General features: G+C 39.7%; 2 protein-coding genes across 6 annotated transcripts in view; one reads left to right on the forward strand and one right to left on the reverse strand.

The window, feature by feature from the left end:
* Window positions 1–2,747: 2,747 nt before the first annotated feature.
* NEK7 (NIMA related kinase 7) lies at window positions 2,748–80,857 on the forward strand. 5 transcript variants are annotated; one of them, XM_070746383.1, is made up of 10 exons: window positions 2,748–2,843; window positions 9,544–9,629; window positions 18,433–18,573; window positions 33,657–33,719; window positions 34,795–34,905; window positions 53,295–53,403; window positions 56,834–56,941; window positions 62,541–62,635; window positions 67,219–67,332; window positions 75,372–77,078. In XM_070746383.1, exons 2-10 carry the CDS (start codon window positions 9,573–9,575, stop codon window positions 75,480–75,482), a joined length of 909 nt encoding a protein of 302 aa, XP_070602484.1. In that variant the 5' UTR covers window positions 2,748–2,843; window positions 9,544–9,572; the 3' UTR covers window positions 75,483–77,078. The 5 variants fall into 5 exon arrangements, with proteins under 5 accessions (XP_070602484.1, XP_070602488.1, XP_070602485.1 ...); XM_070746387.1 differs by lacking the exon at window positions 75,372–77,078 and adding an exon at window positions 69,513–69,583 and having other exon boundaries at window positions 2,763–2,843; XM_070746384.1 differs by having other exon boundaries at window positions 2,834–2,920.
* Window positions 80,858–138,147: 57,290 nt separating this feature from the next.
* The window catches only part of LOC139165776 (arylacetamide deacetylase-like 4), a 12,627-nt gene continuing 6,595 nt past the window's right edge, over window positions 138,148–144,179 (reverse strand). The window contains exons 3-4 of the mRNA XM_070749021.1: window positions 141,937–142,000; window positions 138,148–138,968 (exon numbers count right to left, since the gene is read on the reverse strand). Coding sequence (XP_070605122.1) covers window positions 138,194–138,968; window positions 141,937–142,000 — 839 coding nt within the window. The 3' untranslated portion in view covers window positions 138,148–138,193. The remainder of the gene's footprint in view (window positions 138,969–141,936; window positions 142,001–144,179) is intronic.

The raw sequence follows: 144,179 nt of genomic DNA on the forward strand, positions 1-144,179 counted from the left end.
CCTTCCATAGGTGTTTAATATTCGTATTCCTATTTAGCAGGAAAAATGCAGCATTAGCCCATCTCTTAAAATTATGGCTACATTGCCATTACTGAGTTTTCTGAATTGAAGTAATAATATAAAGGGCACATTATATTCGTAGATATACAGCGTTTTCAAAAGGATTTAAAGTCCTCCAATAGACACAGAAACAGAGGTGCTTTCCTAGGTCATTTTGTATCCTTGAACTCATCACAAAAGGTGTTTCACAAAAGTTTGAAGAGAAAAGAGATTTTATGTATTTATATAAATGTAAACCAAATGCTCTAACAGTTGAGGGCAAATAGATATAATGTTGCACAATTAAATGTCAGATCCATAGTGTTCTGTCTGGGTCACTCCGGAGGCTATGACCAACCCCAAAAGATAAGCCAGACACACCGGTTGAATCCAAACACAGTTTTATAATGATAAAGAGAAAAGAAGCCAACAGAAAATGTCCTTACTGATCAGGAAAACACTGGAACTCCAAATAGATACACGAAGGCAATTGTTCATACAGAAACACAGGATTCTTAATGCTAGACGAGGCTGTTGAGCTAACAAACACACACACCTCCCACCAGTCTTCAAGGCTGCTGGGCCAAGAGAGAGGAACAAAAACGCTGAGAGAAAAGGCAGATAACTCCAACTCCCCTTTGATAACACTCCACGCTGCCGAAAGGGTTCGCATGCCTTATAAACCCTTCCCTGCTAATGAGGACCACACCCAACCCCCAGGTGCTCCTCATTCAGCGCTGATAATATCTACGTAGTTGATTTCTCCTTTGATCTCTGTGTCTCTGTCGCATACTAATGATAGCTTGTGCTTCGTCATCCAGGGACTCCAAGGAATCCAGAGAATCCAAGCTACTTGCTTGGGAGAGCCCTTCCCCAGAGCTCTCAGGCCTTGCATCACCTTCACTTTCGTGACTGCTGTCTGACTGCCAAGAACTCTCCTTTCCGCTCTCAGCCTCCCCCGGGCATGGAGCCAGCAGAGACGCAGCTGGTCTTTGATCTGGCTCAGGCTGAACCACAACACATAGGGATGTAGCAGTTTGTTCTTCCCCTTTCCCACACCCCAAAGGTTGCTGGAGTTAGTAAACCATATGGGTATAGTGTTGGAAGGAACAGGGTAGAATCCAACTACCCAATCCTGTACTTCAGAGTTCAGAGTATATCCCTTTAACTATTTAGAAGCTGGAGAAATAAAAGTGCAGATGTATGCAAAGAGTTCCCAATACTTTCCCCATATTATAAAGTGCTGGGACAAGGCTTCCAATCAATGTGGGCAAGCAATCTTCAGGCTGTTGCAAAAGGATGTTTGCAAGCCATTTATCTACTTCAAGGGTCCCAAGTATTCTGTTTGATATTTAGCACTCCTCACATTCCCACTGTCACACAGTATTTGAGTAAAACTTCCAATAATGCACATTTGCATAAGCAGGAGTCAGCACTGCTTATGCTAGATGTTACACATACTTTTGTGTACCCATGCTACACAAATCATAGAATTAATTTTACTTTTGTGCTAGTGGGAAGGTTATGGGAGCCAATGGCTTCAGAAATGACAACATCCTTTGGTTAAATCCCACTGTAGGATTGTTGAAAAATAATTATTCAAGAAAATATTCAAGAAAGTAAGATAGAAAGGACAATCCTGAGATTGATCTTCAGTTAAGAGAGGCTTTCTTAGTAATTCATTTACATTTTAAGCAGATACTGAAGCATACAAGCAGCTGAATAAAAGAGTTAGGGACTGCTGTGATATCTTTCTGTCCCTTACACATTATATTAACAAAGCCGGTAAGAGCACACCACAGGCTATAACTTCAAGCACACCACTGTGACTACCATCCCTGTCCTAGTGTCCTCTTTTATTGTCACTTTTTACTTATGTTATGTTTATACAAACTACTGCTATCCTATACACGTTTGACAAATAAATAATAAGTGAGTGAGTGAATAAATAAATAAATAAACAAACAAACAAAAACATTTCTGAAGTAAGGTAATCAAGATATAAAATTTACAGAAAACTAGTCACCCTGCTTAGAAATCCTTTTAAACCATTTCATCAGGCTAGACATCAAGATTTTAGTTAGAATGTAACTTATGTAAGGGATACTTTATCCCTAACAAAAGTTTCAATGAGCAAAATTGTATGAAAACATATATATGGTATGTTTGCAAAGGGCTGGGTGCTTAGGCTATCTGTCCCATGCAATCAATCGCTTCTAAATGCAAACATAATTGTTGAAGGTCCAAGTTTAACTGAAGACATTTCCAGTTTTCGTTTGTATACAGTCTAAAACTGAGAGGGGTCATATTAGGTCATCCAAATTCGGGGAAAGCTTCCAAATTCAATCAGCCATTCACGAGAAATTCCGAATTACGTAACGACTCCTACACATTTTAGGCTCCGAAAAGGAAATCAACACCACGGCTATCCCTTAAAGGGAAATAACAATAATAAATAAATAAAAATATTATTATTGTTATTAACAACAACAATAATAAAGCGCAAGGCAGGGCGGCTACAATCTCTGAGCGGGTCTTTTTCAGAGAAAAAAAAAACCAAAGTTCGGTTCTCCACACGAAGAACTTTCTGGCCTCGAAACCGTAGCCGCCAATTCGGGGCCGGGGAATTTTTAGCCCGCCCTCCCCTCGGCCACCTCCATTGCCCCTCCCCAAACACCACTCCGGGCCGACCCAGCGCGCGAGTTCCCGGGCATCCCGTGACGCGTGCGCTCTCGCTGAGCCTCCCCGACTCCTCCCTCCGCGACTCGTTTCCCCCGCCGGCGTCCTTCGCCGCTCTTCGGGCGGTAGGTAGTAGCCGTTCTACTCGCTTGCTGTTTTGTGAGACGGTGGCCCGGCTTTCCTGGGCTCACGTGAGGGGCCGGTGGGTAGGTCTGGGGGGACCGGTTCTCTTTCTGGCTGGGAAAGCGGCTCGCCTTCGCCTTTCGCTCGCCTCTCTTCCTTCTTTTCAAGCCCCTAGTGTCGCCAATGAGCAGCACTTCTTCAGAAAGGACTTCCTGCGAGAACGCAGCCGGCTGGGACGGTAGCTTGAAAAAGAGAGAGAAAGAGTGCCGGGCTGGGGTTGCTTTTGGGTTTTGCAAGCAAAACGAGAACGGGCAGCCGGTTGACAATTATTATTAAGTATTACGTAGCTAGTAAATAAAAGTGGGTAGGAAAGCACGCGAAAGGGGTATCCTTCCCCAGATTTGCTGGAGGCGGCGTCCGCGATTGACTTTGCGTGGAAGCGGAGTTTCTGGTAGGCATCCCCAGTCCGAATTGGGTGCTTGTTCCCCATCCTGGTTTGAAGGCAAAGCGCAGGCCTTAGGGCCGCAGGTCGGTTTCGGTATTGAACCCAGCCTTATTGGGATGAGGCTAGTAGAGAGATGGGTTTGTTTTGTTTTTTTCCTCGAATATGGTGCCAGATTTTGCAAGCCTAGATTTGTTTATCCAGGAACGAATCCCACTGAAGTCCATGGGAATTTGACTTCTAGAGTGCTAGGGAAGCGCTGCACTAAAAAAACCCCCCAAACACACACACACAAAGTATGTTGTGTAGAATTGCCAACGAATCCAAAATACTCTGCACAAAAAAATAAAGGGAACACTTAAAAAACAGAATATAACTTCAAGTAAATCAAACTTCTGTGAAATCAAACTGTCCACTTAGGAAGCAAGACTGATTGACAATCAGTGATTGACAATGCAGTTGTGCAAATGGAATAGTTGTGCAAATGAAATATTCCATGAGAATATTTCATTCAGATCTAGGATGTGTTATTTGAGTGTTCTCTTTATTTTTTTTTGAACAGTTTAGTTTGTGTTTTGTCAAAAATAGGATGTGGGGGAGAGAGGAAGAGAAGGAGAAAACTTCCTTTGTTAGTTAAACCTCTTAATAAAATTCTCAGGCCCTTTACTACAGGAATTAAAAGGTGACATTCATGATTAAATTCCCTGGGGTATTAAATTGGTCAGTGGGTGTTGATCAGCTGAACTACATTTGAAGAATATATATTGCTTCTAAAGGTATTTTCAAGGGAGAGTTTTAAGTTTTAAGGGCTCCGTAGCAGAAATTACTACTCATCTCCCCCTCCCCTTACAAATATATATATTATTCAGTTTGGATTGAGGTAGAATGACTTAGTAAATGGCTGGAGAAGTGCCTAGCATTGCTTGAAATTGCTTCTGTTTAGAGTAAGTAAGAAAGGAGGCCAGTATTTTGCTGACTTCTGGCTCATTAACACTAGAATTTACCCAGTCCTGCCTTTCTTTTGTCTGAGCTAATTGAACTATTAGCTAAAACAAATTTTGGAGAGATTAATTATTACCCCAACAAGTGCTGACAGATACCAGTCTTGTTGGAAGAAACAAATAATAGATGACATGGTTCACTGTAGTAGATTTGCCTCCCACACCCCCAGTAATGCTATTTAATTTAAACCTGGAAAGAAGTCAAGCAGAAAATTTTAGGTTTTGTTTTACCAAAACAAACTCAAAACCATTTTTCATTTCTGCTACAATATTAACAGAACTCAGTTTTACAATCCTCCAGTATTTGTATCTTTTATTGGTTTTGTCTCACAGAAGGACCTTTATATGAACACATTTGGGTGCTCTTAACTGAATGGTCCTGATAGAAAGATACAATGGTATTCCTTATGAAAAGCTTTGGTGTCTCTGCTCAGACTTTGAAATTGAGACAGTAGCACACCTGCTTCTGAAATACCATATCTATCATTTTTGGAGGGCAGAGTTAATCTCCCTCTAATTACAACTATCCAGGCTGCTCTCATATGACAGTTACATGCTATATGCAACTACAGAATTGGGAGATGTATAAAATGATTGCTGATGTTTTTACCATCATATCCATTAGAAGTTTCTGGACTTGATTTGTATACCGGAGGCATGAATAATGTTTTCTTTTTGAAATTGGATGGAATATAATTTATTTTTCACTTCTGTTTGGTGTATAACCATATATTTTAATAAAGTTTCTCTGTCTCTAAAAGTCCGTATTAATAATCAAATTCTTTTAGATTGTAGAACATTCTGAAATGTGTTCTGAGAGTTGTTTTTCAGCACATCAAGTTCAAACAAAACCTCCTTCTCTCTCTCTCTCTCTCTCACACACACACACACTCCCTCTCTCTCTCCTCCTCTCCCCCTCTCCCTCTCCCTGTACAGAAGAGAGTTTGGTTTAATTCAGTGAAAATGAATGGGTTTTTAAAAAAATAAACTTATTGAACATACTACAGGGAAAATGGATAGTGTCTTCAAGGGAAATGTTATCATAATATCTAACCTTTCTAAGAAAACCCAGGATTCTTTAATATTGATTTCATATATCTCCCCCCCCCCCTCACACACACTGGTCTTAAGTGTAGAGGTTGTTATTAAGACATGTGCTGCTTGCATCAGTTACAATTATTTTAAAATTAAAAACAAAAGGAAATAACTACCGTGGAACAGTTTTCTGGTAACGTTTCAAGCACAATGCAAAGGCTTAGGGACCATTGTATGGAGAACCACCTAGTTTAAGAATTAAAAGGTGCAAATAGAGATGTTGGTGAAAAAATGTCTAGAAAAAATTATTTGTACTTTAATTTACATTTTTATAACACCTTAAAAAGAAGCTTTCAGTCTTAAAAGTGCAAATATTATGTCAGTAATTCTGCTATGTGACATTATTCTGTTGGATAGACTTTTTCAGTGTTTCTGCATCCAGTATATTTGAATTTCTGGCTTGACTTTAACAAGGAGCTGTAGAAATGTATTTCTGTTGTTACCATTCTTTGCAACATGTTTTTTATATCTTATATCCTCCACGGTGTTTTCACATTTAAAGTTACTTCAGATCTCAATAATACTATTGAGAAAAAAGTTATAGCTAATAAAATATACTCACATTTTCATTTTACTCAATGCTGACATTCAGTCTTAGCTTCTTCTTGAATAAATGGATAATAAGGAATTATCTTTATGGGTTTTAAAATGTGCTTTTAAAAAATTGTCATTTCATGCCGCTGCTGGCAGAATGTTCTTATTGTTTGAACAGAACTCTCAAAACCTTCTCCAAAAGATTCAGATGCCCATTTGGTAACAAGACTGGCAGGATAAAAACATTGTCACTGCCTTTTTTTCTTATTTGGGAAAAATATTTCCTCTTACTGCTTCCAATGGGAAGGAATATATTTGGACCAACTGTCAAGCTAATCTAAATGTTTAATGCCTTTGGGGGTTCTGGAAGTAGGAGAAATTGAAGAAATCCTGCTCCTCTGGGAACCTATCCACATGATTTAAATCTGGGCAAATCTGTAGTATATACTTAACCTTTTATTATTTTATAGTCACGTGCCTCAGGAAAAATTGCATGCAAATCTACAATCCTACATACACTTAGAATTATATCATTGGCAGTACTAACTCACCCTTCTGGGATTTGCACAAGGAGGTTTACAGATTATCCTGGATTTACCTCAGAAAGTTTGTTAAGCAGAATTACATGTCTGCTTATTTTTGAGAGGATGTCATGTATTTATGAATAAGAATGAATAGACCAATTCTTATTTCTAGTATGTTTACAAGGCTTCTCTAGCAATATAAATGTTCTCCGGAACCTTTTCTCTCATTAATCTACACTCAGTACTCTATAATAATGACAAAGTAAAAACAATTTTAGAAACGTCTGTAAATTTATTAAGAAGAAAAAAAAATGGAAATACAGTGATACCTCATCTTACGAACTTAATTGGTTCCGGGACAAGGTTTGTAAGGTGAAAAGTTTGTAAGACAAAACAATGTTTCCCATAGGAATCAATGGAAAAGCGATTAATGCATGCAAGCCCCAAACTCACCCCTTTTGCCAGCCGAAGTGCCCATTGGGAAACCCCACCTCCGGACTTCCATGTTTTTGTGATGCTGCAGGGGAATCCTAGCAGGGCAAAAACGGGTGCTTCACTGGCAACGGAAGTCCAGAAGTGGGGTTTCCCATGGAGGGGAGCCTCAGGGGAATCCCAGCAGTGCAAAAATGGGCACTTCGCTGGCAACAGAAGTCTAGAGGCGGTGGCAGTGGCAGTGGCTTGGGTTTGTAAGGTGAAAATAGTTTGGAAGAAGAGGCAAAAAAATCTTAAACCTCAGGTTTGTATCTCGAAAAGTTTGTATGATGAGGGGTTTGTAAGATGAGTTATCACTGTACCACATTGGCATAAATATTCAGGCCCTTTGCAACAACACTTGAAATTTAGCTCAGGTGAATCCCATTTTTCTCTTGATAGTTGCTGACATGTTTCTACACCTTGATTGGAGTCAACCTACGGTAAATTAACTTGAACATGATTTAGAAAGAGACAACCTCTCTATAGAAGACCTCACAACTGACAATGCATTGCATATTGTAGCGAAGCAAAAGCTATGAGGTTAAAAGGAAATGCCTGCAGAGCTTAAGACAGGATTAGTCCAAGACACAGATATGGGGAAGGCTACAATTAAATTTATGCTGCATTGAGAACAGAGTGGCCTCCATAATTCTCAAATGGAAGAAATTTGGCACAATCAGGACTCTTCTACAAGCTGGTCATCCAGTCAAACTGAGCAATCAGGGAAGACGGTCTTTATTAGTAAGAGAGGTGACCAAGAACTCGATAGTCACTCTGACTGAGTTCCAGAATGCCTGTGTGGAGATGGGACAGAATTCTAGAAGGACAACCATCACTGCAGCCTGCCATTGACCTGGGCTTCATGGCAGTGTGGCTAGGCAGAAGCCTCTCCTCAGTGCAAAACACATGAAAGCCTGCTTAGAGTTTGCAAAAAAGCACCTGAAGGTCCTCTCAGACTGTGAGGAACAAGACTCTGTGGTCTAATGAAAACAAAATTGAACTTTTTGGTGTCAACTTTAAACATTATGTCTGGAGGAAACCAGGCACCGCCCATCTCCTGCCCAATATCATCCTAACAATGAAGTGTTGTGGCAGCATCATGCTTTGGGTTGTTTTTCAGCAGCAGGGACTGGGAGACTGGTCAGGGTTGAGGGGAAGCTGAATGGAGCAAATTACATATCCTCAGTGAAAACCTATTCTATAACTCAGAACCTCAGACAGGGCCAAAGTTTCACTTTCCAATATGACAAGGATCCTAAGTACACAACAAAATTGACAAAATTAAGGGAGGGAGGAATACTTTCTGAATGCATTTTATTTATTTTACAAATAAATATAAAACTCTGGGCCGTTCACAGCAAATGGACATAAAATACAAATAAAACATAGTAAAAAACAGTACAAAACAATTTAAAATCCACGATGAACACCCAAACAGCTAAAAAAAACCCATGCATATCATTCCTGGTCAGATCTTGATGGTGTGCCATTAACTCAACCACAGGCCTGTTGGAAAAGCCAGAACATTATGGTTTTTCAGAAGGCCAGTAGAGTGAGGTCAGTCCGGATCTTGGAAGGTAGATGATTCCAAAGAACCGGAGCAGCCACAAAGTGGGCCCTCCCCCATGGGCCGGCCAGCCGACACTGTTTACCTGACGGGACCCAGAGAAGGCCAACCCTGTGGCCTCTTATCGGTTGCTGGGAGCTATGTGGTAGGAGGCGGTCTTGAAGATAGTTTGTCCCTAAGCCATGTAGGGCTTTAAATGTAATAACCAACACCTTGAATTGGGTCCCGAGACCAATTGGAAGCTAGTTCAGACCATGGAGAATTGGTACAGAATTGGTACCACAGTGCACCCACAACAGCTCACGTGGCTGCTTTCTGGATCAGCTGCAGTCTCAGAATGCTCTTCAAGGGTAGCCCCATGTAGAATGCATTGCAATAATCCAAGCGTGAGGTGATAAGTGCATGAATGACCATGAGAAGAGCCTCTTGATCCAGGTATGGTTGTAATTGGTGCACTAGATGAACCTGTGCAAAGGTCCTCCTGGCCACAGCTCTCAGGTGATGATCTAATCCTAGCTGTGGATCTAGGAGGACACCCAAACTGAGAACCTGTTCTGAGTGCGGTAATTCCACACGCCTCCTGAACCAAAGATGGACAATTGCTGTAATTTTTCAGTGCCCATAGCCATTCGGTCTTGTCAGGGTTAAGTCTGAGCCTGTTAACTGTATGTATGTTGTAATATTGTATGTATAGCACAATGTTGGTTTCATCATTGTGATAAATGTCTTGGATCCTTCAGATGTCTCTGTAGTTCCAAAAAGATTATGTAGATGAAATTGTGAGCCACCAGCTTTCATCTGTAGAAAATAAAATGAAATGAAAAGGGCACAGATATTTAAATGCAAACTTGGGCTAAAGGTTACATGCAAAATAAGATCAATTGATGTTTCTTTGGCTGACTGAACGTGCTCTTCCTGTATGTAAATACATTAACTTCACTATTTTTTCTGTGGTTTCTTCTTTTATCAGTACTACGATTATAATCTTTTGCTCATTAACCCTGTAAAGTGTTTCAGAAAAATGCAAATAAAAATCTGTTTTCATTGTATTCTGTTTTAATGCAGGTTATTCAAAAGGATTGTGATTTGAAATAATGGATGAACAATCACAGGGTCTGCCAGGTCCTCCTGTGTCTCAGTTTCAACCACAGGTAAAGTAATCTAGATAACCTAGTACAAGCAGGTAGTCAGAAATACATTAATATTAAAAGAACTGTTATCATATAGACTAAAAGGTAGTTTGAATGCCAATGATATCATCTATTCCAGAATCTGTTTCTGATTCCCTTTTCTGGAATTAGTGGAAACATGAATGGGAAACATGGACAGGAATGAAATGGGGTAATGAAGAACACTAAAAAAAATAATAATAAGAAGAAAGGAAAGAAAGGAAAGAAAAACTGAAGCCTTAAAAATTGTAATTCATCTAATACAGATATCCCTGAAAAGATTATATAACTAAAACTGATCATAAAAAAAGTATAACTTTTGATATATTTCTATTTTTTGAAACCAAATTTAAATAATTCTCCTGAAACTAGCAATCATCTGTTCTGTTCGGGTCGTATGTGACCCGAAGCCAAGTTTGAGTCCCTGTAAAAAATTTTCCCTGCATATCTGAAACTTGAAATTTCATGTAGGTTCATCATTTCAGGGGTTCTCTCTATGAGAATTTTTTTTGGGGGGTGGGGGGCTTAGTTTTTGCTGGGCAAAAAAAGTTACAAATCTTATGTTCCTGGGTCACCCTGACCCGGACCGAAAACTCTTCATTTGCAGTGCTTATGTTTGGTCTTTTTGAAAGCTTTTTTCACTTGGAAAGTAGTCTGAACATTTCTGCACACAATGATATGAAAATTGAAATGAAAAAAGTAAATCTTATTGGTTTATTTTGCGGATATAATGCACGCCCCCCCCGTTTTTGTGAAAATTTTTTCAATTTATGGATAGTTTTGCTTGCAAAATGCATTCTATTTTACTAAAGTTGGTGTGGGATTGGTAGCTTGAACATTTCTGAATATAAGAAAAATATAAAGGAACTGAAAAAAATGATTCTTATTGGTTTTTTAACATCAGAAATAAGGCCTCCCCCCCCCCCTTGGCTGCTTGCAACCATTTTCACTTTTTATTTTTTTATGCTCCAAATCCGAAATATTCTTTAAAATCTTAGGCATTCATTTACTCAATTTAACAATGCTGATCATCAAAAAATATTTTTGGGGTGGTGGCTAATTGTTTTCTGGGCAAAAAAAAATCATAACTTTGAATCTGTTTCTGTTCGTATGTGACCGGACCAAAAATATTTTTTTTAGGTACTTGAATTTGATCTTTTTGAAAACTTTTTCAACTGGAAAACTAGTTTGAACATTCATGAACATAATGATATGAAAATTGAACTGGAAAAATTGAGACTTATATTTTTATTTTGATCAAAAAGCCCCTCCCCCCATCCTTTTTTAATTTCGTGTCAATTTCTATTTTTTAAGGCTACAAATCCCTAAGGAATTTTCCCCCAAAAGGTTTGATATACTAAATTGAACATTTCTGAATATAAGAAAAATATAAATGAACTGAAAAAAATGGTTCTTATTGGTTTATTTTTGCCACAAAAGGGCCACCCCCCTCGGCCTTGCTGTGTGCCATTATTGTCACTGTTTATACATATTTGTCTAGAAATATTTGGAATATCCTTTTGAAAATCAACCACATTGTAGCCAGAGAACTAATTTTATGAAACAAATCCATTTTACTAAAAAAAAGTATGTAAGTTTGAAATTAACAGCATAATGTTTATATAAATTGAAATAATTGAGGCATACTTTATGTGCAAAATAAACCAATATGCATCAATTTTTCCAGTTCAATTTTCATATCATTATGTTCAGAAATGTTCAAGCTACCAATCCCACACCAACTTTAGTAAAATAGAATGTATTTTGCTAGCAAAACTATCCATAAAGTGAAGACTATTTAAAAAAAACGGGGGGGCGTGCATTTCATCAACAAAATAAACCAATATGCATCAATTTTTCCAGTTCAATTTTCATATCATTATGTTCAGAAATGTTCAAGCTACCAATCCCATACCAACTTTAGTAAAATAGAATGCATTTTGCAAGCAAAACTATCCATAAATTGAAAAAAATTTCACAAAAACAGGGGGGGCGTGCATTATATCCGCAAAATAAACCAATAAGATTTACTTTTTTCATTTCAATTTTCATATCATTGTGTGCAGAAATGTTCAGACTACTTTCCAAGTGAAAAAAGCTTTCAAAAAGACCAAACATAAGCACTGCAAATGAAGAGTTTTCGGTCCGGGTCAGGGTGACCCGGGAACATAAGATTTGTTACTTTTCTTAAACAGAACAGCAGGGTTAAAAGAAGTGACACAGATTTTACATTTTCAAGATGTATATACTTACCTTAAAATCAAATCTGATGCTATATTCTTTTATTTTTTATTTTGGATGAAAATGTAAGTTGCAATTGCAATTAATTTCTTTGGCTGTAGTGGCTTTATCTATACTCGAGTTCCAGCAAGATGGTTCTCAGCAAGAGAGGAACATTCTGTAAATATATCACAGTTGTCCAAGGCCATTAAGGCCATTAAGGGAGGTGAGGTTGTTGAGAGCTGCCCAGATTTGGGTTTAAATTAGTGTTAAGTTTATTTGGAAGGACAGTAGGAAAAACAGTCAGTTGGGAAAATACACAAGTCCCTGATAACTTTACATTATAATAGACTTTCTATCTGTTGGTGACAATTCATTCTTGCCTGCAGTAAAGATTCTCAGCTAGCTGAGCATTGATGAGTATTCTACCAAATTAAGCTGAGAAATTGTAGTGAAATTACACACCCGGAGATTGATGATTTTCAGATCAATCTGCTGCCCTGTTTAGGGTGACCCGCTCTCTTCTAAATCAGGGGAGAGTTGGGCAGCCCTTGCAGGGCAGTGCCAAGGACTTTAATGCATTTTTCGCTGATAAAATCACTAAGATGGACCTTGACTCCAATTGGACTGCAGTGTTGGCTGACCACCTGTCTGGGAGGAGTTTGACCTGGTGACACCTGATGAAGTGGACAAGGCCATTGGAGCTGTGAGTTCCGCCACCTGTTTACTGGATTCGTGTCCTTCTGGTTGGTTTCGGCCAGCAGGGAGGTGACACGCAGCTAGGTCCAGGAGATTGTCAATGCTTCTTTGAGGATGGGGGTCCTTCCCGGCTCCCTACAAGGAAGCACTTGTGCACCCCCTCCTCAAGAAGCTTTCCCTGGACCCAGACATACTTAATAATACCATCCAGTCTCCCGACTTCCCTTTATGGGGAAGGTTGTCGAGAAGGTGATGGTGCTCCAGCTCCAGCGGTCCTTGGAAGAAGCCGATTATCTAGGCCCTCGGGAGTCAGGATTCAGGCCCGGCTACAGCATGGAAACTGCTTTGGTCACGCTGATGGATGATCTCTGGCGGGCCTGGGACAGGAGTTTATCCTCTGTTCTGGTGCTTCTTGACCTCAGCGGCTTTCAATACCATCGACCATGGTATCCTTGTGTGTTGGCTGGATGGGTTGGGAGTGGGGGTCACTGTTCTTCAGTGGTTCTCCTACCTCTCTGGCCGATTGCAGTCAGTGTTAGTGGGGGGTCAGAGGTTGACCTCAAGGTTTCTCCCTTGTGGGGTGCCTCAGAGGTCAGTCCTCTCCCCCCTACTATTTAATATCTACATGAAATCACTGGGTAAGGACATTCAAGGGCATGGGGTGATGTGTCATCAGTACGCTGATGACACCCAGCTGTACATTTCCACCCCATGTCCAGTTGGCAAAGCAGTGGAAGTGATGTGCCGGTGCCTGGAGGCTGTTAGGGCCTGACAAGATGGAGTGGCTGTGGGTTTTGCCTCCAAGGACAATTCCATTAGTCCGTCCATTACCCTGTAGTGGGGATTATTGACCCCTTCGGAGAGGGTTCGCAACTTGGGTATTCTCCTCGATCCACAGCTAACATTGGAACACCATCTCTCGGCTGTGGCAAGGAGGGCATTTGCCCAGGTTCGCCTGGTGCACCAGTTGCAGCCCTATTTGGACAGGGAGTCTCTGCTCATGGTCACTCATGCCCTCATCACCTTGAGGTTCGCCTTTTCCGGGTCCCGTCTACTAAACAATGTCATCTGGTGGGACCTAGGGGAAGAGCCTTCTCTGTGGTGGCCCTGGCCCTCTGGAATCAACTCCCCCTGGAGATTCGAACTGCCCCCACCCTCCTCCCCTTCCGCAAGATGTTGAAGACCCATTTATGTCACCAGGCATGGGGGGATTGATGCCCCCCTTCTGACTAGTAGGACTTGAGTGTGGTGCGATTGTGTAGCTTGCCTGTTTTTTAATTATAGTGGGTTTCTTAACTTTGTCTTTTAACATTAGATTTGTATTGCATTGCTATTGTTGTTGTGAGCTGCTCCAAGTCTTCGGAGAGGGGGGGCATACTAATCTAAATAATAATAACAATAACAATAACAGTAATAATAATAATAATAATAATAATAATAATAATAATAATAATAATAATAATAAATATCTGTAAAGCTAACAGTTTATCCCTGGAAGAACCAGGTTATGGAGAAAGGGGATTTTTGCTATAATGGTGTTTTGCTATAAAACATTAAAACATTAAATCACAATTTATACAACCCAATCTTATTCTTTGTGTATCCTCTCTATTTCAGTTTTAATTTTTTTAAGGAAAAATCCTTCAACATATTCCTATAGCTATACCTAGTGTCTATTGCTTATCTATTAAAGTGGATAGGAATACATTTTGTTACTTGCAATAAAATGTGTATTTTTTAATCAAAAGTATTTTTATTTCTAGTGATAAGTTCCCATGTTAGTATTCATCCAAGCCCCAGAATAGCTTCTAACCTTCATGATTATTGTGTTTTGAGAAGAATAGAAATGCGCAAATGGGTTAAAGTTGTTCAACGTAATGTCAAAAAAAATATTTTTTTTTTACCTTCAGGTTGTGCTTCCAAGTGAGAGTATTTCTGCCAGCACCCTACCCTCATGAAAATATTATTTATTTTTTTAACAATCTTAGCTTCAAGAGTATATCTTCTGTTTTGAACAGGACAATTCTTTAAAGTGCTTCAGGACTGGGGAAGATAAATGCAATGATAGAAAAAGTAGCTTAATATACAGTTGCAATCAGTCTCTGGAAGGGGAGAGTGTGATTAAACTTCTGCATGTGATGATATGGCCTTGTGGCTTTTGCTGCAGAGCAAAATGCTAAATCATAAATTTGAAGCTTGTCCTTGCTTTCTGATTTGTGACAGGCTTTGCGTCAGACAGATGTTGGCACCTTAGCTGACTGAAAAAAGACCTGTATCGTGCTTGAATAATACCAGAGATAAAAATAAAGAATATAAAGAATGAGAGCAGCAAAAATAGTGTAATGAGGAGAAAGGCAGTGTGCAAGGTGATTTTTAGATAATGTGCTAATATAACTGGTATCCCTTCAGTGTTTTTTTTCATAGTCCCAAGGGAAACTCTTTTCCATTGTCCTAGAGGAGAAAATGTACTATGTTAGGTCCCCAGAACATTAAGCCAGTACAAAATAGTGCAGCTATAAATAATTGAAAGTAATAGTTAACAAAGCAAAGTTGTTCTTGGATTTTGGAAATCATTAGCAAGAATGTGCTTCTTTTTCTCTCTTTGCAAGCATCATTTTCAAAGATTCATAAAAGTGTTTGGCCATGCTATTGTTGAGGAATGGTCCGCCATTGTGGTGGAATGCAACCATTTAATTAAAATGTTGAAATCTGGTCTATAGCTGCAGTTCTTTAGTAAGGAGTCGAAAGGCTGTTGACAGGCACCAAATTCAACAAAGTAGTCGAATTTGGACTGAAAATGCATTTTATATAGTGGTTATGTTCCTCTCTATAAGTAGAGTGTGAAAATGTGTGCTGCTTGTTATGCGGTGGATGCTTGTTTGATTACACTTTGGATGGCATTTTGCAAAGTTTTTGTCTCTTTTGTGGCCATTGTGTACAGTGCCAAGCAAATCATACTGTATTCTGACAAAGGAAAGGAGGAAAGAATTGATGTCAAAAAAGGCACGGAGAATGAGAGTCTGTTCTTGTATTTGTCATCTCACAAACTATGGATTTATTTTGAACACAGGAATGAGTTAAAATAGGTCATTTTAGTTCAGTACATGAATTTCTGCTTTATTTGGGGGGGAAAAATCAAAATCCTCTTGTTAGATACTATAGAACATCCTGCCATTTTTTTAAAAAAAAAGCCTGATTGCAATGCAGTCTAATCGTTGCTGTATAATATGTTCTCTGACCAACTGATGGCCCTATTATTATCCATGAGTTTATTCCTTTTCCAAATTCCTTTATGTGTGGGAGGGAGTCCCCCTATATAGTTGGAGATGTGCAGCTATGTTGCTTCTCATGTCAGGTCTCTGTGTCTGAATTGTATGACAGAACAAGGGAGCAGATGAGACAAGCTGTCAGTCAGCCACACTGCCCTTTGAAGGAAGACCACTGGGGTTGGGTGGGCAGAGAAGATGCTGCAAATGGGCTGTGAAGTTTACATACAGTGCCCACTGTTAAACAGATTACCTCTAATGAAGTGTCTAATGCTCAGGCTATCTCAGTCTAATTCTCAGTGGCAGTTCATCTCAACTGCCAAAAAAACCCCACCACCCTCTGGCCCTCTCTCGCCACTCTGGCCGCCAAACACAGAGAGGTGCCCGGTCTTAATAAAGCCAGACAGTGTGTGATCTGACATGCAAATGTAGGTCATTGCATATGTAAATGTGTGATTACAAACCTGCATGCCAAAACACATTAGGGAGACTTTGCTCTCAGCATGCGGCTGTCACACTGCCTTAGTAGTTCATGCTAATGTTTGTCAAGTTGCTGCGCAGACAGAGGATGCAATTCGCTATTCCAATTTTGAAATATATGCTGGTTAAACAACCACAGAAATGCTCCAAACTTAATGAAGCTACATCCCGTTTCTCTGTAGCATTTGAATAATAAGAGATAGCTCCACAACTTTGAATGTTTTTTTTCTCTCTAACTGCTAAGGCTGAACTCACTAAACCTGCAGAGACACTTGGAATATATTTTTTTCCTGAATTGGTACATTGCTATTCCTATCAAAGCAGCTCCATGTTTGGACTGTGCTTCATCTGGTGAATACTTTTGATTGTGGCGCTAAGCAACTGATGAATCAAAGGTCTAAGTTGATTTTTAGTAGCCGTTGAAATTTTATTAAAGGGAGTATTTTTGTTCCCAAATCATTTTGAATTGGCACACTTTTTAAAAAAAAGCAATATAAACTCTAGAAATGAGAAAATTGTTGTTCTCCTCCAGATCTTTGTTGTTATTTCAGTTTGGCCTATTTTATTTAGTGGAGAAATCTGTAAAACTTCAATGTACAAACATTATACAGTATAACAGAACAGAGTACACTACCTTACTGATTCTCCTACCTTGTATATATAAAATGTCATCTATGTATTAATCAAGTGTGTGTCTGTTTAAATAGTAGATTAAAAGGACATCAATAATGGAAATGGAGGGAAACTAGATTCTAATGTTGTGCTTATCTTCTTGATCTTGTTTAAAGCAGTACAGTGAGAATGACTACATTGATCTGTTTTGTAATGTTTTCACAGATTTTAGTTCAGTACATATTCTTCCATATATTTATATAAGTAATGAGTTAAAGTTTTAGTTTTTCTCTTGAGTAATGAAACACTATGCTGAGTTTTATGTCTCCTTCATATTTTCTTCTTCTGCTGTAGTAGTCCAAAGGAATCTTGTCTTCTGAATATAAGACTTATATGAACATAGATGAACATAGAATATATGTATGTTTTCCTCTCAATTTACATGTTTGTGTGTATGTATGTGTATAATACACATACTGTACATCTAAGCCAGACCCATGTCTGGCATCCTCAGATATTTAGAAGCTCAGTTTCCACTAAGCCCATCCAACATGGCAGCATGAAGACCCAGATTATGGGGACAATATGCTGGCTCTGTTAAAAAGTGCTATTGCTAACATGTTGTAAGCCGCCCTGAGTCTAAGGAGAAGGGCGGCATTAAAATAAAATAAATAAGCAAAGAATGCTAACTGAAAAGATCAAGAGGCATCTTCACCTTCCATGTTGTTCTTACGTGTGATGATACATTTTCATCAAATCAAAAAGTTAGATATGTCTTTAGAGGCATTTAATCAAACCCCTTGCTTAGTGCAGGAACCACTAGAATAATTTTTAAAATATGATGGCATAGCTTTGGTTTAAAGACCTCCAATTAATGAGAATATACTACTTCATATGGCACCTTTTTGTATTGGCTAACATTTTTTTTGCCAAATAATTGAGTAGCCTTATAACATAAATATGCTGAAAGCGACTGACTTGAGGTTACCTAGTGAACTCCACAATTGATTTGGAACTTGTACACCCTTTCCCTGCTTCCCTGTTCAAAACCGTAATCCTGGGCTCTCAGGACTTTGAAGACCAAAGCTAATTTCTTAAATTGTAACGGGAAGTCTGTTTTAAGTATCAAACCTTCCATTGTTGACACAGACGTGTTTATCAGTTTTAAAAAGATAGCTGAAATTGTAGCTCTTTAAGTAGGAAATTACTGACACTTAGAATTCATTTTTAAAATTAGATATATTACCTCAAGTTTGCATAATATTCCCATTTCTCAAGGGAGCATTTCAAACTCAGAACAAGCAATGCTTAGTGTTTTTCAAGTACCCACTTCAGGATAGCTGCCAATAAAGAGTATTTCCTTGTTCCTGCCACTACATTCAAGTTTATCTTTTCATGAATATCTCCTCCCACATTTATTTTTCTGGAGTTAATATTCAGAATACCTGGCTGAATTGAAGGTGAAAGAAAGTTTATTTAATTGTTTGTTTTTGTTTCTTGGACTGCAGAAAGCCTTACGACCTGACATGGGCTACAATACTTTAGCCAATTTTCGGATAGAGAAGAAGATTGGCCGTGGACAGTTTAGTGAAGTCTACAGAGCAACATGCTTGTTGGATGGTGTGCCAGTAGCTTTAAAAAAAGTGCAGGTAAGCATCTTTAGGAAATGACAAACATCTCTGTCAATTCTGATTTGGTTGCTTAAATATTATTTCATGTACAAATTTAATTATTTTTTTCCAAACCTTATCACTTAGACTCAGTTCTGATTGAAGAACTACAAATGCTTCATAAACAGTAAAGAAATAAATTCATTTTAGGTTGCTGAAACAGTGTTGTGATAAATCATAAAACGATTATTAGCAAAGACTTTTCATTTTTAAGAAGCACTTAGGTTCTCAGCCTTAAATATGTTCCCATCTAACATTCATCAAATTTTTATAATGGAATTAACTAAAATTGCAGCGTACTATGGAACTTTTCCAACTTTTATATGGCTTTTTTTTGCAGCTGCCACACAAAAAAAGATACAGCTGCTTTAAAAGCTATGTCTGTGCTCCTGCTTGTTCAAAGCAAGAATCTGAAGCATTAGAGATGCCTAGAAATTATATCTCAACTCAACATCATGTACACCTGTTGTGAGAAATTCTACCTGCAATGAAAACATTTTATTACTCCTGTGTTCATTGTGGGGCAGGAGATGTCTAGTAAACTTGCTTTAATTTGCAGGTGCAGACTAAAGCAAATGAGGCAAGATTTGTTGAGAATCAATCTTAAGGTTGCTATAGCAGGTTCTTGCACTACCAAATATGTAGATAAATATGTCAGGAATTAAGCCTTTTCCCTAGATAAGAAGATTGAGTGGATATATAGATTAAGAGGGAAAACAAAAGTACAATCTCCCTTTCCACCTCCCCTTTCCAACTTTTAGGTTGCCTTTTTCACCCTTTCTACATAGTATTTACAAAGTATTGTCAGTATTTCTTTGGTTTTTTTTATATTAATTTTTTTCTAAGCCCTATGTGCTGTCATGTAACATATCATAATAGAATTTTGATAGGATTGTTATATAGCTTAATATCACTGTTTTTATAGGTCAGTTTATTTAACAAAGACTATTCACTTCTTAAATGGAATTGTTATCCCAATGCTCCTCAGGAAGTCTGTAGATCAATAGAGCGTTCTTAAGGCTGAATTCTTAATCATTTTGGGGTAGGTCATGTTTCAAAGTCTCTTTCTCCACTCCCTTCTTTTTAAAAAGTTGTCTAACCAAGTTAAATAAACCCTATTATTGAGATGTAACAGAAAATGGTGAAGAGGAGAAAGCAGGGTACAATAGTGTAACCATCCCATAAATGAGTCAAAAAGAGAACTGCCAAAGTAAACTCAGTGTTGTATGTTTGCTAAACTATTTTTAAGTTTAGGAGCTTAGCAGGATTGCCCAGTAACAGCAACAACAGAATTGCCCAGTAACAGCAACAACAACAATAAAAAGTTTTAAGATGTGTTACTCTCTGTACACTGTTTCAGTTTTTAGTATGCTTGGGAACTTCCCAGGAACTTCGCCAGAAACTGCCTTGTATATACCCTAGGAAATTTAGTGTTTTCTTCCATTTACTTCGACGTTTTTCTTAGAAGGTGAAAACTAAGAGTTGCTTTTATCCTGGAGCAAGAATAATTATTATTTTTACATTGTCAGAGAATTGCCTCTTGAGTATTGCAATGATCTTAAGAAAGATAATCATAATTTCATAAAGTTATGGCAACTATATTACGGTTTTGTATTTCTAGAAATTCCAAGGTGTTTGCTACATCATTTTACATTCCTATTAGATTGTGCCACCTTCCTTAAAAAAACCCTAATTAACATTGTTTAATTTTAATACTTACATTGTTAAAGATTGGATTGTAACTTATACATTCTAATAAAAAGGCCATTGCTCTTTGAAATTAAGTACCTGTGACTAATTGCTTCCATCTAAGATGTTTCCAAAAGATCTATCTATAGATTAATTGATGTATATTCTATGTCTTCAAATGTTGAGATTTAAATTAGCTCATTGGATTAAAAGAAATAAATTCTGTATTTGAAAACCAACTTGATGATGTATTTTAGCCTCTTTAGCCTCTTAGCTACAGCACAATGTGTTGCTTCTTTGTCTAACTAATTTGCTAAATACCTAATGTATAAATATCAAGGATTCATCTTTTCATTCCCTGAAATAATGCCATGTTACTTTGCAATGTGAAGCTCCTAGATATCTTGTGTGGCTATTGTCCTCATATGTTCACCCTCATTTTTTTTAAAATAGAGACATTGCCAATTAACTTCTGTTATGCTCTTCCCTCCGTGCATTAGATTGTTTGGATGCTAATGCTGTCTGTATTTTATGCAGATACTAAAATTTGGAAATATCTACCTAATGTTATTATGAATATGCACTGGTGAAATGGATATCTGATTTGCCTCTAATTGGTCAATATATTTGTTTTCATTTTAAAAAATATGAAGGTCATTCAGTAGCTCTAGCAGCATTTTCTTTGGAGTTTGCTGTTAAGAGCCTTGCATGGTAAAATATACACAAAAACTATCTCGAACAGGAAAATATCTGTATATAGTTTTATTATTTATTACATAGAATGCAGTATTGCAGGCTAATTCTGTTAAATTCTCACCAACTCAATTGGACTCAGCTTCCCATGCTTCTGAGGTCAGTAAAATGAGAACTGAGGCTGTTGGGGAAAATATTCTGATTCTGTAAACTCCTTAGAATGGGCTGTAAAGCATTAAGAAGCAGTATATAAATCTAAGTGCTATTGCTACTTTATTTATTTTGAATTGCTTGAATTATATATTCTGGTTATTTCTTATTAAGACCTTTTAAGATGTCAAAGTAAGCACATTTAAATAGTGGGTAGCCTCTACTAGAGCTGAGACTGTAGTTGTTAACATTCACAACATAACTAGGATTTCTGTAGCAGCCTTAAATTGTGGAAGTTCATGTTAAATAAATTAATAGTAACCGCTAATTAAAAGTTTGAAACTTTTCAGAATAACGAAAAACATTGTTTCAAATCCTGAGAGACCTCATTTGCAATTCATGTTAAAGTAGAACTACCATATGTAGGTTATAAAAATCCAAATTGACTACTAAATGACAATAAACGTATACAGAAAATTATTTTTGTAGCAGTCTAGAGTACGGTAGTTGTCAGGATTTTTGGATCTCAAATAGTGTAACCCTTAGGCCTTTTAAAATTATGAATTGATTAAATGATCAAACACAATTTTTAGATTTTTTTAGTTTTTTCATTTAAAAAAAAATCAACTAATCAGTATTAAACTGAAAAAGGGAGAAATAAAGCTTACAATTTAAAAAAGAGATAGATGCTTATCTGATTAAAAATTTATCTATCTTTATATTGGACCATTATTGAAAGAATCTAGGTGTTGATAATTGTCCTTCTCAGCCCAATAATTGCACCTGTCTAGTAATATTTCTTTGTACTGTAATTGCTACTTTTTCTACTGTATTTGTAATACGGTAATAGGTAAATAAAAGCTATATTGAAACTATATATGTAACTGGGCTAGGTTTAGATCCAATTAAAATTTATATCCTGCAAAACACTAGACTCCAAATTAAACATATAATCTAATAACTCAAAATTCCCACTTTTAAACTATATATTTGTTTAATTATGCATTGTACAGAGGGAGATATCTGCTGTTCATCCAATAAGACAAGATTATCACAGAACCCAAAATAAATCCCCTCTCAGCTCTCTTTACTTTTCACTGCAAAAGTATTTCACTCTGACTAAGCCATTCCTCAAAATATTTTTTTCCTTTTTCTGAGTCTTTATTTGCTCCGGAAGCAGAACAGCAACGCAGAAACAAGAGCTGGAATTTAAGTTGGGTCACTTTATTTAAATTAATGTAACTTTAAATGTTGTAAACAAGTGAAACAAAAGGTCCTGCAGAGGCCAATCAAACGAATGGGGCGGAAATAGCGTAAAAAACATTCCTTGGCAACTATGGGGCATAACTCCTTGCTGAACCAGGTGAAGGTAGCCACCTTAACCTGGATCCAAGCTACACCCTTAAAGCGTGTGGGAGGAGCTCACTCTCCAATCCCCTTCCGGAAATTGGATTAGATGAGTCCATGGGCATCCCCTGTCCAATCCCCGAGATTGTGCAAACCTATAGTTCCTAGTGAGAGGCAGCCCATCATCTTTGGAAAGATGCCCAAAAGGAGAACATGTAGTTGCTACCACTGCCCATTTCTGCCTCTAACCTGCCAACCCTAGTGACCAGGGGGAAAGCCAAATTGACCAAATATATGGCGAAAATAGCGCCTCACCCCCTAACCAGTCCATCCTTAATACTAGTGTGGAATAGGTGAAAAAACGGCTGCTACCCATGGGTGAGACTGCAAAAATTTTATATTTGGCCCTGAGGTGACCCCGTTAGGCACACTATAAGATAGAGGAGGGCAGGCGGGTGTTCGCTTCAGGATGGCCGGGCCAAAAAGGAGGAAGTCCCGGGACGCTGCCCCTTTTATAGGGTGCACCCAGGACTTCCCTCGATGCCCAGAAAAAGCTGACGATCTTGCCCGTCGGTGTGATCAGGGGCCGGCTACGCATGCACAAAAGTTGCATTTCCCAGCTCCAGGCGCAATCTTCGTCCAACGGTAAGAACCGCTGGCCATGCATTTCCTCTAGCTCATTAACTATTTTTTCCAAACAAACCTATATTAAATTAGTTTTTCACTCTGAATCGCTTCAGGAATCTAATAAGAATTAACTTTCTATATTTCACAAATTCCTGTGATCACATTATCTAGTGCCCAAGGATGTTATTATTAAAGTTTTATGGGCGTAGGTATTGTTATTTGACACTGGAGAGATAATGAAACAAATATTCAAGCATTAGATTTTCATCCTTTGCCTCCTTCATAGTTTTCAGAAAGTTTTAAGTCTGGCTTTTAAGTTTTAAATCTGGCTCCTCAGAGAGGGGCGGCATACAAATCCAATTAAATAAATAAACTGATGCAGAAAATTGTAACAAAGGATACTTATTTTAAAGTTGTCAAGATTAACTTCAAAGTATTTGAAACTCCTTTATAGCTGATGAAGAGGCAAGAAAAATGAATGCATTGGGCTGGTCAGTAGGTTGGGATAGTTAGAATCTCTGGTGAAACTAAGAATATAATCTTATTAAAAATGTTTAATGGGATCTTCTACAGTTAATCAACTTCTCTCAAAATAGTAATCTGACCTTTGGAATTATTCCAATTTAATTTAATCGGTCCAAGTTGTTATGTGTTGCTTGGACAAACCTGAAACAAATTTTTTTGCTCAAAATTCTTTTCATTTCCACATGTCCAATGTGATCATTTTAGCTTTATTATTCAGTTTACTATTGCTAACATGCACCCATTTCTTACTTCTATCACATAGTACCCTCCTTTAAAGCTGATCAGTCAAAAATATTGAAAATAGCATAAGGGAAACAACAATTTGAATATGGTTTCAGTTTTTGAAAAATAATATTTTAAAAAATGTTTATGCTGGGTTTTTGAAAAATAATATTCTTCTGCTTTTCAGTTTTTATGAGTATTTCTTAATGCATAAGACACAGTATATTGGTATTAGTCATCACTTGGTTACATTCTTCAAACAGTCTGTTTACTTTGTTCAAAATCCTAATATCCTAGCAACTTAACACATCGTAAGTTCTTCAACAGAAATTGGAGTGTTCTCTATGTGTGTGCTTTGGAGGCTAAACAAATTGCATTTAAGCACATGAAAGTAATTCATCTATTTTTCATCGTCAAAAATAAAGCCATGGTGGCTTGGAGATTAATTATAATTAAAAATGATTTGTGGTTTTACCAAAAATAATACTTCTCCCTCCCCAGTTGCTTGTAGTATAACAGTATAAGCATTCATTTGTGCTTTTAATCACTTCTAAATAGCTTTTACCCATGTTTGCTTTGGAACTGATTTGTATTAGGTATCCTAAAGGATGAGGAAGTTTCTCCAACTTTATGTAAAGAAACTCAGCCACAGAAATAAGAGCTCTCAGGTTCACAAAGCTGGAATCCAGTAAGACATTGAAGCTGCTGGAAAAAGTCAAAAGTGACCTGAAAGCAATGAAGAGGGCAAGTCCAGAGGCCAGAGCGATAGCCTAAAGTCATAATTGAAGTGACAGGCTGAATATAGTCATTCTGCAACCTCTAGAGAAGACACTGGGAAATAGATCCTCAGGAGAAGTTTCAAACCTTTCTTGCACCCCAGGCTGCTCAGCTGAGGCATAAAACTCCCATGCATGCAGCAAAGACAAGGTAACCCCATTATTTTCTGACAGTTCTGCTGTTATGAGGCAGATGAAAGTGATGAGTAGACAAGATTTAAACCCCCACAAAGTGGTTCTTGCTCTGCTGCTGAAGTTTCGCTAGGCCAGTGATTCCGAGCTTTTCATATAAGCCCTTCCAAGGGTCCCATTAAGATACAAATAAAACATTTTAATGAGAAGAATATATATATTTATAAAGGAATATTGCATTTTAATTTATTAAATACAGGAAGGTTTTAGAAGAGATGCAATACAGGTAACCCTTGACCACAATTGAGCCCAAAATTTATGTTGCTACGTGGGAAATTGGTTAAGTGAGTTTTTCCCCATTGTACCACTTTTCTTCCCATAATTGTTAGGTGAATTGCTGTAGTTGTTAAATTAGTAACACTGTTAAATGAATCTGGCTTTCCCCTTGACTTTGCTTCTCATGAGCCGGGACACTGCAATTGTCATAAATATGAACCAGCTGTCAAGTAGCCAATGTAAATTACATGACCATGAGGATCCTGCAATGGTCATAAGTGTGAAAAACGTTTTTTACAGTTTACAGAATCAGCATATTGCCTTCAATAATCTGGGTCCTCATCTTACCCAACCTTGGAAAGCTGGAAGGTTGAGTAATCCTTGAATTGGCCAGGATCAAACTGCTGGCAGTCAGCATAAATAGCCTGCAATACTGCATTCTAATCATTGTACCGCCAAGTTTCCTATCCTCCCAAATGATTCAAATAATCAGAGAGGTTAAACTTGTTTAAACTGCCTGAGGACTAGAAAAAGAGTGAGAAGAAGGGGACAAGTGCTCTCTTTTTGTGCTTGTTTTCTAATGACATTTTTATTTAATTTTTATTCTGCCTTGGTTTGATCAATGAGACCTTATTCAATACTTTTCCTATTTTCCTCACAACAACCCTGTGCTGTAGTTTGTTTGTTTGTTTATTCATTCATTCATTCATTCATTCATTCATTCATTCATTCATTCAATTTTTATGCCGCCCTTCTCCTTAGACTCAGGGCGGCTCACAACATGTTAGCAATAGCACTTTCTAACAGAGCCAGCATATCGCCCCCACAATCCGGGTCCTCATTTTACCCACCTCGGAAGGATGGAAGGCTGAGTCAACAAGTTTGTGTTCAGAGAGAACAATTGGCTCAAAATCAATCAGCTATGCCTAGAAAAAGGATTAGAACAGTCTCAAAGCATCTAAAGAGATTCTAGTATCATTCATTGGCCTCAAATATATATATAGGGAGCCGAAGTAGTGCAGTGGTTAGAGTGCAGCACTATCGGCTACTTCACATGTTTGCTATCTGCAGTTGGGCAGTTCAAATCTCACCGGCCTAAAGTAGACTCAGCCTTCTATCCTTTCAGATTGCTGGGGGCAATATGCTGACTCTGTAAACTGCTTAGACTGGGCTGTAAAAGCACTATGAAGCAGTATATAAGTCTAAGTGCTATTTCTATTGCTATACAATCAATATATTGGTAACACCTCATCTTGACTTTGTGATTTTATAGAGTGGGGGGAGAACCAAATACAGAATGATTCCCATAATACCTCCAATGGTTAGACTTGTCCATTCAGAAAGGAGAAGAACCATAAAATAGTGCTCCCAACTCCCAATATTGTCATGTGATCTAGAATGTCATGGTCAAAACATTTGAAGAACACTGAGACAGTAAGACAAAGATGGGGAAACTCTTTCCACCTAGATTCCTTCATCCAAATCTCAAGTTGTCCATGAAAACAACCAGTGCCATTTCTATCACCCTAAACTTTTGCCTGAATCCTGACGTATCCTTGCAATTGTATAACTTTTATCCTCAAAAACCTTCCCACTAAAGTGAAGGTTGAAGATAGGATGGTAGTTCAGAAGTCAAAATGGATTTGCTCAGGTCTCTTGAACAGCAGGTGGACTAGCAAATGCCTTCTTCAAAGCTGCCAAAACTGTTTCCTCCCTTAAAGCCATGTTGCCTATCACCTGGATTCAGCTACTTAGGCCTATAATTATCATCCTAAGTAGGTGGGCAGAAGTTTAGTCTATCTGTGACAGAGCCCACTCACAAAGAGGCCTGTCCATCTAATCAAATTCAAAGTCTCTCTCCCCCCCCCCAAAACACTGGCTTTTACCTGGCTTTTTACTATTTTTTCCCTATGAAGTAGTCAGGCAAACAGTTGCAAGTTACACAAATCAGGTCTTTTCACCCAGCATTTCCTCAAGGGTTTAACAAGAATGGATTAATGAATAATTTCAGAAAGAAGAAATTAAACTCATCCAGGATGGATAGATAGCTTATGTGATTCCATAATCACCCTTTTAATGAGATCAAGCAGTTGGAAAGAAAATGTGTTGTACACATGGGATTGGGTGCAACAATAGCAGCAACCCCAACTTGTTCAGTCCCCAATTCAACCTCTGAACCAACTTGCAGAATAGTAGTCCTCCCAACTCTTGGTCTCACAGCTTGCAATTTCTACTCCTGTCTTAGGGTTACGATTTTTAAGCACCAACCCCAAGGTCATGTACCACTTAAAACCTAGCCAAACAGAGCTAAGTGAATGCTGCTTTCTCATTAGCTTCTCAGGTTTTGGTGCATACACCAAGGCTGCCCTCTTGTGTTCAGCTTCATTGCAGATGAGGTTAGATTTACTGTACTACAAAGAGACTGGGCGATCAAAAGCATTGATGTGAGCCTAGAGCACTCAGTATTTTGGATATCTGATTCAAAAAATAAAATAGAGTAGGTGACCTGAAATATAGAATGATGTCAATTTCTAATCTCTCTTACCTTGGATTTGCTCACTCCCATCTACTACTACTACTTTTCCTTTGTTTCCATTATTCTCACTTCCTGTCTCCCTAGCCTCCATAATCCAACAGCTAAAAAAACAAGCCTGACTATCCTACCTACTACCAATACAATAATCTTCCCAAATCCACCATTCACCTCTACCCCACCAAGCTGATTCTCACTTACTTGGGTGGGTAACTTAGTGTCAAGAGCCACCCTGTCTATTACCCTCCAATTTGCTGACTCTCATTCCAAGAGCAAGCAAGTCTGTCTCTGCTCTCTTTGGCTTCTCTGTTCATTTAGTGTCGCTTCCTCTGTCGCCTACCCCAATAGATTATAGGCACTAAAGGCTAAGGGTGTTTATGCAGGGATTATTCCAATTGATAGGGACCTTAGTACATCTAGTACATAAATAACAAATTTGTATGCAGCAGGGCACATGTCTTGCTGAGAAAAGAGAATTGCATGCATGGAAGCAATTCACAGACTCTTCCAGATAGACTAGAGCATGTCTCTTTTCCACCACTATGGAAAACTCATTAGAACGAAAGAATTATAATGTACATCAGTCTGGATGGAAACATCATTTAGTAATGATAATTCAGATACCAATAGGATCTACTATTCATTAGATGGTATCTAAATGGGGGGGGGGGGAGATAACTTTTTAAATTATACCCAAATTTAATTGATTCAAGCTCAAAAGATCCATCAAAAGTACTAAACCCCGGACAACTCGGTTTTTTTATCTCCCTATAAGGAATGGGATGATGTCTTCTTTTGGAAATATATCCAAGGTACAGAATCGAAACAACACAAACATATTTTGCAAAATCTTTCTATGTCTGTTGTCTTCTATACTGTATTTGAACTATACATTGTTCTCTATATTTTATTATTACACTCTATAACTTGTGATTCTATGCTGTATATATAATTTCTATTATACTATTATCCAGTATACAACAGTGTTTTAACTGTTACAAACCTTGGTTAATCTTTAAATCCCCCGGTCCCATGTCTTCTGTTTTTCTTCTTTACTAATGGGCAGCAGCAGTAGTGGATTCCTACTGGTACGGCTAATTGCATGCAGTTCTGTGTCTCTGGTGTACGCATAGGTGCATCCAACCGAGATGTTGCTTCTGCACATGTGCAGGAAGCAAAATCTCATGAGGGGATGCATGTGCATGTGAGATTTTGGCAAGTCAATTGCTTCCGCGCATGTGCAGAAGCAACGTTTCGATCGGATGCATGTACACATGCCGGAGACGCGGATCTGCGCGCAATTAGCCGTATCAGTAGGAATCCACTACTGGGCAGTAGGGAAAGCACTAGCACATTCCCAATGTTGTGTTTCACTTAGCTGCACCTCTTTATTTTCCTCTAGACCTTTCAGTCATCTGTATGTGAGTTGGGTGGCCATATAAATTTAAGATATAAAATAAAATAAACTCCTCCTGCTTTCTCTGAGTGCCAATGCAGAACTTGCAAACCTACCAGCCTGTAGGTTCGTGTTTCACCCTCCCCAAAGACTTCCCTGGAGCGAGGGGAGGGTAAAAATGTCCTCCCCCATCTCCCAGAGACTCTCTGGAAGCCAAAACGCCCTCCCAGAGCCTCTGTGTGAGCCAAAAATCAGCTGGCTGGCACACACATTGGAGCTGAGCTAGAGCAACAGCTCATGTGCCAGCAGATATGGCTCCACATGCCAGCTGTGGCACCGGTGCCATAGGTTTGCCATCACTGCTCTGTCATTTTTCTGCCAGAAGCTACTGATAGTTCTCATGAACTTCAGACCTTTTATTACTTAGTTTATCATTGGGACTGTTCAGAAGTTGCCTAAAAGAGAAAATAAAAATTTGACTTTAAAAAGCTGTTAGAAGCTTCTCTTAGATGCTTTCTTCCAATGGTGGGTTGCTGCCAGTTCTTTAGAACAGGTAGCTCTGACTCTTTATCCCTAAAAGTGGGCCCATCTGCCCGCTCCTGGGTTATACTGAGCTTTATCTCTGCTTCTGAAGCTCAGGTGTTCAGGGACGGCAGATTGAATTACCAATCTACAGCTATTTTCTGTGCTCCTTGTCTCATTTGTAACGTGGAAGGTTTTTTTTTTAAGTATTGAGCATGTGCATAGGAGTAATTTCTGAGTAGGGGCATACATGCAAAATGTGTACTTTTTTGCAATGTTAATCGTTGAGGAAGGTAAGTAGAACCCATCCCTGTTTCCTCCCATTCAGTCTTCATTGACTTTATTTGAACAAATCTGACTCCCCATGTTTTTTAAAGTGAGGGATCAAGAAGCTAGAAAGAAAATTGTGTACAAATAAATTTGAAAAAGCAAGGATCGGATGTGAAATGCTCAACAGAGACTTCCTCTTGGCAAATAATAGTGATGTGTGCCCATTAGGTCTTCTCAGAGGCAGTCAGATCTTTGAAAGCTGGCTCCATGGGTCAAATCTTGGAATTTTGGTGCCAAAGGGTTCTAAGACAAAATATTTCACATTCTTGTCTAAAGCCCTACAGTAGCTACAGGTACTGTATGTGCTCACTTGTAAACCTGAAGTTTACATCTATACTATGTTTTTCATCTACATTAGCCTCATTTACAGCAGGCATTAAAAAAACACCCTGAATATACACCCCCTTTCCATTTGTCAAGCTTTAATTTTCACATTCCATTTGGCTGACATATCCTACTATTGTATTGCAATATTACTCAGACTCCTTCTTGAGTCATAACTTCCAAATTAGAGGTTTCTACCATCATAGAGTTTATAATGCATGAAGTATAAATAAAATTCAAAACTTGTTATTTTTTTAACAATGAGAATGGCTTAAATATATTTATAATACTTTCTGTTAGATGCATCAGGCTATTCGAGATAAAAAATAAATAAGACAGTTGAATATTGAAAGTTGATTGTGAGTCCTAATGACTTTTCAGTAATCAGAAATTTTGTATTTCTGAAATACAATTTATTTAAGATTTCTGGAAATTAAAAAGAACATTCTTACTGACACATCTTGATGTATTGTTAACATGTGAAAGGTGTTCTAAAAAACACCAGTAAAAGACAGTATGCGTGTATCCTATGCTGAAGCATCTCAAAATGGTTTACAATATAAAGAATATGATGTATTTTTTCCATCCTTGTTTAACTTATCCTGTTTAAATTTAAACATTTAAACAAATCCCCAACCCATTCCCTTTTTCCTTTTATGTTAGTTTGTATTTTAATATTTTTTTTGAAATCTAATAAAAATATTTAAGAAAAAAATGCAAGAAGCAGTACATTAAAAAGCTTAAAATATGTGGATAGATTTATTACCCCTGACAGTTAATGATTGCTCAGTACTGAATACTCATGTATTTTGAATTTGTATTATTTCTGTTTTACTCCTTTAGTTTTAAGGATTGAATGGTATTCTTGATCTTGTAACAGCTAGAAAATGAAATAAAATGTGCACTTGTTAATGGTAGAAGAAATTGAAATGGAGTCAGAAGGAGAGAACAGTTGGAATAATACTGTCCTTGATTTCTTACGGTTAGGGCGGAGTCTGTGATGGAATGTAGTCTGGATTCCCAGGAGGGAGGGTTGCATTCCAGAGTAAGAAGATTTCTTACTATTTTTTTTTTAGTCAGTTTTGTGTGACAGAAAGAGGGTGAAGATAACCCTCCCTAATAGTTCCAAGAATATGCTTCCTGTAGATAATAGTCTGCTTTAGTTTGGCAAGATTCTAATTATAGATGTGGAACAATAAACAAATCTGCTTGGAAGTATTACTCTGTGTATTGATTGTTGGAACCTGACGAGAGACGTAAGGGAAACACTAAATTTGTCATTGCTATTTTTTAAAAGAATTTAAGGAACTTTATATCAGTAAATGTTCTGTGCATTATTGTAATTTATGCATACACTAAAATAGTAAAATGAATTAGATAGTCTTGTGCAGAAACTAATTATGAAGATGTTTGGCTTTCTATATTCTTGATTAAAGCAATGGGAGGGGGGAGGAAACATTTGGATTTTTTAAAAAATGGGTCAAAAAAGATAGGGTCTTTTTATTTCTTCTGTCAGATTAAAAAATATTATGAATACAGTATTTCCTAATTTTTAAAAATACTACATGAGGTAATTAAGATGAGAAGAAAGTTGGTCTATATTTGGAATTTTCACACTAAATCAAATTAACAAGTGAAAGGTTAGAAAGGTTCTTTATATTATAGAGATATATTTTACGAAAGAAGTAGAAAATGGCAAAATCAGAAATTAAAATTGATTATGCAGTGTTTCATGCAGTAAAATGAGTATTTTAAGCTTTGGTTTAACCCACCTCTGTCAATTAGGGCTCCCTATATTTTTAAAAATATGTCTCTTTGTTTTAAGGTGATGTTGTTTACTGATGTTTTTAACATTACATTTTTGTCTGCTTGCTTTTCCTAAAATAGGAAAAATGAAACTATTATTTTCTGAATAAGTTGTTCATTTATAACAAATATTAAAAATACTCAAAGTAAATTGAACTAGTAGGTTTACAATGATTATCTGAACAAAGAGTGCATTTTAATATTTAAAGTGAATATACTTTTATGAACAAACTAATGTAGTTCATAATTAATGATGTTACAGTAATGCTGAAAACGAGTTACATATTTTGCATTTCCCCCCACATTTCTAGATTTTATCCCTGGTTGTTTCACATTTATATGTATCAAAATACATTTCTGATTATTACCATGAAAGTTAGTTTTAAACCAGGAATGGATAAATTGCTATCATAACCCTGCAGCAGTTGGCAACATAATTTCTGTGATTTTGGATAAAAATACATAAAAAAGCAGTATAAACATTAAGTAGTCCTAATGAAGATTAAAAACCAACTCAAGAAATAGAAAAATTATGACTCCGTACCAGGGGTGGGTTACTTCTGGTTCGGACCAGATTGCCTGTACGACCCATTGGTTACATCACTGAACTGGATTGGCTGGTGCCTGTCTCTGGGTGCTACCATTATTTTTTTGGATTTTTTTTTTGGTGAATTTTTTTTAACGTTTTGAAGGTTTTTCTTGTTTTGCTGCTTGTAAAAGCACCCTTCCACTCTACCCCGGGTATAAACTAATCTTTATTATTTCGCCTGAAGCACAGCTGATCAGCTCCTCACCTGTGGTTCACACTGATTACAGCTACTGAGCATGCATGGAAGTCAAATTGCACGAGGAAACACATGCATGCAAAACATTGCAATGTGAACCAGTGGCTAACTCAAGTGGTACCCACCCCTGCTCCATAAAGATATATAAGAATTGAACTTTTCCACTTGGTGCATTATCATGTATATAGGGTCTTGTTTTGCTCAAAGACTGTAGATGCCACTGTTGCATTTGGGGCCAGCAAGTGAGGCCTTAAAGTCACAAAAATTCCTTTCATGAAACAGGATAATTGAAAACCAGCTGCAGAATTATGTCCCTATTGTTATAATCCCAAATGCTTTTAGAACACAAATCTCACATTTCATAATTTGTACCTGCCAGTGTTTTTGAAATGTCAGGCAACTGAGATACAGTATTCTCATTTTGTGAATTAAAATTCAAGGCACTTCTCTTAATGATTTTGGAAAGTTTACACTGAAGGGTATATAGAACTTCTTGTGATAGAATGTAATGTGAGTTTTTGAACATCTCACATGAATGGGAGGAGATCATAGAGCACTGTTTCCAGGTTTTTCTTTTTAAGAACACGTGTTTTTGCTACATCACTTTGGTTGAATGATCCATTCATTCAGAAATGCTGGGCAAAATTATTCACCCCTCCTGCTGTGAAGGAGGCAGTGCTAAAATAGCAATTCATGCTGAGGTGCTGCAAAGATTTGTGCTATCTCACGAATTTATATCTTGGGCTTCCATGAGGCTTTAATTTAATTTGTGGTAATGCATATCTCATGGCTCCCTACTTGAGAATTTGTTCTGAATGCGATGGGTTGCTCTTTTCTTGCACATTTTAGTTAAAGAGAAAGCATTGAACTCATTATTTCTTGTAAATGTATTATCACTTAGTAATTTTTCCTTTCATTTTCTTTAAAAGATATTTGATTTAATGGATGCAAAGGCACGCGCTGACTGTATTAAGGAAATTGATCTTCTTAAGGTAATTTTCTTTTCTGGAATGAATATATTTTGGCATGACAATTTTGATAATAAAAGAAGCAATGAGTTATCAGATATAGGTAATTTTGTGCATGTTATTACATATGAGTAGCAAGCTATCTTATCTTAGGGCTTCACTGAATAATCAATAGGTCAGTTTGAATTAAAATTTTATGTCGGATTCACATTCATCTGTGGAGTTCGAAGCAGACTAAATCTGGCCTAGTGACTTTTTTCCTGGGGGAAGGAGAATGAATCATGAAAACGCCTTCCAGCTACTTAAAGCAGACTGAACAGGCCTTGCTGACTGATCTTACTATAAACCAGATATACTTAATGAAGTGAGCCATAGTTTAAGGAATTGACCCAATAAAGGTTGTGATCCAACCTTTAATCCAAAGATCCTATATGGATTTTTGTGATTTTTCTCTATAGACTAATTTGGCTCTTCAGCTAAAAATTATTTTAAACACACACATTTTATAAATTCACGGGGTCTCTGCTCCATATGGGAATAGATTATATGTTATATTTTAAGTTAAAATATAACTTACATTTTGTTTTAAGTTAGCTATAATTTTAAATGGGATCAGTTGTTCACCCATGGGTTATAGAGTTATAGAGTTCTTTTTTTTAAACATGCTACCTTTCTTACTTCCCTTACTTTTAAATGTATTTGTTATATGGGTGGTGATAAATGCAATGAGTCCCATTGGGATTGGGCGGCATAGAAGTCAAATAAAAATAAAATAAAATAAATAAAATAAAATTAAAGGCATAAAGTCATTGGCCAAGGAACATAAACATATTCACAAAAAGGAAAGTTTGGTTTACTTTGGCTCCCATAACAAGGATTGCACTGACTTGTAAGTTGGTGTTCTTCAAGTATTTTCTTCTTTTTAAACCTGGCGAGTATGGAAAGAATGAATATGAGAATGTTTTAATTATAAAATAGGAAAAGTTCCTTTCCCACTTGGAAGATTTAAATGGCAGAGAATATATGTCATCATTTTTACTATTGGCTTTTTGTATTTGTGAATAGTAGTTTGTAGACTGAAATATATTTGTTTTTCTAGCAACTGAACCACCCCAATGTAATCAAATATTATGCATCATTTATTGAAGACAATGAACTAAACATTGTGCTGGAATTAGCAGATGCTGGAGACCTTTCTAGGATGATCAAGGTATGAGTTTTTCTTGTTAGGAGGAGTTACAGATAATGATAAGGAATGAATTTCATTCAGTCGAAAAAATAAAAATAATAGCTAATGTTGTACAGTGATCCCCCGGTTATTGCGTTCCCGACCATTGCGAACAGGCTAATTTGCGATTTTTCAACCCGGAAGTCAAAACACCATCTGCGCATGCGTGCCCTTTTTTCTATGGACACGCATGCGTAGATGGCGCCCGGCAGATCAGCTGCTGGGCGGCTTCCCTGGGTCTTCCCCCTCTTGCTGGCGAGAGGGCGAAGCCCCCCCCCCCCAGCACCTGCTCGCCCGCCGTTCGCCCGGCCACCCGCCGTTCGCCGCTCGCCCGCCCTTCGCCCGGCCACCCGCCGTTCGCCCAGAAGCCCCCGAGCCCCCCAGGCCGGCTGCGACGTTTTAAAACACGCGTGCCGCTTCGCAGCTGTCTCCTGAAGCCGAATGCGGAAGTTAGCGTTCGGCTTCAGGAGACAGCTGCGAAGCGGCGCGCGTGTTTTAAAACGTCGCAGCCAGCCTGGGGGGCTCGGGGGGAAGCAGCTTCGCAGCTGTCTCCTGAAGCCCCCGAGCCCCCCAGGCCGGCTGCGACGTTTTAAAACACCCGCGCCGCTTCGCAGCTGTCTCCTGAAGCCGAACGCGGAAGTTAGCATTCGGCTTCAGGAGACAGCTGCGAAGCGGCGCGCCTGTTTTAAAACGATTGGAGCCGGCCTGGTGGATCGGAGCCGGCCTGGGGGGATCGGAGCCGGCCTGCGGGGGCTTTCCCTTTCAGGGCGGGCGAGCGGCGGGCGCGGCAGCAGCGAGGAGTTTGCGTGGGCGGCGGGGAAACCCCAATCTTCGGCTCCTCGCTGCTGGGAAGTAAAAACACCATCTGCGCATGCGCAGATGGTGTTTTTACTTCCGCAGCACTACTTCGCGAAAACCCGCTCGTTGCGGGGGGTCCTGGAACGGAACCCCCGCAATGATCGGGGGATCACTGTATTCCCTATAATAGACTTTTAAAATATAAGCTGCCAAACTTTATATCTTATTGTCAAATAAATTATAAATTTATAAATAGATCATATAAAAATATATATCTAAAAGAAAAACATAAATTATTCCCCAAATTTGACACATGAACCATAATGGTATAATTGGATTACTGTTCCCTTCAAGTTTTACCCAGAATTATAAAAAACTAGAACTTGAACATGTTATCAATAAGAATGGGTCCACTAGACATATTTACATTTGGAAACAGTTGTGTCCTCGGAATAACACATGTTGCCTCCAAAAGACATGTAGACACTTTCCAGCAGCCATTCTCCGGTTTATCATTTGGAAGGAGTTGTTTACAAAAATTATATAACTGTGATGGCGAACTTATGGCATGCATGCCCAAAGAAAAACCAGAAAGTCTAGTTGCCTCTTGCTTTTTAAGAAATTAAGTCCAAAAATGAAATATTCATTTTTCCAATTTGTATATTTAAGTAAAAAACTATAAAATGAGTGTATGTAATATATGTTTCATAGCTATACAATTTCTTTATTCCATTTCATTCTAATTTTTCTTTTACCACAATAGCATTGTTTTTCAGAGTATATTAGTTAACAATTAAATACAGAGTCTCATGTTTGCTAAAGTACAATTTTATTTTGCTACTATACTTTGAAAATAGAAATTTATTTTGTATGTTTTTGAAAGAGAATACAATAAATTTATTTATTTTTACTTTGAATAACGTTTCTTGCCAAAAAGATAGTTTTAAGCTAATTAATAATAGGATACATAGAAGGTTTGTATGCATTTGTTTAAGTTATACTGTTATACATTTTATTGTTATTGTGTTATACTGTTAAAAGTTATACTTTTCTCTTTTAAATGTGTAATGCATATTAATATAATCTGTCTACCTGTTTTTAATTTTGGCCTTTTTATTTGGCAGAAACAAGGTATTAACCTTAGTATTCTCCTCGGGTCTAAAAGGACCCGAAATGAAGTTTGAGACCCTGTAAAAAAATTTCCCTGCATATCTGAAACTTGAAATTCCATGACTTTTTCTCATTCTTTCTAAGGGTGGTGGGTTTTTTTTTGTGGTGGTGGTGGTGGTGGGGGAGGTGTATAGCTTTTGCTGGGCAAAAAAAGTTACCAATGTTACCCTCCATGTCCTTTTAGACTCGGAGTATAAAAGGGTTGGTTCTAGCTACTGGAATGGTCTTCTTGAATACTTTTTTCACTAGTATACTAATTTGAACATTTCTGAACACAATGATATGAAAATTGAAATGAAAAAAATAATGCTTATTAGTTTATTTTGCTCAGAAAAGGGCCTCCCCCCCACATCTGTGTGCACTTTTTTCAATTTATAGATTGAATAGCCTGCCAAATCAGAATTTTTTGACCATCTTTGGCATTGGCATACTAATTTGAACATTTCTGGACATAATAAAATGAAAAAAAATGTTTTGAACACTTGGAGTCCTCCAGGTCATATGTTACCCGGAGTAAAAAAAGTTGTTTCTAGCTACTGGAATGGATTTTTTGAATACCTTTTTTGCTAGTAATTTGAACATTTCTGAACACAATGAAATGAAAATTGAAATGAAAAAATTAATGCTTATTTGTTTGTTTATCCAGTAGCTGGAACCAACCTTTTTATACTCCGGGTCTAAAAGTGTATAGTAAATGTTACGTAGCAGGGTTAAATAGTTTCCTTTAATTACCTTGCTTTTAATATATATTATTTTATTTGGATTCCAGTGATATGGCTCGGAGTTTCTTTTGTAAAATTCTAAACTAAAAATAATTTTATATAGTTTTCTAGATTTATAGAATTACATATTACAGGAATTTTCCATAATATTCCACAATAGAGATGTTAAACTTTCATTCCAAGTTTTGGAGAGTATCAGAATGGGAATTCTGGTTTACTTAGTACAGTTACCTCTTAGGTTAGTGATAGTGAACCTTTTTCTCTTCAAGTGTCGAAAGCATGTGTGAGCACCCATAATTCACTGTCTGGGAGGGCGAAAATGACTCCCCCCCCCAGGCCCTCTGGAGGCCAGAAATGGCCCATTTCCTGACTTCTGGTGGGCCCTGGCTCTAGAGGCTTCCCTAAAGCCTGGGGAGGGTGAAAATGCCCTTCCCCACCTCCCGGAGGCCCTCCGGAAGCTGAAAACACCCTCGCAGAGCCTCCTTGTGAGCCAAAAATCAGCTGGCTGGCATACACATACATGCTGGAGTTCAGCTAGGGCAATGGCTTGTGTACTGGCAGATATGGCTCTGCATGCCATCTGTGGCACACATGCCATAGGTTCACCATTACTGTCTTAGGTAGTTCTTCAGTGAGGACAATTCTGAATATAATCATGACCTTCTGTAGATCACAATTTGAATCTATGGTTAGTAAATTTACCAGTTAATGTTACTGTACTCTACATTATTAATTTTTATCCCTGCTGTTTTAATTCAGATTTTGTTCATGATCAGATTTGATTTCATTTTCCTACTCATTCTGTACCATGGTATTTTTAGTTGCCTCTTAACATACACATCATGTTTTATGTAGTGAATTCAGATTACCATTTGAAGTTAATGACAGCTTATCTGGCTATGTTTAAATATGCATAAGGTGTCATGGCATAGTAACATTTTCCTAGTTTTTGTACTATGGATTTATGTTAGAAATATAGGAGGGAGGGAAGTGCAGTAAATGCATTTCCAGCTACCTTTTAGGTGACAATTTGAGGAGGAAGGATATATAACACAATAGAAAAATGATAATGCCTCTAAATGCATGCTGCTTATTATGTGGATAGAGAGAATAGTTAAGCTCAAGAAGCAGTAATTAAACTCAAGGTATTAATGGGCTTCTTTCCCTATTTTCATTAGAGTCTTTTGGTGTATATTTAGCATGGAATTGTTGCTATCTAGTAGCACTGTGTATTCTTTGAAAACAGTTGGAGGCCCTGCTGACTGCAGGCATCACTCCTCTTGGCTATTCATTAAAGCAGGGGTCCCCAAACTTTTTACACAGGGGGCCAGTTCATTGCCCCTCAGACTGTTGGAGGGCTGGACTATAAAAAAAACATATGAACAAATCCCTATGCACACTGCACATACCTTATTTAAAGTAAAAAACAAAATGGGAACAAATACAATATTTAAAATAAAGAAGTAATTAAGTAATTTATACTTCTTTATTAACAAGTAAATTTAAACTTAAATCAACAAATTCGCTCCATTTCTCCTTCCTTCCCTCCCTCCTTCCTCTCCACTTCTTTCACCCCTCTCCCTTTTTTTCCTTCTCTCATTTGTTTCATTTTCCTCGCCCTCGTTCTTTCCTTCCATCATTTTCTCATTTTTTTCTTTCTCTTTTTCTCTCTCTCTCCCTCTCTCTCCCTCTCTCTCTCTCTATCTCTCCCTCTTTCTCTCTCTTTCTTTCTCTCTGTCCTTTTTTCTTTCTCTCTTACTCTTTCTTTTTTTCTCTCCCTCTTTCTCTCCCTGTCTCCTTATTTCCCACTCTTTCTTTCTCTCTTTCTCTCTCTCCCTTTCTATCTCTCCTCTTCCTTTCTCTCTCCCTCTCTATCTCTTCCTCTCTCTTTCTCTCTGTCCCACTCTCTTTCTCTCTCTTGCTTTCTTTCTCTCTCTTCTCTCTCTTTCTCTCACTCACTCTCTTTCTATCTCTCCCTCTTTGTATCTCTCACTTTTTCTCTCTATCTATCTCCCTCTTTCTTTCTCTCTCTCCCTCTTTCTTTCTCTCTCTCCCTTTCTCTCTCCCTCTCTCTCTCTCTTTTCTCCCCCTTTCTCTCTCTTCCTTCCTTCCCTCCCTCATAAATAAATAAATATATTTTAAATTCATGATTTTCTTTTCTTTCTCTCTTTCTTACTCCCATTCTTTTTCTTTCTTTCCTTTCTTTCTCTCTTTTCTTTCCTCTCTCTTTTTTCTGTTTCTCTTCTTCCCTCCCTCTTTCCCCCTCCCTTCTTTCTCTCTCCCTCCCTCCTTTCCTCTCACTCTTTCCCTCTCTCTTCCTCCTTTTCTTTCTATTTCTCTCTCTCTCTTTCTTTTTCTCTTCCTTCTTCTATTTTTTTTCTCTCTCTTTCTCTCTTTTTTTTTTCCTGGCTTGCAACACCACTCACGTGCACAAATATGTTTTGTGCACCGCGGGATGGTCAGCTGCAAGCAGGAGCACAAGGACAGAGGCACCAACGTCTGTGGCGGGTCACCGTACATTGCTGCACTGCTGGGCAAGGGCATGGGACTGGCACTGGCGTGCTGGCTGCGTCGGGATGGAGGTGCCAACCCCATGTCCAGCGCAGCGCCAGCATGTATGGCATCCTGCAACACATCCAGCCGCCGCCGTCAGTGCCTCGCAGCCAACCGCCCTGCCACGGCCCCGCGGCTACTGCTCAGTGCCGCTGCTGCCAGTGCCCTCTCGCTCAACCCACACTTGGCGGCTCCACCTTCGCTGCTTGCCCTGCTGCCCTGCGCCCACCAGACTTGCCCAGGGCGGCCGAAGCGTGGGGCGGAGCAGGTGGTGGCGGCTGATGCTGCTCCAGGCCCACCCCCAAGCTGAGCTTCCTTCGGCTTCCTTGGTGGCAGCTTTGCCTCCAAGGAAGCTGAAGGAAGCTCAGCTCTAGGACGGGTCTGGAGCAGCAGCAGCCACTGCTGCTGCCTACTCCGCCCCGCGCTTCAGCCGCACCGGGGCCAAGTAAGCCGAGGCTAGGTCCATCGTCCCCAGCTCTAAAGGGCAGCCTCCAGCGTGGGGCCTGGGCAACGGGCGAGCATCGGAAAGGCCTTGCCGTCTCCTGGTTGAGGGAGAGCTCCCCTCCCCTCAGGCGATCCAGGACAGTGTGGCTTTGCGCGCCTTCAACATGTTAGTGCGGGGGGGTGTCCTAATGGCTGCGCGGGCATGTGCCCGCGCAGCTTACAGGTAACATTGTTTCAGACCAGGGGCCACTGGCGGGTGCCGCTTTCCACACAACTCCAGCCTTCTCCTGCCTTGGCACTTGGCTACCTAAGGGAGAATAAGCAAACAAAATATTTGGAGAAAAAAGGCATTAAGCAAACAAAACTAAGAAACAGTCTATATTAGAGGAAAAAGGGGGAAAGGTGTAAAATTCAGGCTTTTCAGGTATGTCTTCCTATTGATTTTTAAATATTCACAGTCCTCATATACCAAGCATCTTACCTTAATGAGCAAAACAGGATATGCTTGTGACTGTATGCTATTATTATACTATTGAATAGGGCTATGAAAAATGTACAAAAGAGATGTCTTGCAGGGTGCATTATATGAATGAAACATTTCTCTTTGAAGAATTAAAACAAAGCACATGGCTGCTTTGAATGTTGTACCCTGGTTTTCTTTGTCTCTGTGTGTGCATGCATAATACCAGGAAAAATGTTGGTGATACACACCCGCACAGGTATACAAATACAGCATTCAGACAATAGCTTTTGTGAAAGATAGAGTGGTTGGAAAGATAGTGCAGAAGGATAGAGTAATAACCTTTTCTGGTGCATCTCTGGATTTTTATGTTTGTCACTTAATTAACTAGTATAATATATATCAGTACAATATAGTAACATAGGACATCAATGGTGCAAAGGATTTTGTATTCAGTCTCATGTTCTAGTTATAAAATATTAATGAAAGGAGGACTTACTATAGCATTGCTCCTTAAGAGCACAGTGGCCTAAAAAGATGGATCCCTTATGGATCCTGGGTATGAGAACACTTTGAAAGTTCCCTGTCCACATATTTGACTCTCCCAAGAGAGTGCTCGTTTCATTATGGAATTTAGAAATGACTCAGAGTAATATATGTGATCAGTTTGATGCAATTATGGTCACTAATTAGAATTTATTTGGCTTTTCTATATAGCAAGAGGTTGGGGTGCATGGTGATGTAATATAAGATACTCCTCAAAGTACCACCATTTGTTCAGCAACATTTGCATTTACAGTGGCACTGAAAAAAAGTGACTTAAGACTGGTCGTATGCCTTACGACCATTGCAACATTATTCCCAGTCACATGATCAAACTTTGGCTGCTTGGCAACTGTTGCAGTATCCTGGGGTCATGTGATCACCATTTGTGGCCTTCCATCTGGTTTTTGATTAGCTGGGCCTACCTAAAAAGTGACTCGCTCCTGGCTAACATTTGAGGAAGCAGCAACCACCAGCATGACAACTCCCAGCTGCCTTAGCCAATCTCAGGCCGGCAATCTCCCTCTTTTGCAGGAGCCAGCGTACAGCCAATCAGTAGGTGTCTCGATAGTCACATGGTCACACCAGATGCGACAATTTGCTTAACCAGCATGTCAAAAAGGTGATAACATCAGGCTTGACCTACTTAACAGCAGAAATTCTGTCCCTAGTTGTGGTCACAAGCCGAGGAATACCGTTAGTGAGATAATACTCAGAATGCAGATGGGGGAAAAGTCCAGTCAAGTGTGAGGAAGTATAGCTTAAGAGCTTAGCTTATTTCTGTGTCAATACAAAGAAGATTTTTTTCCCAGTGCTATTGCATTGGCACAGCACACTCCAGTAAAACTGTCTTGAGTGCTTAAGTCCTTTAATTTAATCCCATGGATTATTTTAGAGAACCTCAAATGCCTTTTGAGAATATTTGCAAAGCACTTTCAGGGTAAAGTTATTCACACCCATCACAATAATAGGATAAAAAAGTAATTCTTTGCTTTCTTTACGGTGAAGTCTAGGTAAACTTTAATCCTTGAAAAGCCTGAGTTTTGGTTAGAGGCTGTAAGAGAAAATAGAAAGTGTAGGCATGTGTTTGAATTACCTTTTTGTGCAAATCCATCTTGATAGCAGAACGATTCCATACTGATATGAAAGTTGAATATCAGTTTGAAAAGTATTGCTCTTATAAGCTATATTGTGGTTCCACTGTCAAACTAAAACCAGCTTCCTTTGCCTCCCTCTTCTAACATATATTGCTTTTTGGCAGCAAACCTCTTCTAATATATATACAGTATTGCTCATTAGCAGCGAAAAAAAGAAAGAAAAAAGAAAAGAAAATCTTATTAGAATCTGTTACCTTACTGCACAAATAAAATAATTCATTAAACAATTCAACTTGGAGAGCAGCTTTATCTGGCACCAAATTAAAGCAAAGCACACTTTACTTCGAAGTGGTTGCCATAAACTTGGCGCCACCACTTAAAGGCTATCATGCCTTAGAGATTGGAAATACCTGGAGGAGAATTTCTAAAGAGAGCCTTGGGACCATTGGAGATGCTTCCAGTACATGGTAAATTTATAAAAGGAGTTCCTGTACAGATGTAAGTTGTACTTGTTGTGTTTTTTAGTGGCATGCTAATTTCTGGTACCCTAGGAAGAAATTGCAGCAACATCTAGTTTTAATGGCTTAATGGCAAATGTAGAAAAAAATGTTTCAGTTTGGTGGTAAGTTATGACAGATATCACAATAGTTCAAAATACACCACTGAGAATCTGGCAAAATAGCGGGAAGACAGAGGGGCTGAAAGTGGGACTTTGTGTCAAGTAACTAACCCCTTCCCTATTTGTGGCACCCTATGCCACTATATTTTCCTCTGCCTACCCTGATCCTGATTGCTCTTTAACACACCTATTCCAACTCTCAATCCTTGCCTCATTGTTGTCCCCTAGGGATTACAGAAGGCAAGTACATATCCTTCAATTCCTATACAGGTAATCCTCGACTTACAACAGTGCATGTATTCACTATTCAAAGTTAACAACAGCATTGAACAAAGTGATTTATGACCATTTTTACACTTATGATCTTTGCGACATCCCCAAGGTCAAGTGAATGAAATTCGAATGCTTGGCAACCGACTCATATTTATGATGGTTGCAGTGTCCCTGGGGCCGTGTGATGACCTTTTGTGACCTTCTGACAATCAGAGTCAATGCGGAAACCAGATTCACTTAACCACCTCACTGACTTAACTGCAGTTTTTCACTTAACAACCATTGTAAAATGGAACAAAATTCATTTGCTTAGCAATGTAAATTTTGGGCTCAGTTTTGGGTGCAAGCTGAAGGTTACTGTAAACTCATACATCTTAAACTTTTCATTCTCCTCTGCATCTGGAAACAGTCCCACAATCCTCCTCAAATCACAATCCACACAAGCCCCACATCCTCCCAATTTCACACCCTGATCTTCTTTTTACAATAATATTACTTGTACTGCACGAAGCAGCTATAAAACTAGATCACAAGACCTCAAGATGGTGATGATTTTCTGAAGGAAGATAAAAATAGCTAATTGAATTGTTTACTTGTGTATTTGTTGCTAGGAGTTCTGAAGCTATCTCTAATTATTGTTTGATGTTGGTTTTTATGTCTTTATTAGGCCAACTTTTTGAGTTTTGTTTTGTTTTTAAATAACCATGCTTTCAAAGAGATTTGTGGGCACAGCAGATACTACACCATTTCTGTTTACTCGAATGCCAGTTCTTAACTTACGTGCTAAATGGAATATTTGCCAACCTGTTTGTCTGCTCTTAATATAATGATCTTCCTGTTTTGTTCAGAATGACGACAGTGGTGCTATGATTGCCAGTTCCACGCTTTTGGCAGCGCTTGTGCAGTGTTACAAAGAAGACACACAAAAAAGGAGGGGCTCATGCATCAATATTGCTCCCATTATGACCCCCTTGTCTTCCCTACACATGTTGCTGAGTTTCAGCTCAAGAAAATCCAGTTAATTTATATCAAAAATGCCACATTTTTCCTTTTCTTAATTATTCTCTTTAAGTTGTTCAGAACTCTCAGCATATTCTCCCTTAACTTGGCTTCTCTAAGTTATCAGTTTTCCTTTGTCTTGCTAAATCACTATTATGTTACCTGGTATTCTCCAGATAGGAAACCTCAACACATCTGCAAGGTGTCAGGTTAGAGAAGTCCCCTTAAATATCTCAACAGTGTTATTGGGTTTCCAGTTTGTGTCTCGAAGCCGGTGACAGATGGAGAAAACTCACTGCGAAGCTCTTGCTTTTTGTCGAAGTGGTTTATAGTATTTGATGGTCACGTGTCATTAAGCTGCTTTCTTATTCCCAAAAAATTATCTTAAATCAGAGGTGCTGTTTTTTAAATTTATTTTTTGGATTTGTTCCAGCCACCCAATTTCAAAATGACTCTGGCAAGCATATTGTATGAATTACAAATGCACACATGATTATGCGAGGAAACCATATTCTATCAAAAAGTCTATTTTCAACTAAACAGAAAAGCACTGAATAAGCAAATCCTTTCCCATGCAATTTATCCTATTTTTCTATTTTGCAACACCAAATGATTCAGATAGATCATATAGGTAGGGTAGTCCTCAATTTACGACCATAATTGGAACAAGAAGTGATTCAATCACGGTGAGTTGTGTCTGATTTTATTGTCTTGGGAAGGTCATGACAACCTTATGAACGGCCCTCCCCTTGGGAAGGTTATAAAGTTTAAGTTTAAATTTATTGGATTTATATACTGTCCCTCTCCAAGGACTTGGGGTGGCTTACAACATATAAATGGTAATCATATGACCCCAGGATGCTCTAACCATCATAAATAAATGCCATTTGTCAAGCATCTGAATTCTGATCACATGACCACAAGGATACTCTAATGGTCATAAGTGTGAGGACTTCTTGTAATTTCACTTTTTTCAGTACTGTTTCAACTTTGAATTATTAATTAAATGAATGGTCGTAAGCCAAGGACTATCGATATCTGAAAATATATGCCCCTCATGCAAAGGTCAGCATTACGGAGTCTACGGAGAGGGGCGGAATACAAATGTAATAAATAAATAAACAAACAAACAAACAAACAAACAAACAAATAAATAAATAAATAAAAAATTATGAAAATAGTGTTATCTAATTATAGATAATGCTAGGTCAGGCAATTTACCACCATCCTAAATCTCTGGCCACCTAGTTTCCAGCTTTACTGTGTTTCCCTGAAAATTAGCCCTCCCTCCCAAAATAAGCCCTAAATATTTAAATACATTTGCAGCCAGTCCCCTCTATTTTCTCTGGTTAGGGTTAGGGAGACAGAACTGGAAATTGGGTAAGGCAGCAAGAGGAGTCCCGTATTGCTACACCCCCCCCCCCCAAAAATAATAAGATCATCACCAAAATAAGGACAAATGTTTTTTTGGGGGGTTAAAAAAAACAGGGTCTTGTTTCTGGGGAAACACAGTAATATTACAATGGAGCTATTTTACCAAATCATATTATGTTATTTTTTCCTAATAACAGAGATACAGTAATTCGCCAGTCATTACCGCTGTTCTTTGTGCTTGATTGGGTTTTTAAATCTTTCTAAAAATGGAAAAATTGGAGGATTTTAAGAGCAGTCTTGTAGAATCAAAAATGCATGTTCCTTCCATGTTGTTTGAATATAAAACCATACAAAGTATGTCCTCATTGTTAAAACTTCTACTAAACTCTATATCATAGGTGTCAAACTTGATCATATCTTGTGACTTATCATGATATTATTGTATCATGACCTTTTTGCCTTTGGAGAGCGGGGTGGGTGTGGACTGCATGTGATGTATCCGGCCCCTGGGCCGCCAGTTTGACAGCCTGTTCTACATAGTACATTATGAGATTAGGCTTTGGATTTTTCTATTATGGTATTCTATGTTTATTTATTTTTATTAGATGTGCAGTAGTTGATTTTATCTTTAAAAGAAACAAAGATGGGTAGTTTGTTGCAAATGGCATAGTCATTTAAATTTTGTATTGCCGCAGTCAGTGAAGCCTATTTTTTTATTGTTGTTGTCTCTGCTTAGTCAGTTTTGAATTCCTATTAGCTGTATCATTAGTAACCACTCAAATACAAAGATGGAAGTACTGATAGTTCTCCATTAGCAATAGTAATTGGGACTGCAAACTCTGTTGCTAAGCAACACGGGCATAAAGCAAGAAAGTACACTGTGCCAATTTATGATGTCACTTCCGGCAGTAGTCATGTGACTATGATTTGCAATTTCCTGTCCATTTTTCCAGTTCTCTGGTCACAATTTGGGAGTTTGGCAATCAGTGTATACTTAAGAAGTCACCACATCCCTTGGTCATGCGATTATCATTTACAACATTCACTGTCAGGCAAAATTGATGGGTGCTACAACAGGCACAACTTCTAGGACTGGCTGTAAATCTCCTAATTCAGCACCATAATCACTTCAAACATTTACTGAACAAATGATTGCTAAGTGAGAACAATATATAAATGTTTGTGTGCACTAATATCCAAGTTAGCTTGTGTAACTAAGCTGTCCAAATTGTAGCCCCTGATTCAGATTAGGTAATGAACCTTTCCTCATCATGCTTTCAAGGAAGATGCAATTGGGAAAGGGGGCAGAGTCTCATGATTGCAGCACCGGGATATTTCCCTCTTTCCTGGGAAATGTCTCCAAGTCCCATTGCCCGGGGGTTCTGGTCCTTTTGGACCAGATCAGATCTCTCCTGTAGGGAGAGTGACGCATGGGACGCTGCCAGGGGCCTGCCAGGGGCCGGCATGCCCCGCTGGGCGAACTGGCTTGTCTCGCACCGGCTGTGGTGAAGCCGGACAGGCAGCCATGCCTGTTCCAACACAGCTGTGGAGACTACGCAACGCTGGAAGGATAGCCGAATGATTCCATCTGGAAAGAGAATAGGAAAGAGTTACCTTGCAGAGGGGAAGCAGTTTTTCTGTCTATGATGGTAAGCAGAGAATGCCTGAATGGGATTTTAAACCTTTGTTTCTTACTTGGTTGCTGGATGGAGCTAAAATGGCCTGAGATTGAAGAAGGCAGCTAACTGTCCAACGTGGTATTTCAGTGAAAGCTTCTAAAATAGCAAAATTGCCCATCATTTGGATTATTTTCAACTACGTAATTATTATTATTATTTATTAGATTTGTATGCCGCCCCTCTCTGAAGACTCTGAGCGGCTCACAACAACAAAACAGTACAAATCCAATGATTAAAAGCAATTTAAAACCCTTAATATAAAATACAGTCATACATCTCAGACAAACCATACATAAAACAGCCCAGGGGAATCAATTTCCCCATGCATGACAGCAGAGGTGGTTCTCTTTGAAATTCGCCTTTTGGAATTGGAAATTTTTAACATTTGTTTTGGAATCCTTATCTTTCTCTCCTCTTTAAACAAAGTACATTGTAAGAGGAAGTACGAACCAGGAAGTTACAGTAAAAGAGTAATTTAAAGCTATTCAGAGAAGAGCCACATACAGAAAGCTTGGAGAATTGATCACCTAGCAACTTTGTGAGGCCAGAGGAAATATAGCAGTTTGCTACTGGTTTTAAATACAGTATGCTACGGAAGAATGCATTAAGGAAGTCAACGTTCAAGATGAAATTATTTGAACTGAATTAACTCATTTGAATTGATTTGATTTAATTGGACTGATTGATTCGACTGAAATTACATTTGTCATAGGTTTAAATACAGCATTCTTGTCGTGGGAAGACTGATCAGCTAAACCCATGGAAGGAAGATAATGTTCAAGATGAAATTACTTGAACTGAATTAAATTGATTTGAATAGATTTGATCCAATTGGACTGATTGATTTGACTGAAATTACATTTGGACTGTCTGATCTGACTGAAATTACATTGAATAATATAAATTGAAATTAAATACTTTTAAGATCTAAATGTGCCTTTAAGAAAATTAAAATTAAAATACGTGTAAGAATATTTAAAAGTTACTAAAAGATATTAGCACCTTCTTTTCTCTTTTCTCTGTTCTTACAATGTAATAATTACAAAAAGAATTGAGTATACTTAATGAATTGGATTTTTAAAAATCTATATATACAAATATACAAGCAAGTGATATAAAGTGTAAAATGGAAGAATTATATAAGAAGAGAAAATGTAATGGCTTATAAATGGAAAAATTGAAAATAGCTTTGATTATTGCGCATAATATAGATGAGATATTTGGTAATGAATATGTTTATCTTTGGATTACCTTTTTTTCTATTTTCTTTGTTTGCTTTCTCTCTCTTTTATTTTATTATGATGATTGATTGAATTATAAATTGCTTATTTGATTTATGGTGATAAATAAAGTGAGAGGAAGGGGAAAAGATAAGGGAGCAGAGTTACAATAACAGAAGTAGGATTAATATGGGATAATAATTAACACTAATTATGTTAGGTATCATATAGGAAAGACTGATGAAACAACAAGAGTTAAAATCAATAGATTAGGGAAGATTATCACTGAGTTCGATAGTGGAAGGCATTTAGAATTAGGGATAATATATAGATTAGGGAAATACATAGATTAGGGAAGATTATGACACTGCATTTAGCAGTGAAAATAATTAGAATAGGGAAGATTATTGTACTGACATGACAGTGACACGTAGATTAGGGAACATGCTGGGATTGGCAGCGAGGTTTATAGATTAGGGAAGATTATCACACTAAGAATAGCAGTGGAAAATATCTAGATTAAGGAAGAATATTAATACTTTGGTGTTCGTTTGTTTTTTTAATGGAGGATACTTTTTGCATAAAATAATGGAGTAATAATGATTTATATTTATTTTGATGTATTAAAGTAGAAATGACATATTGATATAATGAAATAAATGAAATAAATGAATTGAGTAGGAAATGTATTTTAAAATTTCTAATAACCCTTCCTCCTATGTATAGATTAAGATACGATATGAATAGTGTTTTTTCTTTTCTTATTCTTTTCTGCTTTTTTCCCCTTTCTTTTTCTCTTTTATTCTTTCTTTATTTTTGTTTCCTTTCCTTTCCGAACTTTTAAAGAGACGTAAATTTGGATATTTTCTATTGTTAAGGGCAGTTATGATAAATGAGGAATGTGTTTTCTAAGAACTCTAGGAAGGGACTGAAGCATGGTGGCATAGTTAGGAAAAACAGCAAATAACCAAGAGAAATTTAGATAGCTATAGCACTTTAAATATAAATGAAAACGAAGAACATTGTCTAAAATCCAGATGATAGCATTTGGAAAGGAGGTAGCACAGGATGAATGATATATACCAGAAAAAATAGGATAAATAATTAGAAAAATTGATTAATTTGACTAAGAAATTGGCATTTGATATTGTATTGTATTATATTTTAATTTGAGGTATATAAATTGGAATCTCTGTAAGGTGTGAAAAACAATAAAAAATTTAATACCCCCCCTCCCCAAAATGAAGATGCAACTGCGTCCTTCTGCTCAAATTAAGTTTATCTCTTTGCAGCTTAAAGAGGTAGCCATGATATTCTTTTTAAAATATTTTCCATTCAGATCATGCAAATAAATATTTAGAAATGTGGTTAACAATTTGATATTTGATGATGTGTTTCTATATGACTAGATTTATCACCATGGAAATTTACCATAACCAATTTGGAGTGGTGGTAATACTGGTTGTGTTCCATGCAGTATCCCAACATAAATAAACACAAAGCAGGGTACAAATACAAATGCAGAAGTGCCTATTATATTGTTAAAGATGTAAGCAAGGGATGGGATATCCAGATAGGTAAGCATTTTGTAAGGGGTTGTTATTTTTAGGGACGTTTGTTTAGCTGTACATGCTAAAATCTTCAGGGATAATTTTAAAAACAAAGAAGTACATTTTATATTCATATTCTTGAAGCTGTGTATTCACTTGTATATAAAAAGATTTCTGGTCTCTGTCTTCTTGTCAACATCAAACAATTCTCTGATATGCAAATTTCAGCTATAGGGACAACAGTTCACAGAACTGTTTGGATTCAATCCAGGTCTCAGCAATGTTACCATTCAGGGAACTGGCATTTAATTGCCTCATTTGAGCTTTTAAAATTGTAAAATGAAATGATATTAAAATAAATATAAAATATTTTTAAATATTTTATGCTGCTGCCTGTCTTAAAGAAAGTGCAGCCATAACCTCTCTCTCTTGCTCTCTCAAATGGCAATTGAGGGGGGGGAAACAATTTATAGGATTGAGCTTTCCATCTTCCTGTTTTCTATTGCATGAAATTTTTTCCCTACTATTATTTCTTTTACCACTAATAAATGTTTCATTTGCCATAAGCCAGGCTAATGATATTTCCTTTAAAAGCTAATTTTAATCAAACCGTCAGTAATACCTATATTCAGATCTGGACTATGATCAAAGTTTGGTGTATTTAATTGGTTAAGAAATAAATTGATGGGCCTGAATGGAAGTTCCTTGGAGGTGAATTTTAAATACTTTTTTTTGCTTTCTTATTTTTATAAATAAAGTGGCAAACATACATAATACTCCTTTTTCCTATTTTTCTCACAACAACAGCCTTATGAGATAAATTGGGCTGAGAAAGAATGACTGATTCAGACACCCAGCTGGGTTTCATACCTAAGGCGGGATGTGAACTCAGTCCCCTGGTTTCTAATCTGTTGCCTCGACTACTAAACCAAACTGACTAGTGAAGCAAGAGGGGGCAAAATGGAATCCTTATCTATGATATCTATCATGGTTTGGTCTATACCAGGTGCAGAGAAAAGGAAACTACAGTGTATCAAAACAATTCAAGGTTCTTTTTTGCTCCTTTTAGTAAATATCGAAGTCATAGAAAGTCTAGTGGAATGGCTTAAATCATGGGTGTCATACTCGCGGGCTGGATGTGTCACATGCTGGCTCCGTCCCTGCCCAGTTTAGCAAAGGGTTGGGGGGAAAGTCCCGATACGTCACATGACACTGTTGTGAAGATGTGAGTTTGACACCCTGGCTTAAATGATGAATGGAGAGCAGTGAAAGGCCATGAACACCCAGAAGTTCCAAGCAGTCACGTATCATAATTCTTACAAAAGTTTTTGAAATAAATCACTGAATACTGGAATAATCTTTGCTAAATGCTGTTACTGAAGTTATGATCAGACAGTCTCAACTCCCATCCTTCCACTTTCAGATTTTTCTCTGTTGGCACTTTTCTAATGGAAAATTTGAGGAAAATATTTTTCAGATATTCTTTTCTGTCCTTCTGAATTCTGAGTCGTAAAACCTCTTTAGTTTTCATTTCAGAAGAGCTTCCCAAATAGTTTAGTTTACCTTTTTTGAGTTAAATTGATTTTTCACCATTTAGTGTCATTCATTTTCTTCATATATGTATACATATCTATATACCTATCCTATACAAATGTAAATAAACATACATATGCCCAAAGTAGGTGGACTTTAAATATTATCTAATGAGAATCATTTTGGTATTTGTATATGGACAAACTCAATTGCATTTTTCTTTCTTTCAGCCTAAGCTTTTCCTCCAGGGATGTTGAGAGGAAAATATTGGAGCAAACCCATGTACACTGCTCAAAAAAAATAAGGGGAACACTTAAACAACACAATATAACTCTAAGTAAATCAAACTTCTGTGAAATCAAACTGTCCATTTAGGAAGCGACACTGACAATCAATTTCACATGCTGTTGTGCACATTCAACTTTGTACAGAACAAAGTATTCAATGAGAATATTTCATTCATTCAGATCTAGGATGTGTTATTTGAGTGTTCCCTTTATTTTTTTGAGCAGTATATATTTCTTGCAGAAAGGGCAATATATATATATTAAATATAGATAAAACAAAAAAGATTTGGGACAACAATGTGTAGACATAAATTGCAGTGTAGATTAAATCATGGTTTATGACTGTATGTAATCTCAACCAATGATTGTTAAGATTAACTACAATTTAAGTTTCAGAGACAATGTTAAATTATGACTAATTAAATAATTGAAACAGCAACTTATTTCTTACATGCCTTGTTCTGAAGAATGTAGGAGACTGGGTAAGCCTATGTAATTCATATCAACTAAGCCATGAACTAATATCTAATTATCTTCATTAGAATTGGGGAGAGGGTAGATATAATCCAATGAGGGTTTATCACCTGTGAAAGTAAGGGTTTGTGATAAGTTACATATAAGTTCCCAGTCTCACCTTGACCTATCAGACTTTTCCTTTGCTCAAGTTGTTTTCTTGAATACTTGTTCTTTTCATCCAGAGCACATCCCAGAGGAACCATCTTTTTTTAAAAGACTTTGTAATGTAAAACTGTGTTATTTTAGATTTTAATTATTAGATTTGTTACCATGTATTGTTTTTATCCCTGTTGTGAGCCGCCCCGAGTCTATGGAGAGGGGCAGCATACAAATCTAAATAATAATAATAATAATAATAATAATAATAATAATAATAATAATAATAATAATAATCTCTCTCTTTGTTAAACATGGTCCTCCCTCAGTTGTGTTAATTATTTCTTGATTGAAAAGCTGAAGGCTTGTTCATTTTAATCTTCTGCATCATTTCTGAATATCAAATTCATATTGCAGTATTATTTTATTATTTCAAAGCATTTTAAGAAGCAGAAGAGGCTGATCCCGGAAAGGACAGTTTGGAAATACTTCGTTCAGCTGTGCAGTGCCTTGGAACATATGCATTCCCGGCGTGTCATGCATCGAGGTAATAAATTGCATTTCATCCCAACTATATTGTACAAATGTAGGGATTGTAGTATATATTACATGAACTACATAGACAAGTGATGGCCTCTTCCAGTTGTTCTTATTTGTTAAAATAGGCAACTAAAAGACACTTTTATGTATGTAACTTTTTAAAAAACATTAACATATTTTCTATTTATATTTTGTTTATTTTTTTATGAGATTTATCAGCTTCCTCAATAAGTTGCAAACATGTATGTAATGTTATATAATATCATTTGACTTAAAATAAGTAATCTACGTTTATATGCATGCCGTTTTATTATATGGTTTCCATGGATCTTGAAGATTTGTACCCTGACTTTTGATTACATGTGGTGGCCTTTATAGAACAGGTAACACTTCCAAAATGGAAACATTTTGGTCTGTGCAAATGTATGTATGCATACAAAATCTAAAAGCCCTTTTGATGGTATCTGTGTCTAATGGATGGAGGCCAGATTATATCTTTTAAACCAACAGTCTGCATTTAAATTTAAGTTCTCTTTTTGCAGAAAGAAGGGAAGCTTACTTCCTGTAATTGCTCCATCACTGGCCACAGATGCAGCAGAGATTGTCTTCTCCTTGTCATTGATGCCCTGGATGGAGACAGAAAATTCATTATTATTATTTACCTTATTATTTCTTATGGATTGCTCTTGTATAGAAATTCCATTTAAATCAGCATGGTCGTGAGCAGTTTTATCCATTGGTAGTTAAGATAACTGTCATCAAGGACAGAAATTTGATGAGACTAAAGTCATAATAACTTATTAATGTATCTGGAAAGTGTGATATAGGAAGTAAGATTTCCTCTCCATCCTAGATTAGGGCTTCAAATGGACTGTAGTTTATTTTGTAAAATTTGCTTGAAATTCTTCACCATTTAAAATTTCAGTTCTTTCTGTTTCTTGGATAACTAGGATATAAAGTCCAGCCAATGAAATAAGAGTAACTTGTTATGAATATGTATTAAATATGCATATTTCACCCTTTGCCATTATGTTTGTTTATTTATAAAATTATATACACATAAGAGCAAATAATTCTGACAGCAAGACATATAAAAGTCACTGTGAGGTGGATCCAGAGTAGATTAGTTAAATTCATTTGCCTCTGACATTAATAAGATGACCACATTATGATATAAAATTGTATAGAACAGTGATGGCAAATCTTTTTTGGTTCACATGCCAAAAAAGCATGGGGACGGTGTCGATTCCATGTGGCTTATGCGTGTGTGACCCCTCTGCTCCTGGCACGTGATGACATATCTGTTTTTCACTCTCCACAGGCTTCAGAGCTTTTCTAGGAGCTGGACGGGGTCAAAAACAGTCTTCCCCACCCAACCCAGAGCCCTCCAGAGGCCAGAAGTGGCCCATTTCAAGTTGGGGAACGGGCCATTTCTGGCTTCTGAAGGGCCTCCAGGAGGTGGGGAAAGTCATTTTTGCCCTCCACAGGCTCCTAGAAAGGCTCTGAAGCCTGGGGAAAGCAAAACCGGAAGTCAGCAAATGGAACGTTTCAGGATCTCGGCGGAGTGGGGGGAGGGAGGTTGTTTTTGCCCTCTCCAAGCTCCTGGAAAGGCTCTGGGTATTTGGGAGAGAAAAATACAGGCCTTCCCCACCCCCATTTCAGCCTAGAAACAGCCTGCTTCCCAACTCCAGCAGGCCCAGAAGGCCTGAAAATCAGCTGGCCGGTGAGTACAAGGGCGCCGGATCTGAGCTCACGTGCCCACTGATATGGCTTTGCATGCCACTTGTGGAATGCATGCCATAGGTTCGCCATCATGGGTATAGAACCTAAATTAAACCAACTTAGTCTAAATACTGTTTTATAACTAAGGAAACTTTCAGAAGGGTGTCTCAAGAGAAGAATTCCATATTTGGATCTAAACAACTGTTTAGAACATGACAGAAAGATCAAAGGTACTGTAGTTTGAGTGTACAGTTAAATAATAGAGAAGTCATACAATTGCATAATCTGGTCTCAAAATGAGTTAAGCTGTTATATCAACCCTTGCATAGCATAGCATAGCTTTCATTAATAATTAAATATTTGTCCAAATAAATTTGGAAATGTCCCAAAACATTCAGAGAATGAATTATGTTACTAGGTGTATTATGACTATTCTTATAATCATCATGAAACGGATACATGATTAGTAAAGTCATTGTTACCACCCATAGAGCATCATGTTTTCCACTATCTGTAAAACTGAACCGAACTATGGAATTCGATTAATTTCTTTACAGAAGCAAGTCATCTTGAATTCATTCCCTAAAAATTGGATAAACGTTTTCAGCCTAAAATTAGTGCAGGGATAAACACATTTATTTAATTTGTAACTTGCATGTTAAATTCAACTGAACTTTTTTAAACTGTACTTAAGTACTTAAAGTACTTAAACTGTACTTAAAGCCTTCCAAGAAATGCCCACATTTCACCATCACTCTGTAGACTGCATTGGCTACCAATCTGTTTCCGGACACAATTCAAAGTGTTGGTTATGATCTATAAAGCCCTACATGGCATAGGACCAGACTATCTCCGAGACTGCCTTCTGCCACACGAATCCCAGTGACCGGTGAGGTCCCACAGAGTTGGTCTCCTTAGGGTTCTGTCGATGACACAATGTCAGCTGGCAGGACCTAGGGGAAGAGCCTTCTCTGTGGGGGTTCCGGCCCACTGGAATCAGCTCCCCCTGGAGATTTGTACTGCCCCCACCCTCCTCGTCTTCTGAAAGAGTTTAAAACTCATCTTTGCCGCCAGGCCTGGGGTTCCTTAGAACTTCCCCCCTGACCAATGAATGCCTTAGTTTGACTGTTGAATGAATGATATTGATAGTTTTTTTAAATTAGAATTTTAAGATTGTTTTTTAATGTAGATTATCTAGATTGTTTCCTATTTTTCTGTACATTCTGTGAGCCGCCCCAAGTCCTTGGAGAGGGGTGGCATACAAATCCAATTAAATCTAAATCTAAAGTTTGACTGTTACTTATATCTGATACAATTTAGATAAATGATCATAACTTTTAGATACTTTCATTTATTAATTAGATTTCTATGCTGCCCTTCATCCCATCTTTATGGTTTTTATAAATAACCCAAGGCAATGAACATATCATCTAATACTCCTCCCTCCTCCTATTTTCCCCACAACAATCCTATGTAATGGTCTGAGCTGAGAAAGAGTGACTGGCTGAAATTTACCCACCTTTTTATGCCAAGAATTCACACTTCTGGTTGGTGTCTTAACCACCAGATGAAACAAATAATTTAAAATATTTTAGTTGTATTTTTAAAAAGGGAACAAACATGAATCAAACAATAATACTTAATATAATATTTAACGGTGGGCTTCTTTTCTAGTAAAGGCATAGTGTTATACAGTACTTTGTTTTTTCTTATAGACATCAAGCCAGCAAACGTCTTCATTACTGCTACCGGGGTAGTAAAACTTGGAGATCTTGGACTGGGAAGATTTTTCAGCTCTAAAACCACAGCTGCACATTCTCTAGGTGAGAAAGATTTCTTTGTATAATTAAAATTGGAAGTTAATGTTATACATATAGAATACTGTATATATAGTAAACTTTTTATTTGATGTATTTTTAATTAAAAGAGTTTCAGCTGTCTGTTGATATAGATTAAAATACATTTAATTGTTAAATAAATTTCATTTCCATGAATTGAAAAATGCTTATTCAAAATTAAGCTGTTTTGGTTATGATCGATTTTGATAGCACTTGTTGAATGAGATGTTAATATATTACAAAACAGTATAGTATTTCAAATATGTCAGTCTTGGCTTTTGGTTTGAATGCTTGATTAATGCAGCCTATAGTAGAAACTTATTTATACAACAAATGTGTTTATTGGTGCAATGTGAAAGCAAGAGGAGATCTTTTGTCAGGTTTTCCTGCTATTAACAGGTAATCCCTGAATTACGAGTTCTCTTAGTGACTGTTCAAAGTTGCGACATAATCTCCCCAAGTACTTACAGCACACTCCCAAGGTTGCAAATGTTGTAGCGCCACGGCAGTTGTTTATCCTTACAAGCAACCATTGGCATGGCAAAATTCGCCCTGCCTATTTCCCTCCATTGGGTCTTAACTTCGCCCCCCTTAACTTGCAAAGTCAGTGGTTCCCAACCTTTCTAATGCCATGACCCTTTAATACAGTTCCTCAGGTTGTGGTGACCCCCAACCATAGGTCTAGCACCAATTCTCCCAACAGAGCTTTAAACTGATTGGCAGGAAGGTCAGAGGGACACGTCCACTGTAAATGCCTGATTGGTCGGATTGTAAAAATATGTTCCAAGGTGCCAGAATAGAAGATTAGTTCCTAACACCATGGGAAATTTGTCTTTTCCCATGGTTTTGGGTGACCCCTGTGAAACGGTTGTTCAACCTCCAATGGGGTCATGACCCCCAGGTTGAGAACCATTGATCTAGTGAGCTGTCTTCTATCTAGTCTCTCTTCCGTGGTTTCTTTGCCTGTTCCTGGTGCTCCAAAAGTGGAGCATTGAGAGCAGAGGGAGAGCAGAATTAGCTTCTCTGACTGACTGCCACTTCTGGAGCAGTAGGCAGCGTCGGTGAGTCGCCTCCAAAGACTTCCAGTCTTGGAGCAAAAAAATTTGGATGCCAGTGGAAGGCTTTGGGGCAGCGAAATCATGTTGCGTCAAGCTTCCTTTTGGCATGAAAACACTATTCATGCAGAGACTGGAGGCTTCTTTATGTCCCGATCTCACGGGACTTCAGGTACCCATTCTCTGCAAAAGTGGATGGGTGGCTGAGGTCACGCAAAATTATGGCCCCCAGAAACTTCCAAACTCCAAGCGAAAAGTGTTTGAGTGCTGATAGAGTGCTTTGAAGCAGCTCTATTTCGCTATCTCAAAGTGTCCCATTGGCATGCAAACGAAGCTTCCAGTCTTCGGGCAAAAAGTGTTTGAGCACCAATAGGGCACTTTGAGTTAAATTGTGCAAAACCTTCTTTGTGTATTATCAATATCTTCACTCCTTTAATAATGTAATAATAGGTTTTTGCTATTGGTTAAAAGGTATTTTTGTTTTTGATAAAATATGACTGTAAACCTAATTGTAAGGCTGAGTTTCCCCAAGTTTTTTTCTCAGCAATTCTCTTATATTGAAATAGAATTACTTATATTTTCTTCTTCTGAAGCAATATGTGTTATTAAAGTTTAATCAGAACACAACAGACATTTCATCAGTAGAAATATATTGGATCAGGAGGCCTTTTCAAAATGCTAAAAGATTGTTTAAAGATTGTTTAAATTTCTTTATTGGAAAACTTTTGACACGGCATCAAAAATATCAAAGGATTTGAAATAGCTAGGAAGCTATCTCTTTGATCTGCTGAATGTGACAGTTTCTTGTCATTTAGTGAATCAGTTTAAGTCAGAACCCTGATTTTAGTATTGATTAGCATAGGCATGTTAACCCCATGTTTGTCTATCTTCATACATTAGACCTTGTTCATAAGAACAATCTGGTGTGTGCTTAGTTGTAGCCCACTGAGAAGATTTTTGCACTATGTTGGTGAACCACAAAAGACATGCAGATTTACACAAAAGTGTTGTTGACAATTATATAGGTGAAACTCGAAAAATTAGAATATCGTGCAAAAGTTCATTTATTTCAGTAATGCAACTTAAAAGGTGAAGCTTAATATATGTATGTATGTATGTATGTATTTATGTATGTATGTATGTATGTATGTATGTATGTATGTATGTATGTATGTATATATTTGAGGCCAAAATAAGGCCGAAATAGATCTATCCTAGTCTTCCTTAATTTTCAAATTCAGCAAAAAAACACACAAACATGTGATATATATATATTGATCTAGTGTATACACACACACACACACACACCAGCAGATGTCATAGCTCCCTAAATTAACACAGGCCTTGGAAACCTCACCCTGTACTTCAAACATCTTGCAAAGTGTGCCTCTTCATTCTTCCTCCATACTCTGGGTCCTTAGTTTCCAAATGAGATGCAAACCTTTCCACAGTCTGTGTTGATTTGGGGAGCCATGTCATCTGCTGGTTCTGATCCACTGTGCTTCATTAAATCCAGGGCTATCTACTAGGAGATTTTGGAGTACTTCATGATCGGGACATGATCGAAACATTTAAATATGTTAAAGGGTTAAATAAGGTTCAGGAGGGAAGTGTTTTTAATAGGAAAGTGAACACAAGAATAAGGGGACACAATCTGAAGTTAGTTGGGGGAATGATCAAAGGCAACATGAGAAAATATTATTTTACTGAAAGAGTAGTAGATCCTTGGAACAAACTTCCAGCAGACGTGGTTGGTAAATCCACAGTAACTGAATTTAAACATGCCTGGGATAAACATATAAGATAAAATACAGGAAATAGTATAAGGGCAGACTAGATGGACCATGAGGTTTTTTTCTGCCGTCAGTCTTCTGTGTTTCTATGTTTCCTTCCACAGACGAGCTTTATGGTGTTGCTGACTTTATTTTCCAGCAGGACTTGGCAGTTGCCTACACTGCCAAAAGCACCAAAACCTGGTTCAATGATCATGGGATTACTGTGCTTGATTTGCCAACAAACTCACCTGATCTGAACTTCATAGAGAAAGATGAGAGACATGAGACCGAACAATGCAGATGAGCTGAAGGCTGCTATTAGAGCATCCTGAAGCAATATGTGTTATTAGAGTTTAATCAGAACACAACAGACATTTCATCAGTAGAAATATATTGGATCAGGAGGCCTTTTCAAAATGATAAATATTGTTTAAAGATTGTTTAAATTTATGCGTTTCTTTGTTGGAAAACTTTTGACACAGCATCAAAAATATCAAAGGATTTGAAATAGCTAGGAAGCTACGGTATCTCTTTGATCTGCTGATGGCAGTTTCTTGTCATTTAGTGAATCAGTTTAAGTCAGAACCCTGATTTTAGTATTGATGAGCATAAACATGTTGACCCCTGTTTGTCTATCTTCATATATGAGACCTTGCTCATAAGAAAAATCTGGTGTGTGCTTAGTTGTAGCCAGCAAAGCCACAGGCTGATAGCTTCCTTTCACACTGTATTGAGGCAGTAATTGCTGCACAAGTAGCCCAAATCAAGTACTGAGTACATATGCATGTTTATACTTTTCAGAGGTCCAATATTGTTCTATGTGCAGTCCTTGTTTTATTGATCGCATATAATATTCTAATTTTCTGAGATTGTGGATTTGGGATTTTCACGAGTTATATGCCATAATCATCACAATTATGACAAATCACAGCTTGAACTACTGTCTCTTGCCTTGCATGTGATGAGTCTCTCCTATTATGTTTCACCTTTTAAGTTACATTACTGAAATAAATGAACTTTTGCAGGATATTCTATTTTTTTTTTGAGTTTCACATATACTTGTATCTCGCCCACCAATCAATGTTCCTGTGAAGAGAGGGTTCTTTTTTTTTGAACACCTGATATGTTGTCACTCTGCCCATAGCTCGTTGTTGACTTGATGGTTAATTCATCTACCCACAATGAATCTGTTCTGCCTTCACTATCTGAGTCTGACCATTGAAAACAGCTTGAGGGCTACTCTTCTGCCTTTTCCTCCAAATCTTTGGCAGCCATCTCCCCTCTGCTTAGAGTTGGATCAGTGGTGTCCTGCAAATGCAAGCAAACATAGATAAATTGTAAACAATATATCCCTTTCCTGAGTGATTCAAGCATAATTTCTACTTCACAACATTTGAGTGATATCAACAGGGACATTAGAAGTCTCAGTCCAAGAATCACTTGGGTTACGTTTTCAGTCACAAAACCATCCAGGAGCTGATTTCCATATGCCTTATCCATCCATCTGTGGTCCCTTCTTCCAAAAATGCATGTCCCTTCATTAACTGCCAGCAGTCATTGATTTACCTGGATCAAGCATAGTGTATGGACCTGAGACTGCTCTGAGACTAGTCTTACTACACAGGTAATATTAACTTGGAAATTTTTCTGGACAGCAGTTTCTTGACATAAAGAAATTTAATTGCTTACTGAAAAGAAAAAGTATGGTACTCATGCTATATTGAAATCTGTGTAAATAACCATTAGGCAAATGCAAAAGTTTATATCTAGACTACAGTATCATGCTTCACAGAAGTGCTGCTAATGTGGAAAGTTTAGATATAAATTCTTAATGCAAATAATAGACTAGTGGATTTGGCGTGTTTGCAATTTATATTCAGAGTATATTTTTGTATCTTGTTTCTAAAATGCCTTTATATTGAAGGTTCTACTATGTTGGTGTGAAAGGCTTATTGATCCTTCACCTGCTTGTAATGAGGTCATGTATAATTAAGAGTGTATTTAAGAATGAAGGCAAAAATGTTAACTAAAAATGGAAGTTAATGTAGATACATATAGAGGATTGTATTTGCAGCAAACTTTAGGAAGTACCGGAAGGAACTCACTGATGATGCAATTTTTGGCGAATTTTTTCCGGCATCTCTTGAGAAGGGACTTCTCATCTGTGCTTCAGATGATGAATAAAGGTTAGCATTACAACAAGGGTGGGCGGGAAGGCTTCTTCCAACCTGGAGATGCCAGAAAAGAAATCACTGAAATCACTGTGTCATCAATGAGTTCTTACTGGTGTGGCGCTCTAGACCGCATCAGTAGGAACCCACCACTGATGTAGTCATAACAAAATCACGTCTAGCAAGTTTCATTCAGTGAAGTTAATAAAAATAAGTGGGAAACCTTTTAGCTGTAAAACCAGTATATGTATTTCTTTCATAAAAGCTGCATAAATAAACAAATTCATATAGAATTCTATCAATTTATGATTGACATTAGTAATGTTAATATAATATAAAATTACTAAATGGCTAAATGTTTGATTTATTGATAATTATGGAAAACTTTACTATTTTTTACATAGGTTATCATGAAATTAATTTCATAAAACAAAGCTTAAATTATTTGGAATAATTTTTCAGTTACTGGAGTTTACTCTTGTATTTAAACGTTGAATAGTAAATTTTCAAGACAAATATTAGAATATACCTTGCTTGAAATTGATTTATTTTTTGTTTATTATAGTATTTATATTTTTTGTAGTGGGAACACCTTATTATATGTCTCCAGAAAGAATCCATGAAAATGGATATAACTTCAAATCAGATATCTGGTCTCTAGGATGTCTGTTATATGAGGTAATACTGACAATTTTTAATGAGCATAGTTTGTTGATATGTTTTGTTGATCAAAGTGTTTTTCTACTTGTGTTATGATTCTATTGAATATTAATTTCATGAATTAGTACTAGCCGAAAGCAAAGAATTCTGATATTTTACAGATAACATGTGGTGAAGTTTGCACATTTGCCTTAGCTCAAAATATAAGGAGAATGTAATGCGAATATTTGTGTGAAATATACTTCTCAAAATAATCTCTTTCAAGATATTCGTCTTTCAGTATCAAGGTTAACAGCAAGGTGGCAATTTGAAACTGAAAACATTATCTTCACATGGAATGGACCTATCAAGGGCATACTCCAGTCAGCACTTGTAGTATCATCTAATATTTCCTTAATTATTAAACTTTTGCTTTCTGAATCTTAAACTTTATTTTTAAACTTTGCTAAAAGAGATTATCACTTAGGAAACTAGTATTCTGTCCTTTTTATATTGGTATATCAGGGCTGTTTGTATATAACTGACTAAATACAAGTTTAATTATAATGAGATCAGCAAGATAACTAAATTCTACCAAAACCTTCTGGACAGTTTCTGTCACACAGATGCAAGGTGAAGTTTATTTTATTTTATTTTATTTATTTATTAGATTTGTATGCCGCCCCTCTCCGTAGACTCAGGGCGGCAAACCACTTTCACTGAAGTTCAGTAGAATTCACCAAAGGTCTCTATCAAGGAAAAAAACAACAACCCTATAATATTAGGATTTTCTGAGTACTATAACAAGGTTTTCTTTAAACAAAACAATTCAGTGCTAAAATTATTATTTTCTCTCAGACTCATGTATACAGGCAGCACTATTTGGTCTAGATTAGTGCTATATATAATAGCTTACTCCAGCTACCACTTGATGGCTAAATTATAAAAGAAATAAAAATTTAATGAGAACATTCTTTTGGAGATTTATTAGTAATTATATCTTAAACTAGGATTTTTTAAAAAAAAAAATTCAGTGATGCTGCTATTTGTATAATTGTGCTATTTGTGAAATTAATAACTAGGATTTGTATTTACATTATTTTTTTCTTTCTCACAGTTGCCATGTTGCCTAATTTTTTGACAGATAATTATCGTTATATAGTAAGATAATGTTTTAAAGAATTTAATTGTTTACCTTCTTAAAATTTAGGAAATTAAGGATTGGGGCACATTAATGGCATAACGTGCAACAAAATAATAAATATTATGTTACACTATGCGGGGTCATAATTTTATTTCACTACCTCAGTTTTCACTCACTCAAAATCCTTTCAGCCATTGTTTCTGTAAAAAACAGGAATTTGTGGATCCTTAGTTTTGTAATAAAAATTAAATAATTATAGGGCAGTTTACAGAACAGTTAAGATTTTATTTAATATAGTTCCAATAATAGGAGGATTAAAAAGCATGAATGTTTAAACTTAATTATGGTACAAATTTAATATTTAAATTTATTCTTGCTTTGCTTAATATATTCAGCAAAAATGCATTTAAGAATTTCTGATATTAGTTCCTTTGGTTTATATTATTTTTCAAATCGCCAATAAGAAAAATGTTTGCATGTACCTGGGATTTTCTAGATTACATAACTTCCCAGTAAATAATTCTTCAGCTAATATTTTACTTGAATGCTAATATTAATAGCTGACAGTGTGGTTGGGCTTTAGCTGAATCTAAAATTAAGTGTGCTATTCTATTCACTGCTGTTCTGTGGGATATCGTTTCCTCAACCTGCTGCCTTCCAGATGTGTTCAGAATGCAATGCCCAGAATTGCTGCTTGGGAATTCTAGAAGTTGAAGTTATAACACATCTGGAAGATACCAGATTGGAGAAATCTGGTTTTACAGTTTGTTAAAAATTGCTCTCTTTCCTTAACTATTTACCTTTTATTGTTGTTGTTGAAGGTTAATTTTACAGTCAGAAAATTAGACTTTTAAATATTCTGGAAATGCTTAAATAAAAACAATTCAAAAGGCTCTAATCACCTTGTGTTAATTGATATGCAACAAGGTAGACTTTACTAATTAAAATCAACATGCCATGCTTCCACTACATGGACCTTTACATGAAAAAGTAGATATTACAGATTTCCTTTATTGTTCAGCACAGTAATTGCATCCTTACAGGGTCGTAGGTTGGTGGCTTACAGTCCCCCTCCCCCCCCCCAAAAAAGAGAATGAGCTAGCGAGGTGGTGGGGGATAGCATTGCCACCAGCCCTGAAGACAGACAGTGGGCTTTCGTCCCTCAGACACCCCTAGAATACTAATCAGGAAAGTCAGACCCTGGAGGTCAGGGAGCAAGTCAATCATTCTAGTGATCGTCTCAGTGTGGAGGATCAAATTAGCCTGAAAAATTCAGCTGCTGGGAGGAGAGGGCGAGCAGCTGTCAGGGGCAGCAGCAAGATGCACTAATGAACCAGATGAATAGTGCAAAAGCTTGAAAATAAAAACAGGACAGTTGACATTTTTCATCTGTCAAAGCAGGAGATGCATGAAAATATAGTAGTCCTGTTTTAACTCCTTAGGGGACATTCAGCTTTTTCTCTCCTCCCCTCCTCTCATTTCTCCCCCTTCTCTTTTTTAAAGCATTGAATCAGAACTACTTTTTAATGAACCAGCTTTGTACCATGCTGAGTATCTCTGCGATTATTTTGCAATTGTGCATGCATGCTGATTGGGTGGTGAAACTTTCTAAATTTGTATTTAGATTGCACTAAAATGAAAATGCACTGCATGAATTAGGTGGTTTCAAGATTTAATATTATGGCAGTGATACAATTGGAAATCGTTGTTTTCCTTGATAGCCTCAAACCTTTAGGTTTTCAGTAATTATAATATCCAATTAATATATGCAATTTTGATCTTCTTGCTAATAAATTAATTGGTTCTTTTTACTTTGCTCCCCCCATTTATTCCTGTATTCACACTATCAAAATGAGAATACTTTTTTTTGGTCGTGAAGGAGTTAATGCTCTGTTCTCAAAGACCACAAGACAGATGAGAGCCATTTTCAGCTTGTCCTGTCCCTGCTGAAGCTCACTGAGTAGCTCAGCATGGACTAGCGTGTTTCACACACACTTTGCCTGTCTGGGGAATGTACACATTGTCCTTCCAAAATCAAACTTATTAGCACATATAGAAAAGGGTGACTGACTTTGGGGCAGCACTGCACTCTGAGCAATGCTCATGCTGCTGTGGTTCAGAGATTTAAAAGCTTTCAGAGGCAATGTGAACATTTCTGTACAAATCTCTTCAAGCTTAGCAGTATGTTGCACTTTTTATTTGCTTTTGAAAAGGCAAGCAATAACATTAAAATAAGCAGTGGAGACACTAATGAGAATAGTTCCAGCATTTTAAAAATAATTATACCAAATGTATGGAGTTTGGGGATAAAACTCAGATCATGTTTGCAGAATGGGCTGCTCCAATAGATTAAATACTTTTGTTACAAAAATACTAGAAATATCATTTAAATAAACCTTACAGTGCATATGTTTAATTTCAGAGGAATGTAAAGCATACAGTTCTTTGCAGGGAATTGCATTCCTTGTCTTCTGTGAACAGCAAAGTGCTTTCTAAATAGCAAATTACCTTCTGCCTTAAATTTAGATGTTTTATTTTTCCAATAACATTAAAAAAACTTAGTAAGGTGTCCAAACAGAGTATTTAATGTATAATTTATTTATTAGATTCAGGGTACTGTCAATTTCTTCTTGCTAGTTGCAGAAAATTAAGTCTTAAATTAATGAATGACTACATACATTTTTAATACATCTGAGTACATATCAGTTGACGGCTTTTACAGCCTTACTAGTTGAAAGGTGACCAAGACCATAGGCAAAAAATAGTCAAATAGAAGCAGGTTGAGCATGTAGAAATATTTATATTTATCCCCAATTTCATTTTAAATAATATCATTTTCATTCATTTTATGCTTGTTATTGGTTATATTTTAGGTTGGGTTTACTCATAGTTGCCATAACTTTTAATAAAGTATATTTAAATAAAATTTAGAACAAATACATCCACAATGCAGAAAACATATTTTGGTTTTGAATATGATTCTATCTCCCAATTGAAAATTTGTAATGTAGAATAATCATAGTTTTCTTGCTACAAGGGGTTGATAGGGAGCATAAAATTTATCAGAGAAAAGCAAAATCAGAGCTTTTGTGAGCTATGTGAATTCTACCGAGGCTCTTCTGATTCCTGATTAAAACTTCATGGTATACATGTTTGTAAATGCTGTTTGGTTTTTATAAGAGAAAATATTAATCAAAATGTGTGAATAATGTTTTGGGTACATAGTGAATGTTATTTATGCAACAGGAATGTTATATAGAAATTAGCATTATGTTATAATGCTATAGAAATGATCTAATCCAATATGCTGAAGGTCAGATGTGAGAAGTAAAGGGCTCAAACCTATAGCATACTGAGAAAATAAGTATTTGCTTCTAATTTTAATTGAGATTAAAAAAAATAAAGCCAAGCTTCTGTATTTGGGTCTTCCCTGCCACACCAGTTAAATATATCCTTTTTTTTCTATTATTCCACACAGATGGCTGCATTGCAAAGCCCCTTTTACGGTGACAAAATGAACTTGTATTCTTTATGTAAAAAGATAGAACAATGTGATTATCCACCCCTTCCATCAGACCACTACTCAGAAGAAGTAAGTAACTTCCTTTTTGGTGGGCTGTTTGAACTTGCTTTACTTTTTAAAAGCATCCTATTTCTCCTGGGATCTGATATGCAATTTTTACACAGCTGAGTTGTTCTTGCACAGCTCTCATTAATTTCAGTGTGAGAGGAGTTGGTTTCTTCCTGGAAGCAGAACTTTCTTTTAAAAAGAAAAAAAACCCCATTGTCTGCTACTTAAATATGGCTGCAAATGTGAACCTTAAATGGGCCATGGCTTTGAAAGACCTGCTGTAATGTTCTACATAGTACATTTTATATCTTCTACTTGTGCTTTTTTTATAGTTGCAACTCTTTGCAAGGCATTAAAATTCAAACTGTAAGGGGGAAATTGCTTAAACTGAGTGCAGTTAACCCTGAAATCCTCTTTGCTTAGATTGGTTACACCACAGCGAACAACATGAATTTCTGATTTTCAGCGATATAGAATATCTTCTAAATGATATATCCTGTGGTGTTCTTATTTACCTTTTTGAAAACATTGTGAGAGAATGAAACTCTTCCCTCAGTTTACTGTGATCTTAATGCCTACATGGATGTGATGAAAAAGTAGTTATGCTCTATTCAGGAGTAATAACTATAACTGTGCATGGTATTTGAGAGGGGTGCTTTATGAACACCAATAAGTGCATTGTTGCAAGCAAAAAATTCTTGAAGCATTAAAGCAACTGTGTCATCTGAAAAGCTCAGTATGGCTATTTCAAAGACTTACCTTGGTTGTCTCTGTGGGACAATGAACAAAGCAGTATGGCTGTGCAAAACTGACTGTTTTGAAATACATTGGCTGTTTTAAGGTTCTGCAAACCAACCTTTTGAAATGTCGTGTGTATTGCAAAATACCAATTTTACAATATGTGTATACTGTACTCTATGTGTGCTTTTGATAACCCACAAAATGCACACATACGAAAAAACTTTAGAAACATTTTTATATAACAAATGCAAGGTGTATTTCCAACATGATATACTTCTTCATGGACTTATATAGAGAGAGGAACCACCATAAACCTGTATTCTGGGGTGGGTGGGTGAGTTGTTTTTTGTTTTTGGTGTGTGTTCAAACATGTACATAGAAGTACCACAACATGCTGCAACAAAATGGGTACCAATGTATACTTTCCATTCTTTCTCAAGCAATTTTGGTTAATTAAATAATAATAATAATAATAATAATAATAATAATAATAATAATAATAATAATTTATTAGATTTGTACGCTGCCCCTCTCTGAAGATACAATGTAGACAAAGGTGGCAGAGAATGGAAATGCTTTCACTTTCTGTGACAACTAATGCAGAACATTTGTACATCCATATGTAACTGCAGAGGAGAGGAGAAATGCTTATCTTAACCATCAGCATGCAGTGACCTAGAGAGGAACAGTTATGTCTCCAAAGGCTTAGGATAAACACTTTAGATAGTTTACGCCCAGCAAAGAAAGAATATTTCTGCTAAGGATGGATACATTAATGTCTCTTATAACTAATACAAAGATGACTTGTGTTTGTGTTATTCCTTTACCATGTATGGACATTTTTTAAAAAATCAGGACACAGCAAAGTAGCAGAAAAAGTAAATTACACTGCATATAAAATGCATATAAAATCCTCATATCTTGTAAACAGTAAAAAATCACTGTCTTTATGGAATTGGAGAATAATAAAATTCCAAACTCCCAAATCTCATTACTTTTAAAGATTTTATTTATTAATTAAAAACTGTGGTACATGCACCATAGGTCCCATTAAAAATTGTTGTATAATATTTGCACTTTTATTACATGGAGAATTTGACTATGAAATTCTCTGTGTATGCTTTTAAAGATGACTAGGAAGACGATGAAGTGGATGTGATGGTCTTCACTGGTATGTGCAGCGTTGACTTAGTGTAGCTATTCCAATTAACATTTTTTTCCAATGGCCATTTTTAATTATGACAATTGTGCAGAATATAAATATGGCATTTCATATAGGCAATTTTAGAACCGGGGGCCTAGAAATACAGTAGGGTGTGAACAATAATGCAAAATGATAGCAAGAATGTCAGGGGCCGTTCTTTGTTGTGTCATTCATGCTGTCTTCCTTTTTCCATGAAGCGTATGAATATTTCACGTACCTGCATCCTCATCCTCTATTCTTCTTGACTAATTTTCAGACTGTCTGAATTTGCATTTCACATGGTAGCTGATTAGGAGATGCCGCGTGCAGCAGTGAAGCCTCAGCAGGCGGTTGCCATGGTGACCTTCAGCAGGATTTTAATGATGATACCACTAGTGGTTCGTTGAAGTCGGCCTGCCTGGAGGGCTACTTCACTGCAGCTAAGTGTGAAGTTGGATATATAGATTCTCAGCCAAGGGGCAGATATCAAAGTCCAGGCCTGATGGAAGCCTTAGTATTCAGAAAGGGAAATAATAATAATAACGATAACAATTATGTAGATTAGGGGAGATTAAAAAAAAATCCATGCTGCATTCCCCCCTCACTCAGAAACAAGGACTTTATTTTCACAGCTATTGTTTTAAAATCCTTTTTCTATACAATAACATTTGTAAGAAGGAAAGCACTAATCTATTACAGATATGGAAACAATTTTCTGACAAAGTGATAGATTCAGTAATAGAAGGATCTACTATTACTGTGCACAGTTTATTGTTCTACGATTGTACTTAAAACAAAATCTTTTTTTAAAAAATAGTTATGATCTCTGTTAACTGTATATTTTAATGTTCTATATTTTGTACAGGCTCTATATTACAGAAGAGGCAAAAACTGTATTGTATCTACCACAACATCCAAAAGACTTCTAAAAATGTAGGGTGAACCTTTCTGTAGATTGAAAGGTTCACTATTAGTTGAACAGAAGAATTAAAGGATCACAGAACAAAGGAATATATACAAATATATGTTTTTACATCAACCTCTGCCTATTTTTGACAACGCTTTTAGATAAGGAAAATGATTTTTCAAATTAAAATCTGTTTTAATGTACTTCCATTTTTGATAGGTAGTTACAATGCAGATTTATTCCATTTGATGGTTTTCAGCATTTGAACCACTCTATAAGTTAGTTCCCAGCGCTTAAACCAATTTAAACTTCCTAAGTGAGGATCTAGTTGGATAAAACTTTGGGTATCCATTTTTATTGCTTATTCTCATGTAAGATTCCTCATTTCACATGCCAATACAATATGATGTGATAATGTTACTTCTTTCCTTATCTAAAGGAAAGAAGTAACCCTTTCTGTGAATAGTTCCCTCGCTTCCTTAAACCCTTCTGTTCTGGTCAGTAATTTTATACATACAATTTGTCTCTCTATAATTCTAATAAACTCACAGACTGCATCTAAGGCTGGCTTCAACTGCAAATGAATAGATATCATCCCAAAACTAGTATAGGGGTATGTGCTAGATCTCAAGGTTAGCTCGTTAATGAGAATTTGACTAGCAGAAAAATCTGTCAGTCTTGTCTTTGGAGCCTTTTTTATTTTTACATTTTTGCATTTTTCCTTTATCCTTCTTAGGCTGTTACCATGAAGGCTCCTTATTCTGGTCTTTTTGTAGCAAGTGTTTGCAAAGTAGATTATCTTCATCCTTTTTCTGGGCATGCAGAAGTTACAGCATGAATTCTAACTGCCCATCATTTTTATTTTCTATCCATGTTTATAGGGCATAGAATTAATTAAATAAATATACAACAAGTTGGGGACTGATCAAGTTGTAGAGGTGTGTGTGTATAAGAGAGAGTGAAAGAGAGGGAGGGAGTGGGAGGGAACATAAGTGGTCTTGATATAGGGGATCCTTTTGGGAAATGGCCCACAACATATATCTTTAGGGAAAGGAAGGGAAGTGCATAGAATGGAAACATTCTGTTTCTTCCAACTATATTTACATTTAGTTAATCTTCTTGCAAATGCTCAGTACCCCATAAGCTAAAAATCTTGGTCTGTGCTTTCATTAAAATTAATTTAAATATTAATGCTTTAATTGCACAGTATTACAAGATAAGATTCATAATCTAAATATTTTAGTTAATAAAAAGATGTAAAGAAAATATATAGATAATGAATCTTGTAATATTAAGGATTTAAGTTGGTGGGTAGGTGCCTTTGAGTTCAACACTGGTGACATCCTAGACTATAATATTCTGCAGTTTTCTTGGCTCTCATAAATGAGTCCCTACAATATTTTTAAACAGACTGGAATAGAAATTGTGGAGGCAAAATACTTGTTCAAATAAAGTAAGAAATGAGACAAAGGGAGATTTTCTAAAATAAGCCTCCAAAACAGCACATTAAATTTCTTAAAATCTAATATAAAGTATGATATAAAGTATCTGTTGCAAAACATTCACTTTAAAAATATGTTTTCCCTTCAATTTCTCCATTTCAATAAGGTTCCTTATATGTAAATTTGTCCAAAACTATTGATAGTATTTTTTATTTTAAATTCCATTTATATAATCAGAGATGTGTTTTAAGTACTTTCATACTGTCTCTGTATGCCATTGAAACCATAGCAAAAAAAATATCTGATTTTGACAAAGTAGTAACAAATGAAAGCGTCAGTTCAGAATTATGCTAATTTCTCTATTGTATCTAGAAAAGATTCCCAAAGCATCACTGTGAGATTCAGACTGTTGGTATCACCAACAAATTATGCTTCTTTTCTGCATGTGTCAAACTAGAAATCTTACTTCCTAACAGCACTCGCTAAAAGTTTCAAACAAATTCCACAGCAAAGGGCAATGAAGCCATAGGGGAATTAGAAAACTTCAGTAGGTATTTTTTGGAAAAGTAAAAAATGTATATTTTTATTAAAAAATTAACATTCAGGAAAAGAAAGTGACAGAACAGGGATATATTTACAGCTGCTTTGCATAGGGCTGACATTGCAAACTGTTCATCCTTTCTGAGAAGCTCCTGTCAACTCTCCCAGTATTTGTGAGTTTTCCCATATCTCTCCCTTGACAGTGCTTCTACTAGACCCTTTCATTACACTTTAATCACTATTTTATACACTCCTGCATCCTCCCAAGAATGAGCATGCATATTTGTTTGGGGTTTTTTGGAACTTTTAACTGGAGACTCTCCATATCTTGTTGGTTGGTGTCATGGCCGGGATACTTTAGTCCTCCTCTCTGATCTTGGGGATGTTTTCTCTTTCTGTCTCTCCTTCTCTCTATTTTGAAGACTGACAAACCTGTTAATGTCAAAAAGAAAGTTGTTCCACCAACAGATTAAGCTTCAGGCAAAATACTGTCACTGAGCAAAGTTCACAGAACAGGTTAAGGAAAACAAGTAGCTACCCTGACTTCTCTAACTCAGCCCAATTCAAATTACTATTTTTGAAGTCAGCCAGATACAAATGATGCCATTAGCTCCATGTTAGTAGAATAGCTTCATGTCAGTTCTTAGAACAGTGTAGGTTTCTTCATTGTGCTACTGGACTATTGGGCAAGAAGTCATTGTCTTTCAATATGTCTTCTTATCAAGGCAAATGCTCATATTCTGACAAGGTTTTCAGAGGTATTACTTATAAAAATTTAAACCAAAATTACAGGCCCTTCTTCCCAATCACAGCTGTTAAAATTCATATCTGCCTCATTTTACTCCAATATGCTGATTCTGTAAACCTCTTAGAGTGGGTTGTAAAGCACTGTGAAGTGGTATTTAAGTCTAAGAACTATAGCTAAATCCAATCTGTTCCAAGTATGGATTGGCTGGGCTGGTATGCTGTTGTTTACTCCCTAGAAGATACATGGTGGGTACCAGAAGCGAATGGCTCCTTCACTCTGAAATCATTCTAAAATTAGGATCATTGTCTTCTATTAATATTCAAGAATATTATTAAATGCTCCTGGGTTATTTGGTCATTTATTGATATTGCTGAAGGGAATTGTTTTATTATTAGATTAATAATAAGTACCGTATGTTTTACTTACTGTAAAACATATTGTAACCTTCCTCTGGTTTAGGATTGCCGTAGCCTGGAAATCCTAGCACAGTGTTGGCAAACCTTTTCGGCACCAAGTATCAAAATGGGTGTGAGCACCAGAAACCAGAAGAGCAGCTCCCTGGCACGTACGTGTGGGAGCACCAGAAACCAGAAGACCAGTTCCCCGGTGTGCATGCGCATGTCAGGAAGCTGAACTTCCAGTTTACGGTGTGCGCATGTGGGTCAATCAACTGGTCTTCCAATTTCTGGTGCACATGCATGTATAAAATCGTAGTTGGCCAATGTGCACATGTGCGCCAGGGAGTTGTTTCCTGCAATACCACGCACATGAAGACCAGCTGGCTGGTGCAAAGACCAGCTGGCCAGTGCGCATGCCATCACGGTCCTAGCAGATAAAAAATTAGAAGAATGAATGCTCCTAGTTCTATATTATTATTATTATTATTATTATTATTATTATTATTATTATTATTAATTAGATTTGTAAGCCGCCCCTCTCCGAAGACTCGGGGCGGCATACAATAGAAACAATATAACAGTGAAACAAATTAATATTAAAATAAAACTTATCTAAAACCCCAGCAATTTAAAACCATACAACACATACATACCAAACATAAAATATAAAAGCCTGGGGGAGGATGTCTCAGTTCCCCCATGCCTGGCGATAAATATAATTTGTTTCTTTTAAAGTTTTTTTTTAAAAAAATACTGAATATGTTTTCTAATCACGAATTGCATATTTCCTTGCTGCTTTATAATACTGAAAACAGAAAAGGTGGAGAAAGAGTCTATTTTGTGGAAATGTTTTGAACTAATTTCGCATATCTAAAATAAAACCCAAGATTAGATACTATCATCACATTAGACCAAAAAGCTAATAGTGTTTGTGTTGATTTCGGTGGTTTGGGGTAAATAGATTTGAAGCCTAAAGTACTCATTTTATGATGTTCATCTTAGGTGTCTTTCCTTTCTGCTTAGCAAATTTCAGAAATCATGACAATATTTCCATTCCATGTACGCATTCCTCAGCTTTCTGCAGAATCACTGAAAAGAGAACTCAGTTTATTTTTCCATGATAGTTTTGAGCAAGTTTAGGATTAGTGAAAGATTTATTAGTGAAAAACCCATCAGGGAAACATCATTAAGCATCCTGCTATCCAGTGTGGCCCTAGTACCGATGTTGTACTTAAGATCTTGTATAATGGGAGATTTGTACTGTTAAATAGAGCTTGGAATCCTGCAAAACTATTTCTCATACTATTGTGACCATGTAAAGAATTATATAAAAGAAAATGCAGTAATTTAAACAATATTGTTTTTATAAGAAAGCACATATTTAAAAGTTACCATCTTGCCTTTTTTCTCTTTGCTTTTCCAGTACTAATAACTTTCATTGTTTAGTTTAGTTTAGTTTATTTACATTTGTATGCCACCCCTCTCCGAAGACTCGGTGCGGCTAACAACAATAAAAAACAATGTAACAAATCTAATATTAAAAAGTAATCTAAAAAACCCCAATTTAAGAGACCAATCATACCAACAAACATACCGTGTATAAAATCTATAAGCCATGGGGGAAGGGAGAAAAAAATTTCAATTCCCCCATGCCTGACAACAGAGGTGGGTTTTAAGGAGCTTGCGAAAGGCAAGGAGGGTGGGGGCAACTCTGATATATGGGGGGAGCTGGTTCCAGAGGGTCGGGGCCGCCACAGAGAAGGCTCTTCTCCTGGGTCCCACCAAATGACATTGTTTAGTCTACGGGACCCAGAGAAGGCCAACTCTGTGGGACCTAACCGGTCGCTGGGATTCGTGCGGCAGGAGGCGGTCCCGGAGATATTCTGGTCCGGTGCCATGGAGGGCTTTATAGGTCATAACCAACACTTTGAATTGTGACCGGAAACTGATCGGCAACCAATGCAGACTGTGGAGTGTTGGAGTAACATGGGCATGCCTTGGGAAGTAGTAGAAAAGGATTCTCATAATTTTGCCTGAAGGAGTATTTTTCTTTTCTTTTTTAATTCTTTGTTCTTTATATGCTTTTTTTTCTTTTTTCTAGCTTCGACAATTAGTTAACATCTGCATCAACCCAGATCCAGAGAAACGACCAGATATAACCTATGTTTATGATGTAGCAAAACGCATGCACGCCTGCACAGCTACCAGCTAAAAGATTTGCCTCATAGGAGAAACAAAAACAAGTTGTGAACATTTCAGAATTGATATGCTCTCTCAATTTTTTTATTTTCTATTGCTTTAAATTTACTTATGTGTCAAGGTTATACTAACATCTTTGTTACCTAATTTATAAGTAAAGGCTCCTTATATTTTTAAAATCTAAAGTATGAAACATAGGTAAATTGTTGTTACAACTTAGAGTAATTGCACTTCAGTTATATACTATACACATTGAATAAAGGGGAAAGCCTTTTATATAGTTTTAATTTTTGTCTAACATGTCTGAGTTGCAAGTTTTCTTAGGAAGATAACCCTTTAATTCCTACAAGGAAAATTGATATGACTATGATGAAAGCATAATTACTGAATTTATTATTCATTAGCAAATTTATTATTGGTTTTCTTTCTACCCCTCTGTCAGGAATTTTTAAAAAATATTTTTTTTAAAAATAATGTATAGTTTTGCTTGTCAAAAAATGTGTATTTATTTGACATTGAGCTTTAAAGGCAGTTTTTAATGTGAATGCTTTTCCAACTTTTTTTTTTTTTTTGGCATATTGTCCCACACTGGGGAAACAAAGGAGAAGAAATCTGGTCAAATTGTTTGTTATCTAGTCTTGTACTGTACTATAACCCAATCTCTAATTTTGATTTCAAGAACTCAGAGAATTTTCACAATGTCTAGGAGTTAGAATCAATCATCAGGTTAGAAGAGATGTTGAGGATCATCTGGGCAGTTCCCTGCTTCATTTATACCGCAGCTTGTCTCTGCTATCTCTTTAGCAGAGACATCTCTTCAGGGGTGTCGAACTCGTAGCCTGCAGGCTGGATGTGTCATACATAGGCCACTCCCACCCTAGCTCTGCAAGGCAAAAAAAGTCATTGGATGTCACATGACGCTATTGAGTTTGACACCTGTGGCTTAAATAGAAAGAAACCTTTGATAACTCCCAAGTCAGCTTGTTCCACTGTCTTAAGGTTCAAGCTTGTAGCTGTAGTGTGATCATTCTCCAAATATGTGGCTACTAAGGGTAAGTTCCAGCTATAAATTAATTTTCATGTCAGTATTATATTGCTAAACACATAAAAATTAGGGTACTTAACTTTGGGCTGGATAGTTATGCATGTTAATTGAATTGGCATAGATTACTCCAAGAACCTAAGCGATTGGGATTTAAAAGAAATTTGTTTTGAAGAACAGTATTTTCTACAATATGTACACATTGGATGAACCAAGGGCATTTCCTGAGCTGTGCAATGTAGTTTTTTCATAACAACTTCCACCCACTGCTGAAATAATACAAATCTGTCCTCATTACTATTACTTTGCCAATCTGATACTTGGATGACTATAGAAAATGTTACATACATTGCAGAGGTAATTTATGTGTGGGAAAACAATCCCAAGATATTTAAAATATGAGGGACATTTAAAATAAATGACTGTCATTTGGAAGATCCTTCAGATTGTTTACATAGAATAATATCTCCATATGTTGTGATTCATAATGCTAAATAGAGGTCATTGTGTATGTTTGTTTATGTAATTAGAGCCTAATGAAAAGATTAAATTATGACTGTGGTTGATGATGTTCGTTCATCGTATTTGAAGAGGACCTTGACATCTAATATATTGTGGGCTGTACACAATGTGTCTGTAGGTGACTGCTAAGGTCTATAGGGGCACGAAATGTTCTGCCACATGTTGGGCAGACATGTGTGGGCACTATTGTTGCAGCATTTGCAACTCTGGCTTTGTGGAGTGCTCACTTCTCTTCGGCTATGATTGTTTTTCTGCCCTCAGATGTCTGGCAGCCTTTATGGATCAACATGTGCCATGTTGATCGATCTTGTGCCAGGGTTTCTCAGTGTTGATATTGAGGGACTTGAAGGAGGCTTTCAACATGTCTTTATATCGCTTCCTTTGTCCCCCTTGTGATCGCTTTCCTTTAGACAGCTCACCATAGAAGAGCTGTTTAAGGATGCGATGGTCTGGCATCCTAGCAAGATGGCCTGCCCAGCATGTCTGGGCTTTCATCAGCAGGGTGGGAATTTATGGCAGGCCTTCTCTGGAGAGGACTTCAGTGTCTGACATCTTATCCTACCACCAGATCCTCAGAATTCTATGGAGGCAGGTCATGTGGAAGTGGTTCAATTGCCTAGCATGTCTTCTGTATACTGTCCAAGTCTCACTGGCATACAACAGGATAGTTAGCACTACTGCTTGGTAGACTTTGTGCTTTGTAGCAAGGCTTATTCCATGATGGTCATTAGTCTGCCAAATGCAGAGCTTCCCTTGGCGATTCTGCAGTTGACTTCAATGTCAATTGTCACTGCACAAGAGAGGGTGCTGACAAGGTATGTAAATTGATCCACTGCTTGTAGCTTTGGTCCCTTTACTGTCTTAGTGGGGTTTTGGTATTTGGCTTTCGGAGCTGGCTGATGCATCATTCCGGTCTTCTTTATGTTGATAAGGAGACCAAAGTTGTCACATGCTGCTTCAAAATTATCCACACTGGTTTGCATTTCCTGCTCTGATCCAGTATTCAGGGCACAGTCGTCAGCAAAGAGGAAGTCGCGTAACACAGTCTCCTTTATCTTGGTGACAGCCTCGAGTATTCACAGGTTGAACAGATTCCCATCAGTCCTTTATCTCAGGCTAACTCCCAAAGAACAGTTTCTGTTCTGAAAACTTTATGCTGAACAAAGTCGGTGCCAACGCGCACCCTTGCTTGATGCCGTTTGTGACGGAAAAGGCCTCTGAAGCTTCTCCATTGTCCAGCACAAGGACCATCACACTGTCGTGAAATTGACATACCATCAGGATGAATTTATCAGGGCGCCCAAATTTTGACATGATGCTCCACAGGCCTTCACGACTGACTGTCAAAAGCCTTAGTGAGATTCACGAAGGTGGTGTAAAAAGTCATGATTCTGCTCTTGACACTTCGCTCGGAGCTGTCGGGCTGCAAACTCATGGCAATAGGTAATTCACTCTGGGCAGTATAAATGAATTATCTATTACAGTGAAGATATCTGCTTTGGAAATTCTTTATTAATTTAAAAGACAATAATAATTGGCTGGAACTAAAAAATGTTTTAAATTGGTGAATTTTTTGTCAGCCTTTAGAATGACATGAAATGAAATAGAAATATAGAATATTAATTCATAACTTCTAGAAATTATGTAAATAAAGGTCTGATTGTTTAACATGTTGAAGTTCATAAACAAGGCTTCCCTAAGATGGTGTCCACCAGATATTACACTGCAGTTCTCAAAATCTGTATCTAACACATTGCAGACATTTTGACATTAAGAGAACATATAAAGTTGAAATCCACAATATCATGAAAAAGGAAACTTTTCAATCTTTCTTTGTGAATATTAAACTTAACAGATTTATACCAATTCATCATTTATTTCAGTCAAATATATGACTATAAAACTATGTGATTACAGACAGCCCTGGTCTGTCCCTCATTGCAGTGATCTAAGTAAAATATAAGATACAAGCCCAGCTGTCTCTTCAAGGTATAGCAGCACTGTCCATTTCTCTACTCTTGTTGTTCTATTCTAGTTAGGTAACTGATTTTTTGAAACAGAATTTTTAAAATACAAAATTAGTGGGAATAATGAGGTCCGATGGCCATTAATTGGACAGGTGTGAAACAAAGGCTTTTTGTTGCATCAGCTTATGATAATGTGATTTTAAATTGCATGTCCAGTAATATTTGGAGTATAGTTAAAACTTTAATACAACATCTAGAAGCCATGAGGGAAAAACTTGAAATTTGCCTTTTCCCTTAGCGCATGTTTGACTTCTCAGGCAAATTCAAAGAAAATGAAAAAGGCTAATGTCTGTAAGATTCTTTCCTCTCTTTTTTTGCTAGGGATAAAACTAACATAATATTTGTTAAAACATTGAATAAAATGATATTCCAGTCGCTTGTCCTCCACCGCAACATTCATGTTTTCCTATGAAAAATACTTTCGAATTCTGTATTTTTCCCATTGAAGAGAGGAAGCTGTAGCATTTAAAATAGCATAATCTTCATGTGGCCTTCTAGCATGCATATTTGAAAAAGAGGTTTACTAAATTAACTTCAAGTATGTATCTCTAATTGTGTATGTGTGCACATTTTACACAAAATACTTTGGGCAGTTATTTCTAACAATAAATGTTGGGAATAATCGTGACACTAATTCCAATATAAACCAAAGACATATTAGTAAAACTATCTGATATTGATAAAATATGTGGACTAAGTAAATTAACTACATAAGTGTAACTTATGTAGTATAACAGGGCTCATATACTGTATCTACTGTTAGCATTAGACACAGTAGATTTTAAAAAGAGCACGCTTGCTCCAATCCCACTACATACCAGCAAAACCAAGATCAAGTTAATCCTTAAATTATCCTTAAATCATGATCAAGATAAGTTTTTTATCCTCCCTAGTATCATCCCTTTCTCAAGAATTAAGTCAATGTTCCATCCAGAACATTGATATACTGAGCAGAGTTATCTCCAACATATGTGGCACTACAAATCCCATTGTCCAAAGTTAGCATGCTTAGTGGCCATATTAGAGAATGTGAGAGGCATATCTCTGTAGGCTGGATATTCAAGACTAGAAGTGTAGCAGCTTCCAAAGCCCTTATTGGATCATAATACTTTGGTAAGGAAAGAACCTATCAAACAGTGCTAGAGCAGTATAGGAGCCATTAAATTATAGTCTCTTAATAATGCTTTGGAATATAAAATAGATTTCTTAATATCTTGAATCGACTAGCAAGGCTGTATGCAACCATCTATTTGATCTCACCCAAATAATGGAAAATTGCATAAAAGGCCAAAAAGTACTCACGTTTCTGACAGTATAAGGTAGGAGGAAATTATCAGAAGGCAGCAAAGATCATTTTTTTTGTATTATCTAGTAATGTTGATTTTTTTTACAGCGGAAATCGGGTAGCCTAACTGTGCACGCTAAACTGTTTTACATATTTAGCAATTGCTAAGTAACAAATGCCTTAATTTTTCTTCTGCACTATAAAAAAAATGCATATATTTTTAGATCACATGTATGGGTACTGTTAATACATTCGCTGTATTAACCAAGCTGTTTGCTTCTTTGAAATAAATGTAATCTATATACTAAACAAAACCGAACATAATATGCATAGTTTTATATTCTGTAATATTGTAATATTTCTGGCTTTATTAATATTTGTGCTGTGTTTGATTTCTAAATATAATCTTGCACAATGATTGCACTCAGTATTTGGAATTTTATGTTGTACAATATCTTAATATAAAGAGCACATGGATGAAACATATGGTAAAATAAACCCACCTAAATTTATTTTCTGTTGAATCTGCCTATTTATTAGAATGCTGATGTTGGTATAATAAGATGTGAAAATTAAGCATTTTTATTTGCAGTTTTTAGAGTCTAGGTTGTGTTCTCATAAACCTCCCCTTTAACCAGAATGTAATATACCAGCGCCTTGCATGTCTGAATTTCTGTATCTATAATCATAAGAGTTAGTAAATATTAATGCTACATTTCTTTAGCACAGAAAATAATTTTTGAATGCAGTTCTATGCACTGAAAAATACATGTAGTAGAACAGAAAAGCAAAGACTGCCTCATGCAGTACATGCATGCTGTCATTTACATATCATCCTCTATACATTATCCTAGTCTATGGATTTGTGTTCCCCTTTGTGCTGCAAAGTAATCATTCAGCATTGTAAACTACATTGATATATTTTTAATTGATTGTATAGTCTTGCTAATAGATGCTATGGCTCAATGATTAACGATAGTGCTTGACAACTGGAAAGCTGACAGTCTGGGTTCAAGACCCATGTGGGATGGGTGGCGTCTTCAAGCTAGGTCACCTCCTGTTATTTGCTCAACTCCTGCTCACCTTGCAGTTTGAGAACATGAAAGTGCAAGTAGATATTTAGGTATCCCTTTGGTGGGAATAGCTTTCCACGCTCCTCAGTATAGTCATGCTGTTCACACATAACCACCGAAATGAGGTAAGCACCACCTCCTAGAGTCGGACATGACTGGAAAGGGGAAATCTTTATCTTTATACAATACTGATTTGCAGAAGAGACGGAGTAATGACATGGACACAAGAGCTGGATTTAAAATTGGGTCATTTTTATTAAAATAAATTTGCATAATTTATTTAATTAAATTAGCATAATTAACATAACTAACTATGACCCAAACAATGGACCTGCAGGGTCAAACAATTGCTTCCGGGGCGGAAAATGACGTCAAATAAACTTCCTGGGCAACTTATGGGCATAGCTCCATGCTAGTCCAGGTGAGGGACCCCTCCCTCACCTGAGACCCTGCCATGCACTTGCATGTGGGTGGTCCCGCCGGCTAACCCCTACCAGGGGACTTAAATGTGCGGGACCCAAAGACAGGTTCCCCCCAACGGCTCAGGTCGCCAATACCACAAGCTTGGATAGAACCTGTCAATCATCCCCAAAGATGCCCAACAGAGAACACGCAGTTGCTAAACCACCACCCAATTTTCCGCCCCTAACCTGCCACGGAGCGGGGGTCAGATCTCTATCTTGGCCCCCCGACTCCCCCCTCAAACTGCACCAGCTCGCGCAGAGACCGCTGCAGGTCCTGTAAGAAAATGGTGTTCCCCTGTTCGGCAGCCCGGTAAAGCCAAAGCTGATCTAAGGGGATGTGGGAAGGGGCCACTACAACCCAACCTAATTCACTGACTGCCGTTCCCAGGGCCTAATTAGCTCCCCGCTAACCCGGTGAATGGCCCTAAGGGAAATGCCGACCCACAAATGATCCCCGGGAGGATCAAAGACCACATGAAAGTGCAAGTAGACCACATGAAAGTGCAAGTAGATATTTAGGTATCCCTTTGGTGGGAATAGCTTTCCACGCTCCTCAGTATAGTCATGCTGTTCACACATAACCACCGAAATGGAGGTAAGCACCACCTCCTAGAGTCGGACATGACTGGAAAGGGGAAATCTTTATCTTTATACAATACTGATTTGCAGAAGAGACGGAGTAATGACACAGACACAAGAGCTGGATTTAAAATTGGGTCATTTTTATTAAAATAAATTTGCATAATTTATTTAATTAAATTGCATGGTGGGCCACACAGTGCGAAGCCACCGCAGGTCTTCGCTGGCCTGGCAGATCACAACAGACCTCCAAGCAGGGCACAGGTCATTGCCCCATAGGAGCAAGCCCAGCCACCTGGGCGCAGCAATGGGATGCCGCCCTCCCAGTACAACCTGGGCGCAGCAATGGGATGCCGCCTCCCAGTACCACCTGGGCGCAGCAATGGGATGCCGCCATCCCAGTACAACCTGGGTGCAGCAATGGGATGCCGCCCTCCCAGGACCACCTGGGCGCAGCAATGGGATGCCGCCCTCCCAGTACAACCTGGGCGCAGCAATGGGATGCCGCCCTCCCAGAACCACCTGGGCGCAGCAATGGGATGCCGCCCTCCCAGCCATAGCGGCAGAAACACCTTTCCCACCGCACACCCCTTCTCCCCCAGCCAGACGACAACGACCCATCTGCCAATGACAGTTGAGTCCTCCCCGGCGGTACTTGTTGCTGAGTGGCCGTCCCAAAAATGCTCCATGACCCCAAAGCAACACCGTCGGTCTCGTCCTGACGGGGTTGAATAGAAGAGGGCCAAAAGGTAAACCTGGCCTAAAAACTCACCCCAGACCATCAGCCGGCCGTTCGTACCCTAAAACAGGCCGCTGACCGCCAGCGGACGACTTCCCCGAATCCTCCATATCGAGAAACCGTAATTCCGTGCTAGTGGCAGCGCCGATACGGAACAGCGTTCCATAGCCGGCGTGATCGATTCTGGCCTGGCCAAAAAACCTGGAAACTAGAACCCAGCTACGCTAAAGCGATGAACTGGAAGGCACGAAGCGACGTGTCAGCCTGCGAGGAGGCCATGGCCTCACTGACCCGAAGGGCCCCAAAAAACATGACACAAGTCGCTGCCCTAAAAAGACGGGCCTCGTACAGAGAGGCACACAGACTGTCTAAAGCCTGATTAATCAGTGACAGTTGCTGTACCGTCAGGGCCTGACGAGTATCAGGGGTCCCCTGTCGCTCCCTCACCCAGCCTTCCAGCATCTTCCGAATACGGAAGTCACCAGAAAAGTCCCTAAACCCCCTCGCCTTGGACAGAAAGGCGAGGCCGGCTAACTTGGACCTAATTGTCCTAACTGAAAGGCCACGCTGCCTAAGCTGGACACAAAATTCTGCCAGGTGTTCCACTGGGGCAGGCCAACTATGGGTATAACCCCTATTCTGCCTGAAATCCCCAAACTCCTTACCTGCATGCTGATAAGCCTCAGGGTGCCTGGTGCCACTGAGAGGGCCATAGCCCTGCAGGCCTCTTCTCTCCACTGCTCGGGAGCCCACCCAGGCTCCAAAGGTGGTCGGGAAAAGCCTCTGGAGACGCACGGGCCCACGGGGCCAGGGTCCGAAACCTGGACAACTGACCATGGGACAAGGCGTCAGCAATCCCGTTATCTAGCCCGGGGACATGTCTGGTCAAAAACAATGTGTTTAGGGACAGAGACCTGTGTACAAAATGGCGGACAAGCCGCATGACCCTGTCACTCTTAGAGGACAGGGCATTCACAACCTGGACAACCGCTAGGTTGTCGCACCAAAAGTGCACCTTCTTGTCCCTAAACTGCTCCCCCCAAAGCTCTAAGGCCACTACCAAAGGAAAGAGCTCTAAAAAGGTCAAATCCTTAACCAGGGGAGAGGCCCTCCATTCCGGAGGCCAAGCAGACCAGCACCACTGGTCACCTAACACAACCCCGAAGCCACAAGTCCCCGCAGCATCTGAACACAACTGCAACTCAGCTTCCAAAAGAAGCTCGTGCCTCCAAAATGACAACCCATTAAACCGTTCTAAGAAATCCCGCCATACACAGAGGTGAGCCCTGACCCCAGCGCATAGGCGGGTACGATGATGGGGCAAACGGAGCCCCTTCATCGCACTGTACAACCTCCGGGAAAAAGCCCGGCCAGGCACAATGACCCGGCAGGCAAAGTTGAGAATCCCCGCTAATTTCTGCAGCTGTCTAAGAGTGACCTTCCTGCAGCCCAAAACCAGATCGAGCTTACCCCGAATCTTGACTAACTTGTCTAGGGGCAATCTAGAAGATTGCTCCTCTGAGTCCAATTCAATACCAAGGAAGGTAATCTTGGTGGCGGGGCCCTCGGTCTTCTCAGGGGCTAGAGGCACCCCCAACTGAGCACAAAGGGCTTCGAAGTCCTGCATCAGAGCAAAACATCGCTCTGAACGAGCAGGCCCCGCCATCAAGAAATCATCAAGGTAGTGAACGACCGAACCCAGACCACTGCTCCTCCTGAGCGCCCACTCCAAGAAGGTGCTAAAGCTCTCAAAAAGAGAGCATGAGACAGAGCAACCCATAGGTAAAGCCCTGTCTACATAGAAGCCACCCTCAAAGTGGAAACCCAAGAGCTCGAAGTCATCTGGGTGAATGGGGAGGAGCCGGAATGCCAACTTAATGTCGCATTTACCCATAAGGGCTCCAACCCCACACTTCCTAACAATGGCCACGGCCGCATCAAAGGATGCGTACCGGACTGAACAAAGTTCGTCAGGAATGAAGTCATTCACAGACTCCCCTTTCGGAAAAGACAAGTGGTGAATCAACCTAAATTTACCACTCGCCTTTTTGGGGACCACCCCTAATAGTGACACCCTAAGATTCGGGAAGGGCGGCTCCGGGAAAGGTCCGAGTACCCTGCCCTCGGCCACCTCCTTCCGAATCTTAGCCCTAACGATGTCTTCATGTCCCACAACCGATCTAAGGTTGTCGGACATGAAGGCTTTCCTAACCCCCATATAAGGGATCCTAAATCCCTTAGAAAATCCTAATAAGAGAGCAGCCGCTCTCGATCGAGGGTGGTAGTCCTTCAACCAACCCTCGAGTGCCTTAAGATCAATTGGGCTGGGCCCCTTTTCCCCCAGCAGGTGGGGTTTGCTTTGCTGGGCCCCCTCTCTTCTTATCTGTCCCCTTCTTGGGGCGGGGGCACACAGAAGCGGTGTGGAAACCCCCGCAATTCCCGCATGCATGTCTGTACTTACAAAAGGGACGAAAACAAGCCCCTTTTGCAGCAAATTCATGACATGCGGGGGAGGCACCCTTCCCCGCACCCCCTGCGGCAGCCTTGGCAGGGGCGGAAGCTGTGGGCTCCTCCTTCATGTAGTGCCCACTATCCGTCCTGTCACACCCCTCTTTCCCTGACATATAAGTCGCCTGGAACCAAAGGTCCGGCACAACTATGTCCCAAGGTAGCGTGGGGTCAAATGCTACCAGCATCCTGAACCCCTTATCATAATGCCTCCATATGGTACCCTTATACTCAAAGTGGGCCCTGGCAATGAGGTCTATATATTTAATCAAGGCCGCAGCCCTGGTCGGCTGCCTTTGAATCACTACAGTGGCGTAGGTCAGAAAAGCGTACAGCCAAGAGCTGAAGCACTTACTGACCTTAGTTTTCTTGGGCTTCTCCCCAGGGACTACCTCTTTATCCTGCTTAGGGACCTCCCGATTTAAAAGGGAAAAAAGGTCCACATACTCCCCACGCCATATAGCCTCCTTCACCGATGGGTGAAGGTGAAACCCCAGGGGAGTAGCCGGCAGCCTGCATGGAATAGACCCCGCCTTCAGACTAGCAAATGGGTCCCACACCGTGGTGGCCCCCATTCCTAACACCCCCATCCCTGACGGGTAAGGAACCAAAGGTGGCGGAGGCATGACAGCCGGTGCCGGTGGGGTCCACCCCCTGTTCCCGACACCCCAGGCCCCGGCGGATAAGCCGCCCCAGGGGCCTGTGCCATCGCCGCAGTAGCTGGCGGGGACCAAACCTGGCTACATGTACCTACCGGTGGCCCCAGGAAACCAGCCCCACTCCCAGAACCCGGCGGGACAAAGGCCTGAGCAGGCAAAGGGAGGAGTGAAGTAGAAGGCGTGTGTGGTGCAACCTTACCTGCCCCAAAGGGGGTTGAAGACATCCAGGGTGGCCCCGGCCTCCCGGGGCCCGGCAACGCTGCCATCAGCCCTGGCTGGGCCCTCTGCCCGGACTGGGCCGAAGCTTCTTCGGGGTCCCTTCCCAGGGCAGCCTGAGCAGACATGGGGACCCCTCCCATGCCGGAACCGGACCTCCATCGTTCGAGCTCGTCTAAGCGCTCGAGGACCCTGGCCCATGAAAGAGAGGGAGACAAATCCTGTTGAGCTACAGGAGGCATAAACCCAACTCCCTCCACTGGGACCCCCACAGGGGCCCCCTCCTGATTAGCCTGAACCCAGGCTGAAGGCCTCAAAGCCCACCTGGGCTGCACCACCGGTTGAGCCGGGGGGGCCCGGGCCTGCTTCCTCTTTGGGGCCATTCCAGAATATACAACAAATTTATCAGCAAACAAGGAAACTTATGCTAAATACAATGGATATAGTCCCTATTAATTATTTATTAATTATTTATTTAAAAATAAAATATGTTATATAAAATAAACCTTTTTTTAAAAAAAATGTTCTTGTTTAAACTGAAGAAGCAGGGGCCAGAAAGGCCCCAAGCCCCAAAAGAGGGCAGCGATTGGCCTCAGTCCCGAATGGGCAAAGGGGGGACAGCGAACTCCCCCCCAAGGGCCTCACTGCCCTCCGCGTGGGAGAGCCCCCCCGACCTAAAACGCCGCCCCGATCCCGGGGAGGCAAGTTGCGCACCCCCCACCGAAGTTACAGCGAGCCCGCCGGTCGATCCCCCACGCTCCCAAGGGGAACAACAGGAATGATCCCCCCCGATCCCGAGGGGCCCTAAATATAAGCCTCCAAAAGAGCGACAAGGCTCCTGCGAGTCCCAAGCCGCTGTCACCGCCTTCTCGCCGAGGGAATGCCGATCTGCTCCACGAGCCTCCGATGAGGCTCACAAAATGGCGGCCGCAACACGAGGCAGCCACAAAATGGATGCAGGAGAGCAGACACCCAGCCGAGTGTCTGCTCACGGCGATGTCCGGGCGAAAAGGCTGAGCCCGGGCCTGCACACCTTTTTATAGGGCTGGCAGGCCCCGCCCGGACACGTCACGATCAGGCCATTCTGGCCCGATCATTGGCCGAAGTCTCACGAATCTCGCGAGACTTCGGCCGAACAACATGGCGGCTACGCCATGTATCCTGCTGTCTGCCCGGCCCTCCTGCAAAAGGCACCGGCGGGTAAGTCCGCCGGCGCTAATTTATAAATGATTATTGGTTTCTTGCCACATTATAAATGTTCCACAGTATGCACCTTCCTGTCATCATTGCTGCCGCCGCCTCCACTACTATTACTAAACTACTACAATTACTTTTTTTCATACATTCCAAACTGGCCTGTTGCAAACAATCAAAGACCCAACGGTTCTGTCTTCTAGAAGTTACTAATCTTGGGAAATACAAATACACTGTTCCCTCGATTTTTGCGGGTTTGAACTTCGTGAATAGCCTATACCACGGTTTTTCAAAAAATATTAATTAAAAAATACTTCGCGGTTTTTTTCCTATACCACGGTTCTTCCCACCCAATGACGTCATATGTCATCGCCAAACTAATAATTTTTGCAAATAAATAACAAAAAAAAATGTTAATAAATAATTATGTTTATAAATATCAGGATCACCAAGTGTCTTATTCCATGGTGAGTACCAGTAATAATGGTGAGTAAATGGTTGTTAAGGGAATGGGAAATGGTAATTTAGGGGTTTAAAGTGTTAAGGGATGGCTTGTAATACTGTGCATAGCCAAAAATGGTGTATTTACTTCCGCATTTCTACTTTGCGGAAATTCGACTTTCGCGGGCGATCTCGGAACGCATCCCCTGCGGAAATCGAGGGAACACTGTACAACCACAATAAACTTACATTATCATTTTAATATAACACAGCTATGATATGGGGGTAACTAGATAAAATTTGAAGGGGACAATTGTCCCCAAATGAAAGTGTGAATGTATAACATTTATAGCAAATATTTTTCTGATATGATCATAAGATTCATTATATTATCATAAATATTCTGCATGTCTGGGAGTGTTACATTTGCTGAGTAAACCTGTACACCGTCTTCCAATTTCACTGTCTTATGTAGATTTTCAGACACTTCCCTTATGTAACTTTAAAAAAAATTAAATTGGTTGTTATGTAGAATTCCAGGAAAATTAGTTTTAAAGGATAAAGTAGAGAACTTCTTACAACATTCTGGGATCTAAAAAACATTCAGTGAATATGTCCTTGGTTGCAAATTTCAGTGGATTTGGCTAAGACAAATATAAGTATGGATTTAAAAAAATTCTTTGTATGGCCTTAACAGCATAACTTCAGAAGAACAAGATAGCTCCAGAAAGAACTTCCCTAACCACACACACACACACACACACACACACACACACACACACACACACACACACACATTTAGCTCACAACACAAGAACTCTCATCTTGATATTCAAGTAATGTTTGCTGTGTCACTTTACTATTTTTAAAAATGGGCACTGTTTTCTGGAATCCTATTTATCTTTGCATGTCAAGTTTAATTATTTCTCCCCAATAACTTCATATAAATATTTGCCAATCAAGGGTATGTTTTTGAACTCAAATAATTTTAATTGACTGTTGGGTTAGAGGGAAGAGTTTGAGTCCTTTATTACTTTTGTGGGTTATCCTGATCCAGTTTATTATTCTCTTATCATTTTATAATGGAAAAGGTATGTAGGGCAAAATAATTCAGGATCTTCTAGTTCATGGGATGGTGGGAAGCTAATTAAATTATAAAAACGACATTCAAATGAAGTCAAGTTAAGTTTAGAGGTATGTAACAAGAACCAGTAAGACCAGAACAAAAAGGCTGATAGTAATTAAAGATTGTAAGTAGGGACTATTTACATAGAACATTTCATAAACAGAACTGTTCTAAAAGGAACAGCATCATACTAGTTTTTTAATACATAGCTCAATTACACTCATTTTCTAACTCTTCACCATTTGCCAATAAACAGAACATTTGGCTTTCATATATGTATATATGGGTATTCAAAGGGACTCTGGGAGGAGTATAATATTACTTTAGTCAGAATACCATCAGAAATAGGTTTTTAAAAAATAAATAGCAGTAGACACTTAAACATCCAATATTAGCAGTGATTAAAGCACAGAAGCAAACTCTGCCCACAGTATGGATTTCGATCTTGACAGGCTCGAGGTTGATTCAGCCTTCTATCCTTCCAAGGTTGGTAAAATGAGGACCCAGATTGTTGGGGGCAATAGGCTGACTCTGTAGACCGCTTAGAGAGGGCTATAAAGCATTATGGAGTGGTATATAAGTCTAGGTTCTATTGCTATCAGTATTAGAATACAGGTAGTCTACAATTAGAACAGTTCATTTAGTGACCATTCAAAGTTACAATGTTACTGAAAAACTCAAGAGCATTACCCATATTCAGAAATTTCTTGCAAGGATAACTAACTTGGGGTCTTTTAATCATCACTATTTCTACAGAATAAACAAAAGTCCTAGATAACAACTGTCACTCATAAACACAACACACACACACACACACACACACACGGCTGTTCCTACAGTCTGCCACATTCCAACTTCATATGTAAGTCTTAAACTGAGTGTAAATGAGGTATATGGGTCATAAAATCAACAGATTATAAAATTACTGACCATGGAAAGTAAAATAAGCAGCCTATATCTTGCTTTTCAGTTTGCTGTCCTTCAGATGACCTGAGAGTTTTTCTCTTAACTGCTGCAGGTTTGATGCCCAATTGTCTTATGCACATCATGCGATTTCTTCATAAATCTCTTTGGTAGGAAAAAAAATGAAGCAATTATTTGGATCCAACGGTTGTTTCTATTGGAATTGGTGTTAACTTACAGCTGTTAGCAGACTTATGACCCAGTCTGAGCTTCATTAAGTTGAGTCCTGCTGATAGAGGCTATTGATCCAATAGCTAGCACAAGCGTACTCTGCTATAATATGTTCTTCTTCCGCTATGCTTTACTTCCCTCTAGGGATAACCAATCAGAGGAATTGACCTGCTTGCCCAGAATGTGGAGAAACTAATGTGCGGTTTGATTTCAATTGTCAGCCTGATTGCTAGCCTTGTAAATCAAATCTCAATTCTGCAAGGATTGCCGCTTCTGCAGTTCTTTGTTACATATAACTAATAGGAAAGGTAGCCTAATTAACAATTGCAGTATCGCTAACACTAAATAAGTCAAACATTCATCCGCAAATGTCCTGTCTATGCCCCATCTACTGTAGGAATAAGTAATGTTTCATGTGATCTCCCAAAACATTGTGGTGTAGAATGACCAGTGGAAAATACAGATTACAGATTAACAGAGTTGGGAGGGACCTTGCAGGTCATCTAGTCCAATCCAATGGTCAAGCAGGAGACCCTAGACCATTTCTGACAAATGACAGCCCAACCTCTTTTTGAAAGCCTCCAGTGATGAAGCTCCCACAACCTCCAAAGGCAAGCTGTTCCATTGGTTGATTGTTCTCAGTGTCAGAAAAAAATATCCTTATTTCTAGGTTGAATCTCTCCTTGATCAGTTTCCATCCATTATTCCTTGTCTGTCCTTCGGGTGCCTAGGAAAATACGTGGTTTTGCAATTAATTTTTTCTAAAAATTAAATCAAAATTTTAAAAACAACGTATTCCAACACAAGCACTTATTGTTATACATATCTGACTAGGTAGAGCAGGAAGGACCTAAATGAGATATATTTCTATACAGAAGTAAGTTCCAGTGATTCCAGTACAACATGACATTAAGTTGTGTAATCAAGGTTATACTTTTCAGTTTGTTGAGGCCTATTCTAACAAAAAGGCATGAGGAGATGAGGCTAATAAAGCTTCATATGGTGTATATCCATCTGTTTTTCACATAATGAAAAACATAAAAGCAGTTTTTGGAAGCTTATGAAAAGGGAGCTGCAAATGAAATAGATGTAGTTGTTGATGATAAGGGGCAAACTAATAATGAAAATAATGTTCTTCGGGTAATGTGCACGAATGCTTGAAGCTTGAGCAACAAGCTCTGTGAATTAATGGCCATAATATCTAGAGATAATTTGGACCTGGTTGCCATAACTGAGACATGGTTTAAGGATTCTAATGAATGGGAAATATCCATACCAGGATATACACTGTATAGGAAGGATAGAATAGAGAGAAGGGGAGGTGGAGTAGCCATTTATATTAAAGAAAGTCTAAAAACAACACTAATTCACAATACATGTCAAGATCTAGAGACTCTGGATTTGCATGCAAAATAAAGAAGGTTCTGTCATTAGAATTGGGGTTATCTATAGGCCTCCAGGGCAATCCGAGGAATATGACAAACAAGATGGTGGATGAAATTACCCAAATGGCAGTAACGGGAGGTATTGTGGTTATGGGTGATTTCAACATGCCTGATGTTGACTGGAATATCCCCAGTGCCCTTACATGCAAAAGTAAGAATATAGTAGAGGCCTTTACAGGAGCAGCTCTGGCACAGCTGGTTAAGACACCAACTAGAGGGGAGAATATTCTAGATTTAGTTTTTACGAATGAGAATTGGGTTTCAGATGTCAAGGTGGGAGAAAATTTAGGATGCAGTGACCATCTATGTTTGTGGTTTGATGTAAAAACTAATTGTGAGCAATCCTATAATGCAACCAAAGTATTGGATTTCAGAAAAACAAATTTTAATGCAATGGGGGAATATTTAGAAAATGAATTAAAGGGGAGGGATAAAATGGCAGGAGCGAGCACCCAGTGGACTGTATTAAAAAAGGCCATCTTAAAAGCCACTGGACTGTATGTAAGACAAATAACAAGGTAAAAGGAAGAAGAAACCGCTATGGTTTAGCAATGATGTAAGGGCTGTAGTCAATGAAAAAAAGGCTGCCTATAGGAGGTATAAAGAGTCTGGAAGTATAGCTGATAGGGAGGTGTATAAAATGAGACAGAAGGAGGCGAAACAGATAATATATGCTGCTAAAGCCTCAAAAGAGGAAGAAATTGCCAAATCTGTAAAGAAGGGGGATAAAACCTTCTTCAGATATATTAGTGATAAGAAGAAGAAAAACTGCGGCATCACGAAACTTAGTACCGGGAATAATACATGCATTAATGGGAATAAGGAGATCGCTGACCATTTCAATAGCTACTTCTGTTCAGTTTTCTCAAAAGACACCGTACAAAATAATACTATAGAGGGATACAGCATTGCTTCCAGCTGTACGGATTCAGCTCCAGTGATCTTAGAAGCCGATGTCTTAGAAGAACTTGAACGATTAAAGATAAATAAGGCAATGGGTCCAGATGGCATCCACCCCAGAGTTCTTAAAGAACTCAGATCTGTCATTACTACCCCCCTGACTGATTTGTTTAACCAATCCTTGTTAACAGGAGAAGTTCCTGAGGATTGGAGAATGGCCAGTGTTGTGCCTATTCACAAGAAGGGCAGTAGAGAAGAAGCTGGTAACTACAGGCCAGTTAGCTTGACATCAGTTGTAGTTAAAATGATGGAGACTCTACTCAAAAAGAGGATAAATCAGCACCTAAAAAACAATAACTTATTGGACCCAAATCAGCATGGCTTTACTGAAGGCAAATCATGTCAGACTAATCTCATTGATTTCTTTGACTATGTCACAAAGGTGTTGGATGAAGGTGGTGCCGTGGATATTGCCTACCTGGACTTCAGCAAAGCCTTTGATATGGTTCCACATAAAGAGCTGATAGATAAATTAGTGAAGATTGGACTTAATCCCTGGATAGTTCAATGGATTTGCAGCTGGCTGAAGCATACACATCAGAGAATTATTGTTAATGGCGAGTATTCTGAGCAGAGTCAGGTTACAAGCGGTGTGCCACAAGGGTCTGTTCTGGGTCCTATTCTTTTTAATATGTTTGTGAGTGACATAGGGGAAGGTTTGGTAGGGAAAGTTTGCCTATTTGCCGATGACTCTAAAGTGTGCAATAGGGTTGATATTCCTGGAGGGGTCTGTAATATGGTAAATGATTTAGCTTTACTAGATAAATGGTCAAAGCAATGGAAACTGCAGTTTAATGTTTCCAAATGTAAAATAATGCACTTGGGGAAAAGGAATCCTCAATCTGAGTATTGTATTGGCAGTTCTGTGTTAGCAAATACTTCAAAAGAAAAGGATTTAGGGGTAATGATTTCTGACAGTCTCAAAATGGGTGAACAGTGCAGTCAGGCGGTAGGGAAAGCAAGTAGGATGCTTGGTTGCATAGCTAGAGGTATAACAAGCAGGAAGAGGGAGATTATGATCCCGCTATATAGAATGCTGGTGAGACCACATTTGGAATACTATGTTCGGTTCTGGAGACCTCACCTACAAAAAGATATTGACAAAATTGAACGGGTCCAAAGACGGGCTACAAGAATGGTGGAAGGCCTTAAGCATAAAACGTATCAGGAAAGACTTAATGAACTCAATCTGTATAGTCTGGAGGACAGAAGGAAAAGGGGGGACATGATCGAAACATTTAAATATATTAAAGGGTTAAATAAGGTTCAGGAGGGAAGTGTTTTTAATAGGAAAGTGAACACAAGAACAAGGGGACACAATCTGAAGTTAGTTGGGGGAAAGATCAAAAGCAACATGAGAAAATATTATTTTACTGAAAGAGTAGTAGATCCTTGGAACAAACTTCCAGCAGACGTGGTAGATAAATCCACAGTAACTGAATTTAAACATGCCTGGGATAAACATATATCCATCCTAAGATAAAATACAGAAAATAGTATAAGGGCAGATTAGATGGACCATGAGGTCTTTTTCTGCCGTCAGACTTCTATAATGGCCTGCTAATGGCTTTGAAAGGGATTCAGCTATCTATTTTCTTACGTGACCCCTTCTTTATAAACGCATCTATACCCTTCTAAAATAGGTTAAGGCAAAATGTTGCATGTAGAATGTCTATGAGTATCTCCCTTTTAGGTACACATTACAAAACAGTGAGTGAACTGAAAATGTGGAAAAGGAACTGGACATACCTATAAGGTTTACTAGCTTCAAAATGATTAGAAGAAGAGTTTTAGATCATAAAACATATCTGTGTTTTCACTATAAACATGCCTTTATCAGATTTCTGCATGAGCAGCTTCCTTAAAGCAATGGTATTTTCGTGCAGAAATAAAAAAGAAAATAGCATTTATATACCCTTTCATAGTGCTTTTACAGCCCTCTCTAAGCGGTTTACAGAAACAGCATATTGCGCCCAACAATCTGGGTCCTCATTTTACCCACCTCCGGAGGATGGAAGGCTGAGTCAACCTTCAATGGTGGTGAGATTTGAACTGCTGAACTATAGCTAGCAAGAAAGCTAGAAAAAGATGAGACTGCTTTAATTAGTAGCAGAGAAGTGCTGAAGCACTTTTTCCACATTATGTTTGAAGCAAGAACAGGTTCAGTATCTATAATGATAATAACATGTGCTCATAACCCTTGACTTGTGGAAGAAGACTAATAAGGAAAGGTTCTTCAATGTAATAATTCTTGCTTATGGAATTTCATTTCCCAATGCCATCTGTTTAATGCATATTCTGTACTTTTCAAAACTCAGTTACTGTGTGGCACAAGTGAAGAGGGACAGGTCTCAATGATCTGAAAGACAGTTAGATTCCTTACAATTACCCAATTGTACTGGTCTATTTCAAGCTCACATCCTAAAATTAAAAAGTTCAATTAGACAGTTAATTTCCAGTACTTCCACATATTTCTTAGAATGCAATTTATATGCATATGTATTTACTTTTAATAATGTATATAGTTCTTTCAGTAGAACGTTAGACTTTTTGAGAGGGCAGTAAAATTGCACTTTTCAGAGATCACAATTATTCCCTTTCTATATTCTATATAATTTCATATATTGACAAAGTCAAAATACAGTCTTTGGGTCTTGACATTTAATCTATTAAACAGTCATTGGAGATCTATTGAAAGTTATGTATATGACAGAATGACTACCGTGTTTCCCCGATAGTAAGGCAGTGTCTTACTTTCTTTTTACCCCCAAAAGCCCCCCTATGTCTTACTTTCAGGGTATGTCTTATATTGGAAAAAATAAGACACACCCGGCCAACCCACCTACCCGAACCCGCAACACCCGTGTCCCGTAAAAAGTAGTAGCACCCTCCCCCCCACACACGGACACACATCCGCATCCCCGCCTGCCCACCCCATCCGGAGCTGCCGGAAAGGAGGCGGGCGAAGGAGGGCGCAGCTCCGGCCGCTCGCCTCGCCCGCCCACCCGGCGTCTCCGAAGCGCCCTTCGCCTTGAGCTCCCTCCGGAGCCTGCCGCCGCCGCCGCGCTTCCTCCGTCGGCCGAGGAGTCCTCCTTATCCGCGCCGGGTTTGGAGTAAGGCTTGAAGCTGGACTTGTCCTCGGCGGGTGAGGCGGCGGCCCTGGCCGAAACGGCGCGGCTCTGCCTGTGGCATGAGCGGGAGCTCCGACTGCGCTTCCTGCGCAAGCCCAACGCCGACAGAGACGTCCAAAGGCGGACGCTTGCAGCTCAGCGATATCGGCGCCGAGGACAAGTCCAGCTTCAAGCCTCCTCGGCCGGCGGAGGAAGCGTGGCGGTGGCGGCAGGCTCCGGAGGGAGCTCGGGCGGTGGCCGCTCCGCCGCTTCGGCTAGGACCGCCGCCTTGCCCACCGGGTGGCCCAAGCTGGCGCGAGCTTGGGCCACCCGGCGGGCGAGGCCGCGGCTCTGGCCGAAGCGGCGGAGCGGCCACCGCCCGAGCTCCCTCCGGAGCCTGCCGCCACCGCCACGCTTCCTCCGCCGGCCGAGGAGGCTTGAAGCTGGACTTGTCCTCGGCGCCGATGTTGCTGAGCTGCAAGCGTCCGCCTTTGGACGTCTCTGTCGGCGTTGGGCTTGCGCAGGAAGCGCAGTCGGAGCTCCCGCTCATGCCGCAGGCAGAGCCGCGCTGTTTCGGCCAGGGCCGCCGCCTCGCCCGCCGAGGACAAGTCCAGCTTCAAGCCTCCTTGGCCGGCGGAGGAAGTGTGGCGGCGGCGGCAAGCTCCGGAGGGAGCTCGGGCGGTGGCCGCTCCGCCGCTTCGGCCAGGACCGCCGCCTCGCCCGCCAGGTGGCCCAAGCTGGCGGTGGCGCGAGCTTGGGCCACCCGGCGGGCGAGGCGGCGGCCCTGGCCGAAGCGGCGGAGCGGCCACCGCCCGAGCTCCCTCCGGAGCCTGCCGCCGCCGCCACCGCGCTTCCTCCGCCAGCCGAGGAGGCTTGAAGCTGGACTTGTCCTCGGCGCCGATGTCGCTGAGCTTCAAGCGTCCGCCTTTGGACGTCTCTTTGTCGGCGTTGGGCTTACACACTAAGCGCAGTCGGAGCTCCCGCTCGTGCCGCAGCCAGAGCCGCGCCGCTTCAGCCAGGGCCGCCGCCTCGCCCGCCGGGTGGCCCAAGCTCTGGGCGCAGCGCACCACCGCGCACAGCTCCCTCGCTTTTACGTAGTACCGTGTTTCCCCGAAAGTAAGACATATGTCTTACTTTCGGGGTATGGCTTATATTAGCCGACCCCCCTGAAACCCCCCATATGTCTTACAATCGGGGGGGTCTTACTATCGGGGAAACACGGTATTTTGTCAACTAAACAATGTTGTTTGGCGGGACCCAGGGGAAGAGCCTTCTCTGTGGCGGCCCCGACCCTTTGGAACCAACTCCCCCTAGATATCAGAGTTGCCCCCACCCTCCTTGCCTTTCGTAAAGTTCTTAAGACCCATCTCTGTCATCAGGCATGGGGGAACTGACACATCTCCCCGGGGCCTATACAGTTTATACATGGAATGTTTGTGTGTGTGTTTGCTTTTAATAATGGGGTTTTTAGTGTTTTTTAAATTATTAGATTTGTTTTTTACATTGTTCTTGTTATTGTTGTGAGCTGCCCCGAGTCTACGGAGAGGGGCGGCATACAAATCTAATAAATACAAATACAAATACAAATTTTTAGAAAACATCTTGGCATTATTTTTCTCAGTTAAAAGAACATTTTTAAAAACTCTTCATTGTGTCCTATTTTAAAACATTCCCAAGTAATTGTTAAATAGGGAGGCTCAATTACATCAAGTAAACAGGGAAGATTCAAATTAAAAAATGCCTGGGACATTGTGCTCAGTTTATATACAAATGTTTCATATTATTTGAGGTTATCCCAAATAGTGGTGAGTTTCAATCCCACATCCTGATTCTAAAAGTAGTTATTTGGTAGTATCTAGTTCTGTCTTCAGACCCAGGTCTCAAGGTCTCCAAGTATATGTTTATATTTTTATCATGATTTATTCTACTTTATATCCTTACTAATCAAGCTAAACAACAATCTAATAGGAATTAGCTATTAAATGACTGGACTAAGATGATTGACGGGCAAGAAAATATTCCCTCATTATTGGATGCGTTCTTTGGGAGTGATGTCCTCATTCTTCATCTTTGAAAGATGTTTGTGTGAATACAACAGTGTTTCTCAAATAGTGGGGTGGGCCCCCCTGGGGGGCGCGCAAAGCGATGCCATAGGGGTGCGTGACCCCAAAAAATGTGCTCTTTTTTGCCATAGCGAGTAGGGGGGTTTTGTACCGAACAATAGCACACAGCACAGAACAGGAGATATGAAATGTAGATAACAAACCCTTAAGAGACACCATGGAAAAATATTTAACAGGGATGAAAAGAAAGGAGGAGAGCGATGGAGATAATGAGACAAAGGTAAGTCTCTTGAAAGCTAAGACGAGGAAATATGATGAAGCGTATGTAGCTTGGCTTTATGGTGGGAGACGAGGAAAGACCAGTATGTTTATTGTGTCTAAAAAGATTGGCAGCGGAAAGAATGAAGCCAAATAAATTAAGACGTCACTTAAACACATTATACCCCAATCACGCTGATAAGCCGCTTTTTTTTCAGTGAAAATGTACTGAATTTTGCAAACAATCATTCTGGTGGAGAGTTGGGGAGGCACAAAATGTTTAGTTCTTCTGGGGGAGGGTTGTAACAAAATAATTGAAAAACACTGGAATACAGGAATGTCTGAATGAAAGCTACCATATGAGTGAATGCAGAATCATCTTCAATAGTTTTCTTTATTCCCCATAAAAATAGGATGTAAGAAAAAATTGTTTGCACCCAATGACGTTTTTCAGATCTTTTATTACTGTGTGTCAGTCAAGTCTTGCTAAGTGCATTTTTGTTATAACAGTAGTCTCCATGGATCAGATTTTTCTTGAGAATTAGCCAGGCATCTGAACAACTTGTCTATGCTTTAGGGACTTAATAATAACCGAGTTGGAGAGGACGTTGGAGATCTTCTGGTCCAAACCCCTGCTTGGGCAGGAGACCCTACACTACTTTTACACTACATTGCTTATGTAGCCCTCATTTTAATTTCCTTTAACTTCAAAAGTCTTTCGTAAGATATCAATTCAGATCACTGGTTAAGATATCTTGTAGCTCAAAAGATGCATTATGATATGTAAAGTGTGAAAAACTAATTTAAAAAACACAAAAAAAATACCTTGTAGAGTGGAGCATTCTGCTTGGCTGTGTCAGAAAGAGACTGAGAGAGAGACAGAGAGAGAGAAGATGGTACCTAGGCTGCAAAACAGTAGTGGGTTCTAAAACCTGTTGCTACCGGTTCGCATGTGTGCACATGATGCTTCTGTGCAGAGGTGCCGAGACAGGTGGGCGGAGCCTCCTGAACTGGGACCAACCCACCGCTGCTGCAAAATCAGTACATCCACCCAGTGGCAGCAAAGCAATGCAGACAATTCAGATTTTTTTGTAAGCCTAGGAGAATGTCAGTAAGAAAGAGGAAGGGAGGAAAGGAAAAAGAAAGAAAGAGGGAGGGAGGGAGGAAAGGAAAGCTAGTATTAGGGAAATGAATTTATCTTTTTCAATATAATACTTTAATTATTTTAAAATAAATGACCCAATAAATGAACACAAGTGTAGAAATTTAAAATACCACAATAACGCTTAGGATTATATTTTAATTTTAATTCCTTAGTGTACTTTGGTGCTTTGATTTCAGGATGTCAATAAATTTACAGTAATAAAAAGTGGAACCATATTTTGGCGCTGGACTTTCCACATGAGGACAGTGACAGCTCCCCCTCTAAAAAGAGAGTCAGATTTCATCTGTTTCTGATTCTGCCCAACATACTCCTTGTTTAAATCTTAACCATCTTCTGATTAGTTGTGATGGAGACAAGCTTTCAATAGTAAATAGGGTATCCTTTCCTATTCTGAAGTCACTCAACCAACCAATTTTTCAAGTTGATAAAATAGTATTTATCTAGCCACAAGTATCAGCTGATATACAAGTTCTTCTGATGAATGCATCTACTTGCCACTGATTTATATTGATTTTATTCCAATTATAAGTTTTGTAGATCCCCTTAATGAACTCCAAGAATGCTAATCTCATCCTAAGTCTTTTTGACAGATCCGTATTCACATTTACAATCTGCAGCTACCCAAATTCCTTGCCTTAACTTGCATCTCTAAATATGCTATCTCCAAGATGTATTTATTCTTTGATTCCCAAAACATTGTGCCTAGAGTCTGAACTTGGACTGTTAAAATTTGACATTTTACCGTTTAAAAACATTCATCTCATGTTTAAACTGGTTATGCAATGTTATTATTCCAAGGCATAAACCTTGCTTTCAAAAAAACAAAATAAACCACTCAAAGCAAAACACATACACCCTCTCCAGAATGAAGAGCTATACACTAACATTTCTACTTTGATTTTAATACAGTCGCTTTGGACCTATCACTCCCTGTATGAAAATGGTTCACCTCAATATTATTCTGTATACCATCCTGAACTGATCCATACAGATTCTTCTATTCCCTACAATTGGCTGTTATGAATGCAACCATTTATTTGGCCTTAAAGGCCCATTTGCCTCTAATTATATCTATCCTAAATAATTATGTCACTTGCAAATTGTTCACCCTCTGTTTCCACATCGTTAATGAGTATATTGAACAACACCATCTGTTCAGATTGTTCTTTTCCTAATTAAAACTTTAAGCAAAATATTAAGGAATCCCTGGTACAGCCAATCCTAGTAAAGACTCCCCTAGTAAACATTTAGTTCTTGCAGCAGTCAGCTAAGGGTTTGTTTAAATGGCTGGACCAGATTGGAGTGAAGTTTTATTCCCAGGTTTGTTTGTATTTACTGTTAGTAGCTGTAAAACTAAATGGTTAACAGTTCTAATTTAGAGATTAGTAGTCCTGAATACCACATCCAGGTTTAAGACATGAACATTACTTGTGTAAGTCCATTATGAATGACCCCAAGCCCAAATTTGATATAATGAGTCTGCTTCCTTAAACCATAATAATAACACAATAATTTACAGCTCTCATCTCTGATCTGCAAATATCTGTGCAATGCCTCTCTTTGATGCATTGTTCACATTTTTTCTGTCATGGAATGTTTGTTGTTATATTGCAGGGTGTAACACAATTGTAATTAGAGTATGACAAGTATTCATTTTGTTCTGTTGATTCCTATTTATTTTGGTTTAAATCCTGTCACCTCTTTTTATTCTGTTCAATAGGCATATTTGCTTATACATATCTCTTTATACTCAGTTTACATTTTTACTACATAAACATATTTCTGCTTGTTGTAGACCAACAGTATGACTTGTAAGTCTAGTACGGAAAGTATTCCCTGAGCCTGGTTGAGCAACTCAGCAAACCAGCCAGTAAAATTTTGCTACTGTGTCTTGAGGCTTAATACAGTTTGTGAACCCAACCAACAATGGTTTCATCAATAAGCATAATTTAAAAACTAGTACTTTGCACAATACCCAAAATCAGTGAGAGCAGTCACCTTTGGTCTGTTACCCTTGATATGTGTGGCAATTGCACTGTCAGAATTCCTAGTCCATGTTTCCATGTTCCTGGCCAAGGAAAAAATCAAGATGATATGGACAACATGCAATATTTTATTTTTCAGAGCTTTGTAAGATGAAAAAATGGTCTTGAGACTAGACACAAGAACAATTTTCTCTCAAACTGCCCTCTTTCTTTTAAACAAATAATTCTGTCAACACTGTCAAAACTATTTAGAAAGTCTGCACTACTATTAATCTTCTCATTGTTCCTATCACCCATCTTCTCCCACTTATGATTGCATGACTGTAACTTTGTTGCTTGTATCCTTGCCATTTATATTGACTGTTTTCTAATGCAATTTGTACCCCATGACTATCATTAAGTTTATACCTTATACATTCTTGATGAACATATCCTTTATTTTATGTACACTGAGAATATATGGATCAAGACAAATTCCTTGTGTGTCCAATCACACTTGGCCAATAAATAATTCTATTCTATTCTATTCCTGATAATCACATATTCCTTTATCACTAAATTTGTATCTCACTGTGCTATTAGGAGTCTAAGGATTCCATTAAAGAATAGCGTAAGACTAGGAAAAAAACCCAAGAAAAACAAAATGAAAATGTTATCCTATTTTTCAACACCCATCATTTTGAATTTAGTCTAAGGCAGAGGTGCCAAACTGGCAGTCTGTGGGCCAGATGTGTCACATGCAGATCATGCCCACCCCAACTCCAGGAAGGGGAAAAACATTTTAAAACATCACATGACTGCAACACGATGTGGCAAGTTTGATACCCCAGGTCTAAAGGGTCAATTAAATAAATGTTGCCTGTAGCTTGGAACAAAACCATAGGAGATGTAAGAGATGCCTTTGATTCTGCAAGGTGGTTCTGTTTGTGAATTCCCATTTACAATTAATGCTATCCTGGACTATGCTGTATGTACAGAAAACATCAGTAACAAACAAAGTATAGAGATAGGAAAGAGTTGTTCAATGTTTCTATGACAATTCTTTTTGTCATGAGCTCATTGGATCCTTCCTCACCATCTTCAGACTCTAGGGGATATTTTATGGGTTACCATATTCTCCATTACTATCACTTCGTGAAAGTTTCAAGACATATTCTTAAAATTCCAACGTCCCTCCTGGCCATTGTACTAATATACGTTCAGGTGCCATGGGCAAATTAGAACGTTATGTATGAATCAAAACTAACCAGCATTTTAAAAAGGTACAGCTCTTGTTCATACTGTAGAGAATTCTAAAATAATGCATGCAAATATGATCAATATTCCTTTTAACTTATCTTTACTTTGCAGAAGATACAGCTATATAACAAGTTAACAGGTGCAAGTTAAATACTCCAACATCTGGAATGGTTTGGACACATCTATGCCCAACAGAATCTTTTCCATGTGTCCTTATCAGACAAACCTGCCCTGATTATTGTTATTGAATTTCTAATGTTTTCTTCTGACATCTTTCTAACTCTTACTGTAGGTTGGCTCTAAAATACTTTGAACAATGAGAGATCACTTCCATCTAGTCTTGCTAATCAGCTGTGACAAGATTTTAATAAGTTGTTATTATGTTGCACTTGGCAGGAACTTTTCCATAGAAGCAAATTTATCAATCTAACCAGCTTAGAAAACCACATGTGATAGCGGCCAGTTTCTGCATCAGGGAAGTGTTAGAGCTTTTCCAGCCCCCCTTCTTTTCCCTCCCTTCCCCCTCTTGAAATTGATTGCATTAGATATTTCTGGCCAACACGAATGCTCCATTTTTCATCTCTATCCCAGAAGGATTATTTTAGAGATTCACCTTAGATTCCACACAGAATAAGTCTTTGATACCGTAATAGCTTTCAAAAAAGGGAAAAGTATAGTAAAGGAGGAAAAAAGTACTCTTTTGATGTCTGGAGCCGTGTGGAAATCTTTCTTTTGATTAAGAAACACTTACATAGATGAAAAAAAACCCCTATCAATGGATAAAAAGAGAGGAAAATGATTGTCAGCAGAGCTTTGCTTGACAAGATTGGCAGAAGAGAGACCATAGATGCTTGTGTATGTTACTTCCAACTGCTTCTGCATGGCAATGTTCTGGACCTGTTTTTTATGATGCTGATGATAATGATGATAGTGATGGTGGTGGTGGTGGTGATATACTTAATTCATCCAATCGAAGCAATATTGCCAGAATTCTACAATCTTAACAACATCTATTGGCGGTTCCTTCCTGTGGAAGCTAACAATGGCTTCCATGGGAGAGAAGGTGATTTCCACGTGGACCAAGATCCCAATTCTAACCTCTTTTCTACTGCCAGATATATTTTTGAGGGGAGGGGGGAAATGGACAAAAAGAATGTCAACAAAAGCAAACTTTACGTATTGAGGAAGTAAAGCAGTGTCAATCTTATGCCTTTTGTTTGTTCCCATAATTCCTATAGTAATATGTCATGTGAAACCTCAGGATAGTGTTTTTCTCCTTTTCCTCTGGCGATGCACAAGTATGTATATATATGTGAAAAAACACTTTGAAACCCTTACAGTCTGAGCTTGTACAACTAGAGAGAGCTTCTTAATCTTATTCTCCAATAAGAAAGAAAATGAATAGCAGGGATCCAACAGAAACTTTTCCTCTGGCTGTTGTTACATCAGTTGATGCCTAATATTCCAATCTTACACCAACTGCACATGGCAAGATTCAGTCCTAATCTTGTATTTTCTGTGTGCCTTAAATAGACTGCCCTTGGTTTGATTTTGATTTCATAGTTGTTTCTACTCTTCTAATCTTATTGGGAGTAGGGGATGTCCTGGCATTTCCTTTTAAGGTGAAATGAAGCTCTGGGGAGTGAGTGGGAGGAAGACAGGCTAATGTTTCCATAAGTGTGGTCTGAGTAGGGTTTGCTTCAAGCACATTGTTCTTTGACACTTGCAACTTGCAGAACTGGCGGGAGTAGGGAATGCAGGACTTTGAAAATGTGCTTTCTTTTTGAGTGACATGGAAGCAAAGGGTACATTCACTTTTTTTTTTTTGATGAGCAACTTTTTGGAGGCAACTTTTCTTCTTTTCTCTTTACTCTGGAATTCTATCAGATGTTGTGAGTTATATGATTTATCAATGATATTATAGTGCTGTAATGATATGCCAAATGTTTGTTCAATTGAACAGGAATGCAAATAACAAAAAGGAAGATTTGCAAGAAAGTAGAAAAAATAGTTTATTTATTCATTAATTAATTAATTAATTAATTAATTAATTAATTCAGTCAATTTATGTAGCTGCCCATCTCAGTAAATAACTCTGGGCAGCTTACAGTTCAGAACAAGTATAACACTTAGAAATTAAAATAAAATAAAACGATAAAAAACAATAGAACCAATGAAAAACATTAAAGCATCCAATTCAAGATACACAAGATCAAGATATTTGGTCCATTAATAATGTTGTGGTTAGCTCTGGCCCAGCTCCTGCCCCAAGGACTGTGGATGTGGGGGAGACATCCACATGTTGCAGGCCTGCTTTGCTCCCGGTAGAATCTGCTGATGAAGGCTCCTCTGACCAAGAAGACATGAGTGACAGGGAGGAGGAGAGTGTGGCAGACAGCTCAGAAGGAGTTCAATTATCTAGCTCCTCTTTGGATTCAGAACAAGAGTTAATGATACAGCCACGCATGCAGAGAGTAATGCATAGGCAGCAACAACTGAGAGATTATTATCAAAGAAAATGAGGCCACCTGTGGTTGGGTAGGGCTGTGGTAATTAGTGAGGTAATTATAAATAGCAGCCTGTGGGTTTGGCCATTGTGGAGGATTATCTGATTGTTGTGTTTCGTGCCTGCTTTGCTGACTTTGACCTTTGTGTGCTGATTTTCCCCCACTTTGAAACTAAACCAGAGCAAAGTGTGTTTCACTTTGTGAAAGAAGAAGGACTGTGAATTGCCTCACAGCTGCAAGCTAAGTATCACAGAACTGATAAGGGACTTGTACAAATTACCAGTTTGCTTGGAGATGAGTGCTCTTTGCTATACAAAAAGAGTGCTCCATTTATTTGCATTTTTGGTATAAAGAACATAGTTTTGAATTGTCAAACGTGTGTGTGTCTGAAATTGTATCTGTGCATTTTCGGGAGGATTCTACCAGAGAGCTCGACAGAACAAACAATATGGCCAGAAAATGGGGCCCTTGGTGCATTCAGTGCTAGAGGCTCAGGAACGTAGCCAGGCTTTAGCCTTATAAAAGGCTAACATTAAAAATAAAAAATAAAGAAAGAATTAGGGGACAGCAGATCAAAAAGTATTAATCACGAAGTATAAATAATAGATACATATTCTCTCTTTTACCAAGCAATTTAATTAAATTATTTTAATATAATTGATAGTCAAGAACAGCATAGCTGGTCCTCATTGTCCCCACAATAATGCTAATCATTAGTAATGTTTATTCTCTGCTTCAACAAGCTCTGGTTAGGATGGAAGTAGTATTTAATCCAAGGCATAGCTTAACTAAATCACCTGATTGCAATGAACCTGAGTGTGTTAATATATTTAATACTCTGGCTGTTTGCAGTTAGGCAATTGAAATGTTCTGTTATTCAGACATTTGCAACCAAGGAATATTGGAGGCTTTGCTCTATATTTCTTCAGTGGGGTCTTTTAAGAGAAGATATAAAATGATGCGAGAAGGGAGTGGGGAGAAAATATTTCCTTCTCATCCATTCAAATGTCTCCTATATTGATCATCAGTCGATCAAATACCTCAGGGCCAAATCATGAAAGAAAAAGAGCAGCAAACTATATTTGGATTCATAGGGGATGGGTCAGGAGTAAGTTCTAATTTAACTCGCTGCTGGTTCACTTCCTCCTGCACCTCATGGGTGCATCTTGTTGGTGTTCACATGCATGCGCAATACCCCAGAATGCAAAATAAGTAAATAAATGTTGTGGTTCAGCCTGAGCAAGATCAAAGACCAGCTGCGTCTCGGCTGGCTCCATGCCCAGGGGAGGCTGAGAGCGGAGAGGAGAGTTCTTGGCAGCCAGCCAGGGGAGATAGCGGTCAGGAAAGTGACGAGGAAGAAAGGCCTGGGAGCCCTGGGGAAGGGCTATCTCGAGCAAGTAGCTTGGATTCTCTGGAGTCCCTGGATGACGAAGCACAAGCTATCATTAGTATACGACAGAGACGCATAGATCAAAGGAGAAATCAATTACGTAGATATTATCAGTGTTGAATGAGGAACACCTGGGGGTTGGGTGTGGTCCTCATTAGCAGGGAAGGGTTTATAAGGCATGTGAACCCTTTTGGCAGCGTGGAGTGTTATCAGAGTGGAGTTGCTGTTATCTGCATTTTCTCTCAGCGCTTTTGTTCCTGGCTCGTGGCCCAGCAGTCTTGAAGACCCGTGGGAGGTGTATATCTGTTATCTCAACAGCCTCGTCTGGCATTAAGGATCCTGTGTTTTTGTATGAACAATTGCCTTCATGTATCTATTTGGAGTTCCAGTGTTTTCCTGATTTGTAAGGACATTTTCTGTTGGCTTCTTTTCTCTTTACCATTATAAAACTGTGTTTGGATTCAACCAGTGTGTCTGGCTTATCTTTTTGGGTTGGTCATAGCTTCCGGAGTGACCCAGACAGAACAATAAATAAACAAACAAATAAATAAATAAACCAAAAACAAGATGGCGACCGCATGCATAATGCCAGAAACGTGGCTTCTGCACATGGTCAAAAGAAAACCCCCCTCAATTTTTAATAAATAAATAAAATGGTGGCACCCATGGACCAGCACTGACCCAATTGGGTCCATGACATTATTGTGATGTCACCAGCGAGTTGTTTCAGATGAACTGGTCTGAACTGGGAGGAGGATTCCACTCTGGAATCCGTGCTGATAAAGGCTAAGTGAACTGAGAGAATGAGAGTTCCTTTGGAAGCTTGCTGAATAAAAAATAGAGTTTTTATGTTAAGTTATGCAGGGCTTTTTGGGAGAAGAATAATTGATAGCAAAGTAAAAATAACGATGACAGCACCCAACCCATTAGTAGTTAATGCTTTTTGCTCCCTTTTCTCGTTATTGCACTTTGACATCAATGTTCCCACTTTATTTCTGGTTCTTCTGTGAGCATCCTAGATGTCTTTTTGTTCCATTTTTCTACCCCTGCGCTGACGCAGCTCTCTTCCCGTTCCCCTTTCCTCCTTTCCTCTGTTGTTTAAGCATGCTGTAAACTTATTCATTCCCTGAAGGCGAGAACAGCTATCTGAGCAACACTTTGTCAGCATAATACATTTACAGAATGCATATTTATGAACCTTTGAGCTTTTATTGTTCCAAAGGGCAAATAAAAAACATGAAAAGTAGCAATATAGCATTTCAAAGGTCCCTCAAGGAAAGTAGCTGGAAATAAATCCATTTTGGGGGGCGGGGAAGGAGTTGGGTTGTCTAAAAAAGATCTGTGAATTAAAACATATTAAAATACTGATTTCTCCCCCTTCTTAGAAATAATAAATCCAAATATTAAAGAAGTTTGAGGTTGTTAATGATTCTAAATTCTGAGGAATGTTGGGTTTAAACAGTAATGAGAGAATAAAGAATCTCTTTCATTAGGATTCTTATTTATTCTCCTTAGGCAGCTGGACCTGAGGGAAGAGAGAGCATACTTTTCCCTCATGATAAAAGACACTTCATTTTAATGGCTTCTGATTTAGCCTTGTGAGGTGTGAAAATGGTGGGAAGAATGAAATGCTCATCTCTTTTTTCTATGTTGAGGTTTGGGGTGATTTATCCATTATCGGCTTAATTTACCAAAAAGGGGGCAACGATTATGCCATGACAAATAGCTATTTTGGTGTCAGATTTTACCTGTAGACATCCTTACTGCCACTAAACCTGACTGGATGGATATATGTGACACATAGATGATGGGCTGCCTACTTTTGCTCATGAGATCTGATGTTCTCCATTGTTTCCGCACAGAAAACATTTTTTTTTTGCCCCACTGGGTAAGAAGTATTATGCCTTTTCTTAAAAAAACCCAAACCTTAAAATGGTTATTGTTCTGTTTGGGTCACTCCGGAGGCTATGACCAACCCAAAAAGATAAGCCAGACACACCGGTTGAATCCAAACACAGTTTTATAATGATAAAGAGAAAAGAAGCCAACAGAAAATGTCCTTACAGATCAGGAAAACACTGGAACTCCAAATAGATACACGAAGGCAAATTGTTCATACAGAAACACAGGATTCTTAATGCCAGACGAGGCTGTTGAGCTAACAAACACACACACCTCCCACCAGTCTTCAAGGCTGCTGGGCCACGAGCCAGGAACAAAAACGCTGAGAGAAAAGGCAGATAACTCCAACTCCCCTTTGATAACACTCCATGCTGCCGAAAGGTTTTGCATGCCTTATAACCCTTCCCTGCTAATGAGGACCACACCCAACCCCCAGGTGCTCCTCATTCAGTGCTGATAATATCTGTGCAGTTGATTTCTCCTTTGATCTCTGCGTCTCTGTCGCATACTAATGATAGCTTGTGCTTCGTCATCCAGGGACTCCAAGGAATCCAGAGAATCCAAGCTACTTGCTTGAGAGAGCCCTTCCCCAGGGCTCTCAGGCCTTGCATCACCTTCACTTTCGTGACTGCTGTCTAACTGCCAAGAACTCTCCTCTCCGCTCTCAGCCTGCCCCGGGCATGGAGCCAGCAGAGACGCAGCTGGTCTTTGATCTGGCTCAGGCTGAACTACAACAGTTATTAAGAATGCAAGCGATTAAAACAGGTTGTTTTGTGCCAAGGTTGAAATAGGAATGCTTGAAATACTAACTCATATTTAAACTGGTTGAATTGTAGTGTAAAATATCTGGAAGGCAGCGGTGTGCCTATCTTCAAACTTCAATTCACCAATATTCCTGGCTTCAAACTTCAATTCACCAATATTCATGAATGACATTGTTCTGACTATTGTGAAGATTATGAAAAAAAGGGGGGTGGGAGAGGGAGAGGAGCTGTTTGTCTGCTGCATGCTGCTCTTGGAACACAAATATAATACCGGTGGTTCTCGACATATGACCACAATTGACCTCAAAATTTCTGTTGCTAAGTGAAACATTTGTTTTGCCCCATTTTGCAACCTTTCAAGCAACAGTTGTTCAGTGAATCATGGCAGTTGTTAAGTTAGTACCCTATTTGTTAAGTGAAACTAGCTTCCCCGTTGATTTTGCTTGTCAAAGGATCGCAAAAGGTGATCCTAAGGCACAGCAAAAGTCACAAATACAAAATGGCTACCAAACATCTGAATTTGTTTGTTGATTGATTGATTGATTGATTTGATTTGATTTGATTTGGTTTGGTTTTGGTTTGATTTGATTTGGTTTGGTTTGGTTTGGTTTGGTTTGGTTTGGCTTGGCTTGGCTTGATTTGATCTGATCTGATCTGATCTGATCTGATTTGATTTGATTTGATTTGTATGCCGCCCCTCTCCGAGGACTCGGAGCGCCTCATAACAAAAACAATACAAATCCAATACTAAAACAGTTTAAAATCCTTAATATAAAAACAATCATACATCTCATACAGACCATGCGTAAAGCAGAAGCAGCCCAGGGGAATCTATTACCCCATGCCTGATGACAAAGATGAGTTTTGAGGAGCTTGTGAAAGGCAAGGAGGTTGGGGGCAGTCCTAATCTCTGGGGAGAGTTGATTCCAGAGGGTTGGGGCCGCCACAGAGAAGGCTGGGGCTGTTGAACGTGAACTCTTTTTTCCGGCAGATGGTATATTTGAGGTATGATTTCTTGTTGAATGTTCTTTAAAAGTATGGGGTTTTAAATTTTGTATTGTCTTAATACTTCTTTTATGTTTGGGTTTTTAAAATTGTATTGTCTTCATCTTGTATGCCACCCTGAGTCCACTGGAGAAGGGCGGCCTATAAATGTAAATAATAAATAAATAAATAAATTTTATTAAATAAATAAATAAATGAGTTTGTTTGTTTGTTTGTTTGTTTGTTTGACTTGTATGCCGCCCCTCTCCATGGACTTGGGGTGGCTCACAACAAAATTGCAGGAAGGGACGTTTGTGCGCAATGTCATGGTGCACACAGGTAGCGAAGGTAAGTGGAACTCACCTCTAGGCAGGGTGGGTGCATTTTAAGATATTTAATGCATGTTAATCCTGTTAGCGAAACTGCAAGCAATCCTCATTCCGCAAAGCTTTGAAGACCCACCTCTGCCGGCAGGCTTAGGGCCACTGAAACTTTGACATTTTGCCCCGCCCAATGAATGAATGTCGGATGTGCGATGTGTTTGGTTAGTTTTAACTGTGAGTTTTTAGAATATTGGATTTCTAATATGCTGTAAGCTGCCCCAAGTCTCAGGAGAAGGGCTGCATAGAAGTCAAACAAACAAACTAACAAACTAACAAACAAACAAACAAACAAAATAAGAGCAGGGGTGGCGCAACAGGTAGAGTGCTATACTGCAGGCCACTGAAGCTGACTGTAGATCTGTAGGTCAGCGGTTCAAATCTCATCACCGGCTCAAGGTTGACTCAGCCTTCCATGCTTCCGAGGTGGGTAAAATGAGGACCCGGATTGTGGGGACAATATGCTGGCTCTGTTTAAAAGTGCTATTGCTAACATGTTGTAAGCCGCCCTGAGTCTAAGGAGAAGGGCGGCATAAAAATTGAATGAATGAATGAATGAATGAATGAATAAATAAATACAAACAAACAAACAAACAAACAAACAAACAAACAAACAAACTGCCTCCTTTAGCAACCATTGCACTGTTGGTGAAGAGGTAACTTTGAAAGAATCCTCCCATTTGCTGCCTTCACATTCAACTTCTTGGGCCACCTTATTGTGTTCTAAGCCTTGATGGAGGTTCAAGCGGTGACATGTCCTTAATCCAAAATACTCTGTGCTTTTGTAAATGGATGACTCCTTGGTTAGAAAATTATGAATTTCAGTAATGTCTCTAAACTTGCAGACTGAACTGGAATTTCTGTTTACAAAATAAAAGCCATGCAATTATAAATGATTTGATAGTGACTACCGATCAATAAAGCCAAAGTACTCTAATACTACTTGGTATTAGAGTCCTCGGAGAGGGGCGGCATATAAATCCAATAAATAAATACTGGATTTTATGATAAAGAGGAACTCCCTTTCTTTCTTAAATTGGAATCCTGGGGAACATTGCCACTGCCTCTGAATTGACCAGCCCAGGTGCTATTTCCTCCCCATGTAGAATTTCTCCCAGTCTTATTAATGCTTCAACATGGCATAGAGCTTCATTCATTATTCATAATAATCCAGTCAGAGGGCACCCCAAGACCAGATAAATTCTCACCTAGATGACAAGAGCTGACAGGGCCTAGGGTTTTATAGCCCTTTTCCTGCCACAGCAAGGTGCTGTGGGCAAAGGTCCAGAATGATCTTCCACTAATGACTAACGTGATATATGAGCAGCTGCTGATTTCTTGACAGAGTCTACTCAGCGGAGCACCCAGCCTGGTCTTCCTAAGGAACAGGGAGAGGGTTTGATAGGCAGTGCAACTTCTCTTTTTAACAGGAAGTGAATGAGTTAATTCCAAGCTGGATAATTAAAATTGCAGGAAAAGGGAAGGAAAGAGAGAATGTATTGAGAGAAATTTGCAAATCCTGACCACACTGATGGCAAACAAACATGTGATGCTCACCTCTAAAAATCAACTTTTTTTTTTTAAATCACCCAGAGCAGTGCATAATTACGATCCCAGAAGCCCGTTGACGGCTTGATAAAAATAAGTCTACAGAAACGGAACCATATTTAGAATGTCTTCTCAAACGCGATGGTAAATAAACAAAAGGACATGTTTTTCTGCATAATCACCCTTGATCTTTGTTTCCCACAAAGGAGCTGTGTGTGTGTGTGTGTGTGTGTGTGTGACCCATATGTTTTGTTTCTAACAGATATATAAGCTGAAACCTAGAAAAAACAGAAAGACAGAAAATATTGGGAAAAAAGAAAGTTGGTGCCTCTAAATTGTTGGAGGGATGTTGGAATCTACTTATTTATTTAATTTATTTACTCATTTTCTATAGTCACCCATCTCACACATCTGGCTCTTCGTGACTTAGAGATTATACACACAGTCCTAATAAATCATTAGAGCCAAGCTCTTTTTAAAAAAAAGTTAGCCACATTGAGATGGAGGGTGTGTCCTGATATCCAGGTTCATGGTGGGGGAGGAGATGAATGCAGGAGAATGTGTTGGTTTGTTTGTTTAATGCCACCCATCTCCCCTACAAGGTGACTCTGGATAGCTGGTGCAAAAACTTAAGATGGTGAATATAGTAACATGATAATTATGTTGCTTGTTAAGAAGCCACAACATTATTTGTTCTGTGTCAGTTTAGGACTGACCATTCTCTAGAACTTCCATATATGCGAAACTTCCAGCGGTGGGCTACGAGCTGGAATGCTAAATTGCTCTTGCCGCCGCGGCTCGTAAGTTCTTGTGAGACCAGCGCGATTTTGCTGCTGCACCTGGAGGTAGCAAAATTGCGCCCATGTTTCGGCGAAGTTTTACTTGCATCTCCTTGTGAGATTTTGCTACCTCCACAGGTGCAGCAACAAAATCGCGCTGGTCCCGGCTCGTAGCCCACCTGCTGGATACTTTTATCTGACCTGACATAATACTTGTAGACATTGATAAATATTATACACAAATATTGAATATTACTTGCCAATTATTAAGCATTCATTTAGTTGGCATAAAATGTGAACGCATTATTGAACTATCATCACAACAGGATTTAGTACTTGGTAACAGGCACCTAACAGTATTAGTATATCATTGATGTGAGATATAAAATATAAGCATATTAGTAATTGACACAGACAGTTAACAACTTTTCATGTTTGATAAGTGCCAAACTCTAAAAGCAAGAACAATGAACCTGAAAGCTCCTTGAATTTTAAGATAAAATGTTCCATTCAAGATCGAGTATCCAAACGTTAGATGTCAGTTACTTGTAAAAATTTCAGTTCTCCAGGTATTATATCAAGAGCTTTCAATTCTTAGGCCTCTAGTTTTATTTTATTCCTATGAGAGTTGGCCGATTGATTATTTCATATTTGACACTAGAGAAGTGCTAACCTAGGGTGAACTATGTCCAGGTGGTTACATGCATGCCACAGAATTAGGTGACAAAACATACACACAAGGATTCTTACAACCTTTCCCCAAGCCAAAGCATCAGCTACTGGGTGTTTTGCTTTCAATTGCAAACATTCCAGCACCCCCCTGCCCTTAAACTTTCACATTGTATTTGGAACACATCTTTCAATACATTTCCCAAATGCTTTGTTTCTTTCTTTTTTTTAATTTGGAGAGACTGACCACTCATCATGTCTCACTTCACTTTTATAGCTATTCAGTCAGTAGTAACAAGCTCCCAAAGTCATTTGCAATACACAATTGGTGACAACAGAGAAGGTTGGGTTACAGTGAACTGAAAATGACCTGCAAATCTAACCAGTGGCAATGTGGTAGGGATCACAAAACCTGTGGTTTCTGTTAATCATTTGATATGTAACGAGACTGAAACCTTGGTCTTCATATCCCAGCAGCTTTTGCTGTAACCACTGTCGCTTCTAGGAAGGTAGAAGTACAGAAAATGAAAAGTTAGAGACTGGGAACAAATTGTTAGGTTAGGTTTCAGGAGATTCTTGCCTCATATTCTAAGGCAGTTGTTCTCAACCTCGGGGTCAGGATCCATTTGGGGGTCAAATGACCATTTCACAGGGTTTGCCTAAGACCATGGGAAAAGGCAAATTTCCCATGGTGTTAGGAACTAAAGCTTCTATTGTTATTGTTATGTATTACTTAATCAAACGGTACAATCACATCATGTATCACAATTATTAGTCAGGGGGGCTAGATTTAATTGCCCCAGGCCTGGTGACATAGATGAGTCTTAAGGCTCTTGCAAAAGGCAAGGAGGGTGGGGGCAGTACAAATCTCTGGGGGGAGCTGATTCCAGAGGGTCGGCCCCCCCACAGAGAAGGCTCTTTCCCTAGGCCCTGCCAAGCGACATTGTCTGGTTGACAACTCTGTGGGACCTAACTGGCCGCTAGGATTTATGCGGCAGAAGGCAATACCGTCAGTAACCTGGTCTGATGCCATGTAGGATTTTGTAGGTCATTACCAGCACTTTGAATTGTGTCCAGAAACCAATCGGCAACCAGTGCAGTCTGCAGAGTGTTGGAGAGACATAGGTATATCTAGGGAGACCCATGACCGCTCGTGCGGCTGCATTTTGCATGATTTGAAGTTTCTGAACATTCTTCAAAGGCAGCCCTATGTAGAGAGCATTGCAGTAGTCGAACCTCGAGGTGAGAAGGGCATAAGTGACCGTGAGCAAGGACTCCCTATCCAGATAGGGCTGCAACTGATGCACCAGACGGACCTGGGCAAACGCCCCCCCATGCCACAGCTGAAAGGTGATGTTCTAGAGTCAGTTGTGGATCAAGGAGGACGTCCAAATTGCGGACCATCTCTGAGGAGGTCAGTAATTCACCCTCCCAGGGTAATGGACAGACAGATGGAATTGTCCTTGGGAGGCAAAACCCACAGCCACTCCGTCTTGTCAGGGTTGAGTTTGAGCCTGTTGGCACCTATCCAGACCCTAACAGCCTCCAGGCACTGGCACATCACTTCCACTGTTTCACCGAGTGGTGCCTGGTTCACTGGCACCTTGGAACATATTTTTACAATCCGACCATAGTTTTACAATCTGAGCTGTTTACAGTAGGGGTATCTCTCTGACCTTCCTGCCAATCAGGTTAAAACTCTGTAGGGAGAATTGGCGCTAGACTTATGGTTGGGGAACCATAACATGAGGAACTGTATTAAGGGGTCGCAACATTAGAAAGGTTGAGAACCACTGTTCTAAGGCCTTGTAAATTTGGCATTGCTGCTGTAGTGCAGGGGTGTAAAAAGCATGGTGTCACATTGTCGACATGTGATATATCACAGTTTTTCCCCTTTGCTAAACTGGGGGTGGGGGTGGCCAGCATACAGTGCATCTAACTCACGGGCCATGAGTTTGATACCCCTGCTGTAAATGACGAACTGAAAGAAACCATAGGAAAAGGGAAATTACTGTTAATTTTACAGGAGTGCAGCTTAACAGATCAGTATGTAAATATGAACTAACAGATTTTAAAATCCTGGGTTATTTTGTTTGTCAACTCCCATGCATCTGAAAAACACTTTTTCGGTGTTCCAAGTAACACCCCCAAAGCAATAAGACTCCTAGGCTTGAGGTTCCTCAAAGTTCCATTTTATTAGCGATGTTCATATTGTTGCATCTGGGAAAACACGATTCTGAGCGCTTCCAGTTTTCTCCACCCAAACAAAAGTTCAAGCCCCTGCTCAGCGCCCACATGTCAGTCACATGATCTGTTGGCTTGTCTCAGTTAGCTAGGCTATGAAACCTTCGGCAACACCGAGCAGAGAATTTTAACAGAGCGTGGATGTGTGATAAAGCCAAGACACAGACTTAGTTAAATAAGTATTGTTTACATATAAACAAAGTATAAACAATCCAGAATAAGCACGAAGCAAATACAGAATAATACGCACTGAGCAATTACAAGATTAGCACAAAGCAAAATACAATATAGATAATAAGCACGAAGCTAAAATACAATATAGATAATAAGCACAAAGCTTATACACAACTCCCCCTCTCTCAGGCAAAGTGAAAAGGAAATGACGGAGCAAAATAATGAGCTTTTATAGCTTCAATGAGGAAGTGACGAAACAGCCTTGAATATTAACTCTTCAAGTACAAGTTAACCCTTTAAGTGCACATTAACTCTTTAAGTACAAGTTTGGTACAAGTGTACAATATGCAGTTTACAATGGCAATCCCTAACAACCATGTACCCTGTACTAACATGATCCAATCAGGTACCATCCAAAATGTAAGTTGCCTCCCAGTCACTTCATCACAGCTGCAGGGCACAGTGACCTTGACTTTCTGGAAATAATTATTTAGACTACTACATATAATCTATTCCATGTAATTCCCTCTCCCATTTTCCCACAGTAGAAATTGTGGCAGGCCTGAATACAAAAAGGTAAAAGATGGCTTCCAGCCCTGACGTATTTTCTTATACACTTGATTAAGGCAAATGTTATTTGTTAACCACATCTCCAGGCGATTGTTGGAACACACAAAGTTTGTATACATTAAGATGAGTAGACAAGCCATAAAGGCATTGGAAAATATATTCGGATGAGTTTATTCCTACAAAGATCAGAATTGCATAAGCAATAATATTCCCTGTAACACTCTGGAAGTGAAATTTGGTCTTTTCTTATTCAAAAAAACTCCTGAGGATGTAAAAATGGCCAGCCAAGAAAACACAAATGGATCATCAAACAAATCAACCTAGAGCAGTGTTTTTCAACCAGTGTGCCATGGCACACTAGTGTGCCGCGAGACATGGTCAGGTGTGCCGCGAAGCTCAGAAAAAAAGAAAGCAAGAGAGAGAGAAAGCGAGAGAGAGAGAAAGCAAGAGAGGGAGAAAGAAAGCAAGAGAGAGAGAGGGAGGAGGGAAGGAGAGAGAGAAAGACATAGAGGAACGTAGGGAGGGAGAGAGAAAGAGAGCAAAAAAGAGAGGAAGGAAGAGAAAGAAAGGGATGGAGAGAGAGAGAAAGAAAGAGGAAGGAAGGGAGAGAAAGAGGGAGGGAGAAAGAAATAGAGCGAAGGGGAGGAAGAGAGAAAGAGAATTTTTTTGTCCAAACTTTTTTTAGCCCCCCCCCTCCACGTGCCCCAGGGTTTTGTAAATGTAAAAAATATGCCATGGCTCAAAAAAGGTTGAAAATCACTGACCTAGAGTTTTTACTTGAGGCACAAATCACCAGGCTCAAATTATCCTGCTTTGAACAGATTATGTGAAAAACCGTATATATAGAAAATTGTCTAATATTGGGAAACATGGAAGGGAAAAGAAGAAGAGGATAACCAGTAGCAAGATGAATGAACTCAGTTACTGTGGTAATGAGTGCAACATTGGGAGGCTTGAAAGAACAGGTTAAGGCTAGATTATTATGGAGAAAATCTGTGTAGTCACTAGGAGTTTAGTAGCTTTACTCATCAGCTCCTGTCAGTTTATATCCCAGCCTATTTAACAACAAAAACAAACTTAAGTCAGTGATGTGGAAAGAGTTTGGCTAATTTTCTGAGATTTAATTTTAAACCCAGAAGTAATAAATGGCTTATCAACAAGATTTTAAAAAGTAATTCTGTAATGTATTGGAAGGTGTACATTTTGATTCAGACTTTAGTTGCGGTTCATTTTGCCCTGGCTTCTACAGGGCTTTATCCTATTGCTAAAAGGAATATGGCATTTGTTACACAACTGAGTAGTGTTAAGAAGGCTTTCAAAAAGCAACCCTGAATGTTACAAAGCCCTTGAGAGGTGATTGTTATTCACTCAGAAGACCCACATAGGAGCTGTGATTGAAAGCTCTAATTGTGATCAGAATACAACCTCTATCTTCTGGGTGTGAAAAAGGCAAAAGCGCAAATAAAGTGGAACGTAAAAGTAGTATGTTTCTTATGTACCAGTCTTGCCAAGTCTTGCTTTTTTCATCCATAACCTTGTTACCTTGATGCAGTTTCTTCCTTGGCAGGCTCCTGAGAGGGTAGGTTTGGGGCTTTACTAAAGACAGGCTAAGGCGTGTAAGATGAACAGTTGAAAATTTTAATATTCCTCTTTTGGAGGTCTTCTGGTATTGACACTTCGTGGTCATGCCTTCTTATTTTGGTATCAGAATAAAAAAAATAATACAGTTGGAGGTCTTCTCAATCCCTGCTCAAGCAGAAAAACTTACCCTTTCAGACAAATTATTATCCCAATTTCTAAAAACTTCCTCTGATGGAGTACCCACAACTTCTGAAGGCAAGTTGTTTCACTGATTAATTGTTCCAACCATTATCAGGAAATTTCTCCGTTCTAGGTTCTTCTCTCCATGATTCCATCCATTGCTTCTTGCCCTGCCTTCAAGTGCTTTAGAGAATAGCCCCCTCTTCTTTGGGGCATCCCCTCAAATATTGGAGAATATCGCCGGCTGACTTACCGGCCCCACGGCGCTGTTGCGGAAGGGCCGGGCAGACTCGGACCCTTCCGATGGCGGCCGCCATCTTGTTTTCGGCCGAAATCTCGCGAGGCGAGATTTCGGCCGAGAATGCCCTGCCCACGTGGCCGGGCATGACGTCGGGTCCGGGCGGGGCCTGCTGGCCCTATTTAAGGGACAGCAGGCCGGGAAGAAAGCCTTTTCGCCCGGACCTGGTGCTAAGAGCAGACACTTGCTGGCGCTGCTCGGCCGCCATTTTGGTTCCCCTCGTGTCGCGGCCGCCATTTTGTGGCCTACCGAGGGGGCGAAAAGTTCTGCTTGGCTTCGGAGTGACGTTGTCTGATCCTCTACACTTTGGAGCTGCTTTCTGCAATCCCCCTCGGGCCCGAGGGGGACTGGTAACCTCCTCCCGGCTGGGAGGAGGGCGCGGTGGGGGCATTTGGTCTGGGGCCCCGGTCTTGGGTGGTTTGGGAGGCCTGATTGCAGGCCTCTAAGGCCTACCTGTAGGGAGGCTTGCTACTAGCGCCTGAGGGGATACGAAAAAGAATACAAATAAAATAATAACATAAAGGGGCCCGGGGGGCTAGCGGGGGCTTTTCCCCTTTCCAGCACTAGGCCCTAGGTAGGGCCCAGCGGTGGGGGACCTTTGCCTGCCACTCAGGCAGTGGGTTCGGTCCTAGCTTGTTTGGGGTTGCTCCCTGCACACTTGGGAAAAGTTGGGATGGCTCCAAAAAAGAGGCCTGCCACTGCCCCTATGGCTCCGCCGGCTGCGCGCCCCAGGAGGGCCCTTAGGCCTTCTGCCCGGGCTCGGGCCAGTAGGGAGGGGACTGCGGGGGTGGTCCCTGAGCAAGGGGGGGTGGTCTCGTTGCCTCCTGCCCCTCAACCTGATCTTTCTCCTGCCATGTCTTGGGCCAGGGTGTTGGAGAGGCTCGACGAGCTCGAGCAGTGGAGGAGCGGTGCGGTCCCCGGAGCGTCCAGCGATCAAGTTCCCGCGGCGTTGGGGAGAGATCCGGCGGCGGCCCAGGCTGGGCAGATGGCTCCGTTTGGACGACAGGCCCCGGCAGGGCCGATGGCGGCTTTCCCGGGCCCTGCAACATTGGGCCCCCCGTGGATGTCATCGACCCCGTACAGGGCAGGTGAGGCTGCACCACACACTACATCACTGTCCTTTCTTCCTCCCCCCGCCCCGGGTTTTCCCCCGGCGGGGGTCGGGAGTGGGTCCAGCTTTTTGGGGTCCTCCACGGGCACCTGCGGGCAGGTATGGGCACAGCCGGTTCCTCCTCCGGTGCCGCCGGCGGCCGGCGCTGCTCCGCTGTCCGGGACGGGTCCTGCGGGGATACCTGCGGTGCCAGGTGCAGGGGGGTGGGTTCCCCCGGCCCCTGCTGTCATGCCCCCGCTCCCCGTTTTGCCCTACCCCCACGGTGCGGGAGTTTTTGGTGTAGCGGCCAACTCGGTATGGGACCCGTTCGCTTGTATTAAAGCGGGGGCTATACCGTGCGGGCTGCCGTCCACCCCTCTAGGATGCCACCTTCACCCGTCGGTCAAGGAGGCTATTTGGCGGGGTGAATACGTGGATCTTTTTTCACTTTTGAACCGAGAGGTTCCCAAGCAGGAGAAAGAGATTGTCCCGGGGGAGAAAACGAAGAAGACCAAGGTAACGAAATGCTTCAGCTCCTGGCTGTATGCTTTTCTTACTTATGGGTCTGTGGTGATCCAACGGCAGCCGGCTATGGCCTCTGCCATGTTTAAGTATATAGACTTGATTGCTAGGGCCCACTTCGAATATAAGGGCACCATATGGCGCCATTATGATAAGGGTTTCCGTATGAGGATGGCGGTTGAGCCTAACTTGCCATGGGATATGGTGGTCCCGGACCTGTGGTTCCGGGCCACGCATATGTCTGGAAAGGAAGGGTGTGAGCGTACGGATAGTGGGCACTTCATGGAGGAGGAGCCTGGCGCGGCTTCACCGGCCAAGGCGACTCCTGGTGTGGCTGGCAAGGGGGCCTCGCCCGCTTGTCATGAGTTTGCTGCAAAAGGGGCGTGTTTTCGTCCCTTTTGTAAGTACAAGCATGCCTGCGGGAATTGTGGGGGGTCCCATGCAGCTTCAGTCTGTCCCCGCCCCAAGAAAGGGGCGGAGAAGAAGGGCGGGGGTCCAGGAAAACCTCCCCCACCAGCTGGGGGAAAAGGGGCCCAGCCCAATTAATGTATCTGTGCTCGAGGGTTGGTTGTTCGACTACCACCCTCGCCCGAGAGCCGAGTTGCTCTTGAGGGGCTTCTCCGAGGGATTTAGGATCCCTTATGTGGGCGTTAGGAGGGCTTTCATGTCCGACAACCTCAGGTCGGTTGTCGGACATGAGGACATTGTACGGGCTAAGATTCGAAAGGAGGTGGCTGAGGGCAGGGTCCTTGGGCCTTTCCCGGAGCCGCCCTTTTCGAATCTTAGAGTGTCCCCCCTGGGGATGGTCCCCAAAAAGGCGAGTGGTGAATTTAGGTTGATTCACCATTTGTCTTTTCCAAAAGGGGAGTCAGTGAATGACTTCATTCCTGACGAGCTTTGTTCTGTCCGGTACGCATCCTTTGATGCGGCCGTGGCCATGGTTAGGGAGTGTGGGGTGGGAGCCCTTATGGGTAAATGCGACATTAAGTCGGCATTTCGGCTCCTCCCCATTCACCCAGGCGACTTCGAGCTGCTGGGCTTCCATTTCGAAGGTGGGTTTTACGTGGATAGGGCATTGCCTATGGGCTGCTCTGTTTCCTGCTCCCTTTTTGAGAGCTTTAGTACCTTCCTGGAGTGGGTGCTCAGGAGGCGTAGTGGCCTGGGTTCCGTCGTTCATTACCTTGATGATTTCTTGATGGCCGGGCCTGCGCAATCGGAGCAATGCTTTGCTTTGATGCGGGACTTCGAAGCCCTTTGTGCTCAATTGGGGGTGCCTTTAGCCCCCGAGAAGACCGAAGGCCCTGCCACCAGGATTACCTTCCTTGGTATTGAATTGGATTCAGTGGAGCAATCTTCCAGATTGCCCCTGGATAAGTTGATTAAAATCAGGTCCAAGCTTGAGGCGGTCTTGGGCTGCAGGAAGGTTACTCTTCGGCAGCTCCAGGAGTTGGCCGGGATTCTTAATTTTGCCTGTCGGGTAGTGGTGCCTGGTAGGGCCTTCTCTCGCCGGTTGTATGATGCGATGAAGGGGCTAAGTTTGCCCCACCATCGTACCCGCTTATGTGCAGGGGTCAGGGCTGACCTCTGCGTGTGGCGGGATTTTTTGGAACGTTTTAACGGGTTGTCTTTCTGGCGGCAGGAGCTTCTTTTGGAAGCGGAGCTGCAGCTGTGTTCCGACGCCGCAGGGACTTGCGGTTTTGGGGTAGTTTTAGGTGACCAGTGGTGCTGGTCGGCATGGCCTCCGGAATGGAGTGCCTGTTCATTGGTTAAGGACTTGACCTTTTTGGAGCTTTTCCCCCTAATAGTGGCCTTAGAGCTCTGGGGAGAGCAGTTCAGGGATAAGACTGTGCATTTTTGGTGTGACAATCTAGCGGTTGTCCATGTTGTGAACGCCCTGTCCTCTAAGAGTGACAGGGTGATGCGGCTTGTCCGCCATTTTGTGCACAGGTCCTTGTCTTTGAACGCCTTGTTTTTGGCTAGGCACGTCCCTGGTTTAGATAACGGGGTGGCTGACGCCTTGTCCCGTGGTCAGTTGTCCAGGTTTCGGACCCTGGCCCCGTGGGCCCGAGAGTCGCCAGAGGTGTTTCCAGCCCACCTGTGGAGCCTGGGCGGGCTCTCGAGAGCTGGAGAGACGAGGCCTCCAGGGCGATCGCCTTATCGGTAGCTCCTAGCACCCTGCGAGCTTATCAGCGTGCAGGTAAGGAGTTTGGGGATTTCAGGCTGGGTAAGGGTTACCCCCATTGCTGGCCTGCCCCGGTTGAGCACCTAGCTGAATTCTGTGTCCTGCTGAAGGGGCGTGGCCTTTCAGTGAGGACTATCAGGGCTAGGTTAGCCGGCCTCGCCTTTCTGTCCAAGGCGGGGGGGTTTGGTGATTTTCGGGTGATTTTCGCATCCGGAGGATGCTGGAAGGTTGGGTGAGGGAGCGACAGGGGTTCCCCTCCGACACTCGTCAGGCCCTGACGGTTCAGCAGCTGTCTCTGATTAATCAGACGTTTGGCAGTCTGTGTGCCTCTCTTTACGAGGCTCGGCTGTTCAGGGCAGCGACTTGTGTTATGTTTTTTGGGGCCCTCAGGGTCAGCGAGGCAATGGCCTCCTCGCAGTCTGACTTGTCGCTCCGCGCCTTCCAGCTCGCTGATCTGACCTTTAGACAGGGGGGTGTCTCTCTTTTGGTGAGACACTCCAAGACAGATCAGTTACACAGAGGGGTTAGACTTGAACTTAGCGCAGCCACCGATAAGTCTGTTTGCCCGGTGGCTGCTTTGCAGCAATTTTGTGTTTTGCGTGGGTCAGGGCGTGGGTACCTTTTTCTACACCAGGATGGCACCCCCCTGACCCGGTATCAATTCTGGGCGATAGTGTCTAAGGCAATGTCTCAGGTAGGCATGGATCCCGCCGGCTATGGAACGCATTCGTTCCGTATCGGCGCCGCCACTAGCGCGGCACTTTCTGGTTTCCCGGCCCAACGGATTCAGGAGATCGGCCGCTGGCGGTCAGCGGCATATTTGGGTTATGTTAGGCCCGCTGAGGATTCTGGGCAGGGTTTAGGCTAGGTAACCTCTCTGTGTGTGTCCTCTTCCAGGTTCCCAGTCCAGGCAGAAACCGACGGCGCTGCTGTGTGGCCACAGCATGGTCTTCTGGGCCGGCCGCTCCGCAGCCAGAAGCGCCATCGGGACCCAGCTGTCGTTGGGACGGTGGGTCAATGTTGTTTGGATGGGCCGGAGGGGTATGCGGTGGGAGGGGCTCCTACCGACGTTGCTGGGTACTCAGCATCTCAGGGCGGTACCCGGCGCTGCTGGGCGGGCGGCTACCCAGGGTCGTGCCCAGATGGGACTGGGTGGTCGGCAGCCCATAGCCGCACCCAGATGGCTGGTCTTGCACCTCGGTGGCAATGACCTATGCCTGCTTGGCGGTCTACCGTTGATCGTCCAGGCGCGCGAAGACCTGCGGTGGCTTCGCACGGTATGGCCCACCACGCAAGTGGTGTGGTCAGAGATCCTTCCAAGGATCGTTTGGAGGGACGCCATTTCCCTTAGGGCCATCCACCGGGTTAGACGCAGGGTGAATAAGGCCGTGGGAAAAACTGTCAAAGAATTAGGTGGGGTTGTAGTGGCCCATCCCCTCATCACTGTAGATCAGCCGTGGCTTTACCGGGCCGATGGCATTCACCTGTCAGAACAGGGGAACGCCATTTTCTTACAGGACCTGCAGAGGTCTCTGCGTGAGCTGGCGCAGATAGAGGGGGGAGTCGGGGGGCCAAGATAGAGATCTGACCCCCGCTCCGTGGCAGGTTAGGGGCGGAAATCTGGGTGGTTTCAGCAACTGCGCGTTCTCCCTTGGGCATCTTTGGGGATGATTGACAGGTTCTCTCCAAGCCCATGGTGGGTGCTACCTGCGCACTTGGGGGGAACCTGTCTTTGGGTCCCGCTATTGAAGTCCCAGGGTAGGGGTGAGCCAGCGGGACCCCCCTCATGCGAGTGTATGGCAGGGTCTCAGGTGAGGGAGAGGTCCCTCACCTGGACCAGCATCGACTACGCCCATAGTTGCCCAGGAATGTTGACCTTTTACGTCATTTCCGCCCCGGAAGTGTTTGTTTGACCCTGCAGGTCCACTGTTTCCGGGTCATAGTTGAGTATGTTGATTTATGCAAATTTATGCTAATTCATGCTAATTTAATTAATAAATTATGCAAATTTATTATAATAAAAATGACCCAAGTTTAAATCCAGCTCTTGTGTCCGAGTCGTTACTCCGTCTCTTCTGCAATATCACCGGCTGACTTACCGGCCCCACGGCGCTGTTGCGGAAGGGCCGGGCAGACTCGGACCCTTCCGATGGTGGCCGCCATCTTGTTTTCGGCCGAAATCTCGCGAGGCGAGATTTCGGCCGAGAATGCCCTGCCCACGTGGCCGGGCATGACGTCGGGTCCGGGCGGGGCCTGCTGGCCCTATTTAAGGGACAGCAGGCCGGGAAGAAAGCCTTTTCGCCCGGACCTGGTGCTAAGAGCAGACACCCACCCGCCCTTCCCTATTTTGCAGTGTGCCTAGTGGGTCGCCTTCGGGGGCCGAATGGGAATTTTTTGCAGCCTCGCCCATTAGGCCAGGCTGTTTTTTCGCCCATTCCACACTGGGGAGATGGATGTGCGGTTAGGGGGTGTTTGCATTTAATTAGGTTAATTGGCTTACCTCTGGTCATTGGGTAGGCAGGTTAGGGGCGGAAATCTGGGTGGTTTCAGCAACTGCGCGTTCTCCCTTGGGCATCTTTGGGGATGATTGACAGGTTCTCTCCAAGCCCATGGTGGGTGCTACCTGCGCACTTGGGGGGAACCTGTCTTTGGGTCCCGCTATTGAAGTCCCAGGGTAGGGGTGAGCCGGCGGGACCCCCCTCATGCGAGTGTATGGCAGGGTCTCAGGTGAGGGAGAGGTCCCTCACCTGGACCAGCATCGACTACGCCCATAGTTGCCCAGGAATGTTGACCTTTTACGTCATTTCCGCCCCGGAAGTGTTTGTTTGACCCTGCAGGTCCACTGTTTCCGGGTCATAGTTGAGTATGTTGATTTATGCAAATTTATGCTAATTCATGCTAATTTAATTAATAAATTATGCAAATTTATTATAATAAAAATGACCCAAGTTTAAATCCAGCTCTTGTGTCCGAGTCGTTACTCCGTCTCTTCTGCAACTGCTATCATGTCAACCCTAATCCTTCTTTTCATTAAACTAGACATACCAAATTCCAGCAATTGTTCTTTATATATTTATATATATATTTATATATATCATTAAGTGTTGTACCATATGATTCTTGACAAATGTATATTTTATTTTATGTACGCTGAGAGCATATGCACCAAGACAAATTCCTTGTGTGTCCAATCATACTTGGCCAATAAAAAATTCTATTCTATTCTATATTTTAGCCTCCGGTCCCTTAATCAACTTTATTGCTCTTTTCTGCACTCTTTCTAGAGCAGGGGTGTCAAACTCACAGCCCGCGGACTGGATGTGACATGTGTTGGCCACTCCCACCCCCGGTTTAACAAAGGGGGGAAAGTTATGATACATCATATGACAATAATGTGAATTTGACACCCCTGTTCTAGAGTTTCAATATCATTTTATATTGTGGTGGCCAAAACTGGATCCAATATCCCAAGTGTAGTATTAGCATTATAAAGTGGTATTAGCTGCTGGGTGATTATAGCTACAACTGCCCTTTTTTTCAGGATTACCCACATAAAGGATTCATAGCTTAGGTCACTTCTGATAATTAGGAACAGAAAACATGATAAAATTGAATTATTTGTGTATTACCCCGTGCACAAGACATCATACGACTAGGATATTCTCTTCCTCCAACTCCTCCAGGGTGAGTGGAGCAGTAGGTGGGAGACAAAGTAGTGGCAGCTTTTTCCTTGTTTGCCCTTCTTATTCTTTCCACACTATTCATCCACTCAAGTTGTTGGAGTTTCATGCTGTAGCTACCACATTTGGGCTGCAAAGTCTAGAAGATGAAGGTACAATGTGAATAGATGAATCTATCAGCTGGAAACTGCACCCCATGACCATTGTTGGACTCATATTCTGCTAAGAGTATAATGCTGGCAGCAAAGCAAGATTCAGTACAGAGGTAGTGTAGCTGAAACAGTATTTATTATCTTTGTGAGCATTTTGCCTTTCATATCTCTGCATTTTAGTGCACATTTCAGTTCTAATAAGGAAGCCAAACCCTGATCCCCATTCCCTCTGTTTCCACTCATACACAAACATATCGGTCTTTCCTCAGTAGGTCCTTTTGCCAGAACTTAGTAATGTTCTCTAGGAGAACTTAAAAACAAAACAAAACCAAGTTTGTTAGATTTTGACCATCTTTGTTCTCCTTTCTTCCTGCTTGCAGCCAGCTGTGCTAATCCACTCTTAAGCTTTTAATACTGCTGCATTCTGCTCCTGCTTCTCCTCACTTGACTCTGCATGAGGAATTGAGCTGTTTTGCTTCCTTGAGAAAGGTGCAGGGAGGGGAAATATAAGGCACTTTTCAAATGTTTTCCAGTCTGAGGCTGTAGGAGCATTGGGGAAAAACAGGCTCTGAAATAATGCAGAATGACTGGGTGCTGGTGTGGCCGAGCTGTCGGATGAGCAAAAAGAAGACACTATATAGACTCTGTAGTATAGAGCTAAGACTTGCCTAAAGTAGGGGAAATTACTTAATCAGATACACATTAGGGATCTTGAACATGTACATTTTTGAATCCTGTTTTGAATGAATGCCTCTGCACTTCCAGGAACAATGACATCTCTGGATTGTCATAGTCTTTGCATTTTCATAGATGTTCACATTTCACATTGTTTCAAATTTTATCAACAAGATATTCACTGTGTTTAAGATGCATGCTTTAAGATCAAACTTACAGAAACGCATGCATTCAGATAAGAGTGAATAGATTCAGAAGTACATATTTAAATGTGTATGGTACACTTTTATTTTTTTAAATGCAGACATATGTATAAAGATGGGCAAAACTGAATTAGATCGATCAGTTCATTTGGTAGAAGGCAAAGTGCTGTCATGTTCCAAATGAACTCTACACCTTTGTATCCAGTTTTGCTATGGTCCATGAATGCGGTCTATGACAATTTGCTGCATCCAATCTGCTGTGGCCAGCTTCCTTTTATTATTTTTATTATTATTTATTTATATTTAATTTTTTTTATTATAAATTTTTATTTACAAGAATAAATACAATAAATACAATGACAATATAAGTGACAATACAAACATTTAGAATGAAAAGAAAAAAGAAACACAAAGAAACACAAAAAGAAGAAACAAAAAATATACAATAAACAATGTACATTTTACAATAAACAGAAAAAGGCGGGCGAATGTATGGCCGATCTGTATTGAGAATATGAACTGTAAATATTCTCTGTAGCCTGTTACACTATAACTAATAATCTAAATTATAGATAGATAAGAAAAAGAGTTGAGTATGACAAGAAAAAGAGATTTTAAATAGAAAAGCTTAATTTTTACATATATCTATATCTCATTCATTGAGATAATTTAAACACCAGATAATTAATTTTTTAACAGTTGTTGGCATTGTTCTTTTTTTCTAACCAGTGGTAAAAAGGGTCCCAGCAGTTATAAAATAAAGATTCATCGTTATTTCTAAGTTCCAGGGTCAGTTTGGTCATTTCTGCACAGTGTTTAATTTTTTGTAATATTAAACCATCTTGAGGTATGTCTTCATTTTTCCACCATTGTGCAAATGCTAATCTAGCCGCTGTAGTAATGCGGATAACTAAGTATACATGGTTTTTTTTAAAAAAAAATTGCCTTAAAATACCTAAGAGGAAGCATTCTGGGGTTTTGTGGCCAGCTTCCTGTGGGACAAAAGTTGCATTAATATTGAAGAAATAGTCTAACAGAATCATTAAAGAAACGAGGCCAAAGGAGAGACAAAATAAAATGTGAATGACAAAAATTAAAATAATTTTTAAAATAATTTAAAATAATTAAATTGAATTGTTGAATTGTGCCATAACATGTTATCCCATGGCAAGTTGGCCATGGCAAATTCAAGAGTGGGTTCTACTTACGCCCCCCTCTGGTTCGCATCAAAATAGAGGTGCACATTTTGCATATGTCCCCGTGTAGAATTTTGCTTATGCGCATGCTCAGTAGGTTGAAATCAGCCCGAAACACAGCTGAGGAGTTGACCAGCTGGGCTTCGGAAAAAGGAATAAAGGTCAGTATAAACCCTGGGGTGGGAGGGAGGGCCCTCTTTCAAATGGCAGAACAGGAAAACCTTCCAAAAAGTTTTTGAAAATCACATTTTTTAATAAAAAAGATGGCATCTGCCTTGCTCTGACTGAGAAAACTGCCTGGATGGGCACTGCAACTTCTCTCAAATTAACAACAAAAAATTAGTCCAGTTGTAAAGATTCAGCCTTCAGACAACTCTACCTGTATGATTGATGATTGAGAGTCTTCATTAAAAGGGGACTGAAGCAAATTGTTCCCTCCTATTGCACATGACATGTCAATTCATGAATAAATTTCACCAACATTACCAATTTTAAAAGCAACAGCATTGTGATGCAAATAAATGTATTATAGCAAACATTTTCATTGCCCACAGTCCATTTTATCGTGTGTGATTCTAGTTAGAAATACACCAACAATGGCAATTTCATAATGACTTCTTCATCTTGATGATGCTCTTCAAATTGTCTTTGTGAACTGGACTTAACACATCGACCAGTTAGGTCCCACAGAGTTGGCCTTCTCCGGGTCCCGTCGACTAAACAATGTCATCTGGCGGGGCCCAGGGGAAGAGCCTTCTCTGTGGAGGCCCTGACCCTCTGGAATCAATTCCCCCCGGAGATTAGGATTGCCCCTACCCTCCTTGCCTTTCGCAAACTCCTTAAAACCCACCTCTGCCATCAGGCATGGGGAAATTGATTCCCCTGAGCCGTTTCCGTTTTATGTATAGTTTGTCTGAGATGTATGACTGTTTTTTTATATTAAGGGGTTTTAAATTGTTTTTAACTATTGGATTTGTACTTTTTTCTTGTTGTGAGCCGCTCCGAGTCTTCGTAGAGGGGCGGCATGCAAATCTAATAAATAATAATAACCATATGGAGCTTGTCTTATTTAAGGTAACATTATTAGGCCTTGCTTAAATTCACCAGGATATAGGGAATGAGGAACCAAAAGAGGACTTAAAAAAAAACCATTTGAATAGTCAAAGGCCAAAGTGTGGCATGTTGAATTGCTAAGAGGCTAAGAAAGAAGACTACTTTCTGACTAATTAGAATTTGAGTGAACGTCATGCAGATGCTACAAGTATTTTAAGAGAGCTAATCCAATGTACTCCATCTTTAGTTCTTTCCTACTTCAACCCAGACTTCAACTAGGATGTTTTGTGTTTTGCTGTATATTTTCTACTCTTGCCAGAGGCCTTGGAAAAATCCAAGATAATGAAAATCTCTATTCAATACTGCCTGCTGGGCATTTAACAAGGGTTCTTGTAAAAGGGCCTGGTACAAGTGCGTACATGAATGGAAAGTGCAGGGGCAAATGCAGCATCACAGGCTGCCAAGTAGCCAACTGAAAGTAGCCTGTGACAAACAAGAACAAGAAGACAATGACTTCTAGCGCCTGAAGGCATTGCTTCAAAAGGTGTCAACACCAATTAAATTGTAAAGGCACTGTCAGCTTCTGAAGACTTACCCCGACAGGGACAAGACAGAACAGAATCAAAGCATGGTTTTGTGTATTTCACAGTACAGAAATATTTGTGATCCAGTTGAGATCTGCTAAAAAACGGAGCTGTCTTTCAGTGTCTAAGAGAAAACTTAAGCTAAATCATGGGGGGGAAAGGCAGATTTTTCTAAATGAAAACTTGGTAGAACTTTTTCTCACAATTAGAAACTTACAGTAATTGTCCACCGGTCAATATCCGCATGCGGATGCTAACTTCCCTAGGCTAAATAGTATTTTAATATTTAACCAGTATTTAAAGCAATCAGCATTCTTGTTACATTTCTTTTAAAGAACTTAAACTTTTCAAGTACCACAAAATTCCTTCGGGATAGTCTTTAATGAATGAATGCCACTGTTCTCCACCTGCTGAACATTTACTGTTACTGATACTTTCTTAGACATAAAAAGAAATACTTTCTTTTGCTTCATCATAACTTGAGTTACAGATTATATTTGAGGGCCTGTCTCCTTCCAGCTTCCTTGCCAAATTACAGATCTCTTGCCCTCCATTAATATATCTTATGCCCTGCTGAAGCTCAGCACTCTTCGTAAACTCTGAATATGGGGGATAGCCAGATTGTTTCATGCTAAGTTTGGCAGTCTTCTGAACACTAGTTACCTTTCCCTTATGTGCTTGCAAAAGAAATTCATTATTTATTTAGATTTAGGTCCTGCCCAACTTCGAAACACCTCTAGACAGGGGTGAAATTCAAAATTTAAAAGTGTGGCTTGGTGGCTATGGCTTGGTGGTCATGGCAAAGAAGGGATACTGCAAAATCTCTAGCCCCACCCCACTCTGGGACCAGCCAGAAATGGTGTTGCTGGTTCTCTGAATTAGTCAAATTTTCCGCTACCGGTCCTCCAGAACCTGTTCAGAATCAGCTTAATTTCACCCCTACCTCTGGACCATTCTTATTACCAAAGAAAAACCATCTTCTCTGAGAACTATTTTATGTAGACAGCCACATTACACTGTCTCACATTCCCTTTCTGGATTTTTCAGAATAAGTTCTAGAACAAGAATTGAAAATTGATTACATAAAGATGAAAAGCTAAACAGTGTCAGTTGGTGGGATCTACAATCTATCTTTCCTTAACATCAAAACCATGAATCATAATTTCATTTTTTTGTTTTTCACCTTATGTACATAAGGAATTTCATAAGAAATATTGAAAATGATCAAATAAGTCAATTAAACCATCTCAACAATTTCCACCATCTTCACCAACTATTACTCCATTCTGGGCAGTATTCAATTTTTACATTCTTGGTCATACAAATGGTTTGTCATCTGCATAAGCAAAGTTATCATATTCCATGGCTTTTCTTATCTTGCTCTGCTCTCTGGGCTACAGAGACAGTATCAGTGATCAAATCCAGACAAGAGACAGTTTCTTCTGTGCCACACTACTCTTAATAAAATAGAAAAATGGGGGTTAGACAGCATCACCACCAGATGGATCCATAACTGGCTGACCAACAACACTCAGTGGGTAGTCCTCAATGAAACTGCATCTACATGGAAGGAATTATGCATTGAGGATACCCCAAGGCTCTGTTTTTAGGCCCAATACTCTTCAACTTCTTCATCAATGATTTGGATGAGGGGATAGATGAGGAACTCATCAAATTTGCAGACAATACCAAGCTAGTAGAAATAGCCAACACTCTGGAAGATAGGCTTAAGACGAAGAAAGATCTTGACAGACTTGAACATTGGACTCTATCTAAAATAAAATAAAATTCAATGGTAAAAAAAGTAAGGTTCTACATTTAGTCAAGAAAAACAAAATGCACAGGAACAGTATATATGGTATCTCACTCAATAGTGACAATTGTGAGATAGGTCTTGGGAGCCCTAGTAGATAATCATTTGAATATGAGCAACTGCCAAAAAAGCCAATACAGTTCTAGGCTGCATAAATAGAGGGATAGAATCAAAATCACATGAAGTGTTAATACCACTTTATAATGCCTTGGTAAGGCCACATTTAGAATACTGCATCCAGTTTTTGTCGCCACGATGCAAAAAGGATGTTGAGACTCTATAAAGAATAGAGAAGAGCAACAAAGATGATTAGGAAACAGGAGGCTAAAACATATGAATAACAGTTGCAGGTACTGGGTATGTCTAGTTTAATTAAAATAAGGACCAGTGGTGATTTCTTGAGCAAAACTTGTCCAAGTCAGAAAGAAATCTCTCTGAGCTGAACAGTCTCCGTGTTTAGAAGCTCTCTGCCTTTTTTAGACTTGCAGTTTGTTTTTTTTAATAAAAGTTTCTTGTGTATGCAAGTATAAAGGTTAAGTTTACTATTTTAGTTACAATGGATAAATGGTTAATATGTGATACATAGTATAGTCAGATCATGTCAAGGTGTGATTGCTAACTAAACAGAGTGTCTAATTAACATTTATTCTAGACAAACAAAGAGTTTTAATTAACTTAGATAAACAATAATTTCCTTAAACAGATTAAATAAGTAGGTTGCTTAGTCATATCAATCAGACAGGCATTCCACATTCTTGGCAGATATTGATAATCAACCTACAGCGATGGGTAGAAACTAATCAAGGAGACACTCAACCTAGAACTAAGGAGACATTTCCTGAGAGTTAGAACAATTAATCAGTAGAACAACTTGTTTCCAGAACTTGGGAATGCTCCAACAGTAGAAGTTTTTAAAAAGATATTGGATAATCATTTGAATATTACCCAAAACTGAATACTGAATCTACAATACAGTATCTGAAATACTGTAGGATTTCCTGCCTAGGCAGAGGGTTGGACTAGAAGACCTCTCCAACTCTGTTATTCTGTTCTATTCTGTACTTGGCAATCCAGCAATCTCTGACAATCAAGGGGCATTTCCAGGCAGAATCTGTCCTTTTAGAAATAATGTGGTCTTAGGCAGCTTAGGTTGAATGCCCCAACTTTGGCTTTCTATTGATCAAGAACAACTTTAATGGATTTAATTTCTTTCATCCAGTGATAATGAAAGAATACTCATTACTGACTTGATGTAATGGAATGTGCGGATGACCTTGGGGAATAAGGAAAAAAAAGATGCTTCCTGTGAAACAATCAGTCAAAAGAATCAGGAAGCCCCAGTGGCACAATGATCAAAGAAAGAAATTTAGGAAGAACCTGCCTTAATGAGTCAAGCAGTTAAAAGTGGTGGTGGGAAGTTTCTACTTTTAGACTTGCAAGATTTTGTTAATACCCTTATAGTAAAGCAGAATTAGTTCATCTAATAGTGTTTCCTGTCTGTTACCTCAAAGGACTGACATTTATATGAGAAGAAGTAGAAGAGTTTCTAATAGTTTGTCTAGTAGTTCCAAGTAAATGTTCAACAATGCAGGACAGAAAAAGAAAACTGCTGGACATCATAGACCAGATATTGAGATGTCATTTGGTTTACACCCAGGTCTACTTTTGGCACATGAAAATCACTGCAAATCAATGCTGCTAAAGCTCATATCCATACAATGGTTGATTGAATTCAAGCCTTCCAAAAACGATGAGAAGAGGTTAAAGCATCACAATACACATGTTTTCAAGCACAGCAATCTCTAATTTCTACTGCAGGTATTATTACAAAACTGTGATTATATCATTTACCTACTTCCAGAATGTTAATTGGCAGAAACAGTTTTTAATTATTATTTTTTCTTCCCAGATCTGCCCACTTTTTTTTTTTAAAGTCCTTTGGTCTTTTATCATTTTTGTTACTATTTGCGATATAAAATTTTTATCCTGACTTCAACAATAGGCTTACTAGCCTTTTAAAAGATTACCAGGACCCTCCTGGGTAATTGGGGCTTGGAGGTTCAGAGCTGTGCAGTAGAATTTGCTGGGCATCTGATGGATTAAATCACTCAGATTTATTCTCAGTAAGCAACCAAGAGCGGACTTACCCAGTTATCTAGGAATAGTTTGATTCTGTCTGACTCAAGGAAGTGGACATGGTCTTGGGATTGCAACTATATTCATGCCCTTCCTGACTGATCGAGACTGCCTGGGAATTGATACTGTTATGGTTATCTCTGGCCCTGCTCCTGCCCCAAGGACTGTGGATGTGAGGGAGACATCCACATGCTGCAGGCCTGTTTTGCCCCCGGTGGAATCTGATGATGAAGGCTCCTCTGACCAAGAAGACATGAGTGACAGGGAGGAGGAGAGTGTGGCAGACAGCTCAGAAGGAGATCAATTATCTAGCTCCTCCTTGGATTCAGAACAAGAGTTAATGATACAGCCACGCATGCGGAGAGCGATGCATAGGCAACAACAACTGAGAGATTATTATCAAAGAAAACGAGGCCACCCGTGGTTGGGCGGGGCTCTGGTAATTAGTGAGGCTGCTATAAATAGCAGCCTGTGGGTTTGGCCATTGTGGAGGATTATCTGATCATTGTGTTTCGTGACTGCTTTACTGACTTTGACTTTTTGTGTGCTGATTTTCCCCCGCTTTGAAACTAAACCAGAGCAAAGTGTGTTTCACTTTGTGAAAGAAGAAGGACGAGGAATTGCCTCACAGCTGCAAGCTAAGTATCCCAGAACAGTTTGTTTGGAGACTAGTGCTCTTTGCTATACCAAAAGAGGGCTTGGTTTAAGTGAATTTTCATTATAAAGAACATTGTTTTGAATTTTCAAACGTGTGTGTGTCTGAAATTTGTACCTGTGAATTTTTGGGAGGATTCTACCAGAGAGCCCGACAGAACAGATACCATCAATCATGGTATCATTTTTGGTAAGCTGTGAGAGTTGGAGGTGAGAAGAATAGATTTGTGCTGATTCACCTCCTTCCTCTAAGGTTGGTCCCAATTGGTTTTGATAGGGAGCAACAAATTCAATCCAAGGCCCTTGGTTTGCAAAGTGCGGCAGGGCTCAGGGCTCTATTTGATTTTTAAAAGAGATCTACATGAACTTGATGAATAAGATCATCCATCACCATAGGATGTGGTATCATCAGTATGAACATGATACCCAATTGTGCATCTCCATCTTAGGTGAATTAAGTGATGCTGTGGATGTTCTTTTGCAGTGGTAAGATAGAGTGACTGTGGATGGTGGCTTTTTTGTATCTGAGGTATTACCATCTTTGGTGTTGGTTGGGGTTGCACTCAGGGGTGGGTTCTAACTTACCACGCTGCTGGTTTGCTTCCTCCTGTACTGGGTGGATGCGCACCCATTGCACACTTCACAAATGTGTGCACACACATGCTGTGCCAAAAACCAAGCTTCTCTGTGTGCACTGAAGCCAAAAACAAGATGGTGGCACCCATGGCACCATTAGAACCAGTTCAGGGCGTGGCCAACCAGCAATCACTCCCAGTTCAGTGAGCAGGGTGAAATTTTTCCTTTTTTCCTTTTTTCTTTTCTTTTTTCTCTTCTCCTTTCTTCTCACTCCCCTTTCTCCTTTTCTCCCCTTTCTTTTCCCTTCTCTTTATATTTTTTATTAAAGTTGAAAGATACAAATATAAAAAATAATATAAGCTAAAAAAATGAAAACGAAAGTGAAGGGACAAAAGGAAAAACATAAATAAAGCAAAAAAGAAAAGAGATATGTAAAGAAATGAAGTTGTTTTATCTGATCAAGGTTAGACTTTGTTGTTTCTGGTAACCTATTGGATATTTGTCAATAAGGACTGAATGATGAGGCTTTAAACCAGGGATCCTCAGACTACAGCCTACCGGACACAGCTGGCCCGCCCACACAATCTCCTCCCTTCCTAAGTTGGAAGGGAGGAGATGTGAGAGCATAGTTTGGGCTCTGGGGGTGGGCTGTTTGCAGGAGCTGCCCAGCCTAAATTCAACCATCACATCTAAACTTTAATTTTTATCTCTTTGCTTGCAGTGCAGTGGAACATGCAGTGGAACAGTGCAGTGGGGCATACAAATCTAAATAATAAATAAATAAACCTTTGCCTAGAACAAAAGGGGAAGGAACCACATAAGCCCATAGACAGAAGAAGGGAGGGGAAGAACTTCACTTAGTTACAGACTTAATTGGTACAGTTCTTAGTCTGGTTTATTGTTTGGTCATCTGAAACATATGATCAGGAGTTATTTTGAAAGAAAGCCTATTTATTTTATTCTTTTTTTAATGACCCATTTTAAAGAGACTGAAGCTGCTGCTGTGATGAAGTTTGCACTTTTTCCCCGTGTGTGTGTGTGTGTTCTTATTAAATAAATATATTCCTTGGGTTCAGCAAATACAACCCAAAGACAAAGTCAAAGGCAAAATAGACTGCTAAATTGTCCACACCCACCCAATCACATGACCACTTAGCCATGTCCACCGAACTACATGACCACCGAGCCTGCCTACCAGGTCTGACCCCCCCAACAGTCTGAGGGACCATGAATCACCCCCTGCTTTAAACATTTATCTATAGACAAGAGTTGAGATATGAGAAGAAAAGATATTCTATTTTAAGAGAAAGTTATGTTAAAATTAAAGGAGTATATACTGGGTGTATTTGATTGATATATAATATACAGTATATTGTTATTTCTGGTATTTTTAAGTACTTTCACTGACTAGCAAAATGAGGCTCAATGATAAAACTTTAAGAATTTGTATATGCATGAGATATGGAAATAAAAAAATGTTTTTTGCAGTATTATTAGTGAATGTCAGAGGTGCGTTCCTGCCAGTGCAGTACAGTGCACCATTCTGGTAATGGCCCACCGATGATGCAATTTCGGCATGACAGCTCCAGTGCTGTCTTTGACGGATTGTGCATGCCGCCATCTTTTTTTCCTAATTTTCAGCCAATTTTCAGCTCTCCACATATGCGGAAAAAAACCCGTCCCTCTGTGCATGTGCGGAAGCCAAATTGTGCAAGGAGACATGTGTGTGCATGCATGAGCATAGCAAGTTCATGCGCATGAAACATCATGTTGCACACCAGTAGGAGGAGGTAAGAGGAACTCAATTCTGGAGAATGTGATAAGTTACTGAAATTGTATTTGTCATGATGAAGTTGGAGAGGTGTTTTCATAGTGAGGTGGAGTGAGTTAATGACCCTATTACCTGTTGCTGTTACCTATGCTCACAACTGGAAATATTTTTCTGGTGGAAATCCTGCATTCAGCTGAGTTTTAATGTCTTATCAACATAGACATATTTGTAGACTGTGATACTGAACACACTTATTAGGAGATAAATAATCTCCCCGTGTCTTTGCAGAGGGGCGGCATATAAATCAACTAACTAACTAACTAACTAACTAACTAACTAACTAACTAACTAACTAACTAACTAACTAACTAACTAAATTCCATTGAACCCTGTTAGTATTTTCATCAGATAATATATTTATAGGATTATATTGTTAATATTTAATGTTTTGTTTTGGACAAATTTGTAATAGTCAGTGGTCAAGTGGTTTAAATATACAGTAGGTTCTGTAGATGTTACATGTTTTAGTTGCTTCTTTTTATTTATTTATTTGTGTAAGCTATTTCAGGTAGATAAATAGATAGATAGGAATTATTTATTCTTTATTGGCCAAGTGTAATTTGGACACACAAGGACACACAATTCTTTATTGGTCAAGTGTGATTGGACACACAAGGAATTTGTCTTTGGTGCATATGCTCTTAAAAAAGAAAATATACAAGAATATTCAAAAGGTCAAGAAGCATGACATAGGGGTAAAATAAGCAATAAAGAAAAGAATCAATATTAATAAAAATCTTAAATATTACAGTCATGTAGTCATAAGTGGAAGGAAATGGGTGATAGGAATGATGAGAAAAAACTAGTAGTAATAGTAGTGCAGACTTTGACTATACTTGAGCAACAGAAGACACCTCGAAATAACAATAACAAATTGAGGACAAAGACTGACATCCTTGCTCCTGTCAGTGATGTGATATTGGATCAACATTTTCTATGAAGGGAGAGAGAAATACCAAACCAGTCCAAACTAAAATAACCAGACCAATTCTTGCTGTAGAAAATAAGGTAATAATACTTCTTTGGATTCAATGACTAGGAAATGTATTTTATAAAGGATTTTACAGTGAACCATTAAGTTGTCATATAAATGAAAGATTTAAATAATATATTTTAATTATTCCTTCTATTAGTACAAATGGATGACTTCGGGCTACTTTCCTGTTCCCAATTTTAGAGCCCCTTAATAAAGGAAACCATATTTTCAACTGCTGGTTTTGTAAATGAAAGATCAAAAATTCCAGTGTCGATAAATGTTATAAATCCATGGAATCCCTCTTTTAGATGATTCCAAGTCACAGGCACTCCATTGTCCTCTAGTCTTTTTTTGTAGAGCAGTCCATCATCCCGAAGTACGTCATATTCACAGGTCAACATGTATGTCTCAGGAAGTTGCTTTACAATGTCATCCTCACTGATAATTGGTGACTGCATTGTCTTATCACCAAGTTTAGATGCTTCATAGAGTTCTTTCGAAAATGGAGCTGGCATTGGGGGATTATAACCTCTGGCTTTAAACTCGCTGGGGATAAGATCTGCACTAATCCATTTCTTGAATTTCTGCTTCAAGTCTTCAGGAACATGGGCATTCCTTCCCAGTTTTTCTTTGTCTGCAGATTCCTGGTTAATATATTTTAAACCAAAGCTTAAAACCCGCTTTCTGGTTAGAAAAGGACCATACTGGTTTTGAAGATGGGATGGTAGCAGAAGATCCAGTCTCTGCAGGAAAGGATATATAAACATCTGTGCTCGGATCTTTGGCTGATTCCCTATTTTGACCATTTCTTGACAAACCAAAGCAACCAGCGTTCCACCACTACTATCTCCAGCAAGAAGAATGTGATTTGGATCGACTCCATAGTCTTTGGCGTGTTTCGTAAAATACAGGGTGGTTGCTAGGGCATCTGATATCTGGGCAGGATGTTGGTGCTCTGGACCTAAACGATAGCTGCAAGAACAATAAGACTTTGTCAGACCTTGAAATTTTATCGGAAGGAATTAGGTATTCTGAGATAGCCCCTGAAGACAATATATTGTTGGGTTCCAATAAAAGGATGCACTATATCAATTGTTTAATTTTAATATATTTTTACTATTCTGATAAGGAGATGGCAGTTGGACATCTTGTACTTTCACTGCTGATAGGAACAGTAATTCCCTTCTCCTTGGATGTATCTCTCTGCTACTTCTCCCAGTGCAGAGTTGTTCTGTAGATTCCTTCCATTTCTTTGTTTCAGAGCAAAGGATGGGGCTACAGAGCCACATACAGAAAACAAGGAGGAAATATTAGCCCCCTTACTGACTACAATACGTTCTCACACCTTATTAATGGCAATTTCATTTCAAAATGTCATGTAGCTGTGCTCACTTACAATGTGGGATCTGCTGTGGTTTGTTTGTTTGTTTGTTTGTTCGTTCATTCGTTCATTCATTCATTCATTCCCCATCTTACCATAGGGTAACTCTGGACAGCTTATAGTTACATAATAGCTAAAACATAAAAAGTTAAAAACAAACATTAAAACCAAGATACACAGGGAGGACGGAGGCGGAGTGTGGGCCAAGGTGGGAACTGTTATTCTCAATCAATCACCTTCACAGTGTTGTTCTTCCACTGGAACCCTAAGCTGACTGGCACAGCCACATCTTTAGGCTCTTAGGACAAGAGCCTAGAGATGAGGGCAAGATGATTCAGTGAGCAGGAGTAACAGCAGAGAATGCTCTTCTCCTGGACCCTGTCTGCCAGAATAATTGGGCTGACAAGGCCCACAGAATGACTCTCTTGCTGACATGATTGGTATGGGCCAATCCCAGTGTTATGAGATGGTCCAGGGGTGGGCAGTAGGCAGGACGGGGTGGAACGCAGTTCCACCGGCGGAAATGAAGATGAGGGTGCAGCTCTAGCTGATCGGCAGCTGTCACTTCCTGGATTACTGGTCTTAGCTCAGCTCTCCTTTTCTTCCCTGCTGCTGCTGCATCTGGGCTCATTGCTTTTTTCCTCTTTCCTCCTTCCTGGCCTCGGATGAGCTTCCCTCTCTCCTGCCCGGCTTCTCCTCCAGCCTCCCGCAGTCACCTCCCGCCTGAGGTGCAAGCAGAAGGCATGGGTGGAAGCAGGTGATATTTGCTGGTTTTCTGAACCACTCAAAATTTCTGCTACCGGTTCTCCAAACTGCTCAAAATTTCCACTACTGGTTCTCCAGAACCTGTTGGATTTCACCCCGGTTCAAAGTTACCATGGCCCTGAAAAAGTGACTTAGGACTGTTTTTCACACTTACTAGCAGGGGTAGGCTACTTCCCAGATGGGGACGAATGCAGTGGGGTAGCAAAAATGGAGCTCCACCCCAGAGCACCCAATTTGCACTGAAAGATGTTGAAATAAAATGCAGGGCATCCTGCATAAGCCACGCCCACAGTGTGGTAGAAATTTTTTTGGTAGCCCTTCACTGCTTACTACCACTGCAGTATCTCCAAGGTCACATAATCAAAATTCAACTGACTCATATTTATATTGGTTGCAGTGTCCCAGGGTCATGTGATCACCTTTTGTAAACTTCTAACAAAGTCAATGGGGAAACCAGATTCGCTCAACAGCCATGATACTAACTTGCCAAAAGCAGTGATTCACTTAACAACTGGGGCAAGAAAAGTCATAACATGTTGCAAAACTCGCTTAACAAAGAGTTTAACTTAGCAACAGAAATGTTGGGCTCAACATTTCATGGTTGTAATTTGAGACTACCTCTACTTTTTCAATTTCTCCCCAAGGATAATGTATCTCTGCCACCAGGGGGCAGAAGAATTAGGCAATTATTTCAAAACAGATCTGAGCGGTCTCTGATAAAATAAATTTGGATTTGTGAGCCTGATTGACAGAAGACAAAAAGGATGCAATCATATGGCAGTTTTTGGCAAAGTTGCACAATGTGCAGTGTTTTGTTCTGCAGATCCTTAAAGTATAATTTATTCTGCTTTTCTTGACAGAGAAAGCCCAAAGAAGGGTGCCGGGCACTGATCCCACTTTTTCTGACTCAGTTGAGAAAGAAGACAAATTAGCCATTCCACCCCTCCTCCTCTTTTTCTTTACTTTTATGACTGGAGGACTAGGAAAGAAATGAAGGATGCCTTAAGGGCAGAGACTCTTCCCTAGGACTTTTTGAAGAATAGCAATACTGTGTCCTGTGCCAATCCAAATGTTCCTTTGATCTGCTCCAATTTTATTGCTTTTCCTTTCCTGATGTTTAAACTACACCCCCAATGGAAACAAAAAGTCATTGTTGGTTGTGTGATAACTGGGGGAAGAGAGGACTGAGGGACTGAATCTCTCTTTGAGGCTGAAAATATATTTTGTGGGCTACACAAGCGTCCCTCGAAGATATTTGCAAGGCGGCCACGTGGGCGTCGCCGTCAACTTTTATAAAACACTACCGCATTGATTCATTCGCCTCTTCGGAGGCAGCCTTTGGGAGGCGGGTCCTACAACGGGTATGCTCAAGTCCAGCGACCGTGGTCCATCATTCTCCCTCCCTTTGATTGGAACTTGGGTATATCCCACATTGGACTCTCCTTGCAAGTGCATTGGAGAAGAACCATTGAACTTACCTGAACGGTCTTCTCAATGCACTGCAAGGAGAGTCCAAACCCACCCAGTTTTTGGTCTAGGACCACTAGTTTTTCTTCGTTTCCTTTTTGACTGAGGGGCTCGGGGGCGGGACCTGCCTAATATTCAAATTGAACTCAGTCCCTACCAATGAGACTAGAGAATAGGGAGACAGAATTGCAGCCATACTTATTAATTATTATTGTTGTTATCATTTTTACCCCTTTTTCCTATTAAGCAGTGCCCAAGCCTAACAGCAAAAACATTAAAAGATGCATAAAAATAAAGTAGTAAAAGCATACATATAAAATCACTTACTCTACAAATACTATCACTGAATCACTTTCTCGAGAAAGATAGCAGCATAGTGTGTTATAAGTTCCTAGGGGAAAAAATAAGTATTAATGTTCAGATACTTCCACATTGCAAACTTATCATTGACCTTGTCTTGACTTATGACCAAATAATTTCTTTCTATCACAATGACCCTACCTCAAATCTAAAGAGGAGTTACATGGGGCTACCTTTGAAGAGTGTACAGCGGCTGTAGGTAGTACAGAATGCAGCTGCGTGAGCAATCATGGGCTTGCCAAGACATGCCCATGTCTCTACAGCATTCCGCAAGCTGTACTAGTTACTAATTAATCTCCAAACACAATCTAAATGCCCTACATGGCATGGGACAAGATTACTTATGGGGCAGTCTTCTGCCTCATAGATCCCAGCGGCCGGTCAGGTACCGTCAGCCAGACAATGTCATCTGGCAGGGCCTAGGAAAAGAACCTTCTCTGTGGTGGCCCCAGGTCTATGGAACAAGCTCCCCTCCGAGTTACATACTATCCCCACTCTCCCTGCCTTCCGTAAACTTTTAAAGATCCACCTCTGCCGGCAGGCCAGGCCCATTGAAATGTTAACATCTTGCCCCCCCACCCCCCAATGAATGAATGTGTGATGGATGATGTGTGAATCGGTTGTTAACTTTTAATTATGGGGATTGTAATCTGTAAATTTTATTTAGATTTCTACATGTTGTAATCTGTCCTGAGTCTCAGGAGAAGGGAAGCATAGAAATCAAATCAAATCAATAACAAATAAAATCAAAGGAGATGTTTGCCATTGGTTTACATATTTACAATTGAAAGGAAGATTTAAACTATCATAGATTTTTTTAAAAATTGATTTTGTGAAAAATGAATTGGATATCCTACTCTGTGGCAGTGATGAGCATCTTATTGCTAAAGTTTATAATTTGTTATTGAATTTGAATTTGGAGAAAGAGGATGTAAAGCATTGTATGATTCAGTGGGCAAATAATTTTATATATAGTGCAGTGCTTGAACTACAGGATGAAAGATCTAAACTTTGCATTGAAAAATATATAAGATGGAGTATCATTGGTATCTAACAGAAGATAAGTTGTCAAGAATATATAAAGGAATTTCAAATGTTTGAAATGTAAATGTAAAGAAAGAATTTTTTATTATTTGTGGTGGACATATGATTAAAGCAAAGAAATATTGGAGTAGGATTCACAGTGTAATATATAGAAGATTTTTAAAGTGAATATAAAGATAAAACCAGAGACTTTTCTTTTAGCATAAAGAGCTTGAAAATTTGAACTTTGATGTTATATATGTTGGTGGCAGCAAAATTACTTTTTGCACAAAAATGGAAGGAAGCTGTGATTCCCACAGTGGAGGAATGGCTGCAAAAGTTGATAAAGTTAGCAGAGATGGCTAAACTGACAGCTTTGATTAAAAAAGAACACAATTAATTTTGTGGAACTTGCAAACTGCTTTTGGACTTTGTTCCTGAGGTGGGAAAAAAATGATACTTTGAGTTTGGGTTTTGTTGATCAATAGGTTTGATTTTTATAGAAGTGGCTAGTATATATTATATAAAATTAAAAAGTTGAGATTTGATGTATTCTACTGCATTGAAATGAGTCAATGATTCCCCCTCCCCCCTCATCCTACCCTTTTTTCTATTTCCCCCTTTCTCTCCTATTTTACTTTTATTTTCATTTTCCTTGCAATTTTTTATATGATGTGTAGAGCTCTCTGAGGTTGGTAGTTTTCTTGCAGATGTTGTATTACTGACTTTCTAATATTTGAAACATGATTTTTGTAATACTGTTGCACAACATGGGTTACTTTTTCTTTTAAAATTGGTTTCTTTAAAATATAATGCTAATAGTTTCCCAGAAGACTTAACCTTCAAGAAAAAGCTTCTCTTTCAGAAACCAGAACTGAGCAGGAGAGCATTCAGTACATTGTACTATAGATAAGTTTTAATTTCAGCTGTTTTCAAGCCTTCATTAACCAAAAACATAGTCAAACTCAACCTTGGGAATCACTGGTAATATACACTGCTCAAATATGTGTGTGTGTGTGTGTGTGTGTGTGTGTGTGTGTGTGTGTGTGTGTAAAATCAAACTGTCCACTTAGGAAGCAACACTGACTGACAGTCAATTTCACATGCTGTTGTGCAAATGGAATAGTTGTGCAAATGAAATATTCAATGAGAATATTTCATTCATTCAGATCTAGGATGTGTTATTT

Source organism: Erythrolamprus reginae, chromosome 3, assembly GCF_031021105.1.
Source record: "Erythrolamprus reginae isolate rEryReg1 chromosome 3, rEryReg1.hap1, whole genome shotgun sequence".
Taxonomy (NCBI): Eukaryota; Metazoa; Chordata; class Lepidosauria; order Squamata; family Dipsadidae; genus Erythrolamprus; species Erythrolamprus reginae.

Bases quoted from the DNA above. Each gene is read 5' to 3' on its own strand.
- NEK7 (XM_070746383.1), top strand. From the start codon at position 9,573: ATGGATGAACAATCACAGGGTCTGCCAGGTCCTCCTGTGTCTCAGTTT. The intron at 34,906-53,294 runs GTATGAGTTTTT...ATTATTTCAAAG, and splicing joins ACCTTTCTAGGATGATCAAG to CATTTTAAGAAGCAGAAGAG. The intron at 67,333-75,371 runs GTAAGTAACTTC...TCTTTTTTCTAG, and splicing joins CAGACCACTACTCAGAAGAA to CTTCGACAATTAGTTAACAT.